General features: G+C 41.7%; 1 protein-coding gene and 1 long non-coding RNA gene across 2 annotated transcripts in view; both read right to left on the bottom strand.

Moving 5' to 3' along the window:
• Positions 1-24021: 24021 nt before the first annotated feature.
• On the bottom strand, positions 24022-85819 carry LOC147241791 (uncharacterized). The gene is made up of 3 exons (XR_015110988.1): positions 85766-85819; positions 26217-26327; positions 24022-24099 (listed from the first exon to the last, which is right to left on the bottom strand). It is a non-coding gene; the product is annotated as an uncharacterized LOC147241791 (long non-coding RNA).
• Positions 85820-90476: 4657 nt separating this feature from the next.
• ofcc1 (orofacial cleft 1 candidate 1) overlaps positions 90477-144179 on the bottom strand; it is a 92365-nt gene continuing 38662 nt past the window's right edge. The window contains exons 19-25 of the mRNA XM_086192359.1: positions 128317-128562; positions 125891-126143; positions 125336-125499; positions 120099-120258; positions 98676-98882; positions 92292-92430; positions 90477-92125 (exon numbers count right to left, since the gene is read on the bottom strand). Of these exons, the coding sequence (XP_086048485.1) occupies positions 92055-92125; positions 92292-92430; positions 98676-98882; positions 120099-120258; positions 125336-125499; positions 125891-126143; positions 128317-128562 (1240 nt within the window). The 3' untranslated portion in view covers positions 90477-92054. The remainder of the gene's footprint in view (positions 92126-92291; positions 92431-98675; positions 98883-120098; positions 120259-125335; positions 125500-125890; positions 126144-128316; positions 128563-144179) is intronic.

Genomic DNA, 144179 nt, shown 5'->3' with positions numbered 1-144179 from the left:
TGCACTATTATGCCTATGGCCTCCAGGGGTGTCAGTCAGAAACCATCTCTCCACAAGTCTGACAGCTCGGCTAGCTTACGTCACGCACCTGCTCGGTTCAGGTATTTTCAAAGAAGATATGTGATAACAAAGGCTAATTTTATGCTTCCTAAAAATGTGATGGAGCATCTCCTACAGCTATATAGTTAGTGGCTCTCATCAAAGACAATTAAAGAAAATGACTTTTATTTCAAAGCTGAGGTTAAATGACCAGTCTCCTTAACCTTGAAGTTCACCGTCCGCATGAATATTGAATGATTCTTAACCTTCTGTTCTAATGCTAATTGAAGCAGAGGGGGGATATTACATATTTGTAATTAGGGGCTCCTGGATAGGGCTTAAGCTCTGAGCCTCATTAGCTTAATCATGAGGACTCCATCAATTATGCAGGTGGAGGTATGGTCGTGATTTGAGAATATATTCTGCTCGGCAGAAAACTTTCCCCCCTGGAGTGATTATATTGGCGGATTTGTCATAAATTCAATGGCGAGGACCCTTTAAAAGATATTTTGATGCACTAGCATGGCCGTGTCTTCTATTGATGGATAATCTCAGGCAATGCCAAGTTATATGAAGCTAATCCATATGGAAGCTAACACAAACACAGTGCCCGAGGACATCACCCAAATACAACATCAAACGGCCTCCTGACAGGTTTGCTGATGAGCACAAACAAGGCTTCGTGTCGAAACACAACTTCTCCCCGGTGACATCTTGAACTTCTGTCCGACCAAGTCTTCTCACATACTTTCAGGCCTTGAGAATTTGCCTTTTCACCCTCAAGGCACCGAGGCAGACAGATTGAAAGAGTGAAAGACGGAGGACTCTGCAGCTCAGAAAGAGTGAAATATGAGCTGCAGCTCCTCGTTTGCTCCTGCAACAAGATGTCTTCACCATACGGACCGTCCCCATGGTCCTGCCATATTTATTTGAGATGGTCATACACTCCAAATTTCTGTCAGGTCTTACCTCAAACAACTACCTTACATCCAGTTTGCCAGCAGGTTTGGGTTCACACCATTAATCTTGAGCGAGAGAGCAGGAGAGAAGATGGCAAAGGGGATTTCATTCGAGGTGGAAGAGGTGGGGAAGTGGGTCAGAGGACTCAGACCGAAGCAAACGCAGCTGCTCCTTCAACACCTCCGTCTTCCACCGAAATCGTCCACATCACCCTTGTTGTCTCCTAAGTGTGGAGGTGACAGTTGGCGAGGGACCGTTGTGGGACTTGGACCAGGACCAGAAAACAAAAATGATAAGAATAGGAACCAAAGAGGCAGGTGACATAAACTTGATTTGGTCTCAGACAAGTGAGCAGTAGTGGCTTTTCTCTCTGTCCCTGAATGTAGAAAAAAAAAATGTTTGAGCAAATGGCGAGTCAGCGTCGCTACCTGCATCACACGGGCAGGAGAGAACTCAGTGAACCTAAATGCCTGAGCTTGTGTCAGAGTCAAGGCTTCGTCTATCGCAAGCTCAGATTAATTCAGGCAAAGTTTACCACGGTGATACTTCATAATAACATTCCGTCCTTTAACCCAGGACTGTAGTTTCCCACATCAGGGGCTGTGAAATATAACGCTGTATTTTTTCACACCATCTATCAGAAGAACAATTTCATGGGTCGCCATTTTATATTTTGATTTTGTTCTTTGACCTGTTACGAGTGGAAGAGCTAACATGGGAAGGCTTGAAGTTAAATTGTACTTGTGACTTCATAGATCACATTTTCAATTACCTCGGAACATGACATGGTGTATGCGTAACTATGTGTGTGTGTGCGTGTGCCTGTGTGTGTGTGTGTGTGTGTGGAGAGAGAAAGAGAGATTAAACCATCATGACGGGAACGTGCTCCAGTAACTGTATTCATGGGGACGAGTGGTAAGAAAGTGAAATTTATATTTCAGTGTTATTACATTCACCAGCAACATGGAAAATAAAAACAACAAACAACTGACCAGAAGATTCATATTTCTGACTCTTAATGCCGAGAGAGACTGAAGACAATCACCCAGGTTGTTATTAAAATGGGTGAAGACAAATTGAAAGTTGTTGTTGTTGTTTTTTTTTTAAAAGAACAACCTGTTGTGCAGTGCACGTCATGCAAACACTGTCCCACAATCTATGCTGGGCACTTTAGCAGAAAAACTCTCTCAAAAGTTGCGTTCATGTTGAAGTGATGAAAATGTTACACGGTAACAAACTTTTATAAGTGGATGATTCATCCTTCCAGGCGGACTCAGTAGTGAACTATGTCTTTTGTTTTTCACTATGGAGGACCAAGAGGATTATTTCTGGTAAGGGCTGGACCAAATAGAAGGGGCCATGAGTTTGTTTACTGCTATTCAAGCAGGGTCTGGCATCACGAGAATACTTAACACAAGAATATATAAACCACCTCCAAAAGGTCACTGCACTTGTATGTACATGAACAACAATGAGAGCCCACCTTAGGATCGACTGTACGGTTGACTACTGAATATCATAAAAACATGAAGTCCTCTGAGTAATTAGCAATACACAAACATATCCACTTGACTGGTCTTTTGTGACAAAATACAGAAAAAAAAAAACCCACGTGAATATCATCTTTGACTGAGCTGTAAACACCGAGCTAAAGAATACCCTCCGTCCTTTCATCATAGGAAATACAGTAACAAACAGAACGTTTAGTACAGCACGACAGGACCAGTTTGTGCCATTCAAGCGAGACGTTCGTGTATCTCTATTAAATCCAGATGGATGCCTTTTTAATGACTTTATAAATATGAACAGAAATGACTTTAATTTATTGTGGATTAGTGTCAGAGAGGGATATTATGTTCCTATTCTAAGATAAATAATTATTAGGAATTGTATACTGTTTGTACCGACATTGTTTTTACAAGGATTAGGAGCTCTATAGTTACTGTACACTGCCTCGTCCAAAAGCAAATCCACTAAAATGTCTAATTCAGGGGCTCTACCTCAAAAATGTCCCTATTAATGTTCACTATTACTTTCCTGTCATCCTCTTCACAGACACATTCTCACCCTGAGGCAATTTTTGTGTGATTAAATGCAAAACAGTGACAAAAATTGTGAGTACATCTGCTCAGATAAACAAATAAATAAATTAATAAATAAATGTTGGGACGTTGCACGCAGATAGAAAATTCTCCGGCCCAAGCAAACGTGTCAGGTATTTAAAAAGCAGGTTGTTTCAAAGGCTCGTCAAAGTTAAAGGATAAGCAGAGACAAGGATTCCACCAATAAGAGCTTCGGAACTGCATGGTATAATTACAGGTCTCAATCATTGAGGTAAGCCGAAAAGCTAATGTTGACTTACCACATAACCTTTCAACTGGTTAATTCCCCCCCCGCTTTCGGAAGAGGTGAAAATGTAGCCGCCTCTTTCCTGAGGGAGAACTGTCTTCACAGGCATTAGAGAAGAAAAGAGAAGAAAAGTCACTCTGTGATAGATATGAGAGAGCATGTAGATCCCTTCATGCCATGTCAACCACATCCTGAGGTGAAGAGGACACGATGAATAATTAAATGGGAACGGCTTGCGTTTTTGTAACGTTTGTGTTGTCTAAATATTGAATTAGCCCAAACACTGTTTTGGAGAAATCCTCATAAGCACCCTGCCAAAATTGTATTCTTATTCCCCCCCCACAACAGTCAATTATAATATGCACCACACGAAACAGTTAAGAATCATCTGAATCAGCCATGTTCTTGATGTTCCTAATCATAATAATAATATTAGCCATCTTTTAATAATATATTACCTAAAATAGAACCTTCAGGTTTTTTTGTTTTTGTTTTTTGGAAGATCTTTTTTTGTCATCAAGGCATGGCTGTCATTGCCAACCCAGCTACAGTAGAAGCTCAGAGGCTCTGCCATGTGGATGTAATTTCACCAGGAAGATTTTTTTTTTCAACCACAAATCAAATAAAAGATTCAGCTTTGAGGGTAGAAAATAAACCCAGAACTGATCTGCATTACACCGAAACAAACAAGAGTGAAGTACGAAAACGGGAGAGACAAAATCTGAATGTAATGGTTGTGGAGCCATACACATTTCCTTTGATTACAAGGTATTAGTGTCATCCATGGGCCCATTGGCAGGAAATGCTGGGCTGTTCACCACATTGGAACAAACACAAACGTCAATGTCTATTAATTCAGTTATAATCATATTTGAATGGATCTTCACTGATCTGCCATTTCTGTCTTTCTCCCTGCAGTTTTGAATGAGCGCTCTTAGGGATTCTTGAATCACAGCGAAACCACACAACTGGCTTGTGTTTGGTGAACAGATGTTTTAAGAAGGAGGAAAGTTTTCTTCAGTGCTGATTGCATTAACAAAATCCTGAACTGATTTACAGGAAAACGACAGTAATATCAATGCTATCAACTCTAAAATGTGACATTGATTTTGTAACAGAGGGCGATAAAAGACAAGTAACATTTTGTTCAGCAACACTTCATTTTTGGAATTGTAGATGAGTTTGACACTTATTCTTGGCTGTGAGGTGGCTCAAGATTTATTTATCTCATATTTTCATGAAAAGTCTAAAGTGTGGATGTGATATTTGGTGTTCCTATCAGCCCAGATCGCTGGATCAGGTGCTCATTTTATTCCAAATTTGGAGGTCAGAACTGGAGGCGACGTCAACACTCGAGCGGACTGTGTTGAAAACTGATTGATTTGAATTGTGATCTCCAGGACTGGACAGATATCTCTGGTGCACAACTCGTGCTCGAATGGCAAAATACACTTGTAAACCAAGAGTAGCATATGCAGCGCTGTGATTTAGTCCATGTAGCTGTCATTTATGCTGCTGTTCTGTTTCGTGCTGAGGTCTCCTTCTTCTTGTACAAAAAAGCGGGCAGCAACTGGTGCTGTAAGATTAATTGTTCCCAAACCGATGGAACAGGGGAGTGGTTCAGATACTGTTTGCTAATTGAACCAATATTGAACCGGAACTTGAAGCAGCGCAGAAGCAGAACTGGGGTAGTGGTGGAAATTCCGACTTCCGGGTTCAACTGCAACGCATCATAATCCTCAGGTAAACACAGAGCAACATGCAGAGGAGTCAGGGGTAACAGGAAACTGACTTGCGTGCATTTCTTTCATTATTTCACGGTAAGTAGGTAATATTGCAGAGTATTTGTTCTTTGTTTCTTAACGATGAGTTGAGGATAATGACTCATTCCTAAACTACGGTAATTTATGTATGAAAAGATACTCCTTCAAACCTCATTGTAGCTGCAAAATAAAAAAAAAAATCAACTGGATTATTAAAAGGGATTGAGATTTACCAGACTGTGTCAGGTCCGAATGGGTTGTTCATGACTGTCAACAGCTATCACAGGTCTTTGTAGTAAGACTGTGTGTTATGAGCAAAAGGCACATGTGTTTTTCATTCCATGGACAGTCTGTTGGTTGTCGGAGGACTCGAACCGTCATCTTTAACAATTACACCAGAGGAACAGAAAGAAACTCCAGAGTTTAGTGTCAACGTCGATTCAGGAGGGTCATTTTTCAGCGATGACAAAATCCTACTTTCCCAAATGGAGGGCACGGACACAGTCAAATAAATGTCGTTTGGCGGTGTTGACAAATCGTTGGGAGTAGTTGCACGCAACGCCACTAAGGCATTGGTGAAGCACTGCAGCGTAGCCTCTGTCGTTGACTCCCACTCCCACCCATCCTCCCAATTAATCAGGCTTATCTTCACCTCCATCACTGCTGTCTGTCACACTGGAAACTGCTTCGCCAGAGTGTGTGTGTGTGTGAGTGTCAATGTGTATGTGTGTGTGAGTGTGTGAGTGTGTGAGTGTCAATGTGTGTGTGTGTGTGTGTGTGTGTGTGTGCAAGCAGGCAAAGCTTTGAACATCTGTCTCAGCTCCCTCCACCTGACCAGTCAGACTAGAAATGTGTTCCCGAAATGGCAAAATATTAAAAATTGATCCCTTAAACTCCTGCAGCCACAAAGAAGACAACTAAAATTAATGACAATATAAACACAAAAAATGTATTTTCTTTGTTTGGTTATATTTCTGTGATTAAAAAATGATAGAAATGATCTATATTATCACCATATATATAAATAAGGAAACTTTATTTTGTAGTCCACTTTCCAATAAAGTGTTGCCAGGGACACATCTGTCAAAATTAAATACAAACTTTAATGGAAGGCAACTTTTTCTGATATACACACCAAAACAAACTCAGCCCATGATGTCTATCTGAATGTGAATGAAATCACTTTGACATTAAAACCAAATGAGATAAGGTACAAAGAAACGGCGTGATCAGTAATTTTGACGTTTACTCGGCAAAACCGCCACAGGACACTTCACTCATTCTGACAGTTTTATGGAATCTTTGTTTTGATAATCCTTGTATTGGCGATACCTGTCACAGTGCACAGTAGTAACCACCAAGCCCCCTCAATCTCTCAGCTAAATCTCCCTGTCAACACAGCATTGGCCCCGTGATAAGAAGGTGACACTGTCACTCCAGCCCACACACAAAAACACACCGCCTGATCACATAATACACACATTTATACACACAGCCTCGGAGGCGTGCATAGGCGTTCAGCATCATGCTAATTTTCATTGTTGTGATAAAAATAAACAGGTCTGGGGAGCTGAAACTGAAGGCCCGAGGGTCACGGCGCGCTCGACTGACAACAGTGGTGGGAGGGGAGGGGAGGGAGGGAAGTGTGTGTGCGGGTGGGGTGGGGGGGTAGGGAGGGGCTGGAGCTCATACTGAATTACCTTGATCCAGCACGACAGCCTCACATCACTGTCACCAGCCTGTTTGGAAGGGCTTGATGGGGCTGCGGCGCTAACTTAGAGTAAGCCGACTGCGATGGATGTGTGTTGACAGTACACTGTAGTCAAGGGCACATTGAAATGAGCCGACGAAACGGGAGGGAAAGTTTGCTTAGCCATGTGTGCCGTAATTATCCCGGGTTCTCCTCCTTGTGCCTCTTATCTGGTGGCTGGTGGTGATTGTCACATGAGTGAAGAATCGACTGTGACATTATCTCTGTCTCACAATAGCTGCCGTATAGTCAGGAGGTGTTATGGGAGCAATTTCTAAAGGCCATGTCACATCACTAAGGTTTATATGACGATGATGTGCTGGAGTTTTAAACATCATACATTCATTTTCACTCGTTTTACTCCACTTTTATTTCGATATGTTTGCTGTCCAATTAAAATGTTTGAAAACAACTTCAAATATTTATCTTAATTTTTTTATTCCTAAAGATCAAAATCAAAAGCATTTTTCCTCATATTTATCTCAAGTCAGTTTTTTTTTTTTTAATATTCTTACAGTTTAGGTGTTCTTCTTTCCTTCACAGGTGAGGTGCCACAGTCGAGCACTAGGTGGTGCTTGAATACAGCCCTCACACACACAAACACACTCACAAACACACACTTTGCCCTCTCCACACGCGCACACACACACGCACGTACACACACACACAGGATCATCAACTCCCATTCTTATCGCACTAAGAGAATAACAAAACAACTCTACCCTTGCACACAGCCACACACACACACGCATTTTGCCGCATACAAATACAAAAGAAGGAAAAAGACACAAGGCTCAACTTACAGACCCCCCCATCTCTCTGCTCATCAGCTTTCACTCCTCCCCTCACACATACACACACACACACACACACGCACACACACACACACACGCACGCACGCACACAAACACACACACACACACGCACGCACACACTTCTCGCTACCTTACTCATCAAGTCTCCGCTCCACGTGTCCAAAGCTATGATATCCATCTAATCATCTGGCCTTTTCTGCTCCATGTGCTTTCAGGACTACCAGGAACGGAACAATCTCTGTTTTCAGGGGCAGGCGACCAGCCGCAACACAATACTTGTGAAAGCACACATGTAGACACACACACACACACACACACACACACACACACACACACACACACACACACACACGCATGCACGCACACACACACACACGCACACACACACACACACACACACATTTTTTTTTCCCTCGCATACTGTACAACTGACCCATGAACACCTAAATACAGAGTTTAAATTCAACTGTCTTGGTCAAACGCTTTTATGACCAACAGAATGTATGTGCAAATTTGTGTTTGTGTGTGTATGTTTGCATATTAGTGTGTATGTGTGTGCGTGTTTGTGCGTTTGTGTGTCTAGGTTGTGAGTGAATTTTTCAGGGTCCTATTGAATATCCCAAAACAGAAGCAGTAAATGCCTCAAACCAATAATGTTTTATTAAATTAGAAAACAAAAAAAAAATCGTATTTAATACTTAATACTATTTTTTCATGTCTTACAGTACATATTCCTGTAAAGCAGCATGTGTAGGAACATGTGGTGGAATAAAATGAATATGAAAATCATTGCTGATAGCAGATATTATCAAAGGCACACACACACACACACACACACATACATATATATATATATATATATGTATATAGTCATCATTTTTTTATTGTACAGTATTTGTTTACTGAGTAAATCATTGATATCCCAACGTTTCATATCGTACTTTACTCATACAAACAAAGACTAATGAATCAAGACTAAGATGGTTAGTGCACGTATATCTTATGGTTCACATTACTGATGTTTATTGATGCTTTATTGACATTTTTATCCCGCAGCATTTGTTTACCAATTAAATCATTCATATTCCAATGATATATTACTGCTACAACAGCAAGTATTTTCTTGTCTGCAGTTGCGTGAACTGAATAAGTCCGATCAAAAAGTAAGAATGTCCTTACAGCGTCCGCATGTGAGGTTGGCGCCTGTAGCAACAACATGATTGTACCAAGCGGAGGGACTCTTGAGACCTTGTGTGGCCTTTTTCTCATGTGAACCAAGCTGTGTTTGGTGGTGCGTGTTTTCTGAACCAAGGGCTGAGCAGGGACAGCATGTTTGCGAGTATCTATGTGTCTGCATGTACTGAGCGCCCATATGTGTGTGTTTGCCTCATGTTGCTGTGCCCTGTGTGTAGACGTCGTGCATGGGGCAGCTGCGTGAGCATTCCTGTTGACGTTAAGCAGCTAAACAGTACCAGCTTGCTGGGCTCTTAACCTCCCCGCTCAGAGAGAGGACCTAATGAAGTCCTGAAAGGCTTCCTGACTCCCTCATCTGGCTTTGTTTAGGTCCTGCTCTCCCTCCCCTTTTCTTGAGGAAAGCCATTAGCCCATTGAGAAGACAGTCACACAGGCCCTAGAAGACGGGCTCGCACTGTTAAAAACACTCTACAGCGGTGTTTTGAGGTAAGCGCGCCTTAAAGAGCAGTTATGAGGTCCTCAGATCTGCAGGGTTCCTGCACGTACAGTTGAGGTTGTTGGTGTTGGAAGCCTTTTAGAGGAGCTGTTCATCACCTTGGAGCATGCAAACAATGATGTAACTATTGAATGAATTCATAAATTCCAATTTGAAATACGACTTGATTTTGTCATCTTGATTAGTATGATCATTTGCATTGATTTTTTTTTTTTTACACAATCTTCTTTAATGTGCCATTTTTAACTTTTGTTATATTTTTATCATAAGGTTTATAGAGGGTCTGCAGAAGTGTGCTCCATCTGCAAGTACTGGCAGGAGAAGTGTAGGATGGGAGCTACAGGGGCAAAGACAGATGGATGGATGGAAGAAGTTAAAGAAACTGAAGAGATCATATCCTTCTCTCTTGCAGAGGAGATTTCCAGCCCCCCAGCCCCCCAGCCCCCCTTCTCCATAGCACTTCATTTGAATTTTACAGTTTGTGTATACTCAATAGAAGGAAATTGTTTCTACGTGGTTATGCCAGTCTATTGAGAGGAAGGAAAGTGAAAAGAAGGGGGTGGGGTGGAGGATGGGGGGGGGGGTGGGGTGGGGGGGCACATATGGCAAATAAAAAACTGCAGCATGTTAAAATTGAATTTGTATTCACCAGGAAGTGGGTTAACCCAGTTAAAAGTCAGAGAATCCAATAGCACAGGCTGATATGTGGTGTCGAGACAATCTCCTTTGGGGAGTTAAGGCGCTTGGCTCATATGCAGCCTACCCCGGCTCATAGCATGTTTTCAGGTAATAATAATACATCATATTGCTTAACGGCGTATTTATGTAAGAACTCAGCGAGAGGAGGCATCCGGAGTTGCTCTGTGTTGTTCTTTGAAATCGTCTCCTTCAGATATGTGCCACTTGCTGTTGTTATGTTTTTTCTTCCCTTATCAGTTTTGCAGAGATGGAGAATTCTATTACAGTGTGTGTTTGGTTTGTCACAGTCAGATGCTTTCTCTTCAGGTTGTGTATGGTTGGGGGTGCAGGTTCGAGTTTTTTATTCCCTCCTGGATTTCTCTTTTTTTTTTCTAAGAGGCAGAGTGGCCGTGTTTGTGTGTGGCGCTACCACCCTCATCATGCTAAAGAAGAATGGGATATTTTCATCAAAAATAGCAGGGAGCGGGAAAATGACAAATCTCTCGGCCTTTGTTATTGGAATATATTGACTGCTCTTGGTTCATTGACTTTTTATTACAGGAGGTAGCACGACTGTCAGCAAATAGGGAGAAATTTGTTTCAGCCATTTGCTTTGGAACATTTGAGGCTGATCATTTTTGTATTCTGCGTATGCACCGTGTGCACATGTTTTTTTGTGTGTGTCAGCAGCAAGTATGTTTTTATTCTGTATGTGTGTGTGTGTTTGTGTGTGTGAGTGCGCGTGCGTGTACGTGTTATTTGTGTGGGAGGTGATGTTGCAGGTACAGTAAAAAGAAGGAGGAAGAGGAGGATTGGAGAGAAAAATAAAGCGAAGGAGGTGTAGATTCAGGCAGAGAGAGCAAGGGAGAGCTAGACAGAGAGGTGGTTTCGGTCTACAAGGAACACACAGCTCTAGCCGCCAGCAGTCTGTCAGTGGTGGTCCCCTTCATCCAGTCTGCTGCAGCATCTGCCAGAGAGGCGCCAGGCTGAGCAAGACCCAGATCCTTCAACCCAGGCCCCCTTTCTGAAGACAAGAACCCCATTACCTGCCTTCTCCTCTGGGCCCAGCTGTCTTCTCTTGCCCCTCTGCTCCATATCTCGCCACTTGGGTTAAATCGGGATCCTCAGGCCCTGTTTATTCACTATTTGCAATTTTAGCCCCTCATGTTCCTCTGTTGTCAGGTTGGTGACCGCCACACCTCCAAGGTTGAAGATAAAAAGGATTTTTGCCCTCAATATTACTTCTCAGTTAGTTTTCAGTTCTGTCTCAGCCGACAGCTGCAACATGTTTTCCTTAAATTAAGCAATGAAAAGAGCTCCAAACATAAGAGAAATATACAGTAAGAGAAGAAAAACAACTGTCACAATGTATTCAGCAGAACTCACACTGTTTAAAAGATTTAAATTTTTGGATGAAGACGGAGACAGGCACCTGTTCATATTCTGTGCAATTTTGAAAAGAGTAAGGTCTTTTCTCTTGTACACTTTGTCAGGCCCATCCCAGGAACTCGTAACCTTTAACCTCAGACTTAACCCATCTCCTGTTTGTCTCCCCCCTGCACCTCTGTCCTCCTTGATTTCATCCCCCATTCACTTCCCATTACCGAGCCACAACCCTTCTCCCCCAGCCATATCCCCATTTAAAGCCCTTTCTCTTTCCCTGCTGGGGCTGGAGAGGGGCCGAAGCCGCCGCATCTCCCCATCCGTTAGCCAGGAGCCAGAGATCCCAGCCAGAGATGCCATCTGATACAAGTCTATCATAATGAAGGTCCAGCATGGGGCTAAATGAGTTTCCACCTCAGCCGCGCGAGGGGCTAATGACAAAACAGCCTCCCTGTGCTCCTTGGCCTGCCGCTAGCTTTAATCAGGGCATATGGCACTTGCCTAAACTGCTTGGCTAGGAGGAAAGGAGAGGAGAGGAGAGAGTAGGAGAGGAGAGGATGTGGGATACTGTAGTGGAACTTCTACTGAGATAAAGAAAAGGGGAATAGATGGGACAACAGAGTAAAAGGGAATTGGGGGAGTTCAAACATAATAAGTCCGCTGCACTAAGGCTTTTTGACTTCCTGGTAAATGTTTAGGAAGTATCCAAGGCCTCATATGGGTCTGTGTGGGTGCATGATACCGGGCATTAATCACTAATAGCTTTCACAGATTTATATTAATTTGCAGGATTTAATGTGCCTTAAATAGCAGATGATCAACAAGGGAAAACAAAAGTGCATTAGTGCCCCGATGGCATATAAAGAGTGTGGAAGGGGGTGGGAGCTTAACAAATAGGCTACTCCATTTTCATCCACTTTATGGCTCCCAACTTATCCAAATTAGCTTAAAGGATTGATAATTCTTCACTAATATAAAACTGTTACTGAGCCCCTAAAGTGTGACTTGCCCCCTTTTTTTCCAGGTTTTGTCAAACACTAAATGGGCTTGGAAATTAAATTGAAATCTCATAACAAGGCTTCCTTTTAATTTGATTAATTCTTTGTTGTTGTTTGAGATCCCTAGTGAAGACACCCATGACGTTTCGAGGTTATTTGTTCCACTGTCTAATGACAATTTTCTTTGCACAATAACACCAGTTAAAGAGCTGCCTCAGAGCGAGTTTTTTTTTTGTTTTTTTTTTGCCTTGAAATCATAGACAAGGCTAAGCCAAAGGGGGACTAATAAACCTTACTCCTAATTCCACTGTGAGGCTACTTACTGCTGAGCCTGTTCACACGACAACTTCTCTACACTCCTAATTTAGAGAGGGATAATCAAAACTTCCCTTAACCCGGTGGCTGAGGCCTTCCAGGCCATTTTTTAAAGACGTATAAGAGACCATATTGAACCAAGTGACTGATGACCTCTCAATTTCCAATATCAAAGCCATTATAGCGGCACAGAATTTAATAGCTGAAGATATTTTCACACCCTGAGTAGATCTTTAATCATTTGAAATAATGAGTCTGTGTACTCCGAGCAAGTTTTGGTTTCATTGTAAGCTGGTATATGATGATTTTGGCGGTGAGAAAAGAAAAACAGGCTGTACTCAGCATGGAGAAAATGAACCTCTGAAACCCATGCTGACAGTTTTGGTCCCGACTGTTCCTGATTTGAACAGCACCATAACCATTCTTGGCAACCAACAAGCCCCTCGTACAAATTAGCCAGCCATCAGCAGGGTGCAGAGATTGCTTTTCCATGACAGGGACAAGATAGCATGGCTCAGTTTATTTTTTCTTGGACTTTCTACTTTCATCTTTTTTCTTTACATACGCACACACACACACACACACACACACATATATATATATATATATACATATATATATATATATATCTTTGAACATCGCCTTCACTTCACACATTGTGGCCCAGGTTTCTTCTCAGTGCTGGGTGATTGCTTGCAGCTGGGGTGCACTGAGAACATTTTAATATTATGCAGAAGATTAGAGCAAACTAACTACATTATTCTCCAATTACACTCATTTCATCCAACTGATGTCTTTATATCTTTCCCCTTGTCTCGATTAGCCTAATGTGAAAATGGAAGGGGGGAATGCGCTTAGGACTGTACCGATTGTTCCTTCGCTGCCTATTATTCCACAGCGCCATTAAAAGGCAGGCGTCTTTTATAGGGACTGTAAATAAAACGATTAGGGGAAGATCCAGCCGGGTGCTGGGGAAGATTTCATTTCAGGGATCTGCTTATCAACGTTCTTGGAAGGTTTGGAAGGATTGCGAGGGCTCGCCGCCACAGATGAGAAGCTACCTTCCCCCCACCTTCGTCTCACAATGGCTCCATCTCGTTTCCGAAGCTGCATTACAGTAGGAAATCACACTCGCTATGCATCCTTGTCATGAAATAAAGAAATCAATTACTTTCCCGCACACATGCATGCTTTCCATCACAACACAAGTTCAAATCGTTTCGTTTCACGTGCCAGTAAGCCTGCTTAATATCCCGCCAAGCATGCCCAAATTATTAGAAGGTACATCAGTGACAATTGTCAGCCAGCATTGGATCCACACATGGGTATGATAATGCTATCCGTTGAAATTAAAAACGCTGCCTCTTGTCATAAACCCCTTGCCAAGCTTCTTTTTTTCTTAATGTACATGTAGGTGTTGCTCAAAGCAAATGTGACAAACATCATGGAGGAGACATCACACCAAGAGCTCCTTCCGTGCTCTTCCACCGGGGTCTTTGCTCTCTCAGCATGCAACAAGTCAGTCAGGGATTCTGTGCACCGTGGCGCTTCCTCCGAGAGCCATTGGAGTGCTTTGGCCTTTCATAATGTTCAGAGGACCAGGAACGCAACGTTGCTGTCCACCAAGAACTGGCCTGAGTTGAATGATACAGTGATATATGTCTACTATTATACATCTAACATTTAAGAAAGGTTTAATGATTGGTTGAAAATGTGCAGAATGCCACAACCCAGAAAGTCACATCATATGCGTTCTTTTACTTATAACTTCGAGGATGATACTTTGGTGGTATTTTCATGAATTTACTAAAATCTTAAAACAACTTACCCACCTAACCCTGTCCAAACTATCATCCTGAATTATACTACCACAAAAAAAAAAACAAAACATTTTACCAATTAGGGACAAAACTTTTGTTGCACACGACTGTTGCTGTCTTCATAGAGACCTGCCATTGACATTTATTCACTCTTATCCTCACCCTTGACCCTAAATCTAAACATCACCACTAAACGCCAAACCCCACAACACACTATTCTCAAATGACTCAATCCAAAAACCTAAATTAAGAAAGAGGGGATTTATTGGAATGTGAGTTTTCTATGTTACATATCTTTTCCTCCATTTCACCTCTTAAATTGGCAGGTGAGTTTACATCAGTGGTGTTTTTGTTGAACTATTTCTCCTCCGTGATGAGGGACATTTTAGTGATAATGACTGAGCAATTAGATCAATAAAAGCAAAGCAGAGCTGCGTGTTTGTCTCCAACACACTGGACCTGTTTTATCTGGTGTGTTATCAAACCTCACTACGTAACTCCGTATAAACACAGACAAATCTTTCCATACAGGAATTTCACGTTCTTGTAAGATCAGGGATAGATCATCATACTCATAGAAGAAATGCATTCATTATTATTATTATTATTACATCAACTCATTACATGCAGTAAGCATTGCTGTGACATTACATTAAAATACCCCCTGGCTATTACCGGGGCACCCTTGTAATGTTTGTTTTTCTTGTCTTTCTCCTGTTCTTCCTCCCTCTCTCTCTCTCTCTCTCTCTCTCTCTCTCTCTCTCTACTTCAGTTTCTTGGATTGACTTCCCTTTTGTGTCAGACAGCAGGGATGCTCAGTCTACATTTCAGCTTTATGGCCATCGTTTCATAGCTTGCAGCATGTTTGTCCACGGTGGCATTCCTCAGCTCCATTCAGCACACAAGAGGATCCCCCTGGGCCGAGAATATCCCAGCGTCCTCTGCTCCTCGCTGGGTCTGTCGCAAGAGAAGGACCAGGCAAACATCTGATCTCTTACCTAAACACACAGACATACACACGCTCAACACGACCAACACTGTGACACGCATTCTTACACACGCGCACGCACACACACCACCATCTCCACAGTCAATACTCACTCCTGTATCATGTTGCAGTAAATCTAGTTAAGAAGCTCTGTGGGGAGGAAAAATAAGAGATACAGTTACCAGGTCTGGAATGGTTTGACCTAAGCTGTGTCATCATGTACTGACACTATTGTTTGATGAAATGTTTGAATATGACAGATCCACAAAGCCTTTTAGTGTGTCAGTGTCGGTAATTTATGAGGGCGAAACTTTCCACTTGTACAAGATCGGAAAGCTGCTTCAGAATTCTTCTCCAAGCATTATTTTTTTCATACTGAAAAAGAAGAAGGAAAGAGAGCGAAAGGTGTGAATTCATGACACTTTGAACTGAATCAAATGATTCAGGAGGCTCTGCTACAACATGTGGCCTTTTGAATCCAATATATTTTTTTGTAGAAATAAAAATTTCACTGTGAAGGTTAAGTTTTATTGTGAGAGGGAGATAGGCTCTTTAGAGGTTTGACAGATCACTTTGTTTACTGGAAGTAAACCTACTCTGACCATAATCCCCTTTGGAACCAGAGCAGTTTGATGCTCTGACCTTTTACAAATAATACTGATCAAACTTGAGCACTTCAGCTTTACACGCAGGAAACTTGCTTTGACAGAAAGAAAATGTACAATAAAATACAAACCATAAATCAGAGCAAAGCAATGCAATTTGAACTCTAGGAGAATGCAGCACGTTTTCAAGGTTCCTAGATCGTGCAGCCTTAAAAGTCGTGTGTTAGGGTGGTGGGGGCTGATGCATTTTGCTCATTCCTTTTCTATAGATCATTACAGAGAAGAAACGAAAAGAAGAGAGATATAAAAAAGTCAGTGAGGGAGAACAACGAGATGGAGAAAAGAATCACTCGTGTATGCTAAAAGGACATCAGTCCGTCCTCACAGCCTGATCTTCAGGTTCCCTCCAGATCCCATGCAGTGGAACAAGAATCACTGTCACCACATACAGAGACAGGAGTGTCTCAGTGGGTAAGCCTTAAAACAGAAGACCATCGCTCTCAGTGCACGACCCCGCTGCCTCGGGGAACGTCAAGACTGGCCAGAGACAACATTTATCCCCAGACTCTCATGAGCTCTCTCAGAAAGTGCACGAGTTCTACCCCTCATAGCAGCAGCAGCAGCAGCAGCAGCAGCAGCAGCAGCAGCCCCCTTGAAGTTTTACATCGTTTTTTTTTTTTCCATCGCTATACAGTCAAAGGCAGTTATGACTCCAGGATCAAACAAGCTTTATTCAACAGGTCTTTGTGGACATCTATTAAACAGATAGAGATGGAATTAGATGTTGAGAGATAAAATGTATTCACACATGAGGCGCGTTTGCCCTCTTCCAGCTCAGGGTTGAAAATAATAAAATCTTTTGATAATGATTTGTTTCCACGTCAGCAAAGTCCAGAGCTGAAAACAAATGTTAGATTTAGTGTGTAAATATTTCTTGTTGATATCATATTTCTTTCTTTATATCCGTCACTTTATTGTTTTTTTTCCCCCCTTGTTCACTATCCATGTGCATTGTTATGTACGGTATCCTGCTCTTTGCACTTGTATGGTGCATTAGTGAACGAGAGGGCAGTTCGCTTGAGCATGATGTTTGTTTAGTAACGTGTCTCTCACTTAGTAGAATCAAAAAGGCCAAATTTAGCCACACCTGGCGAGGGAGGACATCCTCCTTCACTTTTGGAGCGGATCTATTTAATTTTCCATTGGGTTTGGCAGAGTTTGCCTTCGTCTTTGTGATGACAACCAGGCAATACTTGGATTGGCAGCCAGTAAGGGGTTTGTCCATATTGTTTGGATATGTGTATACATTATTTGTCAGAAGAAAAAACAAAACAACACATATGTTAGGAAAGCAAACTACTCTGTCATTCACTCAAGTCGTTCCCTGTGTATCGGTGCATACGTGAGCACATCTGCAACAGGAAAACATGAAATAAAAAGAAACAGACAAACTAAACCCTTTGAAGTGCTAATATTTTCATCGTTAATCATTCATCTCGGTTGCACAGGTTCAACATTCCACATCTACATGGCTTCAAATACTAACATAATGCAAACACCACCTGTACTAAGTACCATCCATCCATACAATTTCTTTACCGTTTGATAGATTGGGCTTATGTGTTCATCAAAATGCCCCTATCATGCTCCTGTCTTTCCCAGTAAAGGTATGTGGGTTCAACATGCAGTAAATTGGCTCCCAGTTCTACCAACACTGGTCTTAGTGGAGGTTTGGGACCAGAGTACACCAGCAGTACTGAAGCATCCTCCATGGCTCCATCCAGAAAAAGAGATGGTTGAAGACAGACGGTTTTATGAGATTGACTCTTTAATCAGAAAAAGAGGGGGAAAATAATGTACTAAATCTATAAACAATAAAAAAGCGCATTTATTGAGTTTGGAGACACAGATGTCCCTCATAATCTGTTTCTATGGTGACCATATGATGGGAGGGGGTCAATGACAGGGATCTGTGCAGAATCCTCAGCAGCGATGGAGGTTTTTGAAAGTCTGTGAGCAACTCTTGAACACTGACCTTTGTTGTTGGTGACTCTCACATTTCCATACAAAAGAAGAGATCACGGTACAACAGGTTAGAAGAGATGGAGCCACAGCAACTCTATATGGAGTATTTGTGTCTTCTGTGCACCTTCCTGGATGTTACATTTTTCTCATTTGATGCTGGGATTCTGCAGATTCTCCTGTGGAGGGGCTGAAGATATGATTGAGCTCTTTAGCTGATTATCGATGTCAGTCCCTCCTAGACAATCAAACATATAATTAATCATAGAGCCCACAGATAATTTGATGATGAAGCTTGATTCCTATAGCATACATGTAGTCTTTTGGGCAAACATTTTTTTGCTGTTAGTAATTACTGTCTTCTTTTGGGAAGTAAACACTGAAAACATACCAGAATGCAGATCATTTGTGGTCCTCCAAATGCTCTGGAATATCCATCCATTCATCCATTTTCTATACCGTTTATCCGTCAAGGGTCGCGGGGGAGCTGGATTCTATCCCAGCTGACGTTGGATGAGAGGTGGAGTTCACCCTGGACTGGTCACCAGTCCGTCGCAGGGCCGTCAGGAGCAATTAGGGGCTCAGAATCTTGCTCAAGAATACTTGGACATGGTCAGCGGGGGAAGTGAGGATCGAACCAGCAACCGTTCGGTTGCTAGATGGCCACTCTTCCTCCAAGCCATGCCGCCCTCTATGCTAAGTACCAGAACGCGCTAATTAGATTATTTATGCTGGCCATATTTTCCCATCTAAATGACTAAAAAAAACTTTTTAGCCATTTGTGTTGTGAAGTCCCGCTTACATTAGACATATTATTTTACTGCCTCAACTCATGGAAGTAATTTTATGCCATTATAAAGTATCTGTAATTGCAGCGTTGTTTCGGTTACTTGACTTAATTGCATTCACAGCGCAAACAAACCGCTCCAGGGCGTCAATAGAACGCCTTTTCTTGGCGATCTCTGCTTCGCTTGTTGTGTCCCACCGCATCGGTGTGGGATTGTTGTCTTCACATCCACCCAAACAAATGGATCTTTTCTTTTTTTTTCGCTCCCGGGGGGGACGCTCCCGGTTTCAAATGAACCAGATGTAAATGCATCCTTTTTTTTCTCTTTTTTTTTTTACTAAATTATTTTCCAACATAAACACTGGATAATGCTAGAATCAAAAGCTTCATCGGAGAAAAATGCCTCAATAAACAAATGAATAAAACTTAGATAGCTCATCGTGATTTCTGCCTGAGTCTGCTCTGCTTCATGATGTCAGCACTCTCTTGCTGTTATGATTGGTGGACACCAGTGAATAAAATTTGCACGCTGTGTCTTTAAAGCTTATATTGGGTTTCTCTAGCCAGATATTTGTGAGGACACGAGAGCTCTGCCTCTGACTGCAGCTAAATATTCTTGAGCTGTCTTCTGTTTCAAAACCGTAAAGATGAAAAATGCTTCTTTAAACCTCAACACTTTAAATAATGTGCTCAGACATTCTGGTCGAACCTGCCCAAACCTGAAGTGACACTTAGCAGCTACAACTTCTTTGGAAGTGATACTATTTGGCGTACTATGAAGTGGTACTTGTTTGAGTGTGGTTTGGATGTGTTTATAGTGGAAAATGAGTTAAAATGGGCTGGCACACCTCCTCTGCTCCCCCAGTGTGAGATGAGTTAAAAACAGATCAGATTTCCACAGGTGGCTGTGAGACGAACTCGCCCTGGAATGTTGAGCGACATAAATCTCCATAATTGCATGATATCGATCAGATAAGCAAAGCTACAACTGGCAAGGGAGACGCCCTTAAAAAAAAAACAAAAAAAACTTTGCGGCATTTTTCATTCTTTTATCTGACGTGAAGAGAGGAGAATTAATGACTGCACATGCAGACTCCATCACTGACACACACCAATTCTGATACATCCACGTCTGGCAGAGCTACTGACACTTTTATGGAAAAAGTGAGGATGTCAAAGCCGTACTCGGGATATGTTTTGACTGCCCTGACTTTGACTGCATATATTTGAAAGTATTCACAGAGACTCAGAGAGGCCCATGACATCAGCGTCCTATAATTGATGGGACAATGTCAAGACTTTTAAAATCTGTAAACTTCTGCAGCATGACTGCACCGCGCGACGACTCGACTGAGGAAAGAGAGACAAGTCTTTTCATCCAGACTGACTTCCATGACATGTGCTCGCCCGTCTTCGCTCGCGTGTCTTCACTCGACAGTTCAGATCAGGGTCTAAATCCTTAAAAATCAATCCAGCCACATAAAGCACGTCGGGCCTTCTTGTGCTGTTTGTCTTCACGTCTGTGTTTACATGGAGAGAGTATACATGTAAACCACATGAGGTATCTCTTTAGCTCAGGGAGGGTGGACACTGAGATCTTGAAGTGATTATCTATCAGCATTGCTGTCCTTTACGATCCTTATATACAACATTTTTCTACTTTTACTTTAAAAAAAATATCAAGAATTAAGCCGTTTTTTAAAAAAAAAGAAATATTTTGGCTTCAAAATGTGTCAGGTTTATTTTGCAATTCTTTATTCACCAGCTCTGGAAACACAAGTCCTTCCTGGTCCCCATTAAGTTTTGTTTGCTGGTGTTTTTTCCACAATGACCTTCTCGTCACCCCTCTGTGAATGGAAAGAAGAGCATGGGTCTTTTCAGGAGGTACAAAGAACATGAACACCGTTATAGAAATTTGAAGCAAATGATAAAAATGATTTGACCACATGCTCTATTTCATCTGTCTCATGCACATGTAGCAGAGTCTGTGTGCACTGTAAACAAGGCTAGAAAGTTGCTTCACCTTAAGCTCCTGAACTCTTAAACCTCAGGTTGCAAAGAGTGACATCACCAGACACAGATCCATCTCTCCCCCCGGGGCCTGGGAAGGAGTGGAGGGAAGAAATTGGGATGGTGGGTGGAGAGATAGAAGGTGAGGTGGTGGTGGGGCAGAGAGGTCGAATCATGGAGGGGTGGGGTTATAGGTCTCCTTCTCTGCCAGGTGTGCTTTTCACACACACATCCTCCTCTCCCCTTCCACAGCGGTATCAGTGGTGGGGTGAAAAATGACAAGGCCAGACACTGGAGCCGGCATGACAGAGCTGCAGCGGCTGCAGCGAAGGGTTCCCACACATCTCACAGTGGTAGGATGAACACAATGATCTGAGTCTGACATCTGCGAGTCTTCTGGAGTGATATCAGAACGCAGCGTGCGTAAAGAGCTCGGCTTCCCACCCACATCAAATCACATGGTACACTCCAGAGAGGTTCGTGACATTCCGGAGGAAACGCAGAATCAAAATGGAGTCTATGGATGCTGGCACAGCTGACCTTGCCGGTCAAAGAATTAATAAAAATAGACAAATTAAAAATTGCATTTTGTGTAATATTTATCCCTTTGGGACAACTTTCGTGTATGTAGCAGCCTGTCTACCAAGATTAAGACAGACCATAATCAAGAGAGTAAAGTAGGTACAAAGTCAAACGATGGTTTTTAAAAAGAATGTGATTACTGTCTAAGCACATGTCAGCCAAACATATTTGCATAACTTTTTCTTGTTGTTTCGAGCTAAAAGATTTGAGTTTCTGTTTAAAGTTTGGATGCAAAAAACATTTTCAATGAAGTGAAGTAGTTTGGTTGAGGAAGATGAAAATATGAAGCAAAAAATGAGCTGAAAATAAAATTAAGGAAGGATAAAGATGAGATAAAATGGAACAACAAATCAGTGTTAAACCATTGCATATTAGGCGCACTTGTGCTTTCGATGACTTTTCATGTTTTTTGAATTTAGTATTCCATTTAATTCATATGGAGAGGCTGAGTCATACAACAAGAACTGATGAGATCTAATGAGTTTGACTGGAAAAACTCAGACTGACAAGGTATTTGGATATTTAAACAAAAAAAAAAGAAAGAACTCGCGTTCCCAGTGCGCGCTGTCTGATATCTCCTGCTTAAGTGTACTCAGATGAAGGTTTGAGTGGCTCCAGCTTGTCAGCAGGCGATACAGTGAGCGGACAAACATCCTTGGGTCACCATGTCATCGCTTCCCTGCCATTAATTACAGTTCAGCCGCTGTGTATAAACCATTAAAGATTATCTAAGGATACAGTAGATTATCTCCGGATGTGAGCTCTTTACGAAACATAAATATTCGACCTCTTCTTTCCTTTTTTTTTTTTTTTCCATTCAGCCCTTTGGTTTGGTCTGTGGGACCAGGGCTTCCTCACATGGTGTCCATTATCATTAAGTAAGAAAATGATGAGGGGTTAAGACCACCAGCACAGCTTTTATACTGCCAGCAGTCTTGGGACTGATCTTTCTTCTTTGTGTGTGTGTTTTTTTTTATCTTTTTGGGGTATTTCTGTAGATTTTGAATTCATATTTTCCTGCTTCAAGCATGAGCACAATCTGGTAGTTCTGTTCCAATTAAATGCAATAAAGTAACATATGTGTGCATATACACACACACACACACACACACATTTCAATCTGATTAGAGTCCAACCACTTGTGCCGACTTGTGCTCATCCTTTGCATTCGAGGAGGTTTTGATAAAAGTCCCTTGACTGTGATCATTTTTTCCTTCCTCTTATGATGGTTCAGTTCAAACTTTAAGGTTTCATTCTTGCAAAGTACTGCAGGGGTCTTTTCCCAGTTAGCGACGCATTAGTTGTTGATATTATGTGGAAAAAAAACAAAAACAAAAACAAAAAAACAAACCGCTAATGGTAGCGCAGTCTCATGAGTTTGTCTCTCAAGTCCAAGACAATACACACTACTATCATGATATTAAATATGATTTCATTCCATTTCATGAAACAAATGGCTATTATTATTATTTAAGTAGGAACTTGATGAACTTCACAACGAACGAACCTCACTGCCTTTTTTAAAATACTCGCCTGAGTAATTTTTTTCAAGTTTTTTTTTTTAGAAAACACATTTTACTTGAGACAAAACATCATAAAGAGTTGATTGAAGGGGAAAAAAAACTGTCCAAAAAATGACTCAGGGAATTATTTGAAGAAGGTGGCGACACTTATCTGTGTTTTCATTTCCATGTGTCAGCGGCTCCCATCCACAACAATGCAAAGTGTAATCGACATGACTATTTGTTGTCAAGTACAACACGGATGTGGAAAATCTTGAATTTAAAACATCTGAATACATTTGAGGCGATGGTGTCATCGTAGACTTTTTTTTCGATATTTCACTCATCGTATCTCTGGAAGCCAGTCGGCATGTTATCATGATAATTTCTATCTGAACATAGAGGTTCACTGCACATTGCTAGACCCTTGATAGATTGGGCTTATGTGTTCATCAAAATGCCTCTATCATGCTCCTGTCTTTCCCAGTAAAGGTATGTGGGTTCAACATGCAGTAAATTGGCTCCCAGTTCTACCAACACTGGTCTTAGTGGAGGTTTGGGACCAGAGTACACCAGCAGTACTGAAGCATCCTCCATGGCTCCATCCAGAAAAAGAGATGGTTGAAGACAGACGGTTTGATGAGATTTACTTTTTTATCAGTAAAAGAGGGAAAAAATAATGAAATAAATCTATAGACAGTAAAGAAAAACATGTGCATTTATTGAGTTTGGAGACACAGATGTCCCTCATAATCTGTTTCTATGGTGACCATATGATGGGAGGGGGTCAATGACAGGGATCTGTGCAGAATCCTCAGCAGCGATGGAGGTTTTTGAAAGTCTGTGAGCAACTCTTGAACACTGACCTTTGTTGTTGGTGACTCTCACATTTCCATACAAAAGAAGAGATCACGGTACAACAGGTTAGAAGAGATGGAGCCACAGCAACTCTATATGGAGTATTTGTGTCTTCTGTGCACCTTCCTGGATGTTACATTTTTCTCATTTGATGCTGGGATTCTGCAGATTCTCCTGTGGAGGGGCTGAAGATATGATTGAGCTCTTTAGCTGATTATCGATGTCAGTCCCTCCCAGACAATCAAACATATAATTAATCATAGAGCCTACAGATAATTTGATGATGAAGCTTGATTCCTATAGCATACATGTAGTCTTTTGGACAAACATTTTTTTGCTGTTAGTAATTACTGTCTTCTTTTGGGAAGTAAACACTGAAAACATACCAGAATGCAGATCATTTGTGGTCCTCCAAATGCTCTGGAATATATATTCTATAAGTTTGAATAAATACAGTTAAAAACTGCTTTATTGTAAATTCATTTTAGGAAATACAAAAGAATATCTATCAGCTTTTAAATCCTTCGTCAAACACATTGATTTATTTCCAAATGTGTATAGTTTGTTGTAGATTGTGGATTTCCATAAATCACATTTTGTTTCTTGTCAATGCAACTCGGAGTAAATTTAAAAAAAAAAAAAAAAATTCCAAAATGAATGGAAACTGAAACTCTTAGGCATGCAAATAATTCTCCGGACTTTGCACGCTGCGTATGTGTATTGGAGTACTCACATGTTTTCAGGTTAGTGCAGAGTAAGAATCTCTGAACTCGTCCTCCAGCCAATCTATTAAAAGTGAATCTTGGCATGAGCTCATCCGTTAAACATCCCCTCCAAACAAAATGATGAGACAACTGCCTTTCTGCTTTCTCTTCAACAAAAGGTGGCTATTGTTACATCTTCTTGGTTACAGAAACATGACACAGTGTTTTTACTCCAACACTTTCGACTGATTCCAGATTGTCTTCCCCCGGGGAGGGAGGGGGCTGTGGTGTAATTTAGTAATTTGTCCACGGTTACCTTTTAGCATTTTTTACAACTTTTTTTGAAGGAATGCAGTTGTACAAAAGACCGGTGTTGCTTCACTATACAGTACAAAAAGTCTCTGGAGGTTCATTCATACCCATAGTGCATCAGTGTGGAGTTACAGTAATACCAAGCAGGTTAGGTTACAGGGATAATGACAGCCAGTAGTCTTTTTAGTTGCCCTCATGTTCAAGGAATTCCCCTGTTCTGGGTTTTTTAACTGAAGTGTCAGTGCATCGGTGTCATCCTTTTAACAATATGCTGGATTGAATTTACCTGGAAAATTATTTGGAATTTAGAACCAAATGAGCAAAATTAAAATATCCTATTCTTTTTTTTATTGATGCTACTTTGTAGTTCCAGGAGGAGAAATATATCAGAATACTGGATTTGGTCTCTTCTCATTCCCTCTGTAAAAGCAAGGACACGGGGCTCAAGAGAAGGGGAAGATCATAGGGCACATTACCGACTCCACTCTGCTGATACGTCCTGTCACCCTTCGGTTCAAATCCCCCTGATATCTGTTATGCACATGCTTACTCTCTGAGGCAGGCGGCAGCCTCAACTTGCTCTGTCACTCCACCGTACCCAGATTCCTACAGAGGAGGGGAAGAGGCCCCCACAGGGACCCTAATCGCTAAAGCAAAGGGTCATCTATCAAGTTAGGCTCGGTGGGGACATTAGCCGAAAAGGCAGAGTAGGGATGAACAACATAGGGGACAATGGGAGGGAGGGACTGAGAGAGTAACCGATTGAAATACAATGAAGAGAAAGAAGCAGAACGGAGCTCTGTGTTTGTTTAGGGTCTGTCTCTGTCATTGTGTCACCATGGTACAGGGGTTACGGGGGTGTCTCTCGGACACTGGGGGCTGCCGTGCTTCACTGATAGCCCTGCGACTGAGCATATGTCACCAGTCTAGCGCGAACAAGGGCACTGCCTCTGCTGGGGCACACGTCATTAGCACCATCTGTGACAGCACCCATGAGGCCCTGGTGCTCGCAAATAAGCTTGTTTTGATTTTTTTCTGGTTTTTTTGGAGGGGAGGTGGAAAATAAGAGAGGAAGGGGTCCTACTAAAGCCATTTTCTTCTGCTGCTCAACTAGACCTTCATGGAGGGGGGAGGGAAAAGAAATGAAGCCATGGTACTCGTCAGTGTATGTGCGTGCGTGTGTGTGTGTGTGTGTGCGTGAGGGTGTGAAAGAATGTGTGTTCAGTGGTGTGCATTTACATTTTTGCATGTCTCTTACATGTGCACACAGTGTCATGCATACATACCAGCGAGTCCAGGACACCAGTATGGCAATGATTACAGCCCCTTGGGAGGGAGGGCAAGACGGGCCTGGGGTCCGCTTGTTGTAGTCGTGTTGAGTCCAGATAGAGGAAATGCTGGAATAATAAGAACAGGAAGGGTAAATGGCCTATCAAACACACCCCTCTCTGACCTCCCCTGAGCCCGGCCGACCAGGATGAAAGATCCAGCCACTTTCTTCTCCTTAATGGTTTCCTTGGTAATCAGTGCAGCGGAAGTGCTCCAGTCCGGGGTGATTAGCAAGGGCTAGGATTCCTTAATCGCCCCTGCCCCGTTCTCATGCTTTGAAAAAAAAAAGGGGGAAAAAAAGCTGGGAGTGGGAAGGAGGGAAGAGGAAGCAAGGGTGATAACAGGGCTATAAAGGGAAAGGCAAAGGAGGAGAGATGTTGGATACAAGATGATTTGGGAGGTCCACAAACACAGAACTCAGAGTTGATATGACTGGAGTTCCTGAGCACAGAAATACAGAAATAGGAAGTTTGATTAAATGTGTAAAAATGTCAAGAACTAAAAGAGTTAATCAGACATTCATGAGGTTTCTGGAATGGGACTGAAACATGACCTCCAAGACACCAGTGACTCACAGCAGACGGGAACTGTTGCGGTTCAAACTGCCAGCTGAATTTTGATTATCAAATGTTAAAATGAAACTTCTGCCGTCAGCTTAAACAGTTAAACCCAGCAGGTCAGAGTGTGTACCTCTTACAACGAACCCGATGAACAATTACTGCGATACGGTGTCATTGCTGATTAGGACAGTTTACATCCGTTCTAGCGGTGAATAGGTTAATAGGGTGGTAAATTCCTCAGACAGTCAAATGAGAGCCTGTCTGTGGGCTGATGGTGACTGATGCTATGGTCAGAGCATTTAGTCTAACCACAGAAATGGCAGACAGCATGAGTCACAGTTACAAACCTCTCTGTTCCCACAGGTTCCTTCAACCAAGACTTGGAACGGTTACTTCACTATGCTAGTATTGTTAAGAGCCTTAAAAAAAAACAACCTCCATAGCAGCATCATGTAAAAATGTGTTGTTTTCTTATGTGAACAATGTGATGAACTTTCATATGGGTTTTTTCTTTCTGCAGCCATTGCAGAGTGACAGACGGATTTTAGAGCTGTTGCAAGTATGTTAGCATGTTAGCACGAATAAGCATACAGGCAGCATTTGAAGATGATTCTGAGTCATGCATTGCTTGACTTTTAATTTAAATTTAATTCAATTAAAACTGGTAACTTTTACTTTGAACTTTTAATTTGAATATATAAACATTGCAACTGTTTAATGTGTCTCTCACAACTGTCACTTTTCAGGACTTGTTTCCAGTTGGAGCCTCAGTATCACCGAAAAATATAGGTTCAGGTCAAGAACTCTACTTAGAGGTACCGACTGAATATCATCCATACTACAGATTACCAATCCTTTTGGAGAAACAGAGAACACTTCTGGGTGGGGGGTAAAGTATGCTATATATAAGAAAGAGGGAAATGTTGACGTCCACCACACAGTCAGCATAAAAACACAACTATTTGAAAATTAATTCTAACTTCATGCAGAATTAGCAAATTCTAGAAGGCGATATGACACACAAAATTCACGATTTCCTTTGTTTTCCTTTTTCCACGGTGCATTATCATCTTAGTTAAGGTCTAGTGATGGTTCGAGAGAGATGCAGGAAAGGAACAGACTTGTGGTCCAACATCCTTCAGAACAGCAGTTTCAATCGCCTCAACGTATCAGGGATCAAACGCGGGTTTTCTACAAACAACTCAGTCATCGATGGGATTATACTTAATCCCTTGATTCTTGGCGGAACATGTGAATACGTCTAAAGGGCGTACACAGAAATGTCCTGCACTTGTAAACTGACTGATGCCGTGGTGAAACAGTATCATTTAAGGTGCTCCAGTGGTTCTAATGCAATGTTTTGGTCTTTCAGTTCCCTCTACAACATTGACGCTGCACAGTGGCAACATTCTTCAAGCATACCTAAATACACAAACACTAAAGCCTGTTTGACAGTGTGGGGATTTGTTTTCACGCAGGAATTCCCCCAAATACTCTTAAGTTCCCACCCAGTCAACCCTGCTTGTGCCTTATATTGTCTCCCTCGCTGTTTGTCAGTGATCACATTACAGCAGTTGCTCTCCAAAATGTCTTTGGTAATGCGAACATGCTTACGAACAGGTATCAAATATGTCCACTTATGGAAGTGACAATGGGTGACCCCACCTGGGCTTTTGTCTTAGCTGCCTCAGAGATTTGGCATCTCATAGTGCGACTCCTCAAATGTCACTACTCCCTTTATGTGCCTGGACCATGGCTCGCTGTAGACATATCTGTACACAGGTAGCGCGCACGCACGCACGCACGCACGCACGCACACACACACACACACACACAGTGTAAATATTACTTTCATTGGGACCATTTATTGACATTCGGGTATCTGTATTTGGCTTTATATTTTTGGACAATTTTTAATCTTATATCTACATTTTAATACAAATATCACCTCCAAATGCTTCTCCATATATTCCAGTAAAACAGGCCTCCTCACTTAAGTTCTGCTGTACAGTAAATAAAAACGAACTAAAATACGCAGAGAAATGAGAAGCAGATGAAAGTTTTGTTTCGAAGAGCATAAAACGTTCGCTCTCCAATGTGGGTGGCATTAATTCACAAAAATATTGCCAATTCTCAAAATGTAAAAAGGAAGAAGAAGACTTTCACCATCTTCAATCATACAAAGAAAAACAGACTGGTTATACAGGGTACTCATGGCAGACATATAGCAAGTGGTGTCCAGACATGTGGAACAACGTTTTAACTTCTTTCTTTTCAGTTCATGCAACAGTCTTTAGTCTTATGGAAGTACACGCATCCATGTACAGTACTTCTGCCACTTCTGTTAAAGGAAGGGTAGGCTCCCAGGTTTCTATGTACTTTTTCTAATAATCCCTGAATTTGTCATGATGTCTCCATGGCAGTCAATAAACTATGATGTTGAAAAAAGGAAGCATCAAAATCTCTATTACATAAGGGATGCAGGGCCAAATTTACTTCCACCCAATCAAAACCTGCCACCAGTTAGACTGGTTGGAACCGTTTAGCTTTTCATCAACAGGGGAAACCAGACTGGACCTGATCGGGCAGCTTAGCTGTCCATCAAAAGATTGACACCAGGAAGCCTTAAGCTGGTATCAACGTTGTGTTGGATCAGTGTTTGGTGAGCAAGGAGGATGACCATGGATCCAGAAGAAAAGACATCAAAAAGAAAAAGGCCTTTTGTAGAACAAGCAATAGATGAGAGAAAGTTCGTTCAAGGGTTTGGCGCAACGTGGGGATTCATTTGCCTGCTGGAGGAGTCTTAAAAGTAGAAGGAAGAAGAAAAAGGTTTCGCTATGGACGCGCAAGTAGCACCCTTTCTTTTGGACAGGCAAGAAACCCATTTGCCAACTTTGCTAGGTGACTATTGAGACTATATTTGCAGAAATTTATTGTCAGTATAGGTTGTGAGCCACAAAAAAAATGCTATGTCATGATCTCTGATCTATTTAGGAACATAGTTGACCGGGGAGGGCGAGTGGGAGCGAGGAGGGAGGGTTCATGAGCAGAGCATGATTCAATAAACCATTTAGACATACACTGTTTGTGCATGGTGTTTCTGTAGTTCAATTAAAGAAAGAAAATAAAAGATTACGTGAAAAAAGAAAGAAAGAAAAAAAAGCCGAAAACAGGCGGCGCCTACGTCCCTTTAATTGATATGATTCTCTGGCCCCTAACCTTAACTTTAATCATTACAATCAGTGAGATTTTGCAACAAAAATAAAAATCTGAATTTACCGGTGGCATATAACATGTTCAAATTACTTCGGTGCACAATCAAAAGAATGACAGTGGAGATCAGTCAGGATTTCATGGTGGATTCCAATTCAGTGTCGTACGATGGACCATGGTTGGATGTCAGGGGTGGTCCCCATGGAGTGCCTTTACAGTGCCATGTGCAGGACCACGTACCGTGACGATTAACCGAAGTGACAATATTTTCCAACCGGGTACATCATTTTAACAGATGTCATGCCGCGTATGCAGTGTTAAGAAGGTGTAATTCCAGGTATTTCACACAGATAAGTCACACACCTCAAACTGCTGAGCTCAACTGACATCTTCGCAGCACCTCAATTTTCAGCCATGGGCAAATAAAGCAACATTTGTTAGAACACCGTTGTGCATCCCATCATCCTAATATCAGAACACCTCAAAGATGTCCTGCAACTCATGAGACAACTGGTGATATGGAAGGTCCAGAAATTAAACATTGTTTTCTTGAATGGCTTCAACGTGTAAAGTGACAAAACTATTAGTTTCCACTTGGAGTAAAGGGGTTTAGCATAGTGTACTTAATGGGCACTGAGGAGTGTAAAAATCCCATGGTGCTCTGACCTTTTTGTAACCACCATGGATTAAAATATAAATGGAGAGAACTAGGCGATAGACATATAGGAGTCTGTAAAAAAAACAGATGAGACACAACAGAAGATGGTAGACAGAGAGATAAAGGAGAGAGAGAGAGAGTTCGACAGACAGACACACCAGGCGTTTCTGTCTCACCATGCTGTAGTCAGTGAGCTGTCAGCGATCCTCCCTGCCTGCTCTATGGGTACAGCCCCGCAAGCGATGGCTTTCTAAATAGCCATATAAATCAAGAGTTATGTTATGTCACCCTGCCACTGCCATTAACACACAGAGGAGTAAACCACCAGTTTTTTCTTCTCTTTTTTTTTCCCAGCAGCACACTGAGCTTATATTACTGTGTGTATCCCCTCCTGAACCATTAATACTCTACATCTGGCTCCTTCTCAGGCTCTAAGTGAAATTTCAGAAATTGATCCTCATTGCGGTTTTAAGTCGAAAGAAAATGTACCGGTGCTCATGCCGTCCTCGTGGGGACCCGGGAGTAGTCCGACCCTCCTCTGTTGTTGTTGTTCCCAACCTGTTGGGTATAAACAATCTCCCCTCCCTCAGAATTTAACGGGGAAGTACCCTTGAGCCAGGCACCTGGCTTCCAATAGGGGATCCTTCTCATTGACTCGTAGTAGCAATGGTTTTGGTGGTGTTTGTGTATCTATTAATCTGATGATTAGGATTAGGGTAAGGATGCAAGAAATACGAGGCCAGATTTCACTATACTTGGAAGGGGGCGCTAGCTGTGTCAAAGGAAGAGGTCATTACATTTTGAAGCAGGTCGTTTAAGGATGGTGAAAAACACCTCTTTTTTTTTTCTTTTTTTTTTTTTACATCATGACACAGTGTCCTTTAGTTGAATTTGTGCTCAGACCAAAAGAAAAGTTTGAACCACTCACTGGATTATTATGTTAGTTTACATCATTTGCAGCGCCCGAAATGAATCGCGCACCAACTTTTAATGTAACAGCGTGTTTACATTGCATATCCATGTAATCTACTTGCACAAAGTATTTGGTCTTAATTTTCCCAGCGATGAAATATGCGACTCTGTTTCTTTGTCATGTAAACAAACACATTTGCGTACTATTAGCAAGTTCAACATATCCTGGATATAGTTACATGAGACGGCTTAATAAAACTAAACAATGAAAAGAGGATAAATTGCAATTGTTAAACAATAGAAGGATTAAAACCACAGCCTACAAGCAAAATTCAGTCATAACCAGGGAAAAGTGTGCCAATGCACAAATTGATGAGTATAATAAATAGAGAGCGTAGAGTATAATCACATCTATGTCATTTAGATCCATCATGGTGTGTGTATATACACTCGTCTTTCAGCTGAAACCCAGGCATGTTAAACAGAGCTCATACAGTAGTTCTGCATTAAAGATCTTTCTTACATACAATTCAAAGAAATACCTTTTGGCTAACAGTGAGCCATGTAGTGATACAATTGAGGAATTAATACAATAACATAATTTAACCCAGTTAGTCCCTTTATGGTGCTGAAAATCCCTACACGAAACTGAAGAACTATGTAACATATCAACCCTTTCCTTCCTGGATCTGGGTTCTTGCAGCAACACATCTAAAGTCAAAGTGTCTGAGTGTGATACTAAATGATTCAAGTACTTCCCCAAACCTTTCAACCTTTGTTTTATTACAGTTTCTTTTCTGTGCCAGAGCAATGCTGCTACCGAGCAACTTAACTCAATGATAGACAGATGGCAAAGAAATTCATCGCTACACCACTGTGCTTCGTGTCACCTTGGAAACTTTTTTCATGTCTGCGTGACCCTGAGCACCTGCTGCAAAACAATTTTCCCTGCAAACGAAGTCATCCGGAATACATGTAAGTCATGGTTGCCGGGGTTAAGTATAGGAATCATGCATAGAGAGGTAATCAGGTGTTCTCATCGCAGGACCCCACCCCCCCCCCCACCCCCCACAGAGGCTGATCCCCGGCGTGTGACATGGCTGTCAAAACACTGACAGATTGTTTTACCAACACACTTCCACACACAAACACACAGCCGCGTGCATGCACATACACGACATCGACTTGCAAGCACACGCTGGCACACAAAATCACATTGACAGATTGTTTTACCAACCCCATTGGCTTGACTGACACCTTTTCTCCTGGGTATCCTCCCAGCGCCCTGCTTTACAAGGTAAATACAATACAAACACTTTGACACTGCGAGGTTTTGTATTTAATAAGTACCGCTTAACACTATGTATGGAGGACAAAATGCCGTTAGTATTCAAATAATAATAAAGACAATGAACTTGATCTGTTTAGCATCTTTCTTCGAGAAGTTGCACCTAAATGTGCTACAAAAGGAGCAGATAAGACAAACGTGAAACTATTGCATTAACCGTGCAAAGGTGCATTGAAAGAAGAGTAAGTACACCAAGGAACAATAAATACAACTTGGTTATATAAAAATGGCTATTTCAGCATTTTTCCACATTTATTTATTTATGTATACATATCCATATATACCGGGAATGCTCTTTTCCTTTCTGCTCCTGAATTTGAGACAAAGCTGCTAATATTTACGTATGTTGTACAAGAATTAAATGACATCTTTCATATTATACATTACACTAGACTGTAAAACTAAAAAGAAAGAAAAAAAACCCTGAGTTTTCTGCTTCAGTAACACTAATTCCATTTTCCTCGTGTGTTTTAGCATGAATGCAAAACAGATATGCAGACGTGCAGCAGCCAGGTGCCCTGTTGGATCGTGTCTGCCATTCCATGAGCCAAGTCATGAGCTTTTGAACATATCAAAAATCCAATAACCGTATTAAACTACATTGACATATGACAGTTAATTCTGTTGCCGTATGTCACTATGGACAATATATTGGTTAAATGCTTCCTGAGACAGATGCTACTTTGAGTCTAATCAGTAGTAATTGATGGTCCAATTGGGTTACAGTGGCCTTGCTCTGGCTAGTGTCTTTGGCCTGAAGCTTTCAGGGGGGGGACGGGCAGAGGGACGCACAGACTGAGACACACACACTGCTGGTGGTGCCAGTGCTACATAAAGAGTTTCTGGATCACAGCGGGATGAAACAGACCACCTTGTACTTGCATGATGGCCGTTTATGGAGATACTGTTCAGTGCGATTCTCTCCAATGTGAAAAAACTCTTACATGATGGGAAGCTGAAGAAGCTGTTGGAAAATGCTGCGTAACAACAGAGGTAACTTATGCGCGTTGGCACAGGGCAGCTGTTGTTTTACTTTAAAAAGCCGAACATCTCTAATCGGGATCGACTCGAGTCATTAATCCCTTCTTTAAGTTCTCTTTTGGCTTTGTCGGGCATGATCGTGGATCAATAACCTGCAAAAATCACCACCAGAGCAACAATCTTCAAAATAAAAGCCTGAATGCCGTATTTTGTGTTTTTCTCTTAGAGCTGATTTTAAGAGCCTTTTGCTGAAAGGTCTCAAATCAAGGAAGGATGTGGATAACTTGCTGAATTAAAGATGGGTACATCGAGGAAGTGAAATTCATCTTCAAAATCTAGCTTCACTTCAAGACTTATAAACTCATCTCTGAACATACAAAAAAAAAAATACTGCTCTATTAAATGTTGTCATCATGACATAAAATGACAGCATAAAATACAGTATATCAGTATGTAGTATACCTACGTCTGTTCTCTACATGCTTTCAATTTTTCCGTTTTTTTTTAGCAGTACTATCTCATAGTTCACCACTCCACCGATCCGTCTGTCTTGACACAAAGAGGGCAACTGGCTGGTCGTTGAGACAAACAAAATAGAAAAAGTACATATTAGATAAGTGATGAGCACATGCATAAGGAATAAAAGGGCAAATGACATTTGTTTTACTAATTTTCATTAATACAAATGCCTGTGAGGAAGAAGCGCTGGTTTAAACACACGAAATAAAACCATAATTGTGATATATACAAAAAAAATCAAAAACCGTAAGTTGCTTTTTACACGACAATTATGAGTTTTATTGGCGCAATAACCGATGCTCCACTTATTTTAAATGCAAATACTGTACTTGAACAACACGGAGGCAGATCAGACACACCGAAACGCATAAACCAGCAGCGCTGATATGAAATTACAAAATCCCTTGAGACGTTTCTAAATGGCTTTTCTGTGAATTAGGACATAGAAAACAGCTCTAATGATGCCCAGCAAAAGATTTGACATTCCAGCCTGTCATGTTTTGAAATGGCCCTCAGACTTCACTTTGTTGCATTATACATCAACTCTTACGCTGCATATTACATTTGCAATCCAGGGGCAAATATTGTCAATTGTGGATGGTGTTAAGGGGTTTAAGGGTGGTGGTGGTGGGGGGTGGGGGTGGGGGGGGGGGGGGGGTTCTATGCTCCAGCAATTTGATACCACAGCACTTCAGAGTTAACATCAGCGTGGCCGTAAGCTCCGGAGCAGTTCATAATTGTGTTCTCTCATCTTATATTGCACAAGCTGAAGTTGTTTTTTTTTTTTTTGCAGCACACACATAACACCCCCCCCCCCCCCCCACACACACACACACACACACACATCATCATCATCACATAGATGTTCATCCTAGCACTTTTTTTTTTTTTTTTGATGATGCATTAAATGGTGTAAAGTGGCATCTGGCTCTGTGTGCACAGGTAGGTATGCATGTGTGTTTGAAGGAGGAATCCTCCACCTATGCTGGTTGAGCGTTAATCCGGTTAAGGTCCCTGTCTCGTCCTCGCTGCTGAGGTTGAAGCTACGCAGCACCCTGCAGGGGCCCGGGGCGCCTCTCAAGCCAAACGCCTTGGCTTAAGCGTGGCACGGTAAGGAGATGAGGCCCAGCTCGGCCCTCGTTACAGAAATTAGGTGGATCAGGGAGTAAACATAACCAGCTTTTTTTTTATATGATCTCAGGCTAAGAGCAGGACAGAGAGGGGAGAAGATGGAGGGGAGGAGGGAGGGAGGGAGGGAGGGAGGAAGAGAAGGCGAGATTCCTCCTCTAATTACTTCATGGATCACTGCTCCTGCAGGCAGATGTCAAAATCCAACACTTTCTGATGCGAGGAGAGAGCTGGAGAATGGGGGGAATAGGGTAAGGAGAGATAGAGAGGAGGGATAGCAAGAACGAGGAAAGGGGGAGAGTAATGAGAACAGGAAGAGGGATGAGACTCTCGAAAGAGACAAAAAAGAGAGGTTTAGCAAGAGACTATAATAGTGAATAGGAGGGAATGAAAATAAAGCAGGGTGAAGAGGGGGAGGGGGGAGAGAAAGTGTGAGAGATTTAAAGAGCATAGACCTACCCTGGGATAACTTCTGTTATGAATCGGCTCTACATGCATAAAACTGAATTAAATTTAGTCAAGTAGAGAAATTAAGTAGAAAGGGGAGCGGATGGAGGGAGGATTGGGGCGCATGGTGGTATGTGTATGGGGGGGGGGGGGGTCATGTAACACGTTGTCAGGAATGTGGCGGTGATGACACAGATTGGTTGTGGAGTGGCGGTGACCTGAGATGGCCCGCGTCTGGCAGAGAGGTAGCAGACAAACACAAGGCCCTTCAAATTTGCCACATGCCTCCTGGCACGCTTAAAAACCACTGACACCCAACAGAAATGACAAACTGGCCCTGCAACGTCAGGAGTTATGCTATATGCCCTTTAGTATCAGAGCGGTAAATTCGCATGGACATATGAGGACTTAGCTCAGTATTTCATCGTGTTTTGTATTTCGAAGAAGTCCAAAACCTGAATGGTGTGGCATTATAGCTTCTTTTTTTGACCCATAAAACTGTAACAATCTGTAATTATTATGTGCAAGAACAAGAATTTTGTTCTCAAGTTTGCATTTATGAAAAAGCAAATATTTTAATTTACGGAAGGCTGTTGTACAGTGTCACGTGCTAAATGGGTATCAATAGCGATATCCATTTCAAAGGATTCAACCAACAAGAGCGTGGATGCTTTAATTCAAGCATTTTATTCCTGTTCAAAGTGCTTTTCTCCACTATTTTTCATGTCAAAATGAAAATATTGCCTTTTTTTGTCACATAAATCCTGCCAAAGTGTAAAGCTTCCTGTCAAGACTCGCCTAAATTCCTGTCTCACCCACATGCCATGTGGTAAAATTGACAGTTTTATGAAAGGAAATAGAAAACTACAGCTTCTCCACCAAACAAAATACTGTATCAAAGTTTCCCTGAGTGTTTGCAGCCTCCTGAAGAGGTGGGCTTTCATTTCATTTCATGTATGTCTGAGATGAGATCTTAGAAAGCAAAACAGGGAAATTTTCCATCAAAGAAAAGCAAAGAACCTCTAAGGATGTGAGCTATTATTGTTTTGATGGAATACATTGATAACTCAGTGCCAAGACAACTCAAAAGCAGCTGGATAGAAGCTGCAGAACCTGTTCAGCTGGCAGAGAAACAAGTACTAAGCTGTGCAGCACGTCCCTCCTTCACCATCCGTCCCTCCGTTTCCCTTTTGAAAGAAATGTTTCCTTTGCTACTCAATCCGTGGGACTGAGTTGTGTGTCTAGTTCCTAACTGTGCCGCCGTTTTAGGAGAGGAGAAACAAAGATATCAGTCCAAAGCAACTGTTCTCCTCTTAAAAAACACCTCCACACTGTTCAAAGAACGTAGGTATTATTGCAGGTATTTAGGAATTGCTGGAAATCTTCAGTATAAACACCAAAAGCTTCTTACATTCCTTGTCCCCTCCTCATTTCATGTCTGAATGAGCTTTTTTAAGCTCAGACGCTCTATGAATCCGTTTTTTTTTGTTGTTGTCTTTTATCCACATAATTTGTTTGACATGGACAGCAATATTCTGATATTAACACGAAAGTCTGAATGAGATACTACCATGTAAACAGAGTTTTCAAACAAGCTCAGCCTGAATAAGGTCATAGACAGAGTTAGCGATAATCAGATTACGATGTGGAGTATTCTCATTTTACGCACTAAAATCACACTATGAAGTTCTGCAGGAGATTTTGTACTAGATTTTCTAAATGTCCTGCATGAAAAGTCCAGAATTGAGAAGTATTGAGGGTGGGAGGGTGCGTAGCGATACACAAACTGCCAGCGAGTGTCACATACTCATCTCGAAGCACACTTTTCTCCAAAGAACCACTCAAAATGTACCAGTCACAACATGCTGGAGGTCAAATTCCAGAAGGGAACTCCGATGTAGAATGTCATGATGTAATGTGGGCGTGGCTTCAGTCATTAGTCAAAATATAACCTCTACTATTCAGCAGGGATATGAATGAAATACTGAACAAACAAACTCCTGTAAACACTTTCATCACTTTCACGTTCGATGCATCTGTGTATGACAGACAGTCGGGGTAACACCACGAACAACACACACCATGAAGGTAACAGATAACATCCTTCAGCTGGCGCTGAGTTGGACTGGAGCGAAAAATACCAAACGTTGTCGCCATCACTGCCTGTGCTGCTTTCTACTACACTTTGTGTGTGGCATTCGCGGGTTTACCTCGATAGACACCTCAGGCTTCCACGTGTTGTGACTTTGGACTTTTTATGACCTAAACTGGAGACAAATAATACTGAAAACATGAAACAACTGTGTTGATTTTACTCCGATTTTGAAAGACGGTATTGAAACCAAAACCAAAAAATAGCATGTGCAAAAAAACTACAGTTCATTGTTGAGTGAGTGATGGTTTTTGGGAGGTTTGATTCGATTGAAGCACCATTAAGATTTGAACTTAGCCTTTTTTTTATCTGAATGTCTTGCTACACTTTCAGAGGGTTTTGGAGAGACACGACAGCCTCATCGAATTAATCCTCTGTTAGTCCGTTTAATTGAACTATGAATCTTGTGGCCAACTCTTAGGGGTTGAGCATCAACAGACAAATCTCCCGTGTGTTTGTGTGTATGTATGTATGTGTGTGTGTGTGTGTGTGTGTGTGTGTGTGTGTGTGTGTGTGTGGAGGGGATGGTCGCTGGCTGTTGGTCAGTGGTGCGCAGGGCTTTCTGAGGCCAGATGGAGGCTGAGCTTGGTCGCAGTGAATATGTCTCACTTCCCCCTCAGTGAAGCCGGCATGCCCTCGGGTCCTGATTTACTCCTGATTTGCTGGCTGCCTCTGTCAAAGCACGGCACCACTCAGGCGTCTGTGCGACATATACAACAGTAAACACACACATGCATGCACATAAGTACATAGTACACTCATAGATTTGCATGCAGGTACGCAGGGTGTCTTTTATCCGCTGTAAATTGTGTGTGTGTGTGTGTGTGTGTGTGTGTGTGTGTGTGTGTGTGTGTGTGTGTGTGTGTGTGTGTAGCTATAAATGACATCAAGTTTAGATTTGAGGAAAAAGTAGATGGACTGATGACCTGATCAACATATGTTCCTTCAGTTTTAAGCCACTCTCTTACTAAATCAAACATAAGGGGCTGCCTTTCAAGCCAGCCTTTGTCTGTGTGTTCAGCTTTCTCCTCGCTGGCCTCTCGGCCCCTGTCTGCCTGCTCACGAGTGTTAAGAGAACCCATTGACATTCCTGGATTAACATATATTAAGGGGTTAAATGAAAGTGCCATTATTGTGGTTTCAGAGTGAAAGCGACCCGTGGGATATTATACTTCCCACTTGAAGCTATGAATGGCAACTACTAAACCGCACTTCATTATGGGGGCGCGCTTCATTGACAGTGTCTATCAGAAGTGGAAAATCTCCTCTCGCAAAGCTGTTGAATAAACATCCTCAATCCAAGACGATTGACTTGATACTGTGAGGGCAGACATCTCCTATGAGTGAGAGAGAGAAAAAAAGAGATGTTCATGAGAAATATGTTTACACATAGAGCTTACACTCTAACAAAATGAGGCCATTAATTGTTATAAATGCGCCTCTGCTGTGACACAATGGGGAAAACAGTATTCTTATTTACAAAGTTATATCCTCATAAAGCTGAAGTATTTTGTATTTCTTTGTAAGTTGCCGAGGTGGTAGAAACTGGATGCTTTTGAGGACTTTTATTTCATTTTGCATGTCAAGAATGAAGTAACGATATCAAGGATTAAGTTTCAGCGCGTCACATCTCACACAAGTGACACAGCTAAAGCTTAATTAGATTTAGACTTGATGTTGATTCTTGATATGATGTACAATTGATATTTTGGCTTGCAAAATAATAATAAAATTCCTCCAATTTTCTGCTTTTTTTCTTACTTGGCCCTATTTCCCCTCCACTGGTGTGTAGTCATGTATTGGTTAATTTCTGAGGTCAACATTTAAACTTTTTCAGTTTGATTCTTGTTTTAGAGGTTAAGTAGGAGGTATGCTACCCTGCCCATCCACTACCATTCATTGTGCTAAGCTAAGCTAAGTATCTACCAGCTGGAATCCTAATGCATGCACAGAGGACAAAAGGGTATTCATCTTCTTGTCTGGCTTTGGGAAAGATGAAAAATAGTTATATATAAAACTCTAAATGTAATATAACTCGAAATAAATATATAAAGAATAATAAAAACACTGGGTATATTTACAGTCACTTGCCAGGAGTTTTAAGTGGCAATGTCATTATCACAGGTTATATCCTGTTGTTCAGGGAACTCTCTTGCTTTTAACATTACAGTAAGTACCATTGCAATGTTCATTAAGCAGGCAATTCAAGCTCTTAAGAGTACATAGGCTACTACGCATTGCTTTCATTTGAAAGTGTGTGTACCCAGAGATATGTGACAGCGTTTAGGATGTGGCTGCACATATCCATGACAGTAAAGGGGATCTGTGACGGGGATTTCCAGAACATGTCTCTATTGACATGGATCTGAGGATCAGGTGAAAGAGAGAAGCCCGATACTGTGTTGTGTCATCCCAACATGGAGGATCTGGTTACTGCCAACCGCTCTGAGAAAAAAGTGGTGTCCTTTTCACAGGTGCTTCAGAGTTCAGATCAGACGATGGTAGACGAGTGCAGCGGTCGAAAACTAGCTGCATTGATTTGTTGTCATCAGGAATTTTCTCCCATTATTAGCATTGTGTAGCTTTGTAGCTTTACAATAATGTGACAGCTAATCGTGTGATGTCAAAATGTGTGTGTGCATCAGGAGTGACTGAGTGCAAGTCATCCATCTCCTGCTCGCCACGCAGTGTCTGTCAGGGTAGCATTGACATTGATGAGAGTAAACTGGATAGAGACGGCGTCCGTCCAGTCCGAGGCCTCATCATTACAGCTGCAATCCTTTTGATCATCCCTCCTTCTCGCTCCATCCATCTCTCCTTCTGTCTGTCTGTCTCCTTTTCCGCCATCCAAAGGCAGACGAGCGGTCACGGTTGTGGCACATGACACACACCCTTTTGTCTTTTTTGAGTTTTTCCATCTCACTGCACCCCTCCACCACCGTACCTCTCCCCCTACCCCTACCTTCCCTCTCACATGCATGCATCATGCACACACCAGACATGACCTCCCTCCCTTCTGCATCATCCCGCTCTCACTGACAAGGCACGGTGGAAGTCGAGATGTGTCACTCTGAAAAATCTGAGTGCTAACAATTTTTAGTTGATACTACACATCATATGTATCTAAAACAGGCAGGAAGAGGATTGATAGAACCGTTCTATTTTCCTTTAAATATACTGCATGGCACAGCTAGCATCAGGTCAGCTACGTTTGGCATAGAGACCAGAAACAACTCAAGCGGCCTGGCTATGTGTGACCCCTTGTTTCCACATACTGTAATTCCTTATATGCAGAGTATGCATATATGTATGCAATATCCTCATGAAAGACTTCAGAGATAGCTGCAGAGAAAGCACTAGTCTGTTATTCAGCGTAGTCATAGGCAGCTTGTTAGCTTGTTTTTAGCTAGCACGGTTTCCATGCGCCAGTTGAACTTGTGGCAAAAGTTCATTTTTCTATCATACTTGAAGCAAACACTGGGCTGAAAATTAGGAGTTCAGCAGACTGAGGTCACAGAGTTTTGATCCAAGAATATTTGGATAATCGAATATTTAACAGATGTTCATCAGTATGTGCATGAAAACAAGGCATAAGGGTTACAAAAAAAGTCTTTTTAGCTGTAACTTTGATGCTCATTCGTTCTCAATTGTTTTCATTCGGAAAAACCCGATTTGAAACCACAAATTGTTTTTACATTTCCTTGTTACTTGGTGAGATTTAATGTAAATTTCTTGCTAGTGTCTGCAGGTGTTTCGATGGTTTGTCAGTTTGCCTCTGCCCTCCATTTTCCCATTGTTGTACAACAATAATGCCTCCATCTGAACCTGCAGCTTCATCTTTGGTAAAATATTTGTATTTGGCATTAAAAGAAACAAAAACCTCCACAGGAAGTCAAACTCTACCCCGAGTCTATGTGTGTGACACCTGTCAAGAGAAGTCAGAGGTCAGAGGTGATTTCTACTTGTCTTCCCATTGAGGGAGGGAGAAAGGTAATCCAATCTAGGTGAAGTCACCGGTTGAGATTTGGAATCTATTGTGCAGGTGGCAGGGTGCGGCGAAAAGAATAATTGATGAATATGCGGTTGAATCTGTCATGTGTCAGACAGCAGCGCTTTGTAATTGTGCTACTTTTGAAACACTTTGAAAAGTCAAAGAGCAACACCAAATGCTGTGGCCAACACAAAACAAAAGGCTGCGCAGAAGACATAATATTAAAATGAGGTCATCCAAACCCTCGACATCTGAAGTCATCTTTTAGAATACGACAGTTTGTATAATGCAGTGCAACTGTGCAACATATTTAGTTTCAACACTAAAAAAAAAAAAAAAATGTCTTTAAGGGCCCTGCTTTACTCATGGAATCCTATTACAAAATAGCTTGTTTTGCTAGATGCTGGTGAAGGTGTCCTGTCACACCAGCTCCCATTGTGGATTCCTGCGACAAACGTTAAGCCTGATCCTTTGTTATCAAGATGAAACTCGCCCCGAAGTCTGCAAGTAAACAAAGCTAATAGAAAATCATGCCGGCCTGATTAACCTGCCTTATTACACTGTTTGCATTTGAACATTATTAGCAACAACAGCCATGTCTCATGCCAGAGAGTAACTGCCTGTAGATTATTTGTTTACGGGGACTGAAAAGAATGGAGAATTGGGCAAATGTTTTATACCGATTTAATTCCCTCTTTGTGGTGTTGTACATTTATTATAAAATATATAAATCATGCAGGACTATTATTATTTACTAAATAATTGACATTTTCTTCTGGAGACACATAAATTGAGATCAATACACTGGACTGATGTAATTTGTTGCACCCACAGTAGCAATAATACATCATAGCCAGTCGTGCAACAAAAATGTCACAATAAATGATATTTATTGAATAAAAATGAATTTATTTGGAATATCAGTGATGACTGGATTAATTATTGAGGACTAAAAGGGAAAGAAATTGAAATATTCTGATTGCAAGAACATGCATCGTAGCCTACTGGCTACAATGAAATGTAATTTAGTACACTTTTTTAAAATAAATCTGTGGAAGGGCACAAGATGAAATTATTCCCCCGGCCTTGTCAGTGATAAATACAGGGCTACTGTGTTTTTCATGTTTTTGGAAGGTAAGGTTTATCCTCTCAGAGCAGTGGCGTTTCAGACCCAGATCATGTGACCAGGCAGATGAGGAAGTGTTGACAGAGGATTCCCTTGAAATACTCGTATAATAAGACACAAACACACACACACAACACAATCTTCTGCAAGGTGATATCTTGTGAAACTCCTTGCAGATACTTACAAAGAGGAAGGAGGGATTAAGGAAACAGGAATGTGGAGGTGGAGGGAAAAAAGAACAAAAATGGGCGAGCTAACAAAAAAAATCTGTGCTCTTTTTTTAATCTTTTCATCCATGCAGTGTGTGTGTCTGTCTCCTTCCTTGCAGCTACGAGGCAGCAGTGATTGTCCCCCATCGGTCCCAGGGTCCCTGCTGTGGAGGCCCACCCTACAGCCATGCCCCCAGACACAGAGTCTGATGAGGAGGCTAGGAAGGCTTACCCCGAAAGCCCAGGGGAACATACACACGCGTGCACGCGCATACACACACACACACACACACACACACACACACACACACACACACGCACGCACACATAGACAGAGGTAGGCAGGCATGCACAAATACATGCACAAAGACGAGCAGGCACATGTACAATCAGTCAGACATGCACAGTGCAAATATGAACATGCATACATGCAGATAAGCACAAAAGCAGGTGGATGCACTCAGTCGCTGGCACACTTACACAGACAGGAGCACACACTCGTACTGGCACCGTATCAAAAGCAGAGTAAACCACGGACAAACACAGACCTGCTTGGCACAACACATCGCAGTGATATCAGACAATACTCTCAGAAATATAACCTGCAGCAGATCGATATTTTAATCTTTATTTACTCGTACTGTAAGTCACGATGGCATTGACATCTCGTTTACACCGGCCAAGGGGACATTACAAGAAAAAAAACGGCATGAATGAAAACAATGAAGCAAGTCCACACAAGTGCCTGTAGAGTCAGTTCATCTGTCAGTAAGTTTGACAATGTGTTTGCTGAAAAAAAAATGGTTAAAAAAGGAATTCTTTGTATCGATTACCATGCAGGATGTTCTTACTTTTACAAAAAGCACAACTAGCTGCGAAAATGGCGCCTAGGAAAGCCTCGAACCAATAGTTTTCAGGGTAATTATTAGCACAAATTATCTTTACATTAAGTGATTAAAGTAAATAATTTTAAGAATGCCTGTAATGTTTTACATCGGATTTATATTCTGCAAATCCCCGATCTATCACACATCGCCTTGTATTCTCGCCTGAGGCCTTGTTATAACCTTGAAATGTGTGCACCTCAGTGGGACCAATTTTTGAATTTTTCCAAACAAAAAGCAGCACAGAAGAATAAAGAGTCATCTGCTATTGATATAAAGAGCTTAATCCCGCCTATCGCTAACTAGCGCTTCTAAGATTAAACCTCTAACCTCTGAGTGGGCTAACTAGCCATCGCTCCTGCCTGTTGGCTACACACCTGCCGCAGTAGTACCTAAAGGCAGAGGTGTATCCCGGGAGGACACACACACACACACACACACACACACACACGCACGCACACACACACACATATTCATAAACTTACACACACTCCTGCACAGCTACAAAGACACACTGATAATGCACTTTTGTCAGAGCCTTGGCAATTATGGCAAAACAAAAATACACACCGAGCGCTGAAGAAACACCCGGCGCTAAACTAAATTAGTAATATTAGGAATGTGCACTCATCATTTGCAGTCAATTTCCTTTCGCTAATGAGATTAGAAACAATGCTGTCAGTCAAGAAACAGTGGCGAACCATTTCCATTTTGTTTTCTTCTTTCCACATAATCAAGCCATTGGTTTAATAATCATGAAAATAGCGGGATATGGCAGCACTGTTTTAATTACATTTTGAATATCATGGAGTTTTTAGTCACTTGGAAATGTCATTTCACGTGGTATTGGATTAATATTAACAGTAAATGAGATACATAATATGAAATTATAATTTCCTCTTGTGTATATGACAAGGGAATAGGATAATAACTGCTGCACAAACAAACAATTTTAATTGGTATGATGAAGGTTATGCGAGATAAGTGAACTAATGGAAACGGCCTTGTTGTGATATGATTTTTTTTGTAGGTCTAATCAGTTTTAGAGGTCTGCTCGATGCCAGAGGTGGTCTACAGGTACAGTTAATTTTCACTTCCCCCATTTCTCCCTCCGTTTCTTGCCTTTCACCACCCCCTCCTCATCTATGTGCATCTTCTCCCCTTCTCAACACCCCCCCCCCACCCCACCCCATATACCCCCCCAGTGGGAAGTGTCAGTGTAGATGATGGCAGCGGTGACCAGAAGAGGGCAGACATACTGTATTTAATCTCATATCCCGTCATACATCCTCTCCATCTTCCTCTCGCTCTCTTTCTCTGGCGTCTCTACTTTGATAGTCAAGAGGAATTTCTGACCCCCACTCACCCTGACACCCCCCCCCCACCCCCCCACCACCTCACAGGTGACGGTCAAATCTTCACTTCAGACATAAAACACTCGCAGGGTATTAACTGTGACTGCAGTCCAGTTTTAGGTATCAGTTTATAGCGATGGTTGTTTTTTTTTTACATTGTAGCTTCATATATGTGAAGCAAGATGAAAAGAACAACGCCAGTCATATTCAACTACTTATTTGCATAAAGTCTTATTTTCAAAAAAGTCTTACTCTGCTTTTGGTGTCACTACTTTTTCTCGGAGAGACTCATTTACATCCATGTCAGATGAAACTCTTGAATGAATTGAATGTAAAAATGGATCATCAACCTGAACACAATACTCAACTCAATTTACGACATAGCTGTCTTTTGTTTGTTTTAATTGTGCACAGTGTAAATATCAAAATGCGTTAAAATTTTGTAAGCAGTTTTTAACAGACAACCCTTAAAAACTAAAACACCCCAACCCTGAGAAACCGATTCCGTTAATGTTAAAGAAAAAAAAAAATCAAAATCAGCTTTTGATTGCTAGAATTTATGGATCCTGGTGTGTTCATCAGAGATGTATTCAAAAATGGGAGCTTTATTTCTTTTCATAAAAGAAAAAAAAGGATGAACTGCATTTTCACGGAGCGAAACCTCGCTTATTTGTTGGTGCTAAATTGCAAACATTAAAAAAACAGAAAACCTGACGTATTTAGTTGAAAAAAAGAGAGACCTCTGATAGAGTTTGCTCACGATCAGATTTTTAAATTCTTGCTACAGATACAAACTTGTCGCTGCTCAGTGACCCCCACAGACAGCTGCAGTTTTCTGTTATTAGGGTTGCACTGCACCATAAATAGTTAATAGATGATTGTTTTGAGTGTGACAGAGATGCTCTCACACATCCAGGAAAAGGCAGGGCTACAGACAGCTCTGGACATTACATATCAATTTAAATCCCTCCTCCTTTCCTCCATGTTTTATCTGATCGGATGCAGACACACTAGTGAATCCCTCTCATTCTCGTTGGTGTGTTTCTGTCTAGAAGCCTCTCTCTCTCTCTCTCTCTCTCTCTCTCTCTCTGCTCTTTTTCTGAAACCTCCCCCTGGTGTATTTTAGATCCTGGATGCCTGAGGCCTTTGCACACCTCACTCTTCCTCCCTCCCTTTCTCCCTCCCTCCTTCCCTATTTGCCCCCCTACCCCCTCAGTGCTAATGAGTTGGTGGTGCTAACAGTGCAGGGCTAGCTAGCCTGCTGATGAAATGCAAATGGGCAGTAATGAGCACAATCGTAGCCACTTGAGGGGAATACCACCGTAGCCAAGCACACATTCCCTCCCTGCCGCCATCTTTCCATCACTCTATTCCTGATGGACAGGACCCAGTCTCTGGGTGGGCATGTGACTGACAGGGCCTGGCGCCCGTGCTGAGGGGATCCCAGTGGGCCTTTGGAGTGGCCCTTTATGACTGACCGCAGGGACAGGGATAGAGACAGCAGCTAGGGTCTCACTGGCCGTTCTAAACTGGTCCATTAATTACACCAAACCCTTAGAGAAAATTAACAGGCAAATTTAATAACAGGGAGAAGGAGGAGGAGGAGTTTTGTGTGTGTGTGTGTGTGTGTGTGTGTGTGCGTGCATGTGTGTGTGTGTGTATGGGCGGCTGTATCCATACACACTTGAGCTATCCACCCCATGCTACTGTAGGCTAAAGGAGGAGTGCTCCGAGCTTCTTGTCACCACTGACTCTCATCAAACATGGTTTTCCGACACTTAAGGTTAGTGATGAACGGCCAACAACAAGTTGAGTGAAGGCAATAAACTGAAGGCAATACAGTGCCGATATGAAGTCATCCTTTAGCAACAATGAAACCTTAGAATGGGATTTCCTTGAGTTGGGTGATTCACGATAAATGATGATTATGCGGTTGATTCAAGGGAATTCATCACGTGTCATCACGACACGTGATGACAACCTCCATGTCCTTGACTGTGAGTAACCAGCAGTCTATTGTTAGTGGTTTAATGAGACTGGTGAGTAATTATCTGCGGATGAAATATTCTTCCATGAAAACCATGATGCAAGATTTGCTGCTCAAGGTGGAGCCACGTAGTTTAGTTGCTGTAGTGAATAAGGGTCAGGCCCCTCCAGAGGGTCACCAGATTAATGAGTACGTTTCCAAAAATGCCCAATTTGTTTTTCGCCTCTGTGCATTTTGAGTGTCATCTCCAAAATAATCAGCTGAACAACATCATGAACAACATTGTTGGTTACACTTACAACCATGTGGTTAAGATTAGAGGTCAAATGTGGCCATGTTGCTTTTTTGAAATATTCCATCCATCCATTTTCGCTTATCCTGTTAAGGGTCACGGGGGGGGTGGAGCCTATCCCAGCAGCCTTCGGGCGAGAGGCGGGGTTCACCCTGGACAGGTCACCAGTCCATCACAGGACCAACACATAGAGACAGACAACCATTCACACTCACAGTCCCACCTACAGTCAATTTAGAGTATCAATCAGCCTCGTCCCCTCTTGATGTCTTTGGACTGTGGGAGGAAGCTGGAGTACCAGAGAGAACCCACACAGGAACAGGGAGAACATGGAGACTCACACAGAAAGATCCCGTGCTGGAGCCGGGACTTGAACCCGGAACCTTCTTGCTGTGAGGTGACAGTGCTGACCACTGCACCACCGTGCCGCCCCTTTTTTGAAACAGTCTGATACAAAAAAAAACTACAACAGAGACAGTCACAAATTCATCGAAGTTAAAGTTTTTGAAAAGTTTGACATCTCTGAGACTCAAATACTTTGGCTTGTTTGTAACAGTCTGAAAGGATTATTTATTGTTTCAGCATTCGCGCAATTTGGTGGAACTGCTAACAACGTAAGACCAGGAACAGAATAGGGAAAAGGGTCATCAGGGAAAATCTTTGATTTAGTTTTTGTTGATTAAATGAACATTTGGTGTGACAACTAAAATTACATCAAACTCGAAAATTTAAATTAAACCTGACAAGGAAACAACACCAAACATTTTGGGATTTGTTTTATTTATTTATTTATTTTTTTAAAAAGGTCACAAACTGAAATGTACAATGAAGTATTGGGGTCAGGGATGAGACAATTTCTTTCCATTGTGCACTTCCAGAAAAAAAAAAAAAAATCCAACTCTCAAGAAAAAAGACAAAATGTTGAAGATAAAGTGGAACTAATTAAGAGGCAGAGGATTTTCCTTTTATTTTTCATTTTGACGAAAAAGATGACACGTTGAGATTGGAGTCGACCTTCTGAGATCATATCAAGTTGCACATCCAACTTTTTTCCCGACATTTCTGCTTTTTTCTCCCAGCGCGTGATGGAAAAATAAACCGTCCTGATTTCGCTTTATTCTCGACGTTGTCTTTTTTCCTCAACATTTCGACTTTTATTTTTCCTTTAAGTGCATATTTCAAAAAACAACAACAACAACAAAAAACCTCTTCCTCCTATATTTTTCTTCTTCCCTGGCCCTACTGCTCTCTCATAGAAATGGTTGGGATCATATTGGTTCAATATTATGGAATGAAATTAGCATAAAATGCAAATATTCAAGACATAAGTATCTTAAAACCTTTCTCAACTTCACTACTTACGTAATTGCCCTCAGCCTGCACTCACTGTTCTTTTGAAATCCATCTCATTTAAACAATTTCATCACTTGAAAACAATGAAATGTAAGGATTTCGGGACACTTATTTGACTCTATAACCTTTAAAAGCATATCCTCTTGCGCACCGCTGCCGGTTTCTTCCTCCCAATCAGCATAAATCAAAATTATTTCATCTCTTTTGGAAACTAACTGCCGAGTCTGACTTTTAGGAACCTGCCTAAACTCCAAATACGGACTAGTATTCGAGTACTACTGCTGAACTTTAGACAGGACCTCAAGATCTTCTACTTGCAAGGCACAACACAGAACCAAGAAGGGCTCCAAACACAAGACATGTGCTTATGTCACTACATTAAATCAATGTGCTTTGGGAGATTTGCGAAAGGAAATTCAAGTTGTGACAGCAAGCTCAAATCCCTGGGTGCTACCATTACATTTAAATGTGTTTTGTTCAGTGTACAGTATTGCAGAGCCTCTCACTCACTGTAGTGTTCAAAGATAGATATGCTAATGCAGAAACTAGTTGGACTGCACCAGAATTATTCCAATCCACTTGCTGCTCTGTAAAAACAGCAACAAAACCATCAGCTCGGCATATATATCAAACTCCTGTGGAAGAGTGAGCGTGTGTAGATATGGAAAATAGAAGAAGAGAGGAGTTTGGGGTTGCCGTGGCCCACTTCTTGTTCTCCTTCTCCTCTGTATTTCCTCTTTCTCTGCGGTGCTGTCAGTCTCCCTGGGGTCGGATCAGCGCCGCCGCAATAGGTAGGCCGAGGCTATCAAAGTACATGTTTTAACTTTTTAAGACTTTGCAGGTTGGCTTTGTTCTCCTTTTCTCTCTGTTGTGCAGGCTCTCATGGGCCCTGGGTTGGGGAGTCTCTCTGGGTGCTGGCGAGTGGCTCTGGGCTATTAAAAAAAATGCAGGTTATCTACTGGGAGAAGTGGGGGAGCCTTTCAAATTGAAGTGAGAGCTCACGACCAAAGAAGGAGTTTGGAGGAGAAGACGATAAGAGGGGTGTTGATAACGCCGATGAGTGTATACACGGAGAAGGTTATATAGGTGTTAATACTGTAAGTGTGCATGCGTACTGTATAAGTTAAGAATACCGTTCTTTCTCTATACGTTGGTATGTTTAACAAACCACCTGCCCTGTGAACGCATACACACACACATCCAAACAAACACACACAGACACCGGCTTCAACACCTCCCCCATCCTTTCATACACACATCTGCTGCATCTACCATCACCACTACTACCACGTCTCCTTCAAAAAAAAAAAAAAAAATCCCCAGGCTCAAAGCCTTTGGGATGATTTGATTAGCAATGATATCTGAAAACGGCCTCATCGTGCTAACAAGATTAAGCTGAGGCCCTGTCTCTTTTCAGCGCTGGAAATTTGCTAGGTGATTAAAACTGGCTCTCTCTGCTGGAACAGGAGTCTTAGCCGGCTAGTGGGACTGTTGCCAGGTAACAAGACATAGCTGCTGTTTTGATGTGGCTACATACACAAGAAGCTAAGTCTGATAGGAGATAAAGTAGAAAACTCTGTTCTTGGCCAGAATAAATCAGAGTGAGTTTTTTCATTCAGATTAGCATGACTGGCACATATATGGTGGACTGGAAAACATTTTGGCAACGTGGTTTGTCATGATGACAATTAGGGCTACGGAACAGGGCAAAAAAATTCTCACCTCGGAAATACTTTCATTCAAAAAAAGACAAGTTTTTCTCAACAGAAAAACAGCTTAAGTCTCCCTCCATCTCCCTAAAAACACAAGTTTTGTCTTGGCTGAAAATGCTCTGACATCTCACGAGGAAAAAAAAAGCAAACATTTTTACTGCCTGAAACTTGGCTTGAAGTTCCTGACGTCTCCTCCTGGCTCAGGAATAACTGGACTTTCTACATGTTACAGTGCATTTCATTTCATAGTGTAACTAGAAAGAGTGAATTAGAACTGCCTGATTCTCCCCAGAATGCGATGTACTGCACTGAAGAGCCATTGCTATGAAATGACGTGGCTCGGAGGTAGAGTGGTCGTCCAGCAACTGAAGGGTCGCTGGTTCAATCCTCACTTCCCCCGGTGACCATGTCCAAGTATCCTTGAGCAAGATACTGAACCCCTAATTGCTCCTGATGGCCCTGCGATGGACTGGCGACCTGTCCAGGGTGAACCCCGCCTCTCGCCCAGTGCCAGCTGATATGCGCTCCAGCCCACCCACCCTGACCCTTAACAGATAAGTGGTACAGAAAATGGATGTATGGATGGCACAGAGGAAGGGGAAGAAAAAATTTGTCAATGTGCAAAATTATTTAAAAAATTGGTGTTTTATTCCTATTGGCTTTTCCAAATGAAGACGACAGCATTGCTTGGTAAGATCATTGAGTTATTATGGACAATGCCTGTACTTGTACCTCCGAGTATTTTACCTTTCCATGTAAACTGGAATCAAGGAGCCGAACTTTCAGCTCACCATATAGGAGAGGAATTAAGTCTTCACTCCAACTCTGTATTTATTCTATTGGATTATGTATGCATGGAAGGCCTAATGAGGGCTTAAAAATGCAATTATTGCTTAAGCAAAAACTGTGACTTTTTTGATGAATGTATCTATCACCTAATAAATGGAGAATCAACAGACTTAGGAAACTGCTTTATTCAGAGCTTGAAATTAGCCCATCAATCACTTGCAGAGTTTGTTGAGTTTTTTTTTTCCTCTTTTCTTCTCTATATCACCCCATCCTCGGAGATCTTGTAATATGCAAAGAAGAAGAGAGAAGGAGGGAGGGAGGGAGGGAGGGAGGGAGGGAGGGAGCAGATTTGAATAAGCCTGGAAAAACAAAAGGGAAAACATTTTCTACCAGTTGGGACAGAAAGAAAAGACTCACATGATATCTCTTAATGATTGGACTATGGTAATGAAGTGCATTTATAATTCATGGGGTCTATAGGCACAGGTCAGTAGCGCAGTGTGAACGAGGTTAATCAGAAGCAAGCAGGTCATGGAGCGCCGAAAAGGTCGTGCTGATTTTTTATGAGCATATTGATTGTGTTCTCAAAACAATATGTATGTTATTCTATTGATTTGGTGAGTTCACATCTATGCGAGGCATCCAAAATACTACAACTGACTGCAATAAATGGGCTACTGGAATATTGGAGAAAAAAAAAAACACTCGCTGGGATACAAAGGCTTTAAATTTTAGATTTAACTTTAAAGTGAACTTTTAGTGATACAGAAATGACTCACGACTGCACTCACTGATTGAACAGTGCATCTATGGAGCACCGGTCCTCATAATGAAACCGACAACCTAATTTTAGAATCACGTGATTCGCGTTTTCTTCATTTCTTTCTGACTCGTCCACATTCTGCGTGAGTAGGAAGAACAGGGGCGCGACTGTCACGCAGACTTTTTCTCTTGCGACAGCAGGAACTTGCTGTCACACCCACCCAGGATGTGATCTTGAATTAGACATGTTTCTATGAAACTTGGAACAAAATGTCACAAAAAAGGAAATGACGATCAGGTGCCTTTCCATCAGCTGGTTAGGAGCAAATAAAGATGGCTGGTCATTAGCTCGCACACTGACAGGAGATAAAGACATATTTTGGCATGCGAAGAGCTCACTTGAAAAACCTCCATTTTTGGGGGGGAAAAGGACAAAAAAAAAAAAAAAACAACCCACCCCCAGCAGCATTTAGTGTTTTTTTTGTTCAAATTATAGAATTTTTCGAATGCGATGGGCTTCTTCAAAATGTGCATTCAAATACTTTGATGGGAATATGACCATATGACCATTGGTACCACCATCATCATCACATGCTCATCCAGACAACGCCACAGTTCTTTGATCGGACGGGAAAAAGAGGTGATCCCTGGGAATATCTGGGATGACTCATGCATCACGTGAGAAAAGTGGGGCTTCCATGTTGTACATTGACGCTTTTTTCAAATAAGGCAAAAAAAAACAACACTTCAAGCAATCAGAAAAACAGTTTTTGCATTAATGTTTTCATCAAGCTAATGCGATACTTCATAATATACGACAACGGATTGACGGGGGCTCGTTCACAGGAATTGTTGGGCGTCTCCAAATAACCACTAAGCAAACGTCCGTAGTGATTTGCTGCTATACAATAGAAACGGAAATGAACAAAACCTACTGTCTTTGTTTTGTCTCTTGCACACACAGACACACACACACACACAGCGGGTGTGACGGAGACCACACCGGAGGAAAATTAGGGTCTGAACGTGGTAGTCAAACAGTAGCTCTGCTCTGCCTGTTATCATTCGTGTCAGTCAGTTCAGCTTCTATTTATCATCAGGAACACTAATCTGAGGCACTGGGAGAACATCCAACTGAATTCTGTTGTGGAAAAACAACAAGGCCATTTCATTTCATCCCCTCATCCGATATAAATGAAGGGAAATGGCCCTCCTTGTCAGAGGTGATTGGGAAAATGTTGCGATATAGGAAATGTGTGACACGAGAAGACGACAGGAATTCATATACACCCCGCTGTACATCAATTCAAACGCAGGCAGGAATATTCAAAATATATTCATGGAATGTACGGAGCTATTTCAGCAAGGGATCATACAATATTACCTCCACACGGTGATAAGATAAGGTATTTTTCATATTTCACTGTATTTTCATTCATTTCATCCCATTTTGGGAAAGGAGGAGGAAGAGTTTGGCCTCAGGCAAGATTAATAAGCATTTAAAACGGTTTCACTGCTAACCGGCAAATCACAGTGTGTGTTTCAGAGTATTGTTCACTACTGAGTGGCCATGAATGACATAAATAGATTGCCCTGGTATACCTCGCCAGCGAGCTATTGAATGCAGGCATAAATAAAGAAAGCACACACACACACACACACACACACACACACACACACACACACAGACTATACCTATAGAAGAGGCACTTACGTGAAGTCATACATTAGCAAATGCAGAGTAGCGTTCACAAAGAGAGAGAACACACATCTTCATCTCATAATAAGTCAATGAAAACTTGCCTTCTGGTGACCTATTTAACCTCAACAGACAAAATTCACAACACTTGTTAGCTATTAACACCAAGAAAACAAATACGGAAATGGCCTCATAAAATAAACAATCCTAACGTGCACGTGAGAACATACACACACACACACACACAAGAAACTTCTTCCCAAACAGTCAAGTGGCTTAATGGCTCAGACAAGCTAGCACCGCCACCGTCATAATTGACGCCCTCCCCAAATTGTGTTTTTATTTTGCTCCCCAGTTCTGAAATATAATCAGTTTGCCCAATTTTATTGCATTTCCTAATGATGCTTGCCCAGAGCAATTGTTCTGTGTGTTCCTTAGCAAACAGCGCGTGTCAGCTCACTGAGATTAATCTTGATTACTTTAGCCCTTGATGAAGTAGGCTACAATAATGCTTTAATTGGGGAATATTACCACATAGAGGAAAGCGACAGAGAGAGAGAGGGAGAGGGAGAGGGAGAGAGAGAGAGAGAGAGAGAGGAAAACAGTGATAGATAGCCCAAGAGATGGATGTTTGACTCTAAATTGCACAAATTATAATGCTGTTTGGAGTGATTAACTTTGGATGGATCAGTGACTGTGGCGGAAGGCAGAACACAAATAACAAATAGTGAACCACGTCCATGATGATCGTCGGGCGCTGCAGTGCTTGTTTATGTTTCTGCTGTCAAAATAATGACTCCGATTGGATAAGGATAACACTCTGTAATAGTCCACTAAGATGTTCAATAAATCTTTATGTCCAAGAAACAACTTTCTGATTAATTTTACAACTTCAAGCCGATTCATTTAGTTAGCTGCTCCACCAGGCGCACACTTAAACTCATACAATATCTCTGCAGTTTCTTGTAGTATTGTGGGGGACTTTCAGTTTAATCGAAACCCATTTTTAAATGCAAATATCATTGTATACGCAAGTGAGGTCTCTTGTGTCGGTGGGGATTTGTCATTGAGTACATCCAGACTGGGGTGTTGGACAACCTTCAGGGGCAGTTGTAGTTATATGGAGGCCAGAGGCACAGAGCAGCGAGAGCCGCTTCTGCATTTTGCTTCACACGGTAATAGATAAGGGAAAAAAAAAAAAAGTAGGGCGACCACAACCTGGTGGCTCTGTGGTCGTGGTGCATGATATCTTCAAAAGGAAATAAAAAAAATCGTATGGTTCTGCGTGGCACTTGAGAAAGATCACATCAGAGGGCAGGGAGTCGCCAACACCGATAAGTCTGAGTACTTTTCAAGTTCATATAAAACAATGTCATTCACAGCTTTAACCTGCTTGACAGTTATTTCCCAATAAATGTTTCTGTTATTTTTTTTTAAACCAAAATCTAACTTTTCCAATGGCAGGGGCGTGTTCAATCCCTGCGACACATTTCCCGACCTTGAACCTCCCTGATGATGCTTTTGTTCTCACCAGATCCAACTGCTGACTGTAAAAATCAAGGAACGTGATTTTCTAGTCATGACTTTAATTTCAAGAGGCCGATGACAGCAATCATGATGCAGTTTTTTTTTAAAAAGGACCACAAAACTATTGTTCCCAATGTGATAAATAGCTGACCCAGTCATTTCATATCTGCGGCATGAGGAAAAACATGATTTCCTTCATAAAATAAATGAATTAAGCCTCAGTGAGACGATTGTTGTGTATGACAATGGATTGGAACATGACGAGCATTTTCAAGGAAGAGCAGCATGACCGAAGGTACCATGTTAGAGTAGCTCAATACCATGCTCGCATCACTAATGATAAGTTAGTGTGTTATTCGCTCACTTTTGAACCTTCAAAACTGAGACAAAATCATCCTAGAAGAATGAAACCATCCACTACATCTCTCCAACCTCATTACCTTGACCTGCAGAATAATGAGGCCCCAAAAATACGGGTCCAAGGCCTGTCATGTCACTGCTTATGGAGCTAGACTACAGTATGCACCCTGGGGCAACACCCAAATCTGCCCATGCAGCTCTCCTGCTATACTGGCCCTTCCTCACTTGTGTGGTATTGTACTTGACACGGGTGAGTACACACACTGTAAAACGCAGCTCATCGCACAAACACACACACACACAACTGCACACCACATCAGGCCGAAGCTGTAAGAGAGACCCAATCTGCTTGGTTGGGACAGTTGTCTTGCTAGGTGTCCTACTCTGACTGGACATATGCTGACCCCTTCCGATTTTTTTTTTTTTTTTGTGCTGACTTCCACATTGGTGGCTCTTTGTGTCAGGACTTTCTGCTGAGTTTTGTTTAGGGGTGAGTTGGTAATCATGTGATGCTATAAGAGGATGTTCCTTCTGAGCTTTGCATGTATGTTGTTTCACGTGCATTTATTTAGGACGTTTATTTCTAACTGGTAAGGTCAAACCACGCTACCTGAAGAATATATAAGCTTATCTACAAGAACACACAACACCCTCTTGTTGAGTGCATGAATGAACACACGCGTGCGACACTAACGTGGCGCAGTCTTTCACATACTACCACACACTGCTATCCTTTAAGTCCTATTCTCTGTACCCACCCTGTGAATGGCGCCTGGCAGTATGTGTGTGACTAATAGTAAACACACACTTGCACCTCCAGAGAACTCGTCACCTGCTCACGTCAGGTTAACTGAAGAACAGAGGCTGAAGTAGGTGAAGGGTCAGTGGGGACAACAGCCTAAGTGTGTGGACACTGGTGCTGTCACGTGCCGGTGTGTCGATCTCCTATAGTACGTCCACTCACGCATCAGATCAAATACTACAGTCTGAAACAAGCCGGGTCCATCTGTGACGCCTAATGTGAGTGTAGCGATAGTTCCTGCCGTCAGTCATCATTGTCATCATTGTCATCACAAACCACCACTCGGGACTCCAGGCATGTCTAAGAACAGAAGCTCTATAGGAACGGTGTTCTTGTTCTGCATGAGGATAGAACAAAGGCAGAAAGCAGGAATCAGCGTCGCTGCTTCAAAATTCCACTGTGTGCCGGCGATGTAATGTTTTGTGCGAGTTGCACATTCTCAGTGTGTACAAATGTATAGAAGACATGCAAATTGAGCTTGTTTCCATCAAATGGTTTGAAGCAAAAATAATCTAAGTTTAGCTTTGTTTGTTCTGAGGCTGTAACAGTGAAGAAAATGTTGCTGTAGCCATCGACAGTCATCTCATAGCACAACGAGGAGAGAGAGTTTGAGGACTTTCTTTCAGTTGGGCAAGCTGCACTTGCTCTTTCATCCCAACTAACATTCCTGCATCCTATCCAGAGCAGTTTGGGAATACTTGGGAAGACTGAAACAGCTGGTCTGAGATGTCAGAGTATATTTTCGAAAAAAAAAAGGCTTATATCTCTTATTTTTGGACATTTTTAAAAGCAAGTGCAAAAAACTAAAACAAAATGTCTATCAGGATACTTTTATGAGACGTGAGCATTGCCTTTGATTCATCCCGTGCAGGAACAGTGGCATATGCAGACTGCACCCCGATCCATGGATAGGGCTAGGAGGTCACCCGGTGTAAATGTCTTCTGTTCACGATGCCGCGTCAAATCCTGCAGCAGCATGGGTGTGCATGTCAAAAAGGCCTTTCTGTAAGAAGCCTGACATAATGCAAAGGGATCAGTCATGCTGTACTGGAAAGATAACGTCACCGGAATCTGTTACGACACATTGAAATGGGGGTGCAGAAAGTGTGACACAAAAACCACTTAAAACGGGAGCTGTACAGTTATTTGGTGATATTAATGTACAACGACAACTAGAAAAAAAATCAATACAATTTTTTATGACATCTCCCCTGGCCAGCGTGTCTGTAATACTATTCAAATGGGTGCAATGATGATAAGGCTTGGCCAAGGCTTCAATAAAGGAGGGGGAATGGAAGACAGGGATGATCGAGGCCTCCAGATAGTTTGCTTCAGGCTGTCTGTGGTGCCATAAGCTGTTGTTTTATTTCTCCTTTTGTGGATGTAATCGGAGGAACAAATACGGTGTACAGTTGGCAGGGACGTGTGTGGGTTATCCCCATCTCAGAAATCATATAGCACAAGATACATATTGTGAGCTACATGAGGAATTACAAAGAAATGTGTCATCTTGGATCTATACTGGAGATCATGGCCAGAGGTTACAGCACAACTTGTGTTGCGGCAGCAGCGTTTGCGTGCGATAATATGTGGTTTGGAAATGTAACAATTATATATGACTTATAAATCAAAAAAATCCCTGCAGTGAGACCAAAAAAAAAAAAAAAAAAAAATACTCAGTGGCCATGAAATATAACTTGTTCCCACACTTTGGTACATTCATGAGCAAAACCTAAAGTAACAAGAATATATATTTTTTTTCCCCATTCTTTTGTTAATTAATGGTCAGAAGATATAATTTCCTCCCACAAAAGCTGCAACACAATCCCAAACTTTGGTTCAGTGGCCATGAGATGTAACTTCCTGTCACACTTTAATTAATTTAGGGTCACAAAATACAACATGTTCACGCAATTCTATTTAATTATCATCACAGTGACTGAGTAGGTAATTGATAATTGATGGCAACAAAATACAAATCGAAACAATGTGATTCATTTGTGAACAGGTGATGTAATTTGTTCCCTACATTTGATAAATTTGTAGTCCCGAGATGTGGCCCGATGCCAAACTTTAATTAATAATTGGCCACATAATAAAACTTGTTCCCACAATTTGATTCATTTGCAGCCACAAGGACAGTAAGAAGATACATTTTCCCATAGTTTGATTAAATTAGTGGTTTCGCAGTATATAGAACTTGTTTACATACTTTGATCCATTTGTGGTCATTAGATAGAACTTGTTCACTCTGGTTGATTAATTCATGGCAATGAGTTGATCAAAGCATGGGAGCAACATATTTATTATGGCTACCCCGGGGGCTCCCTCCCAACCCTTTAAGAGAGAACATGAATGAATCCATTTTTTTGAGATGCCGCGTTTTGTTCACGTTTCCAAATTTATAACTGAACATTAAAAATGCAACCAAGAAAATCTGTATTTGCCGTTTATGAGTTAGTTTTTCTCCCGGTAATAAAGTGAACCTCCTGATTTTTGTGGTTTCACCACTCTCACGCAGCCTGATGCTAGGATTGGCTGACAGACATTTTGACACTTGACAGATTAACCCTGCTTGTCTTGTCTCTGTGAATGCTTTCCACACATGAAGGTATGAGAGCCAACTGTACACTAAATAAACCGGCTTGTCATAATAATGATGTGAACCGACTCTATTATGTACTTTTGAGTTTATTTCTCTGATTTACCACAGTCAAAGCGACGCGTGCCTGGGACGGTCTCCAAGGTTGCTGTCAGGGGGAATTTAATGTCCTTGGCTTTAGCGTCTTTCTGGGAGCTTGTCACATCGGCTCAGCACTGACTGGCATACCAGCCCAGACCTCTGGCATTGTGAATATTAATAGAATATTGATTCCGCCAAAACACTGCTGCGGGATTCTCATCTCTTCTCCCACTATATCTATTTAGCAGGACCCCCCTCTTTCATTACCCTCCTGTCTCTCTCGCTCTGTCTGTGTATTTCTTGAAAACCCTCTCATGTGATTCAAAGCCTGATTAATTTGTACAAGATTGCACATGCATTTAAAAAAAAAAACATATTTATTTACATATATATATATTTTTTGCTTGAACATCTACGTTAGCGTTGGTTGTGCATGTACCTTCATGTGGGCATTTTTTTTTTCTTCTCAAAGCAATGACTCAGCCGAGAGAAACTGGGAGCTTTTCCAAAGATCTTAATTCACGTTCCACCGCTGCAGTTACACCAACCAGTACTGGCATGACCCACCAGTGCTCTAAATCCTCTCCTAATAATATTAGCCAATGCTAGTTTCCCTTCGCAGGCTCCTATTGGGTCTGGAAGTGACAAATTAAACTGCACATTACAGTACATATCTTTTGTCATTTAAAAAGTCCACTTCCCCCGGAAACTTCAGAGGGCCTATTTGTCTATCACATTAAATAATCATGTCTGAATGAGGGCCAAACAAAGGTTCCTAATGAGTTGATTAGGAATTCTTCGTTGTGAGTTCGACACCCAAAAACTGCATTGCTAAGACTTCAGTAAAGGTGTGATTCCGGTGAAATGTTAGTTCGTTAGTGCTGGCAGCTTAGCAAACCACAGCCACAATGTTTTAGTACATTTAGAGCCAAATATTTCCAAACTCCTTACCTTTATCCAACTGAGCCCCACCCACTTTAAATCGGTGAGCATTAAGAAAAAACACAACTTTGATGTGAAATCATAGCAGTGCAGTACACATAGAACTAAAATACCACATGATAGCTTATTTCCTGACAAGGGGCATTGATTTTGATGTAAACATAATTATCAAAAAGTGTCAGACTAAATTGGCCTGACGATACAGAGAGTTCATTATCAGCCAAAACACTTGGGAGTGTGTTACTCTAATTAATTTTCTATAATGAACCCGATGTTTTCGTTAAGCTCGGAAATGCTTCAATGACACATTGTTTACTGCGAGACCCCGTTCCAGCTCCGGTGGGATTTGTACAAAGCTTGCCTGTTATGTACTGCAGTGGACGGGTGTACGCTCGTGTTTCAGCAGCAGTGCTGAACGTGCAAATTAATAATAACATTTGTTATTGTGATGTACATCATGTAAGGGGACATTTAAAAAAGATTCTGCCCTAATTACACGGCAACGCTTCCGCTTGGCCTTTGTTGTTCCTTTCATTTTAAAGTTCCTCTCCTGTGGTCAAAGGGCTTTTTTCATCCCCGATGTCCCTTCTTTGCATGCACATTCCAGACGCTGGCATCAGAAACTATTTTCAATAATTGATTCCGCACTCTAATTGAACAGCACGACTGAACGACATAGCTCATTACTTTGCTCATTAGTTAATTATCGGAGAAGTAGGACAAGTCAATAAAAGTGAAGGCAGTAAATTCCGATACTAATTAGCCGCGCTTCCTTCGAGACATATTTAAAGGCAGATTAGTTACCTGAATGTCCCGCAACGGGATAGGAGGGGGCTAGCGGGAGGAGGGGGAGGGGGAGGGGAGGGTGGGGCACTGACAGGAGATTTGGCTAAGGTTAGCTGCTTGTGATCATTAAAGAGATCATAGTTACAGAGACGTGATGGAACTCCCCAAAAGACAAGCTTTTAAACACACAGGGATTCATGTACGGAGAGTGAAGAGTGGAAAAAGGCCACGGCAGCAACCATTTACTGGAGCGTGTAGTTGATAAGGCCTGACCTCAGGGAAATGAATTACATTCCTTAAAAACTGAGTTAATTCTCTGAACAGCTATCAGAATTGGTCATACCGGATTAGAAAAAAAAAAAAATCATTCCTGAGAAGCCATTCATGTTTACTAGTTATTTCAAATCACTTATTTGTGACTTGCAATGATAAATAAAGAATATTGAGAGAACAACTGCTACGCTGATGCTCTTTACTCAAGTCCAGACAGATGATTTCCTGACATGTTTAGTGTCTCTAAAGTAGTTTCTTTCTCAATCTTGTATTTAAATATATGTGCAATGTTTGAAGTGTTTTCAGTGTGCAAAAACTAATGAATCTACGAAGAAAAACTTCAACCCAGAAAGGCATAAGAAACGTCTCGTCAGTAAAAATCAACTGTGGTTTGACGTATTGCTTCAAATTGATTCATGGGCAGAATTGATTAAAACAGCGTATTCCCTTTCATTAGCGGCCTCTCTGCCTCTATTTGTTTTCTTGGCAAGCACTAGCAATAATAACCGTTTGACATATCAGGCCCAGTGTGAATGAGCGTGACTGGGTTCATGCACTCCTACCGGGGGGAGGCTGTGCAGCAGAGTTGGGCAGATGCCCTGTCAGCCAATCATCAGGCAGGGAAGAGGGCCAAGCCAAGCAAGCGCTAGCATCTTTTTCACATGCAAATGCTACAATGTGATAATAAACACCTGACACAGAGCATGACTGAATTATCCTGCCTGTTTAATCAGTGGCTGCTTATTACAGTTCTCATCCTTCTGTTACACCTCTCGATCTCCCCCCCCCCTCTTTATTATGCTCCTTTTATCTTTCCACTCCGCTCTTGTGTTGGTAGTTTTCTCTCTTCCTCTTCTTTCACTTTCCTCCCTTCAATTCATATCCACTTCCTAGTCGGTAAATCTGCCTCCCTCCCTTCTATCACTCAGCTGTTTTCACACTCATACATTATCACTTTTTCCGTCAATTGGCTTTAACCACGCTAAGTTTGCGAGGAGCCATTGACGCGGCCCCTTGGGGACAAGGAAATGACAGAAGGCGGCCTTTATTTACCTCTGTGGCCCCTACCGTGTCGTCTGCTTAATCATGTGGCTAATCGACAACACTGTCTCCCCACTCGCCCGCGCCCGGACAATGGGGAACCTCATTCATATTTAATACAATGGAGTGTTTAAGTCATTGCACGTGTCTGAGGAGGAGGATATTGTGTTTCATTGTGAAGAGCTCCGCAGGGACCTCCTCCCTGCCCACCCAGGCCATCCTATCTGCCCTCCTCCTCCCAACTAGCATATGCTTGGCACTTCTGGTGTTAAGCAGGCGGCTCCCGGCCTGTGCAGCTGGCTGGACGTGAGGGCCCAGGCCTGGTATCAAAGCATTAGTTCCCATGATTAATTCAAATGGTTAATTCTGCTTTATCACGGCTTAAGAAAAATTACCAAGACAAATATGTACTGTGCTGAAGAATGAATAAAATAGAGGTGTGTTTAATAATGCAACAGGGCGTATAATAGGGGCTCTAATCTCCTCGCCACCTCCACTTTAGGGAGCATGGTGTCAGATGCTGGGTGCCATGTGCTTGCCTGTTCTTTAATGGCTCTAAACGGGGATTATCCAGCAGAACAGATCATTGTTGACTGAGTCTGTTTATGAGTCTTGCTACTTAACCACTCTCCAAAGCCACTCTGAATGGCATTTCAGTAGTGTGGCGAAGTTGAGAACTTACATAACTGCAAGCATTTGCAGCAGCTGATATCTAGTTTCCTTCTCCTTCCTCGCTGTCTTCCTCCTCCCAGTTTCCTTTAAAGATTAACCAGGGTCATAAAGGACACCGAGGAGGTTCATTTTGTCGTTAAGAGCGGCAAATTAATCATGGGGGGAGGGTGTGAGGGGTTTGGGGGGGGGGGTATTGGTGGGGAGCATTTAATGATACACTTCCCTGGACTGATTACTTGTGTTCTTGCTAATTACATTGTTTAACTACAGTGCACCTATGAAGGTCCTTTTGGTATTTGGTCTCTCAAGTCCACAGGCCTCCTTAAAGACACATTCACATGCTTTATCTTCTCTTACGATCAAATTAAAGGACATAAAAGAAACAGCTGTGTATGACGCGCTGCCTCCACAAGCCCATTACTGACCGCCTGCCTGCTTGTCTTTAGCGAGCAAAGTGCTCTGAAAAAAAAAAAGAGGCTACACCACTCGCTGCCGTGCTGCCCTCCTCATCTCAAACTCTCTTGTCTAAATGAAAAGAGCACAAAGTGTCATTAAAAAGCGCCACCATTAGGGCCGGCTGGCTTCATTTGTCCTCCATTATTACTTAGGACAGCTCCAGAGGCGGGGAGGGGGGTGATCGGCAGTAGAACACAGGTTAGACGGAGGGCCACAGCCCAGTTAATAAGGGAGGGAATCTTGGGGCAGGTAAGGGTCAAACTGGACACTTCCTAGCATGCAGCGAAGAACCATTCATCTGAATGGAAATGTCAGCAGAGACCATCAGGTCAAACAGCTCCAGGCTAAATTGGACCTGGGTGTGACTCCTGACACTCAACAGTGGACAGGGGCCAGATAATGGGTTTAGGACCCTGATGGTTATCTCCTCAACTTTGGCTTGTTTTCATTCTCCTCCATCCATCCCTCTACCCCCCCCCCCCCCCCGCACCACCACCAACACCACCACCCTCTAATGACAACTGAGGAGGGGTTAAATGGTCTAATTCCTCAGAGATTTTTGGGGGTGAAGATACGTGACAGATGCATGGCGATAAATGTGAGGCTGGCGTTGCTTGGAAAGAGCCCTGTTAGAAGCCAGGACATGAATGAGAATGCTGTTTCTTTAGAATGTGTGCCAGAACTATTTATAGTGTGTGTAAACAAGAACAAGTCCCGCCTTATGACTATCATAATTGGACAGTTTATTTTACAAGATCACAACACAAACAGGAGTTGCTGTTTTGTCTTGCCCTCCGACGATTGATGTGATGCTTCAAAATACTGTAAAGGTGCTTTGCTCTAATTTCAATTCATTTTTGATTCTATTTTCTGTCACTCCTCCCCCCCCCCCCCAAAAAAAATATTCTGATTCTTACAGTTTGTCAATTAGAGGAAATTACAGCCATTTAGATCTGACTTTTATTTGATGACTGAAATCAAAAGGATTTTAATTCCACTGAGAAGACTTTGGGAAATCCACATTTTTTCCAGCAACCTTTTGTGTGGAAAACAGCAGACAAATATCCACATCTTCCTCATGTCAAAATCTGTCAGAGCATTTGGAGTCCTTTGATTTTTTTTCCCCCCGTCTTGCTCATATTGAGACGGCTTAGAGGAGATCCTGAAAAGACCTTTTGAAATGGACCAAAGCTGGCAGTCTGGCTATTTGGTAACCCCCTCCTTTTCCTCAGCCTGTTTTACAATCTCATTAAATCGACCCTTTGTTTTGCCACTTTCCAAGCTCTGATCTCTGGCTTAGGACAAGTCAAGAGGCCGAGACAGTTTGAAAAAGGCTCCTTCCACCACAAAGAGGCCGCTTGTTCCCAATCATTCCCCCTCTTCAACACCACCCAGACAAAAAAGAGAGGGAGAGAGCATGGGGGTCATTTACTGGTGCGATATCGTGAGAACTTAATGAAAGTTTTATAACTCTTGAAATGTTTATGACCTTCCCCACTCAGCAGCTTGTTCCACCAATTAATGGTTGATGAGTCCAGAAGCCCAGGTGGCCCCACAGGAAAACCGGGGGAATTAATGTAAGAGATGCAAATATTCCAAATATGTTCAGACACATTTGAGTTATCGCCGGAGAAGTGGAACTATATATCCTAATTTGTTCCAGTTGAGGAACTTTTTTTTTAAACTTCCAGGTAGGATAGGCCAAATATCCCACCTCTGTCTCGTAGGATTGTCAGCAGGCAAAGACTTCACGGTATGGCAGTACGTGTCACGGTGTGATTTTATCATGATATATTGCGCCACAATATGATACATGTACAGCTGAAAATACAAGTACCACCTCATGATATGTACATCTCATTACTGATAACTCACAGACAAACTGAGTCAAAATGTACAGAATGCAAAATTTCCATTCTAGTAACGCCGCACGGTTGACCACCGTTAATAAAGTTCACAAGTTCTTGTGTCGCTTCCCGTAACACACTGATGCAAAGCTGCGATAGCATCATCTGACATGGAACTGCTATGTGATGCGTGGTTCACAGTATATTGAGATACTGACGGCTGAGTTTTGTGGGGGGAAAAAGATTCCAATATATTGCTGTATTGATTTTATTGCACATCTCTTTGCTACAGAACAACTCGGGATATCCTAATCTGTTGGGCAGCTTAGGCCTGTCTGGCTCTGCTAACAAAGTCTCCTTCCCTGCCCAGCAGCTTTCCAGCTCTAGGTAAAGATTGCTCTATTGTGGCCAAATTACGCAACCTGATGTTGTCACTTTGTTCACAGGGAGTGCAGAATATTAAACGGGAGAGGCCACAACTGAAGGGCGGTTCTTTCGCCGTTACGGCCGGTGTTCTAAAACATTGCTTCAAAGAGAAACATGAAAAACCTGAGTGGAGACAGTTGAACTACTCCTCTTGCAAGGACTGAGCAGAGCTCCATCTAGGTAGCGTGAACCTGTCATGGAGCAATGACGGGGGATCCAGCAGCCTTCTGAAACAAATGACAAAGTCTATCGCCCAAGGCCACTCTCTCCTTCTTCTTAACAGCTACGCTGAGAAGCCATCACTGTCCACAAAATATGATAAAACCCATGCCATAATAGGATTCATAAACATGCCCAAATACAATTTGCTGAGATGTATTTCAGGAAAAGACAATCATTTACAACTTCTGAGGGGGATTTAGAATAAGTATGTTTGTATGCAAATCCGCCAAACACGTTTTATGTACTCCGCTCCCACAGATCATGAAAGCGCATTAGATTTATGGCAATGCATGTGCATAATTGTGGAGATGGTGGGGTGGGGGAAAAAAGAAGAAAAAGAAGAAGAAGAAGAAGAAGTCTCAGGATTTATACTGAGGTCTTTTTGAGGGTTTTGATTAGTGTAGAACGAGCTCGGCTTTCATGCCCCCAACACGGAAAACAATCGCTGCCACTTGGCTGAGTCCTGGGCATCCAGGCCCCCATTGCTTCCACATGGGACGCCGCCAACATTCGCTTTTGGCAATAAAGATAGCTGAGGACAAAAGACAGCAAAAACAAGCACCTCATGGGCGAATTCTTATTTGCAAGCAGGCCTTCTTAATTAGGAGTTTTCCTTAAGAACAAAAGCATTTCTAAGTGAAAAGTTGTGACTTAAATTCTTTGGAGAAAATTATGAGTTGAGAGAAATTAATATTATCTCGTAAAATAAGAGAAATGAAATCAACTTGGGATAACCCGAAACTTTTTATGGGGGGAATTTCGATCTGGAGTCGGAGGTGTTCTGCAACAGAGTTTGAGTTACCTTGGCCGTATTTGAACACCGTTAGAAGGTTTAATCCAGTAAAGTCCAATTCATAAACTCATTTATTACCAATAAAGGAGAAGAGAAACACCTGCTTCATGGCACCTTGACCCCATTTTAGGATGTGTTTTCCTTTCCATCTCTCTTTTTGTCTAGAGAGTTTCTGCTCAATGTGGCATGAATTTGGTTGTCTGAGACATCAGCCTCTTCTTCCTCTATCTTAACCACTGGTGGGACAGAAGAAGGAAGGGGCGGGGGGGGGGGGGGATTGACCCAGGAATCTGGGTTTTTTTGGAATGAGAGTTCAAAGGAACTCCCTGCAGCCTACATAAACCACCCTCAATTGGCACAAAGAGGAAACTCAATTTGCAGGGAGCTGTGCTGTATACTTTTTATAGAGGAACTTTTAGTCATTAGGCCATATACTCCATCTCGCTCAAAGAGCCAGGCAACGCGGCAGGAGGCTGCAACATGCTTCTCCTACAAAAAAGCAGGACAAAACCCCCCTACTCTTGAGAAGAAGAAGAAAAAAATCTCTTAATGAGAGCCTGGTTAGTTCCTGTGTCTTCAAATGATGTCCTGTTTGTTCAGCAGAGCAGGGGAATCTGCGTTAACCCTTCCACAACGAAATCTGCTTAGAAGGTGTAATCCTATCTAGTATGCATGTAGCAGTCTTCAGGCGGGGCTGCGCAGGAAAAACAGCCAAAGATGCTGTATCAAATTAAACATATGTGTGGAAAAAGCACAGTCTTTACGGGCAGCGATCAGTCCGCATTGAAAGAGAATGAATTTCTTAGTTTAGGTTGTCATATTCATTTGAGTCAAATGGGATTTGAGAACAAAACACAGTTTGAAACATGACAAACAACAGGCCCAATAGTTGATCTGTTTACCAAAACGTGTGTCACTGTGCAGACGACTTAAATCCAAGCAAGTCTTCAGTTAAGTAAGAAAACAATGAAAGATCCACTGTACATTTTTCATTTATTTTACTAATATTCTCTTTGTTGGATGCTGTTAGCCTTTTTAAATAAGATCAACATTCAATGGTGTTTAAGTGAAAGAAGATTGTGTTCAAAGACTTACAGTTCTGACATTCACTTATAGTTTTGTTTTCAGTTCTGTGGCACAAAAGGGGCAACTAGCAAAACATACAAACAAATGGAAATTGATTTATATATCAATATATATATATTGATATATATATAATGTATATATCGATCTCTCTCTCTATATATATATACTGTATATATCTATATCTATATAGATAATGATATATATAATGTATTTATCAAGCTTGAAGGTGTCTCAAGGTGTATGTGTGTCATCCTCTAGCTCGGGTCCTCTACCAGAGGCCTTGGATCTTGAGGGATCTGCGCAGTATCTCACCTGTTCCTTGGTTCCTGTTATGTTCCTCCTGTTCCTATATATATATATATATATATATATATATATATATATATATATATATGTGTGTGTGTGTGTGTGTGTGTGTGTGTGTGTGTGTGTATGTTGTAAGTGATTTTGGGGCGAATCAATGTACTTGTGGATTACTGAGCATAAGCCTGGCTAAAGAAGACGTGAATTATAACGGATTATGCACTTACGAGCTTGTAAATGGACATTTACGGACAGTTTTGCTATTGTTAGCCATCAGTCAAAATTAGCCTTGAGCTAAATGAACCTGACTGGCTCTCTCTGCATTCTGGAATCACAAAATCTATTGAAGGAGGGGGAAAAAAAATGTCAGCTGAAAGCATCTTTTTGTGACTGACTGAAACATTTTTTTGTGTAAAGCATTGCTTAAACATCACAATCTTTTCAAACCATTTACATCACAGGTGTGGAGTTCATTGATTACATCTAAAGAAAAAAGTAAATTCACACATTTAGGTGATGCGCAGCAGATAACATATGTGAACTTTGACCTTAGCACACAGCCACTGTCATATTTTTCTCTTTGTCGCCCTTCTTTGCACCGTTCTCCCCCTTCACCTTATATGGCAGATTAATGATAGCTAATAATATCTGATGTTCCTGGACATTGCACCCGTCTGGTAATGAGATGCATTCCCAATGGGTAGGCAAGGTGTCACCACTAACAAATTCACACACGCTTTGTGCAATTAGCCTGTACAAAGGGTGGAAAAATACACTAAATCTGTATCGGGCCAAGATGGATGGAGCATTCTGAAAGAAAAATACCCCTTTGTTACCAAACACCCAACACGGCGGCGAGAAAGAGAGAGAGGGGGAAAAAAATGTCTTTTTTCCTCCTCCACATCTTTCTCCTGGAGGAGATGTGGACAGGTTACCTTTATGGAAACATTATTCCTTGACTGCTCCCTGGCAGGAGTTCATTACAGCTCAGCCTAACGTTGAAATATTCTCTGCAAAATGTCAGCATATGTAAATGAGGACTCAGCCCTCATTCGCATGTCATGTTTTGTTAAAAGTTGTTGCAACCTTTCTTTCCTACTTATGTCTGGCTTTCTTTTTCCCTCTTTCTTCCCCATCTCAAGAGATTCAGTTCACTTCCAAAATGGTGAAAAGAACAATATGTATATTTCATATTGGCATCGTATCATTTTAATACTTATCCCAGCAATCGTCCTTTTTGTCAACTAAAAATGGCCCTAATTATTATAGCCATCACTTCTTTGAAGTCATTAATATCTTCCTTTGAAACAAAAACAATATAATTTGAAGTCTGTTTTAGCATTATCGATTTTCTGTTTTCACGGCTGTATTTATATCAGTACTCGTAGGCCGTATTAAATCATTTTCAACAGCATTGATCCCTCAGGGCAGTTTAAATATTAGTGAGCATTAAATCAATATCAATGCAGTCTTTTGTTACACACTAACAGGACACTGGCATGATTCAACATTTATGCAAAACAACAGCTAAACTCTGGCATAATATCTTGGCTGGTGCCATATTCACTGTACAGGCCCCGTGGCTACTCCCAATGATGAGAATGGATAGTGCTCTCTATTCACAGCCATCCATGTATGCAGAGTGGCTCAAAGCGTCGACTGGTTGCCCAGTCATCCCCCGTGATGTGACAGCTAGCGAAACTCAGAGGCTAAGCTAATGCCATCGCACCAGCCACCACAGAAGCTGAGCTTTTTAAAAAGACGTTCCGATTTCCAGGGTGAAGAAGGCTTTTTGATTCAACGCTATGCAGTAAATAATTTCCCTTTTTGGGGGGTGGGGGGGGGGGGGGGGTGCGGCTTCCGGAGAGGGTGTTTATGCTGCTATGCATGTATGAATGCAACAACTTCTTCACTGTTGTATATTGTCAAAAATTCATTTTATGCAGGGGCAAAGAGGATGCCAACTAGTTCACCTAGAGCTGTGAGGAAAGGGGATTTGGCGCCTCAGAAAAGAACACTGCAGTGCTCCCATATTCAGCAGCCTGCTCTACTGTACTGCCATGCACGGGCTGAATCTGCTGGGGCTCTATCAGCCTAATGAAAATTACATTCACAGCCGCGCCGCTCCTGCTTATACAGCCTACATTATGCAACAGATGAGCATTGGGGCCAGGGTGTCTAAGTTTGATAGCATTTCTTAAGCAGGATCAAACTGGAAGTGCGGGGCGGGGGAGGAATGGCAGTGATGTGAATTTGATGAGTTCAACAGTAAAAATATTCACTTTGCACGTATAATGAGAATGACAAACAGGTCGGTAGATTTTTGGAACCTTTTTGGTGGGGGGGGGGGGGGAATCATCTTCGCAATACCGGCTGAAATTGATATAAAAAAGAACTTTTTGGAATAATTGACTCATAACGAGCGGGAATCCTGTCATTTGTTCTGAGGCAAATGTATGCAACAATATAGGAAATCTAGTTAGGAGAAAAAATGATGAGTTTCAGGAAGGCAGTGAAATCTACATGCAAATGCATAATAATCACACATCTACAATATTACAGCGTTAAGAAAAAAAACACCTGGAATTCAATTATCACGTGGGCTGAAATAATCCTAATGTTATTGGAAACTCAATTATGGAGGCAAGCTGTGTCTGGAAATTAGCTGAACTTAGCGAAGGCAAGTCAGCCCCTTGAATTCATCAAGTGTGGATTATAACAATATTACATGTTCACTTTGATTCCGCTGTCCAAAGACAAACATTCACAGTCACTGCTGCATACTCCCCACGTTTGTTTTATTCATGAACTGAGCTCTGATCTATTATACATACAAAACTGATTCTATGCTGATCGCCTCGGGCTGAGAGGCTCAGACATAGAATTAATTATATTATATACACATGCATGATAATTGTGTATGATTCGGTCAAACACAGAAGTATTTCTGTATGTGTGATTACCATTGTTGCTTCAACGACAATTATTTTCATTATTGTTGCTAATATTGTTAATGTTATTGTTTTCTCATTACAGCATTTCTCTGGGGCTTACTTTTTAGATATTAGGATGTATGTGACCGCCACTCTGGAATGAATCATGGCGATGTCTGACGAGGCCCATGACATTAGTACATAAACGGCACGCTCATATGGCAAGAAAATTACTTTGAAATTAAACACCAGGCTAGCATAGGTCGGTCGCTAGAGATAAGGGTGCTAATTCATTAAAAAATATTAATGAAATATCCCCCTCTACACAGCGCGCGTAGAGACAGCCATACTTTTGAATATTGCAACATTAAATGTGTTTCCTCTGGCTGATATGAAGGGTAGATCTTTCTTCATTATTAATTTAATATTGGTTAATACTTGTAGTCTGTTTTCCATGCCTGAGCATGATTGAAAATATCATTTCCATTTAGAGCGTCGTGCAGAGTTTGGTCATGAAATTACGACACACACTGCGAGGTCCAATATGATTCCACCTCAAGATTGTCCGAAACCACTTCCACTAAGGTTTATGCGAAGTTCAGATGGAAAAATGGAGGTCAATAGCATGTCTGATTTGCTTTGTGTTTTGATGCATGGACCGTGCCAAAAGTTGTAAGGGTCTTTGTTGATATTTGCATGCTAAGATCTGCCCGCGATAGGAGCGCATACAAACACTTCCATGTAGGTAAATGGAAGAAAAGCATATTCTAGCTGAATAACCCTTGTCGAAAACGGAAAAAAAGAGCTCTTTTCCCCCTGCTGTCCAGCATCAGCAGTCCTGTATGTTTCCGCCTGCAGTGTCCGTGCATGTGTGTGTGTGTGTGTGTGTCAGTGTCTTTGCGTCTGTCAACTTCCAGAGTTCTTTTCAGTTCACTCTGTGATCCCCCTGCATCGCTGCCTGCCATGGCTGAGCTTGGGAACATGCAGCCTCGCTCCGAGACGACTTCAATCCCCTATTATCAGGAGAGAGCACATTGCCGCTCACAAGGGTTTAATTTATTTGTGCCTGTTTCAGCCCAAGATTAAAGTTTAATTGGCGCTGACTGGCAGCTCCCAAGTTTTGACTAATTCTCCTTATCGGGAATCCTTACCGAGTAGCTGTGGGCAATGTGAGGCATGCCTGCCTGCCTGTGTTCATGGCAGCAGTGCCCACACACACACACACACACACACACACACACATACACATAAACACACACGCGCATCCATTTACACACAGACACACACGCAGTCAACATAGTAATCCCTTTTTTTAATTGGTCAATACATTGAGTACCTGTTTGTTTGAATAGCACATGCTTTAGGTGTGTGTGTGTGTGTGTGTGTGTTTGTGATTATGTGCAATTATGCATGTTTGTTTGTTGCACGCTAACTTAATTCCTTCATAGCAAGGCCCCCCGATAGCTTGTGGATTGTAGGGTAATTAGACATGCATCGTAACGTTCTCTCTAGACTTTATAATTGATTTGTGAAGGTGGAACCGTCACCGCCGAGAAATATATGAAAGTACACTTTTTCTAGAGAAATTTGCAAACACAAGAGAAGAAAAATGCAGAGCAAAAAAACAAAACAAAAAACAAAAAAACCCCTGAAACACACACAAAAAAAGCTCCTCAACACTGCACCGTGGGTTGATGCTGCTTCTGTTGCCACATTTCCCATGAATCATTGTAGCATAAATCATTATATAGTGCATTACCGTAGAGGGATCCCATTTCCATAAGTGCGTGTTTATGCCAGAGTGATACACAAGCGTAAATAACACTGATAATCTCGGCCTGTGTTTGATCAGCCAAATGTCTGAGGGAGCAATCATTTGTGACCTGTAATATTAGTGGCAGCTATTAAAATCTGTAGAGGATTTGCAAAGCTTCATTTAGTCAGTCGGGGAGATGTGCGTGAAATAGAGTTCCTTTGGTCGTAACTAATGTCTCTAATTCTAATGAGCGCAGCTTCTGTGTTGCAGCCACAAGCTCCTAAACTGGGAAGCACTGGATTAACAGAGTCCTCATGAGGGTAAATGGACCCGAATTCAAAGTCATCAGCTTTGATCAGGCATGCAAATGCGCACACAAAAAGCCTGTATCAAACAACTCTGTTGATCACGGCTCAGCGCACACATTAGCTTTCATCCTATGAAAATAATGATGATGAACTGTTGGGAAATTTGCCACAGCATGTTTAGGCATGTTTGAGTGTTTGACACTTTTGGACATCTAAAATTTGCCAGTCTTCATGAGAAAGTGTTGGGCAATGTAACAGTAAAGTGACTCATCTTCAGGTCATGTCTTCTACAAAAGTGTTCAGCTTTAATTAGACGTTTCACAAGAAGAGAGGAGGTGTAATGTGAACAAGGGCATGCAATCCCTCACACACGAAGTATAGTTTGCCTTTCAAGTAAACAAAAATAGACATCTGGAGCTCACAAAGATACATTTTTCTCTTCTGCATCAATTCTTCGTGGCTCGAGAATTCAGCGCATATATTTAGCTCGAAGCTAACAACCACTACAGCAGAAAAAAAAAAAAAAATGCTAAACTTCCCAAAAACATCCATATACAAATTACAAATTCAAACATTTGATTCAAAGAAAAGTTTAAAGGAGATGTCAATTGTACCGGAGAATCTGCTTGAGAATTTCCAAATGAATGTTTTTGAAATTGAGCTCTTTTGTTGTTGTAGCTCTTGTTAGCAAGTCACCATTAGCTTCAAGTTTCACATAAATCGCTGGCATTTAATGTCTGTGTCAGCTCAAGGCATCTACTTGTGTGCGACTGGAATGCAAATTACACTTTTTGGGTGAAGTATAACTTTCAGGTGGATGACAAAGTGAATAAAGAGACACCTTAGATGCAAACGTGTCTGAGTCAGCCTGTTGAAAGCAATTCCTCATGTCAGAACAAATCTGGGATGATGCCACATTCAGGTAGCACGGGTGCTGCATCCAGCCAATAACGTGACACCAGAGTACCAACACACTGTGTTTTGCAACTTAGTCAGCTACATATCTGAATGCATAACATCAGGGTTGCGCAAGCTCTGTTGCGTTCGTATTGTGCCATTAATCATAGTTATGGACATTGCAAAAAAATGTAGACTGTAATTTGGTTGGACTCATAAAATCTCACAGTGTCCCAGAAGAGACAAAGTGAACTGTACTTATATCACTTTTCTAGATGAGATGTCAAAAAGTGTTTTTCTGAAAAAAACACAACAGGCATTAAATACGCAACAAAAGTAGAAATAAATATATTAACTGATTTTACTCTGGTCTGGCTGTTTTATTGAAGGACACAGCCAACAGTTTGGATCCTAGGTAAGTATTGTGAATGATACTTTATGGTGTTTTTCCGACAGTGTCACACAGTGAGAGTTAAGAGCGCGCACACACACACACACACACACACACACACACACACACACACACACACACACACACACACTATTTAAAAACATGACCAACATGCAAACACACCCTTTGCATTTGGTAAGACTCTATTTGGAACATGAAAGAGAAATAGTGTTGTGTGTATGCAAGTGTGTGACCTGTATGTGTGGCAAAGGGTGTTAAGTGTGAAGGGCTGTCAGTGTGTTGAGATGGTGGGGGGGATGTCCCTAATGAATCCCCCAGGTCTGAGGGTCTTTCATTGACGGCTGCTAATTTCACCTGACACTGCCGAGCCGCCGCTGAGCACGGCCTGGCGACCGATCGGCACGCATCAGTCTCAATCAGGAGGAGATGCCCCCTCTGAGACGCCCCCCCAATGCACACACAAACACACCACTTAATACAGGGTCAAAACTACTATCAGGATTTCCACATTGCTCATCCCCAAGGAGAGCACCTGATCCTGGCCAGGAGGAGAAAGTTTTACTCCTCCGACCTCCAGGTGCTAAATACTCGTCTGACTTGGTTGTCACCTCTGTCACACCTGAGGGGAACAGAGATATCTACTGTGGGAAAAAAACACACACACACAGGGCCTCTTCTCTTCTCTTGTGGACTAAAGCACAATCTCTGGATGATCCTGGTTTGAGCCTGAACACTACAATAAAACACTCTTCCAGGCAAATTCAGAAAGAACAGATTTCTGACAGCACGAAGAGTTTCACATCACTTGCACCTGCACCTTCCACGTCTCAAGGTGCCGACTCACAAGATATTGCATTGATGGTATTGTTGCACAAACACACTCATGAAGTTTTGCTGCTTTGTCTAAATCCACCCTTATTGTGCGCATGATTATTCATTTGGCAAATTATAAAGAGTGGATTTTGGCTAATTAACAATTGGCAGCATCATTTTCCGACAAGTCCTGACAAATAACTCGTTCCTCAATATTTAAAGAATGAATTTCACATTAAGGAGGGTAATAGTTGGGATTTAATATCCAAGTCGGACATGATTTGAAGGAGAGGACAAAAAACTGAGGGAAAGACACAGGCCTAACTTGCTTTTTGGAAAAATAAAAAAATAAAAACTTCCAAAGATTTACATATGCCACAACATTACAGATCTGCTGACGCTTGGTCCTTTCTGACATCTGCGTTTGCCATTTCTGTTCTAACTGCGTGTGGCAATTCGCACTGGTGTTTACGACTTAGGCTTTATTTGCAGTGAAGCCCCGAACATTTTGAAACATGGTTCTAAGTCTATATTTTTGAAGTTGGGCTAACAGAGGATTTGGAATTGATATCCACATCATTTGTCGTTTTTTTTAGGTCCCCCTGTTGAGTTAAGGAATGCTTCCTCTTTTTTCCTGCTGAAATGATGTCCACTGTGAACAAATGATGTTTAATGACGTGTCTTACTGTACATTCAGGCAGATGAAAACGTAGTTAAAATTGGAAATGCACAACCATCTTCTGCCTTCATCCTCCTCCTCCCACTAGTCCTTGCATTTCGTTTCTTTTTCAAGGTTTTGACTTCAGGGTAACAAAGAATGTTTCTTCCTGCCATCCACTGTGGAGTTATGATGAACAAATTGTGAGGCGAGACTTGTTTACAGGGGGAGGGGAACAAAACAAGGAACCATGTTGAAAAATGGGCGCAGCAGTTCGTTTTCGTGAAACAATTAATGTTGCTTGCGGTGGGCAAAAACGCTCGCGGCCATCTCTGGTCCTCCTCAGCTTGTGTATGCACTCAACATTGTGGGTTTCTCACTGCGTCAGGAAGGAATATATTCAAATGTGTACGGCTATTAAATGTTAATTTGCACAACAGATGAATGTCAAGTACAGTGCTTCATCATTAAAATACCCCTCTGTTTCGGTATGCAAGGAGCTGAATGAGCTCTTGATTTTAGCATTGAGGAAGCCATCAAAAAATACGAAGTGGGACGTAGAGAATAAGGGTAAAGATAAACTGTGAGCTATCAACGTGTGGGTCACTTGGGTTTACCTATAAACAGCTGTCAGACATGTGCATCAAGGGCTTGTTTTACCGAGTGTGTTTCAGGGCCTGTTAAGTTACTTAGAAGATGAAGCTTGTGTACTTTTTCAGTAAGCAGAGATTTTAGATCTGTCAACATGCTGCTGATGGGGAATTACGGTATTGTACTAATTGCTTCATCAAGTTTATTTTGAATAAACGTCAGCTTAAATTAGCTGCAAAGCTACACTGCTTGCTCAGTGAGCTCCAACAGATTTTATGCCTCCATTTTTTTCCCCCAACTCTCTGCGTACCTGCAGGGAGGGTCATGGTTGCCTCGCCCCTTCTCCACCTCGCTTTCTACATTCTGATCTGATACTCATCCCAGTTCCTCTGACTGAGAATAAACTCAGGTTGTGACCCTATGACAAAGCCATCCAATCATAATGTGACTATTATTTCTTCCGCTTTGACAAAGACATGCACATGCGCACACACTCACACACACAATTGTCTAAATGATTTTCTTTGAGTTGACTTCAGTTCAACATTTGAACAGAGAACATCCAAACGCTTGTTTGCACTGTGTCTCTAACATCATTGTTAAATCTTAAGAAAACAACTTGCACTGGCCCATGAACAGGAGTGACGAATGTGGTTAAATATCACACTGCTGAAAAGGGTTGATTCATTATTGACAAACGTCAGTGGGTAAAGTAAACCAAACCAGTGGAGATGGAGGCTTCTTAATACAGACAGCTTAGCACGTTGATAGATGGAGATTATCCCGGCGGTCGCAAAGAGTTGTAGCTCTCAACGTGATTGAGAATTTTAAATCCAAACTCAAACACGGTGCGGGACTCACTAATGCCTCAAGTAGGCCTTGATTATTCTAGGAGGGTAGACTGCAAAGCCGTGGGATTGAACGCTATGATCTTTTTATTCTGCTACGGGCTTTCGATTGTGTGTCTCTAGATAAAGATGTTGTGCGGTTGCAATGCAAGTGTAAAGCAATATTTGTATATGCCGAGGAGGTGTGTGGAGGTGAGTCACACGATCGTTTTCATACAGACACACACGCTAAAGTGCCCCTGTCACTAGTGCTCTGATGAACCTCCAGAGAGTAAACACCTGACAGGTTCCACCAACCACGTCTGCAACGGAGACCCGACACACACTCACACTACAGATGCTGAAACAGAGACCCAGGACGAGAACGGTCTTCTTCTCCTCCTCGCGCCGGAGCTTGAGCTGATGTTGCTTGACATGGTCAAAACAAAGCTCAGGGTTTCCACACCGCTACGTTAAGCATTGAGGCCGGCGCGTCAGGCCATACCTGCTTCCTGTTTGAAGGCTCCGCGGAAACCCATAGTGACGACCACCTGGTCAGTGTCAGCAGAAGTCAGTATGAGTGGAACAGAGCAGATAGAGGAAGAGGAAGACCTGGAGCAGAGACCCTTCCATACCACCGTGCCATACTATACAGCATAAACTTATGCATCACCCTTTAATATCTGAATCAATGTCCACATTCTTTTATATCTGAAGAGGTTCCTTACAGAAAAATACCATTGGTTTTTCTATGGGTTTCTACTGTACATCTAAATGGGCTATTTTAGCACCGGAGTATGATATTCTGCACCTGGGCTAAAGGGCAGGTGGTATTAGAAGACACATTAGAGGCAAAGCTCTGAAAAGATTAATTCATCCTCTGAGCCCGCTGATTATTTTTGGCTGCAGTGTTGTCCAATGATTGCACACTGAGGCTACGGAGCCCTGGGATGTCTTTAGGGGACTTTTTAGTTTTTGAGCTACTGGTAAAGAACTTACAAACATGAGTCATTGTGTAACTCCAGGACTTATTGATCATTAAACTACGTGCTTTCATTTTTACAAGCTTGGAGAATGACAATGTAAGAATGCAAACCTTCGCGATGGAGGGATAGATGATTATGTTGCTATCAATGCAAATATGTGAATGGTTCAACCTACTCTGTTTTTGCATGAAGTGACACGTTCTAGAATTAAAAAAAAAAAAAAGAGTCCTGCTAAAGTGTGACAGGACAAAATTCAGCAAAGCATCAGATATTTGAGGAAAAAAAAAAAAAAAAAGCTCCTGTGTGATAAAAGTAGGGCATTGCAACAAACATAGGCTACAACAGAAGGAAGCTTATGAATGTTTTCAGCCTTCCCCTAAATTGAGGTCACACTTTTAAGGTCAGCAGAGTGCGAGGAAGTGCAGCGGGTTGCAGAATGTTGCTGGCACTTAGCTTGGCGCGCTCGTGAACCTCGTAGACGTCTGTGGCAAGGTCACCGCAGGAAGCATAAATGGGAGTTGATGGCTCTGTTGTTCCATGTCATCCGCTGTGCTCTCCGCCATACTATTTGGGGATGGCAGCTACTGAGTGCAGCTGACATCATGTACATATATGCACAAAAGAAGCATGCGATGTTAAAAAAAAAAAAGAAGTGTGGCAAAAAATAGAGCCCAACCCCACAAGCTTGAGTTAGCTCACACAATGTGGTGATGGGATGTAATTGATGCATTTCCTGTATTCATCAGAGGGGAAGCTTTTCATGCTGGAAAACACACGGCAAGCTTTTTTGTGAGTATTTGTAGGCTTCCTTTTTTTCTAACGAAGAATGGGAATCTACGATGAGAGGCCAAAGTGGTCCTGATTCACTCACTCTTTTTTTTTTTTTTTTTTGAAACTCCAGACTTCTTTTTTCTACTTTGCGAACACATTGTTTTACTGCAAATTATAACCATAAAAAGCCTCTGATCCCCCATCCTGTTAAATTAATAGAATTACGCAAAAATGTAATGATAGCAATTAAGTCTCCAAAATGCAAATTTTATAGTCAAGGACGATTACCTCATTTAGAGCATGTGCTGGAATGATGCCAGACGAAGGTAATTTAGATCCGGGTTGCTCACGGTTACATCATGATGAATTTGAGATGAGCAGGGCCTCATCGCACACCTCTAGTCGCCGAACTCTCAATCAAACGGAGCAGTGGGGGCAGAGTATGAATGACACGTCCGCAGGAAAGAAAACCATACATCTGCAGTAAATGGGACTGGGGGAGTATGAAGGATAAAAAGCTGTTAAAGTGTTTCAAAGGCCACTTCAGCACCGACTATGATCTTTAAAGGGGTCGGTTCTTCCTCTTCTGTGACTTTACTAATATTATGCATTCAAACAGCTTCAAAAAGGAAATGTATTTTACAACAAATGCTGACATTTGAGAGTGAAATGGATTCTCGCACGCACGTTTGAATGACACCACAATCCCTCAGCATTCCCCCGTTAACCTCATAATGTTTATTGCTCGGGATTAAAAATTCACATCAAAACTCCACGACCGCCTGACATTTAAATGCAAGGATTTTTAAACCCTAACTGCATAAAATACTCACATTAGTTAATTATTGGAGAAAAGCAGCTGTAATGGCATTAATCTTTTATAGGGGTCTGCCTCACGCCATGATCTCTAATAGCTTAACATTTCACTTTAGCACTCCCTCCCAGCTAGTACAGTGCAACATAGGATTCTTGACATCAACAACTTGTTTTACTGGCTGGAATTGGGTGCAGGAGAAGGCGCCACACACAACCAAGTTCTTAATTCAGCGCAATTTCTATTGGATTTTTTTGGAGTCCTGTCCGTTTCTATCAGCGATGTGTCAGTAACAAAGGAAAAGAACATAGCAACAGTCGTTAAAACATCTAAACGTGAAAAGACTGAACTTTTCTCATGCAGACGTCTGTGTCTGTGACGTCGTTGCTGTGAATTAGAAAATGCGACACATCTATTCCAGACTCCCTTTAGAAAATCAGTATTTTTACTGAAGCGGTGTCCAACAGGCTGTCCACTCAGACCGACGGCTCCAGACAAACAAGTGTGGCCTCCAGGAAGTGAGAAGCCCCAAGTGCTGCTTTTGTTCATCCGCCAGTGAGAGAAAGATGCGCAGCAGGCGGCAGAGAAGCAGGGTAGAGATCTACTGTTCTCTCACACAGAGGCAGAACCGAAGGTCCGGCAATGTCCACTGCCTCACGCAGCTCTGACTTCAGTTTGAAGGCGACAGAAAAACCTGATTTAAGCAAATTAGTTCGTCTGCGGTGGACTGGTTGCAATGGTATACAGCTTTATGGTTTGCCGATTGCCATTTAATCAAGTATTCCCACAGTTAAGACGATAATTCAACCAAAATATCGGCCAGTATCACCGTCATTTGTTGAGCAGGCGATTACCAAGGCCTGAAAACCCACGTATGTGACAAATCGACTACAATTTCCAAATAATTGGTTTGTGAAGTTGCACTTGGAACTGAATTTTTCTAGTGGGGCAACATCATCATGCATGTTTTCAAACGCATTATTTATATAATGTTTCCGAATATTGCTTGATTCAGTTCATCTCCAGGAAAGAAAAAAAAGAAAAAAGGATAGTTGCACCACAAGTATCCCCTTTGTTTCTTTTAGAACCAGAAAGCCATTTAAGTAACATTTCACCCAGGTCTGACTATTACACACTCTATTGACATACATTGCACCTGGGTTGGACTCACTCTCAACCCCATCCATCGGTCACACTGATTGTCCCTGGCTCCAGGCCTGCAACGTTAATGGAAATAGGGCGATGCTGGGAGCATAGAGCCTGGAGAAGCCTGAATGATCCCTCAGGCCATGGCTGCCACGGGATGAAATAGAGAGACTATTAAAGCGGAGTTGTAAAGCCCCACACGCTCCACGCACTATCATAATAGAATATTGATTCTATCAGATGCCAGGCCCCGGCCTGTCCCCGCAATGAAGAAAAGAGCACAAAAGGTCATTGTGTGAATGAACAGAGCGGGGGAAAATAAAGAAGAGTAGGGAGGTAGAGAGGAATAGAGGCCGCTATTTTGTGAGAATACATCAAGCAGAAATCGTCCATCAAATCTTCTAGAAGAGAACAAGAAGATAGTGTGTGAACAAAGTTGCACAAATTTCTGATGTTCAATTAAACTCTCTCTCTCGTCTCTCTCTTTTTTTTTTTTTTGCCGCATCTGTCGCCACAGCCATAAGTAACAGGGAAGTAATTTCAACCATTAATTGTTGATCAAGGCGGTTGGGAAAAGCGCCAAAGGAAAAGGATGACAAATAAGCGCCCACGATGCGAACAGCAGTACAAATTACACCACAAGCAGGAGACGTTTATGCTTGATTGGAGCAATTTAATGTTTTTCTTACACAAAAAAAAGCTAACAAATCCTGGGAGGACAGTTAAGGAAATGACTTTTTAATCATCGGAGGAGCCGCTGCGCCTTGTCTCTCCTCATGGCCTCATATTGAAGACTTGGAGCTGTTAGCTCATCGGTACTGGAGACGATCGTAGCAACAGTTGGACCGACGCTCCTCAAGAGAGCTACTTGTTTAAGTTCATTTGACAAAACTCAGGTAGACTTCCGTTTGAACTTCAATTTGTAAAAAATAAAAACAAAATATGTACATATATATATGTATTTGCTCTGGCTTTCATCCCAATATTCGATGGAAAAATTTCAGGGATTCCAGAATTTTTCGTTGTTATTCCGAAAACAATTCTGTATTATTGTCTTGTATTGATGCTCTTTTTAATCTCTCTGGTTTCTTTTGTAACAAAGCTATGATTCTTGGTATTTCTCCGGAAAAAAAAAACCCAACAAAATCATCTACCGTTGAAGTCTACAACCATCAGGCTGTAACCAGGATGGGGAGGCATGTGCTTCACAATGCACAATACATTTGGAAATTGACTAATCTTCGCTGTGACATTATGGCCTGTACAAACTTCATGATGAATTCTGTTTTTCCGGGGCCCCTTTGGAAAATATATTCATGAAATTTCAATGTCCGATGAAACAAGTCATCTTTTAACCAGAGCTTGCCTGTGACATCCCATTCCTCATTTCTATTCCAGGCAAGGCTTTATTTTAGTCAAATAAAGAACAATTTGTCTTGTTGTATTTCTGTTTTTGTTTTTTCAGTTCTCACCAAGAGCTTCGGTAATTGAACAGTGGTCGTTGTTGAGGGTCCCAGTAAATGAAACTGCCGTTGTAGCATCAAAAATAATCAATTTGATGAGTCTTACTCATAGTAATGTCATATTGATTCGGAGCTCTGATATAGTGGCCCACTCCTCCAGTGCACCATGAATGATTATTGGCTTTTGACAAATTCCAGCACAATCCTTTATCCCCCTCCTGCACAACATTTCCTTTTGTTTCAAAGCACTGGTGCTCGCCTCTGTAGCCCGACCTCGTGTTTGTGCAATACACTTGGACACACACGAAAAAAAAAATCGCAATTATTTATCACAAATCAACACTTTCAATATGATCTAACCCGGAAACACAGTCTGATATCACATGCCACTCTTTCTCTCGCTAAACACACATACATTGATTTAAAATATGCTCAATAGTGTGAGGTACTGAGGTATGATTGTGGATGGACACGCTGGAAAACTAAACCTGAATCTCCTTCACTTTCTGATCATGTTATAGAAGACAATACACACACACACACACACACACACACACACACACACACACACACACACACACACACACACATCTTAAATTTAAGTTTACCCAATGACATTAAGTTAAATAAAGGTGTTCTTCACTTTTCTGTGAAAATCTCAACCTGTGAGTGATGATGCTCTTCAGTGTAACTGTCACTCAGAAATGCTGTTTACACTCATAGTAACATTCCATTGTACCCCCATGAAGACGACGAAGCAATGCCGATGAGATGCTACCGTGTAAACAGCATTTTCTAATTATCCCAACCCCAACGAGGATGTAGTTATCAAATTAAGACGCGTCATATTTCTGACATTTGTTGCATTATTAATGTGAATTCTTGACATACACTTTAATTGCACTTTGAAGTCCTTCCAGAGTTTTTGTGACATTTTACAGCACACAATTTAGTTACATTTCTTGGAAACACACAAAGTGTTAAAAACTTTGTTTTGAGGTAGAAAAGATACCGACTAAACCGTGGGAGCAACGTGATGGAAAGAGTTTCAGTCAAAATCGAGGAGACACTGAGAGTGGGCGTTTACTTTCGGTCATTAACTGCTGTGTGGCATGTTAACAGGAGTATGAATGGAATAATCTATATTACTACCTCCTTTAACATCTTCTAGTTTAGAATCATCAGATTACAGAAACCTATGTAAACGTAACCGAGTCAAAGCACTAAATATGGATCAGCTTGTGCAGCTGCCACTCGCAGTCCCAGTACACCCCCACTGTTGGTGATGACATCGCCCTGCCACTCAATATTTGGTTTGAAATCACAACATTTTATGATTAATCTGTCGTTACTTTCAAATCAGTTACGTTTGTTCTGTTCACATCTTCCACCCCTCCATCCATTCTGTACCGCTTATTCTGTTATGGGTCGCGAGGTTGGAGCCTATCCCAGCAGCCTTCGGGTGAGAGGCGGGGGTCAAACACACACGCTGTTTGACTGCTCATACTCTCTTTGTTGTGCAAAGTGACCAAAAGGATGGACAGAGTGATGGTTGGAGTTTACCGCAGATGAACCAATATGGTATGATGTCAAGTCTTAGAGTCAGAGGACTGGATGAATGGCAGGAGGGGAGGAGGATGATAGATGAATGACTGAAGGTGTTGGAGGTAGAGAAATGATGAGGCGGGAGAGAAGGAGGCCGCAGAGGAAAGATGGCAGGCCTCAAAACCAGGCAGGCAGGCCAGTCTGTATTGATTAGTGTGTGTAATAAAGAAAGCAAGACACTTGGCCTCAGAGAGGACATGGTTCACTTGGTTCCTGCTTTAACAAGAAGTGTGTGTGTGTTAGTGTGTGTGTGTGTGTGTGTGCGAAAGTGAGGGAAAGAGAGCCAGAGAGAAGGAGAGATCTAAAGCCACTAAATATGCCGATGCGTGCATTTTACACACAGAAATGCCTATGGGTGTCTACAAGAATGAATAAATGAACAAGTGTGTGTGTGTGTGTGGCAGTGGTGGCGGCGGTGGGGGGGCTGCACCTGTATGTGTAAGCATTCATGTGTCTGTGCACGCTGTAGGCTGCATCCCCTATGTGCCATGCATGAAAACACCTCTAACACACAACAAGGGCCTGCTCATGGAAAAATCAATATACTAGTGATAGAAATATGCTAGAATGTTCTCTAGGTAAGAGATTGATCTGAGCTCCATAGAGGGTCAGTCCAAAACCAAATAATGGTTAGGGGCCAGCGACCCCCTGATCTCCACAGAAAACATTAATTAGAATGGTGCTGTGTACGCCTTCGACTAAGCATAAAGGCCTCAGTCAATGAAGGCTAAATGCTAACACTGCAAAGGTGGCGGTTCGACATGAAGACTAACTCACTGTTGAAGCCATAATTATTCCGGTCAGGCATCTTTTAATGAAACTATTGTCATTTCATATTTATGCTGATGCAGCCTGGTCTACACGGGGTTCAGATTTCAGTGCTCAAACGACAGTATTTTCATAAAGCGGGGCTAAGGTGCTGTTGACTCTTGGCACTATTATTTTTTACTACATGAGCAGAGAAGTCTGGACTATTCATATTTGCTTGAAAAGTAGAGCAACAACCATAATGCACCGGGGCTTTCAGCAAATCACGACTGCAAGGACCATCTATTACACGGACCAAATCCGAATAAGATCAACTCGGTCCTTTTTTTTGGGTGTAAACTTTGATTCGGAGCTTGGCGGTGTGGACTTTCAGGTGTGAGAAATACCTCAGGCGCAAGTTTTCAAATGTTTTTTTTTTCAGAACCTATATAGCTGATCATTATACATAATATCTTCTCTGACCTGCATCTTTTCAGGTTCACTCTGCACATTGGTTCCATCACAAATGTGAAGTAGTGGTAGATGCCTTGTTGCAGCTTGGAGACACTAGTTTGGCAGAATGCAAGTGGAAGAGCTGAAATAAGCAAATTCAGATCAATCAGTCAGATTCAGATCATGTACAGTCCATTGGCATTCTTGTGAATAAGTGCAGAAAATATAGGTAGAGACTCTCTTCGGCTGTGTTGTTGCTGATGTCCACGAGATGCAGACCAACAAAAGCAGCATGCTTTCATTTACCGAGAAAAAAAAAAAGTGGGTCCAACGGCAACATTGGCATGATGAAAGCGAAGTATCTCAACGATACTTATTTTTCCAGTCATGTTCCAGAAAGCTCAAGTCTTCATGGTTGGCCAGACTGTGTAAAATCAAGCTAAAACGTAAAAGTCAAAGTTTGTTGTATTCCCAAAGGATATTCTGCTATCATTTAAATAGTTTTCCCATGTCTGGAGTGGCCAACAGATCACCTAGCCAGCCTATCATCAGCAGCGCCACTTTTTGAGTGATGAGTCTCCTACAGGAACCAACAGCTGTATGTGCAAATCATGCATATAAATCAATTACTGGGGCCCTATGTACTTTAAATGCACCCATTAATTAAGCAGTGTCAGACACAATGAACCATGAAGTTCATTACATTTTTAGCATTCAAACCTAGGATTATTTGAAGAGTGCATGAGAGAGAGGGAGACAGGTTTACCTAATGATTAGCCCCATAGCTCAATGTCGGGAAGACGCCAGCGGAAATTTCAGCAAAGCTGTTTTGCGAGGGGAGACAGAAGAGGAGCGAGCTGTCTCAGCAATCTACAGAACACGAACGGGTTGATCAAAAGGGAAGCGAGGAACAACAACAGCTGCAATACGAGGGGCGTGGGCTGCGTCTACTTCTGAACTTTCGACTCATAAAGGATAAGATACAAAATCACAACACAACTATACATCAAAGTCCAACCTGCTGGACTCACGTAAGTCAAATATTTCCACCTTCACACTTTGCTTTTTGCAGAACTGAAGTGGTGAGGTTATCTTTTTAAAAATTAATTCACATGGAAGAAGGAGAATTATTCTGCAGTATATATTTTATCAGGAGCAGCAAAATGCTAGATAATGTATTTTGTTTTCATCCAACAAGTGTGACACTCTTGTGACACAAGAGTGTCAAAATTCTCAATCCTACAAAAGCTTTTGTGTCTGGCTATCCAGTAGGCGTGTATATCCATGCACGTGCGTTTACAAATGTGTGTGCGTGTATCTCTGCGCCAGGCTGTACTTTGGTTTAAGTTGCTGTGAGACGACAGGAGAGGTTGGTGTGTGTGTGTGTGTGTGTGGGGAGGGGGGGGGTGCACAGTAAGAAGAAGCTGGGCCCAGCTGCCTGGCATTAAGCAATGACCTCTGCATAATGAAAGATGGCGACAACATTTCCCACTCATTACAAGGTTCCACACTGCGACTAGATTTGCATATTCATATATTTTTTTCCCTCTACCTCCCCACTCCCCCCCCCCCTTTTTTTTTCCACAGCAAATTATTTTTCCTGTGAGCAGGACATCTGCCTCCCTGACACTCCTCTGGAAGGGGGGAAAAATAAATAAATATGTGTGCAGAGAGGCACATGATCTATCCAGATGCCACAGAAATATGGCACGATGTTGACATCTTCGTACACCGCATCCGTGTGTGTTTTCCACGGCTTAAGCACCAGGAAATCATGTTTGGGGTCAGTGGAGAAGAATACAGCTTGGGCAGAAAAACCTGACAGAGGTCTGGAATGTATGTCTGTTTTGCATATTCTTGCTCCGCCATGGTGACACAAATGCCACTGTCATACTGGTTTTGCAGGTTGCGGGCAGTCGAGGCAGAGGAGAGGAGCAGTGGATTAGTTGCTGAACATTTGGCATCATGTGACGATGAGGCGAGATGATCTGCATACATCATCAACAGAAGGCAGCAATTGAACACGTGAGGTCGAATTGCAAATCACGACCAAGTTATTAGATTTCATTTCATCAGTGCGACTGATGAAATGAAATCTTCAAAAATGGAAGACAAGACACTGACGAAAGGTCAAGTGACTACATTCGTCAGGTTTTTCCCTTTGTGGACAAAAACTCAAACTAAAAACTGAATTATGTATGAAATGTATTTTACCTGTGTACCACGGTCTCTGCTGCCTTCTCATTTGGTTCTTTCTTCGCTTGCACCACACTGATGTCTTGGACAAAGTGTCACTCATTCTGAAATATAATCAACCATCAGTGATTCTCATTAGGGAAAAACAATATTTATATCATTATCATATAGATTAAAATAATGACTCAGTCTTGGTAAATTTAACCCCCAGATCACAAAAAAATGAACAGCTTTGTTTTAGATCGTTAAGTTAAAGTTATACCTCCTGAGTAGACAAAAAGTACCAGAACAAGCTCTTCGACCCCCAACTGTTTCAACATCAAACAAAACGTCAATGAAGTTGCGTTCAAAGTACTTACAGACATCTATGCAAAGAATGTACAAAGTTTTTCATCAAGACATTCAATAGTGGTTTGAAACGAGTAAAAGAAAACACAGACAAAGCAGCAAAAGTGGGATTTTGAATCCCTTTTATTTAGTTGAGCAACTTTAATTCAAATGAATCAGGCTTAGCTGCAGCCGCCAACCACGCCCTAAGAGTCGCCGATCTCGATGTGCAGCATAACGATCACCGCAGCACTTCTGAATACAAACTGTTTTATGTGAATACCTCAAGCTGAGGGCTACATAAATATAGAATTAAACAAAGTGTTATTTTTTTTTCTTTTTATGTTTTATTTCCCCCCCCTCCCCTCCCCCCCCACCCCCCCCCCACCCCCCTTTTCTCACTCTCCAGCTACATCCCCAGGTTGGCTTGGCTCGAAGCGCATGTACACACACTCACTTCAAAAAGTTGCAGCTCCCTCATGATAGCTCTGCAAAAAGGTTTTCTTTTAACTTAAATCAGCAAATGTGTGGTGTAGAAACCTGGCGGCGTGTTTCTCTCCCCCAGAAATAATTGCTCCCAGGGATCAATTTGAAATTTAAATTGTGGTGAAATGGTGTTTGTCATTAACAATCAAATATTTGAACCAGTGAAATACCTTTGGCCCGTCTCAATCTGCACCCTCTGCCCCCCTCGTTGGTGAAAACTGCGAGAGGTGTTGTTTTGATGATTGAAGAGGTTCGGATACCTCCAGAAAAAAGAGGAAAACAAAGCCTTCATCTTTTTTTTTTAAGATTAATATAAAACAATGCCATAATCTTTATTGTTAAATAACACAGTATACCCAATAAACCCAGTAGGAACGTTTGAAATTGTGTTTATTCATTTTTCACATGGGACTTGAGCTACTCTGGTCACATGATGTCAAGGAGGGGCAAATTCAATTCCCTGCAGTTGTAGTGGCTTCAACAACTTGCAGAGTGCAAACAAAATAAATTGCAGGATGAAAAGAAGTTTATTTTATTTCATTAATTGGGTTTTTTAAATATCGCCACTGCAAAGAAGATGCTTCTTTCTGCTTTCCGCCTACTGCAGAGAAGCAGACGACGGGAAAGAAGAACACAGGAGGAGAAAATATAACGTTTGAAGATGATGCGGACACATGATTTTAACCTGTTGACCTGCGTTTTGTCCCAAGTGCATTTATTTTATTTTATTAACTCATCTGTGAGCATTAATCCAGATCCACAGCTGAACTGACTTTCCAGGAGTCAAGCGGGGTCAACCATTCACTTCCTGTTCATCCCATTCAATGTACTGAGGTGAAGAACTTCATGCTCGGTGAACATTTACTTTATTACCATTGTTGTTTTTTTTAGTCTTGCATAGGCCTGGGGAATAGCCTGCATCTTTATCAAGCCTTGGAATGGATGTCTGTTATAACTGCAGTATGGAATTGTGGAGGAATTGTGATGAAATTTGGTAAAATGCGTATGGTAAAACAGATGGGCAGCACGGTGGTGCAGTGGTCAGCACTGTCGCCTCACACCAAGAAGGTTCCGGATTCGAGCCCCGGCTCGGGCGAGGGATCTTCCTGTGTGGAGTCTCCATGTTCTCCCTGTTCCTGTGTGGGTTCTCTCTGGTACTCCAGCTTCCTCCCACAGTCCAAAGACATCAAGAGGGGACGAGGCTGATTGATACTCTAAATTGACCGTAGGTGTGACTGTGAGTGTGAATGGTTGTCTGTCTCTATGTGTTGGCCCTGTGATGGACTGGTGACCTGTCCAGGGTGAACCCTGCCTCTCGCCTGAAAGCTGCTGGGATAGGCTCCAGCCCCCCCGTGACCCTTAACAGGAATAAGCGGTAGAAAATGGATGAATGGATGGATGGATGGATGGATGGATGGATGATGGTAAGAACAGACAGATTTCAGAAAGAATCCAGGTTTGGATCTGATGATGTCATATTACCTTGGCAGGCCCTCTACTGTAGTCTCCATGCAATAAGTTCTACTCTTCACTTCGTTCCAATCCGAACCAAAGCCAGTATTTGGATGACGGTCGTTATACACATCACTTATTCAAAATAACCATCCGACTCACATTGTACTTTTTTCCCCTCAGAGTTCAGCTCCCACATGATCGATCTGCTGTTTGTCATACAGCTTGAAAAAGAAAATATTAGTGAGGTTCAATCTTACAAAGTTGTAAACCTGAGAGGAACAGACCTGGATGAATCAGTTGCATTCACCTCATATTTATTTATAGAAGCACTTTGAGCTGATTTCGTTGTTTAAAAAGGGCTTTATAAATATTTAGTTTATCATTATTATTTTATTGACATCATGGGTAGGAACATCATGCACTATTTCCAAGGAAGGTGTATCTTACATAACTTGGACATGTGTTGCACTAATGTTTGTAGTCTATGTAGAGTTGAAACATATGCCTACTCTTCCAACTGCAAAAATACAATAAAACACAAGGTTGTGTTTCATCTCCCTTCAGTCGAGAGAACAAACACAAAGAAAAAAGTGAAGTTAAAGAAAAAGGTAGGACGAGACGGGAGAGAGAAGAGCTTGCTGTCATCTGTGAGAAGCAGCATCCCTGCTTCATGTTCATTAGGAGGTTGATTGAATTGGGGGGTGTAGCACTGTCACTGTTAATGGAGTGATCTCTAATTGGAGCACATTAGCTCTGTAGGTTCTGGGTAGTGTCAAAGACAGACAGAAGGACGGGATGCAAGGCCAGACTCTTACACATCCTATTAGCTCCTCATGGTGTTTACTTGCAGTTACATTGATGAATTCCCTCTAGAATTGTGGCAACATGTCTTTTTTTGTTTTGTTTTTGTTTTAATCGCCGAGGCTCTGGAAACTCTTCAAATTTCTCCTTTCGTTTAGGCATTTACTCTGGAAGGCTCTATTAGATGTTCAGTGTGTGAGAATGTGTTCTGGGTATGTAGCTGCCACGCCCTATGGCTGTTTAAACACGGAGTTGAGGAGCAACTTCAAGGTGTGTTCTTGGTAATGACCAGCAGAAATGGCTCAGAACTTGATCTGTAATGGCCGCCCGTAAAGGAGAATCATCATCAATGGAAATGACAGGTTATTAAGATCTGATTTTAGGGGGGGGCTATGGTTTTAGTATGATAGGTTAGCTATCTATAAAACCTTTAAAGCCTGGCCTTCAACGACATCAGCCCCGGTCCCCATCTCTGCACCCTGTGCCAGAGACACATGCTAATAAGCTCACAACCTTTAATTAAGCAATATGTGTAAGTAGGCGACCATTATGGCCTGATTTGTGAGCCACTTCATTACACGAGCACTGACTAGCAGACACATATTCAATACAAATCAAGCTGGCTTGAATATTATCCTGCTTAATGTGAGGCCAATATTGATATTTTATCACTCGACTTCTGATTAGTGACTTTTGGAAGCTTCTTACCTGACAAGCCACGTTAATTAGTTTTGCTGAACATTGTTTCAGTTTTAAAAAAAGCGTATTTCCTTCTTTGTTTACGTTGAAATACAGAAGCATGTCAGAGCAATATGATCTTTTTTTGTTGTCGCCACCATACGCCCTTACATTAATGTATATGAATTATTGCACAAACATACAGGTCACAAGCATTCTTTTCAATGCAAATACACACACACACACACACACACACACACACACACACACACACACACACACAAAAAGTCATCAAGGATATGTAAGACCTCTATATGCAGCAGAAAGCTGACTACAAACACTCAGATTGGTTAAGGAGCCAACTATTGCTTCGATATCATTGGTTGGGATCCTGTACAAAACTGGAGCCAAACCTGCTTCCTCCTACTGGCTCGACACGGTGGGACCCTGAGGGAACACAAAACCCAATGAAACCGTGCACATTCTGTTCAACAAACAAAAAGGCCAGGTTTGTGCAGCGAGGAGGGTCACATGTTTGAGATGAGGCGATAAGCTCCACTGATGTGTGCTTTTCATGGAAGACAGTTTATTCTACAGATTGAGGAATACTCACGCCCAAAATGTTTCTTCCGTTTTCGCAGCTGTTGAGTGGCATTTCGGCCCTCATTCTCTGGCCTCTGATTGGCAGATCTCTGACCCTGAAAGGGCACTACTCTGGCTGCAGCGTCCTCCCCCTCCATGTTACCGATCACCTGCAGCAAAACCCCGCACATGCAGTCAGACACAGCAGAAACATTACAATGAAAGAGCAGTGCAACAAGGTTGAAACCCAACAGTCGCAGGAAACCCCAAGGGCCACATGTATCAGGCGCCTGAAAGTAAGTTGAACTTGGATGACAGTGAGTGAAATTGGCAGGACTATTTTCCTGCGGGCCTGCGACTGGTGTTGCCATGCATCGTCTCAACCTCAATCCTGGTGCTTGGAGTGAACTTGGTGGAGAAGCCGAAATGGAGACTTCATATGACAAAATACTTCTCGTCCCAGAGGGGGAAGAGCTGTCGCAACACCGGGTTGACCTACTTATGTACAGTGATGTGAAGTGCGGCTGAAACCCCACTTCTTAGCTGTGATCGTATGATAAAACATACATTTGTCCCAAAAAATGATTTCACTTTTACTCTCAATAAATGAAGGAAAAGAAATTGTAACAAAACTAAGTCGTCAATTAGAAGGCACTGAGAGTGCGCATGGTGTACCTCTACCAAGGTGGACCCACTTTAGTGTTCAGGCCCTAATTAAAGCTGCAAGCAGTGAGTGTGTGTGTGTGTGGGGGTGGGGGGGTGGTGTGCATGTAATTTCTTGTTCTCACTCTTTCTGCCCCTTAATTTAATGGAATCTTCCTTGTCCCAGATGAAGCCCGTCTATTAAGTTTGGTAAAGTTGTTGTAGTTTTTCTGTCAACCGGACAGTCAAATGCTACCAAAGCATGACCTCTTTCGGAGAGCTAATAAAAATTAAAGCATCTATACAGTTGCAGAAAATAAAGTAGCAATTGAGCAAACTTAAAAAATGTGCCAGAAACTCCTTCTTTATCTAAAACTTGTGTAAACTTGCTAGATAATTACATGTGGTGTACTTTGGAGGAGTCCTCCTGCTAAGCAGATATGGCTGCCAGGGAGGCATTAATCTCCTCCTGCAACATCCAGCATGTAGCCAAGGACATCCCCCCTGTTTCTCTTCTCTATTGTGGTCACACATGCACAAACACACACGCACACACACCACACAAAAAGCACACTCACTTCCTGTAAAAATCATATTCATATTTCTGAGGGCTGGCGATGACCTCACGGCAAATGAAGCGTGGGTCCTCAGCTCCGCAGCGGCAATCAAACGTGCGGTAGAGTAATTACAAAAGAGGGGTAGGAGGGAGAATTGATGCGGTCTGTCAATTAATGTTGCTGCAAGGTGTTTTTCAAAAGGTTAACTTCTTCATATTCTCTGCATACTAAATTAGGTCAATATTGGTCTGGCGGAGACCCGTCTTCGTGTGCAAGGGGACAGCAGCCTGAGTCATGGCGAGCCAAGACAAAGGATCTGGGTTAATTAGCGATTTCATGGAATATAATGATGAGGAGGAGAATTACTCATCAATGTCATTATTACCATCATATTTACCAAGTGTGGTATATGTATTGGAAAAAGGGGGTATCCTCTCCTTAACCATGTATAATAGAACAAAGTTATTCGTGCTGAGGTTAAGAAAATTCACATTTAATCCACTTGAAACTCTCCAACGTGGAGAAACTGCATACCTTTTGCTTCTAAAAAGGGTTAAGCACATCCCAAAAGGGAAGAGAAAAACAACACACAGCTGACAATGCAGTGAAAAGTGTTTTTATTTATCCAAATCGCTGGAGATGCTCATCATCAGCGTTTTCTCTGAGCCATAAATAATTTGCGGAGAGAGGTAATAGTCAAGCTGGCAGAGCCTTAGTTGTGCATCTTTAATGGAAGTTTTACAGAAGCCGAGCCAGTTCTTGCATATGCTGCTGCCTCCCATATGGAGGAAAGGAGACAAAAAAAAACAGCACAGTTGGCTTGTCCTATCTTTTTATAAGTCCATCGACACTTAAATGTTAGCCCGGGAGAAAAAACGACACAGGGGGACATAAACCCACTGTGGTTTTAGGAGGGAGGATAATGACTTTGCCTGCATTAATTTCTTCATCAGCCATCTTGTTTCTTCAGACAGAGTGGTTATGAGGCCTTCACTGAAGGTCCTAGGTTATAGAGACGCATTTCCCCGCATAATTTCGGCCCCAACAGTTGTTGTCAGCAGCGTGTTTTGCGAGTTGGCAGCTGGGGAACATCTGTTTATAGGTAATGAGTGTTTGAAAAGCTACACCTCACTTTACCTTTAATGTGTTTTATTAGCGCACGCTGATGGGAATGTTGCTTTAACTTTTTGTATTGTTGTGATTCAGCTTTAAAATTCTTTCAACGTGGTCAACAGCACAGACACCTGCCTCGGGCAACATGATGGATCATTTATATTAACTTTCATTGAACAGAATTCAAAATGCTTGTCAACAAAGACAATATGATTGTGGTATTTAACAAAATAAAACATCGGGCTGCGCGATGAAATTTGAAAAGGGTTCGTGCAGGATAATACTGATTATATGCTTTGGACATGTTTACTTATTATCCTTAAGATCACAGCCAAGACAATCAGTAGGTGGCAGCAGTTTGCCGTTGTAGTCTCGAGTCAAACTAATAGAAGAAGAAACCAGTCAGTCGGTTGGTTGTTTCGGTAGCTTGTTCAGGGCCATTTTCTTTTCTTTCCAGCACGTTTGTTTGACTTGTTGGGGAAGAAAGTTGGGGTGAAAGGTGGAAGAAAGAATATCACATCATCCGGGTTGTTTGCCTCAGTGACGTGTGCCTGTCACAGTCACCTTGACCTTTGACCGCTAAAATCTTTTCAGTTCATCCTCAAAGTCCCGGTGGAAGTTTTAGCTGAATTTGAAGAGTTGGTGTTTCCAGGCGTTGCTTGAAACCTGAGAATTGAAGAGATTCATGGTGGAGTGTGTCATTGACGCAGTGCTATGTGACCAAGTTCACATCTAGGTCAGTGGGTCATACTGACGCTACGAATGCGCAGAAATAATATGAAACAGTAGCTTTTTTTTTTTAATTTGAGTGCCTAATTGGACTTTGTGTCTATTTGATTTAAAGAACTGCAAACATTATGAACTTTAGATAGTCATATTATAATGTAACTTGTCACTTTAAATTTGGAATGACTGACATCTTGAGAGTAACTTGCCCGGCAGTACGTAATATAACGTCTGATTCTAACATAGTCAGCTCAGTACTGGCTGAATACACACCAGAAACATTTCATATAGTGTGACTCTTTCTCAGTTTCTCAAGTTTCAGCAAATCAAACAGGACACACCTCGCTTTTCTGCTCATTCCAAACAGAGTCTAACAGTGTCTATAGCTCAGGGCCATTCTTCCAGGACTTGCTTTTTAAGGTGTTCGTTTAGACAAATTTTGGGTGTAAATGTGTGTATAATATGCAAAGCTGATTGCCCCCAGAGCAGTGGTCATGTTAGTCTAAGGGAGGAGCAGGTCCTTCGGGGCATTGGTGTCCAGGACACCGACTACAAAAACAGAGCTCTTTAAAGGAAATGAGCCATCCGTCAATATTTCCTCAGTAAATGGAAACAGACTTCTTAAGTAGCAGGATTAGTCTTTTAACTAACTGGGACAGAGAGTCACGTTATTACACACGGCGATGAAGTGAAATATTGCGTGTCAACCATGCTAACGATCAAGATAACAAAAAAAGACATTGTAAAAATAATAATGCGCAAAACAAAAGTGAGGATGTATTGAGGCTCTGCAATAAAAAAAAAAAGGAGGAACCCTGTCTGAAAATGTCAAATATAGTTAAGCCATATTTGGCTTGAAGTACAACAGATTACATTCGTTTTTTTATTGCTTAGACATGAGTGGTGTTACATAACAGTGTCTGATGGCACAGCAGTGTAACCACATCACCATAAAACATGCTTTTATTCGGATAACTGAATAAAGTAATAAGCCTATACAGAAAAACCCATAAAATTGTTTTAAAATGTCATAAATCGAGGAACGGAGAGGAAATTCTCTGCAGCATCGTGGTCACCGCATCTCATAGTAGTTTTTCTATTTCATTCTATATTTCTTATCTATTTAATTTTTTAGCAGCGCCTGCACAGCTGTTATTCCTCTTTGAGGAGCTGTCACCTTGCATCTGGAGGCCAGTTTGTACACAGCACCCTGTCGCATGTGTGTATCGCTGGCAGAATTATATAAAGCACTAATAAAATCCGCTCACGTGTTCCTCTGAGTGCCGGGGATGCCCTTTGGTGATTCCTGGATCTTCATCCATACATAAAAACCAGTCTATATATTCAGGGGAGGATTAGTTTTGAATATGTAAAGTGGGGGTCCGCGCTGTTAGGCGAAGGCGAATGGCACAGTGCTCTCTCGGCAAAGCAACGCTTTGGTGTTATCGCTCCCTGCTACCAGCGGGTGAAAGAGGACGCCATCGGCATCTCTTGCTACTTGGGGTCCCTGCCTGTTAAGTTGCAAAGAACAGACAGCAACACCCACGGGAAACAGTGTGTGCGTGTGTGTATGTGTGTGTGAGGAAAAGAGAGCAACAGAAGCTAAGATAGAGAGCATGTGTGTGTGTGTGTGTGTGTGTGTGTGTGTTTTCAAAAGACAGCAACATGCATCTTTCACTTAAGGCGGCCTCGATGAAACTCTCCTCTCACTTGAAAGAATGGGGCAAGCAGGTTAGAAAGAGAGGTCGTGCTCTGTGCAGTATGAATAGTTGTGTGTGTGTGGGGGGGGGTACAGAAAGAGAGGATGTGTCTCTATTAATGTGAGGGCTCTATTTAAATATATATATATATATATATATATATATATATATATATATATATATATATATATATATATATATATATATATGTATAAAAACTTCCCCAGATGTCTCATCTAAGCTCAGGTCTAGAGGCTACACACGCACACACACACACACACACACACACACACACACACACACACACACACAGATACCAGTAATAAATATACCGTATTGCATGTTTATTCACACAAGCTCACCATCACTCAAACAATGACAGACAACTATTAAGACGTAATAGCGCCTCAGAGCTAATTGTTAGCGCCCTCCTTCTTCATTCCTCTGACATTCAAACTTCAAAATGTTAATTTTGTTGGGATGATCCAGGCTGCTTTTTGAGGGCTGACAAAATGATGGAAGAAATAAATGAATCCTTGCTAATGTTGCAAAATACGAAACAGTCAACAGTCAGACTGTTCCTGACCTGCTTGTCTTGTCAACAGTTGAGCCACAAGTGAGAAATTAAACCATTCGTAAAGGAATGATGTGCAACTATTTGTTAAAAATATAATAATGACATCGGTGTCATGAAAGGTCACTTTTAACAGAAGCAGGACTAGAGAGAGGTGAGGTTTGTTAAATCGAGTGTTTAGTAAACAGTAGCTCGACATGTTAAACTAAGTCATGATTTGTTTCTCAGGGCGAATCCTGCTGTTCCTATTTGAAAAGACAGAATTTCAAATCAGGTTTTGCCCAAGGAAAATGAAATTAAAAAAAAAGCAGTCACATTTATTCTCTCCCTCACACCACAGAGCTGTACTGTTGTCTTTATAATTGAACTAAAATAAGGAACCAGTGACTGCATCGCTCTCTCCCTCTCTCTCTCTCTCTCAAAAGAGAGGGAGAGAGAGAGGGAGTGTCTCCAAACACTCTCTCTCACCCTTTTCTTTTTTCCACCTTTATCTTGTTGTATTCTATCATCAGATGTGGACTTACAGTGAATAAAAAAAAAAAAAAAAAACAAGGCGGACAACATAGGGAAATAAATATGACAGGAAACACTCAAATCTACTGTGACCACATACTTGCCGCCATATTCGTCACATGACATTCATAGATTACTGTAGGTAATGCTAGTGATTTGTTTTTTTTGGTACTGTTCACATTTGTAATTCCCACATTTCTCATCGACTTTTCACTTTGTGTTCTGTATAATTCACACTGTATTTTTGCAAAATACTAATATTTTATTCAACAGGTGATTTCTACCCCAAAATATGAGTAATATAAAAGACATCTGAATGAAATAAGAATTATTCAAATCCCAGATTCAGAGGATTGTGCAGCCTTGACAGAGGTTCACTCTCTCTAGATTTTGCAGTCAGATTATTTATTCAGTTGGATTATACAAATCCTTTTCATCCTGTAAAGGCTACTGCACTCTTTTTCCCTCAAATCAAAGGGCAGATTCCTCCAAAGGAATGTCAAACTAAATATTTTACTGACATATCTGCCAATCAGAACACAATTTTCAATGGTTTCTTTAATCTTGTGGAAATTCTCAGTCTCTCCTACCTCAATGATGGCGCCATCCGGTTGTCGCAGGAAGTGTCTGTAACGTTGTTTTAGTCCGCTTACGTACAAGGTGTAGACAGCCACATGGGTGCTGGTTTCGCCCTCTGGTAGCGGGGGCTGGGAACTCTCCCTGTGTGAGCCATCAATGGGGTTTTCCGAGCCCACCAAGGGGTCCTCTGCTGTCCACACATAATCATAGACTGCCACCTAGTCAAGCACACACAGTGGGAAAGAAGGGTATTGAAACTTCTCCTCTAAACTTGGCTGCTGCGTAGTTTTATAGCATTTTCACTTTTCATAGGATGAAAACACCTTCTCTCCTGGGGGAAACAAAATTACATGAGAGTTGACCAACGTTCACATCCTGGAAGAGCCTCCATTTGTCAAAGCCTGGCTCATTCACTGTGCCAAAAATGGGAGGTGACAAAAGATGTGCTTGCTCATGGAGAATTGTTGGGCGTAAATTCGTTTAAGGAGTGCGGTGCATGACCTGCTCTGCTTGTAAAATGTCACGAGATAACTTTTGTTGTGATTTGGTGCTATACAAATAAAACTGATGTATGTGTGTGTGTGTGTGTGGAGAAAGAGGTAGAGGGGCAAGACTAAGGAAAAGTGGTGGGCTTTATCTGGAATCACACAGGCCCAGAAGAGGCTCATGAGGCTCAGGATCCTGCAACACATGAGCCCAGAAGCAACACAGACACAGAGACCCCTAGTGCAGTGGAGGGATGTCATCGGAATATATTCATATTTCTGAGGAAAGGCACTCAGAGGCAAGTTGGACAATGTCTGAAAGGACACAAAATAAGTGTTTGCCTCTTTATTTCATCAAGAAAAGCCAATCTAAAATGTGGATATGACACTTTTAAAAATAAATTCAGCACAATTTTTCATACATATCTCACAAATGTCTGGCAACGAGTGCAGTCAATGCACCTGTGCAATCCCTTGCAGTGAGAACCACGAGAAATATAACGGACATTCCTTTTTATTGTCAGAAACATAAAATAGTAAGACAGTCATGACAGACCTGTGGTTAAGGCAGCAAATGCCCTGATGTCCCGCTCCTGGCTCCTCCCTGCTCACGACTAGGTGGGTTTGTGATAGCGCATCATTTTCATCAAGCACGTACAGTGAAGGAGAACAGCTGTCATGAGCATCGGTCTCCACTTTACCATCTAAACTGGCGCTCCAGTTCATTCTATTTACACACAACTGCAGCCACCAGAGATGCACCGCTACACGCTACATCGGCCTGCTAATCCCTGGAAGTCCATGAGTCCTATGGGGCTTAATGTGTAGCAGGTAAAGAGACGGGTTGTGTTTGTGGTCATGCATACATATGTGTAGTCCTGGTGGTAGGCTTGTTCAGCACTGTGCGTGTGTGTGTGTTTGTGTGCATGTGTATATTGGGGGGCTTACACACCTGTAATGTGCTGCCCCTCTCTATTAGGGTGAGACACGGGGAACAAGCAGAGCGTGTAACATGTTATATAGGTCATGTAACTCGAAGCCATCCATGTGTGAAGATCATGGGAGCTCTCAGCCTCTCTGATAGTGTCGGCTGGCGAAGGCTTTAACGTCGACTCGACACACACATGTTGGCGGATCTTATATGAGCTAAAAGATAAAAACGTACACAGTAAACAACTTATTTGCACTAAATAAGGCCTAAATTCAGCAGTGGCGTCCAGATCCTCTGCTTTAGGACACAAAATGAAATCACAAGGGTTCACCAACCTTAACACGCTTCAGGACACTAAAATAAAACTTTTTTTTAACCCTCAGAAACAGTGGAGAATCTTCACACACGGTATGAAGAAGCATGGACACACACATGAGCAAGGTCATGGTGTTATTGTGTGTCAGGTTTCATCAAAGAGGGGGTGACCTGTGAGATGGTTTGAATCTATACGCACATCTTCAGTTGATTATTGTTAAGTACTCTCACACCAGAGCTGCATGCAAAAACAGACGCACTAAAAGCCACACATACACAAACACACGCACGCAGTAAAAGTCATCATGAAAAGGAAGTTTTTCAAGTAGTTTGTGAAATTCAAGGTCACACTGTAATTGGCGGCATAATTATGATTCGTCTAAAAATACAAAAATAGGAAAAAAGGCAAACTCATTCAGCCGGTCCGTGAGTGGCAGGGTCAAGCTGAAGGAGAGGTTTAATTTAGTGGTGTATCGATGTCACCCCGCACTTATAAACAGAGTTAGCCAAACACAACTCAAGGCACTTTGCCGAGAAAACAGCGAGAGCCATTACCTCGCGTGTAATTAGAGACATTACATAAACTGCAAACCAGACAGCCCCGTGATTAGAAAGGCCCTCATTGTCAAAATGTCCGAGAGTCACAAGTGCAAAAGAGAAAGAAAATTTAAAGAAGGCAAGCATGTGTGTGAGGGAAGGTCCACTGGTGAAATCGCCCCAACTGTGCCTCAGCCCACACAGGGGTGGGGGTGGGGGTGGGGGGGGGATTACCTGAATTTCCTACATAATCAGCACATCTGTAAGGCAGCTTGTTTGTAAAGTGTGTATTGATTTTTTTTTTCTTTTTGGAGAAAATGCAACTGTTTGCCTGAAATCACAAACATTTAAATCCCTTATGTGAAAAAGCTTCCTTTTTCCACCCCAATAGGTGAGTGGGGGGGGGGGTGTGTGTGTGTGACCCGTTTAAGGTCCCGGACCAGGATTTGTAAACCAAGCTGTACAGCGATGATAGAACCACCACAGATTCAGCCTCCATTCTCTAAGTCACTTTGGTTAAACACACCTGCTTAAATGTCCCCGTGTGGCGCTCATGCGTGTGTATTTTGGCTTGCATGAAAATAGATTTTTTTTTATGTTAGCCATGCTGCCATCCTACGCTAATTAGCACGTGAAATCCACTTGACAAGACTAAACAAAAGCTTGAAAAGGTGTTTGTGTGTTAGGTTTGGGTGATGCCATTTCATGCAATGCACCATGGCTCTCAGGATGCATCATTGCTGAGACACAAAAAGGAAAGAGCATTAGAGGGCCTGTCTGCTCTACACTACTCTGTTCTGGTCTGTTGTGTTGCGTTATGGTGCTAGCCTGGCTCCTAGCCCTAGCGTGAGTGCTCTCTCCACTCCACCATTGTTCCATTTGATAGCACTAAGTGACTGATTTAGGTTCAATGCCTGCATGGAGCAGACAGGCCAGCTGTGGGTTAAGCAGATAGCATTCAAGTGAGCTAACCCAATTCAAACCCAATCAAGCTGGGATTTATTGTCGGGGTCTGTATTTAGAAATCTGATAGAGTCTGCATCAGTCCCTTGACTTGCATCAGGAGAGACGGGCCTTATATCTTTTAGCAGCGACTATAAACGGCAAACCATGTTTTCCAGCAGGGACATAAATTTCAGGATTTGTAGACATTACCGCAAATGCACATAGAGAATGGGAGGGAGGGACCAGGCCACAGGAAGTGGGGATGGCACAGCTGCAGACATGGCTCCATGGTTCACAAATATAGTCTGTCTGTCTTTCTGGGAGAAGATGCGATTTCACACTTACCAAATCATACCATTCCACAAATGAATATGGAATAAAAGCAGTAAATACAGCTGCTTGTGGAAAGGTTTTCTTTTAAAAAAATCAACTGTGACTTGTAATAAAATTTGACTGACCTGTCAGTCATTTTTATTCAAGTGTGTGTGCAAATATAAAGTCTGTCAAGGATTTGGTATTCTTGCCATTGATAATATGGCTGTTTGGTTAGTGTGAGGCCAAAAAAAAAAAAAAAAGTCATCACTGCCTCACAGATAAAAGGCTAAATGCACTGCACACTAAAAAGGATATTATATTGTGTTATATTTAAAAGGTGACCCATATTCATAGCTAAATTCAGATTTAAACTTGCAGTTAACAGCTAAAAGAGGGCAGACAGTTTCTGGGAATTAAAAAGTAATTTTCCACTAGGTGACAGACTGGTCTTGTAATAGCTGTGTGTGAGAGGTCCAGTGTATTTTATTTATTTGTATCACATGTCCTTGACTGTCACAAATATCACTGGCTGACATTTTCCTCAATTTTGTGACATGCTGGATATAACAACTGGATATAAACACAGTGTCTAGACTTGACCATTATTAGAAAACAAAAACAAGACCCCCCCCCCCCCCCCCCCCCAAAAACCCAAAAACCAAAAACAACAAGTGCTTGTTCTGCTGTGACCTCAATCCAGCAGGTTCCTGCTGACAACCCAAACAGTTCGCAAACTTGACCCCGTGAACTTGTGGAAGTGATTTTCCGCTGATAATCAAAACACACTGTCAAAGTTGTACTTAATCAGCGGGAGCCACCCTCATGTTTCCCAGCATCCACCATTTTGATATAAATACCATTGAAGATGGGGTTGATTTATTTCTGATTTACACTAACAAGGCTTTAGGCAGAGTTAACTGTAATAACGACGTTAAGCTTCTATTGGGCAAAAAAGTTTTGTGTTGATGAGGTACATCAGAGTTAAAGATCTCATTTGTTGGCTTTGCTCACTGAGGTGCATCCTGAGTGATCCAATCACATCTTTAAGTGGTGTGAACACCGGTTTCGGGATGCACCGAGACCCGTTGTTTGTATCCACGTTCATGAAAGCAAATATGAGTTGGTCATCACAAAAGTGCCACCTTACGATTTCCTCTGCTGATCAATAAGAATCAGACTAATTGCTGTAATGATTTCACATTTCATTTGGTTGCTGCAAACAAACACAACATACAAGTAGAAGCAGTAAAAACCTGAAAGATTTAGCAAGTGTTTACGATAGACTTTAGCCTTGGATTTAAAATATAACAAATAAGGGTAACAGACTAGACTTACAAATGAATTGAATTATCAAAGAACGAGACAGGAAGTGGAGATATATATAAATTGCTGCACAGACGGTGGCGCATTAGTATTCGTATTATTGTGTAACAGAGACGTTTCAAAACTAACATAGATATATAGTACAGTGTATTATAATTGGGTGAACCATCTCGGTAGTTTGGTTTGCCAGGAACAGAAAAAGAAATGGACTCAATCTGTGCTGTTCCCTGCTTTGAATATCTGGTTAAAGAACATCACTGCTTCACTCACTCTCTTGTTACCAGTCAGTCTCTTTCCTATCAAGTCAATAATCAAGCCGACAGGTCATCCACAGCGAGATGTTAATGTTCTTCCTTAAACAGAATTAAAATGTCCAAGAGCTAAATGAATGTATGTGTTAGTGGACATAATTCATAGTAAAAAATAAACATGATAGATGGATACTGTTGAATTTCAGTATGTACTTAACATTTTTAATAGTGAATGCAAAATGTTGCAGGGGGGGAAAAAAAACCTCTAAAATGTAAACCCTGTCTATAAGCGTGGAGTGCAGAGAGATCTAATCACAAATGCTCACTGGAGACGAATTTGAAAAGCAAGTGTGAAGCAAAATCCTCAGAGGTGTCCCCTTGCTCTGACCACTCAGGCGACATCTTAGCGGCAGGTCTGAACCAGGCCCGTGATGCATCAGTAGTTACATGTACCTGGATGTGAGAGAGGAAATTCCCAAGACAGGCTGGGCTGTGCTGGCAACTGTACAGATACAATCCCTCTGATCCCGTAATGACTGATTGCCATTATCACCTCTCTTTCCCATCCCTCTGTCTAATTTTACCATGAACTAATTAAATCTTTCCATCTCTTTATCTAACTCCTTTAGCTTTTCTGACTCTCTGTACGCCCACTGGTATGAAAATAATGCAGAACATTTTAGGTGCATGGTCAGGTATGAAATGTGAAGGCATAATGTATCCTAGTTGGTTGAAGTTCTTGGGACCCTTTCTGTAATGAGCACAACAACAGTAGACTTGCTATACCACCTCCCTCTCTCTCTCTTATTTTAAAACAAAGGCTGCCGACCTTCCATCTCCAACCACACACATTTTCTTACACCTTTTCCCACCATTCACACAGTTCATGCAGAGCAGGACCCAGGTTCTCTCCTGCCACTACCACGATCCCTTTGGTTTGTAGTTCTGTCCCACTTGGCTTTAATTTACAGTGGGAAAATAATTAGAATCTCACTTTTGCGAAGAGTGGAGTGAAAATGTAAACAATGCTTCCCTGCGGGCGGGTGCTTCATCACTTTGACAGGTGCATTTGAATTTGCCTGGGTGGCGGACAGGCTTGGTTATTTATGTGTCATTCGCACATGGAAGCCCCGGCTGTGGCTGGGACTACAGTTTGGACGGAGAGGAGGGAGAAGAGAGATCCAGAACTGTTTGGCGTGCCGGGATGCGGGTGTGGAAACATTAGGGATATAACAATGTCTCCGGTGCTGGAGATGGTGATCGGACTGGGAGTTATGGCTGCCTTTTACCTAAGTGGGAATTAGAGGGAGGGGTTTAAAGATTTGAGGAGGCTTTGAATGGGCAACGATATGGATGGGGAAAAGCTCTGATAAGCCAGAGAGGGCTGGATTTCCGTAAAGGTGTGGCTGAGAATTTCTAAATTATTTCTGAGGATGGAGCCTGTATCAGCCTGCCCAACATCAAATTAGCATCTTCAGAAAAACAAGTTTGTTGAAATGTTTAGAAGCTGCCAAGTTATTCATCTGTTCACCAATATTTGGTGCTTCAGTTTAGGTGTTCTTAAGATTTCAATCATGGAAATAGTCTACAAAAGTCTGCAAGCAGTTCTAGATGTTTTTGGTAATATCCCTGATCAATAGGCCAGTTTGATACAGTGCAGACATTTGAATATTTTTAATTTAAATTTTCTTGGATCCAGAATTAAAGGTTAGAGCTGTGGGCAGTATCAAAATATCACAGGACCTGCAGGAAAAAACAAAATGTAGGCAGGAGGAGTGAATAACTTTGTTTTCTCCTAAACTCTCACAGTTGAAGTGCCCTACACACAAATGTTTCGGTGCACACGCTTGATGACGTGTCTCCTTCCATGATAGGTCATTAAAGCGATTTTATTTACTAATCACAGCAATGGATAAGACCTGATTGATTTCCAAAACTAACAATTTTGATGAATTTTCACTCCTTTTGCATCCTGCAGATCACATTTCTTGACAATAGCAAGTACTATAAGATTCTGATACTGGGCAACATCAAAATGTAGTTGTAGTACTGATAAAGCAGGGATCAGCATCAGTGATTACTATCAAACAGGGGAAGACGTAGACATAGTTGCTTTTTTGTCTACAGATCCTCTAACACACACACACGCATACACACACAATAACAGTAACACTCATCTACATGTTAACACACACACATTCTTGCTCACGAACAGACAAAGCCTCACACAGAGAGGCAACGCATGCGTGCATCTCTAACGCCTGCAGGCGCTAGGGGCTGGGCAGCAGGGGATGGGGGAGGTGGGGAGGTTTGTGGGGAGATGGGCAGGAGGGGGGAGGAGGGTGAGAGGAGTATGCATTGTGCAGAGACTCTCCAAGCGATAGAGGGTCAGTCCCTCCCTCCACTACTGCACCACCATCACCCTGTCTGTCAGAGCTGGCCCTGGTACAAAGGCCTGTTTGCTGATCGCGAGGTTCATACAGAGACTGTATGGAGGCACACAAACACACGTGCCAACAGGAGTTCATGGATGCACACATACACACTCTGGGTTCACTCAAAATTTAGAAACAGGCACATACAGTACACTGTATGCACACACTCTATACATCAAGGTTCATGCTGCACAAACGCTTGTTCACAGATATTAATGTCTGCAAATAAAGTAACACAAGACACACACATGCAAGGCCAGGAAGGGCTACAGCACTTTACAAATGAGTGGGAACAGCCTCAACCATGAAGCATAAAAGACTGTTGACATACATGCATGGATAAGCCAAGCAGCGTCAGCCATTAGAATGGAAATAGATATGCTATTATTTTAAATTCGGCCAATATGTGGATGCATGGCGGATATAATTGGAGCAGCTTGAAAATGGCATGGCTGCACACTTTCTGCATTGGGCCTGATTTGGCTCCAGAAAAGGTCTGTGTCTGGCTAAACGCACCACTGGACAAGACAGGCCACACACTCATATTTGCATGCAGGGATGCGCGCGCGCACGCGCGCACGCACGCACGCACGCACGCACGCACGCACGCGCACACACACACACACACACACACACACACACACACACACACACACACACACACACGTGTTTGCACAGAGTGACAAAATGGTTAACACGCTACAGTGGCTTTCATCCACCTTCCTCTCATTATGGTGTCTATAAAGTGAAGATCAGTGCCTATAAACATTTCAAGTGAAATAAATCATAGTTAAAGTGCAGTAACACACTACAGCCAAAAGTAGCACACACCAAATCGGACTTCGAGAAAAGATAAACAAGCAACAATGACTATATTTACAGTCAGAATAAACCAAACGACTTTAAAAAAGATTATCCAGCGAGATAGTATCTCTGAGTGCCTGAGATAATCCAGAAAATAAGATATGCATAATTCACTGTTACTAATCTCCTTTGCAGAAAATAAAGCCTATTTCCATCCTACAGTAAACAACTCAGATAGAAGCCCATCTCTTACGTCTACACCATGTCTGACTCACCCTGCACCCTAAGGACTGAACATTTCCAGTTATGTTCTGGGGCATATTGAAGTTTACCTGTGAATTTATTTACAAAGAATAAGTTCACCCCACTTTTTAATGCTCTAAAAAACTATGATAAATACACCGTAATCAGGTTTTGAACGATTCAATTAACTAATAGAAGGCACACAGATTTAATCGTGCAGATATGGAACACTGGCTTGGTAAATGTAACTCTATGTGTTTTGGCCTCTTGTTGTGTTTTAGGTAATTGAAATGAGACATGTTCCTTTCAGGGCAAAGATGCTCACGATTGGAAAGTAACAGGGGGGTGAACATGACTTTGGATATCACGGCATCAACATTTTCTAACTGATGTGGTCTCATCAGTCATGACAAGCCTTTCCCTAATTCATCAGGCCCCTATCACATGACGCCGTGTGGAGGAAAACCATCATCATCAGCCTGTAGCTTTATGATTCCTACACATCAGTCTTAGATAATGTAAACTTCTCTTGGATGGGTAATTTATTGAAACTTGATTTTTGCGTTCTCAATCAATTTATATTTTAGCACTCCTGAAATGTTCTGTGCAGTCTGCAAATCATTGTTGTTTAGTTATGTCTGTCAAAGAAAGGTTTCTCTTAAGAATTAGTCCTCATGTCTTACTGAGATCCCCAGTGTAAATAAAAGTAAATTAAAAAATATATATTAAACAGGTGATAAGACATCATTGACCTACGTTTCATGCTACTGCATTAGACATACTGTATTTGGATGAGAGTGGACTTCGCTCTCCATCACCTGAAAGATGCAAATATAGCAAGAAACAATAAATAAATATCATTATATATCATATAGGGGGCTGCATGCCTCAGAGGTAGAGTGGCCGACCGAAGGGTTGCTGGTTCAGTCCTCACTTCCCCAGCTGACCATGTCCAAGTATCCTTGAGCAAGATACTGAACTCCTAAATTGCTCCTGATGGCCCTGAGGCGGACTGGCGACCCATCCAGGGTGAACCCCGCCTCTCGCCCAACGTCAGCTGAGATAGGCTCCATCTCGGGCAACCCTTAGCGGATGAGCAGCATGGATGGATATATAATACTTGTAATTATATTAGCTAAAAAGACAACACACCACACAGACAGAATTAATTTTGATCTGCTAAATTAATTTGTTACCTTTGACTGATGACCCATTATAATCGTGGTAAAAGTACAGAGTGGTAAATTTGTAGGTTTAAGGCCATAACAATCACATCATCTACATTTCCCCCCAAAGAATCCCAACGTTTCTAGACATGCCTCCATCGGGTGTGGTGTAAAACGCATTTTTCCCCTCACTCTTAGTGCATGGAACATATTGATTCTCGAAAGTTCAGGAGCCCAGCTTGGTATTAAGATGCTGCAGACAGATGCCAAAGTTGAGTTTTGCCTTTGATATCCAAAATTTGACTTTGGAGCAGCTTCCCCCTAATCAGGCCTTCGAGGCTAGAGGTGATAAGTATCCAAGCCAATAACTGAAATGAGAGCTGGGAATCAGTGGTGCAGACGCACACACACACACACACACACACGTGTTGGTACACCTAGATACTACAGTGTACACACACACACACACACACACACACACACACACACACACACTCTGTCTCTTTAAGGTTATGAGTGAAATCCTTATGAAAAAAAAAACCCCTCCAAATGTCTATCTCTCCTCGGGATGTCATGTGGGGCTGTTAAGACGCGACACCTGTCACAATCACCAGACCTTCCTCATCCCCTCCAGGCCAGGGGAAGCGGCCAAGGTCAAACTCTTTAAAGGAAAGGAAGGGAGAGGAGGGAAGCGAAGTGACTAACGACAGACAGTCACAAAGAATCAGACCTGTCAAGTTCAAGCTGCAAAAACCTCTGTGGAGTCAGACACTGCATATACATGTTTGTATGTGTGTTTGCATGTGTGCTACAATGAGTACGCCCCTCACTCTACACTCGTAGCACCGATATCTGAGCCAGGTAGAGTGATAACAAAACACTTATAACTGGAGTGAAGTTAGAACCTTTTCATTTTTTCTTCCGCGTGTGCAGCTCGCTTTTAAAGAATTTCACATGAAGAAAGGAGACATGCTGGGACTTCTTACGCTCTGGCTAGATCTGGAGAAAAGGAGGGCAGAGTGCAAGGGAAGGGAAAGACACAAATGAGCACCTTTAAAGTGGAGCATTAATTTAAGCTGTCTGAAATATAACAAACAGTGTTTCTGAACAACCTCCGTGCATTTTACATTAATCCTTTTTTGTGAAACAGAGGTCATAACCTGAAATGAAGCCACTTCCTTGTTTTGACTCACTTTGCCTGCCATCCCCTCCCTTGTTTCCCTGGCCAGGCCCAGGCTTTGGTAGATAATGACATCCTCTCCCTGGATTAATTGTGAGGGACACATTAAGCAAGGGGGCTGACACTCCCTGTAATTAAACTGTTCACACCGACAAGTACATACTGGAACACTTTCTCCATTCTCTCTGTATCTACTGCTGCAGGAAAGCAGCACTTTGCAAAATTAAAACAAAAAAATAGGTTGACGGAATTTATGTCGAGAATATTAAACCCTGATAGCAACATGACTCCTCACCCGCTTTTGCGACTTGAGAAACAATTCAAATATGTCATATTTTGCAGGTAACAGATTAGAAATGATTCAGCAACAAACGCAAGTGCCTTTCTTTGCCACTTGACGGATTACTTCGGTCAGTTTATTTAAAAATGTCCATAAACTCTCCATATGCTTGCTAATTCATCATTTCCTGTCATGGCAAATATAAAGCACAGTCATTCTTATTAAAAAACAAACCCAAACATCACCTTAAAAGTTTCTCTGATTCTAGAAGGCAATTACTGCCTGTGTGTCATGAGGATGGAGCAAAATATTGGCATTAACTGTGTGACCTTTTTGAAAATATTAATCACCTTGTCCATTTATCCAGTTGCCATGCCAACCTTTGTTTGTTTAACAAATGAAATTACAAGTGTTTGATTACCCAGTGAGACACTGATGATAGTACCGCCTCTTTGTCCGTGCCGTTACATGCCCAACTCTTTAGAGCATGTCAGGGTGTGTATGGGAATGGTGTATTGTCTCTCCCAGTAGGTGAGGTCTAAAAGAGGCGTACATAGCGAACAATGCTCAATGGAGTAACGGGGCCAGGGACCGTCAAACAGAGAAGAGCTCACATCCCATTTAAAGCCAGGGTTCAAAATCGACCTGGAGACAGATTCCAACATGATATAAGACAGAATACGATTAGGGGGCACATTGTCGCTGCACACACCGGCTCCACTGGGAAACAGCTGAATCACATCCCTGCTCCAGTCGTCACAGAAGCGAAAACCAAGTGCTGCTCTGAAGCTCAAGTTACTCTTTAAGTCACTGAATGAAAACGGTAAAGTGTGAAAATTCCTGAGAAAACCTCTTTTGGAATAATAAACTACTATACTTGTACGCGGGTTCTTTGTTCGTTTGTTAGCACTTGCAACCCTCTCACATTCCTTCCCCACCATCAGGTTGAATAGGTTGTGTCTCACAAAATTAGCTGGAAACGTTCGGATGATTCTCACCAAATGTAACTTTGTTGCGAAAACAAAAAAAATCCAAATTTGCAGCCGGGGCCAATACTGTTTATCCTTGTAAACCGGATCAACATGTCTTCTGCCCCCCCCTCCTTTTTTTTTTTATTGATCAACAGCTCATTGGTGTTTTTTCACCAATTTGGGCGACTTCTGAAGACACTGGGCATTCCTCACACATTTGAATATCAATACATGTTATTGTTGATAATCACTTTATTCCTGACAGTTTAATTTTTGGGGTGATTTTTGTTTTTTAAGTGAGTGGTTGGGCTTGAAATCAATCTGAGCCCTGTCGTAACGTTGGCCACCCCAGATAAAAAAAAAAAAAAAACGAGTTCCGCCACTTGTATGGTACTTGATCCACCCAGTTGTGTCAGATTACCAGATCACCTGCGTATGAGCCATTGCAATGAATAGATCTTATTTTGATTGGGAATCATATATACTGACATGATAACATTCATAGATATGAATGGGCTTAAGATCAGAAGGTTATTAATTAGTTGTACAATACTAATAGAATTGACAAGGGCCAATGCCCTCTGTGTTTGTGTCGATAAATTTGTATATGTGTGAATTGTGAAGTAGTCAAGAGTGTGTCTCATCTTTATCTGTGCTTTTTCGTTTGACTTGACCATTGCACCTTGCTTTCACACGTTACCGCTCAGCAAATTCTGTGACCTATTCAGGAACACGGGCATGTAGCCTTTGCAGTCATATCTCATATTGAGCTCCCTGGATGCTGTGCTTGCTGCTACGTCGCTCCTGTCCTTGCCTGCCTGCTTGCTATTGCCTCAGGCCACTGGGGCCCTCAGTGCTGTCCACTTAAAAAAAAAAAAAAAAAAAAAAGGCCCATTCGCCATAATGGAAGAAGCCACTCTAATGTGACATGCAGGCACACAAAAAGGTTTGCATGCATACATTCCCATCTAGAAAATGTGCATGACGGTACGCACACATGCACATAAATATACACATGCATGTTTGTAAACAGAATTGGATTCAAGCGCATGCAGCCAAGCACATGACAAAACACACACACGTTGCTCTTTGGTAGAGATTAGTGGAGGCTGGGAGAACTCTAATGACCCCATGCACACAAAAACACTTGCATACACACAGGTGACCATACATTTCCCTCTGATTCCCAGTGACCTATGCCACTGAAGCACTCAGCTGGTTCTCTCCTCTCCTGGTGTTCCTGTGTTACTGTTATGGGTTCCTGTTCAGGAGCTGAGGGTCCTATTGTTATGTGACAGCGGTTCCTGTGTATCCTGTCACAGCCCGCTGCCCCCTCTGTCTGCCTTACTTCCCTAAGCCTCATCCTCCTTTACTTTAGGTCAGATTTGCATCTCAGGTGGCCTCTTAACTTTCCTAACTGTACCGTTTGCACAGCCAAATGAATGATGAATGACACAGGTGAAGTGCTGCATCAGTGGAGATTGACCCATGTAATGTTTATCCAGCTCGATAAATTGCATAAAAAAATAGAAATGAGGGATCCATTATGTTTTAGAACTCATCTTAAAATGCATGGCAATAAGGAAAAGCAATATCTAAAGCGTATTAAACATTGCCACAAAAAGCTATTTTATAATAGGATGAGTTCAATTCAGCTTGTATAGCATCATCTATCGCATGTGAAGGCGATGAGCAAAGCCTCTCAAATGTTTTTGCTAGGCAACAAGTTCTTGTGAATGTTTTGTGGATCTGGAGAAGGCTTATGACCGTGTTTCCAGTTTGGTGGCGGGAGGTTGTCTCTCGGCTTTTTGCGGACGACATGGTCCTCTTAGCGCCATCAAACAATGACCTGTGTGAATCACCATCTCCTAGTCTGAGGCCATGTTCCTCAGAAGGAAAAGGGTTAGGGGGGAGGTCCTGCCTCAGAAGGAGGACTTTAAATATCTCAGGATCTTGTTCACGAGTGAGGGTAGGATGGAGCGTGAGACTCACAGGCGGATTGGGATGGCGTCTGCAGTGATGCGGGCGCTAAACCAGACGGTTGTGCTGAAGAAGGAGCTAAGCCAAAAAGCAAAGCTCTTGATTTCCCGGTCAATCTACGTTCCAACCCTCTCCTATGGTCATGAGCTCTGGGTAATGACCAAAAGAACAAGTTGGCAAATACAAGCGACCAAAATGAGTTTCCTCCCCAGGGTGGCTGGGCTCTCCCTTAGTGATAGGGTGAGAAGCTCAGTCATTCGGGAGGGACTCAGAGTAGAACCACTGCTCCTCCATGTTGAGAGGAGTCAGTTGAGGTGGTTCAGGCATCTGGTGAGGCTGCCTCCTGGACGCCTCCCTTGGGAGGTTTTTCGGGGGGTTTCCTACTGGGAGGAGGCCGCCAAAGGATTATATCTCTCAGTTGGTGAGCAGTTGGGAACTGCTTGGGATTCCCCCGGAAGAGCTGGAGGAAGTGGATGGGGAGAGGACAGTCTGGGTTTCCTTGCTGAGGCTGCTGCCCTCGCAGCCTGGATAAATGGAGTACAACACGACGACAACAACAACAAAGAGAAATTCTTCTATTGAAAAATAGCCACATACATGTTTAATATAACCATCCATTTTTTTCTGCTTATTCCTGTTAAGGGTCACAGGGGGGCTGGAGGCTATCCCAGCAGCCTTCGGGTGAGAGGCGGGGTTCACTCTGGATGGGTCACCAGTCCATCACAGGACCAACACATAGAGACAGACAACCATTCACACTCACATATGTATATATGTGTGTGTGTATATATATGTATATATGTGTGTGTGTGTGTGTGTGTATATATATGTATGTATATGTGTTTGTCTATACATATATGTGTATAGACATGTATATATACATGTATGTATATATCCATCCATCCATTCATTCATTCATTCATTTTCTACCAATTATTTTGTTAAGGGTTGCAGGGTGGGGCTGGAGCCTATCCCAGCTGCCTTCAGGCGAGAGGCAGGGTTCACCCTGGACAGGACGCCAGTCCATCTCAGGACCAACACATAGAGACAGACAACCATTCACACTCACAGTCACACCTACGGTCAATTTAGAGTATCAATCAGCCTCGTCCCCTCTTGATGTCTTTGGACTGTGGGAGGAAGCTGGAGTACCAGAGAGAACCCACACAGGAGCAGGGAGAACATGGAGACTCACACAGAAAGATCCTGTGATGGAGCCGGGACTGGAACCTGGAACCTTCTTGCTGTGAGGCGACAGTGCTGACCACTGCACCACCGTGCCGCCCGTTTAATATAACATTACTGCAAACCATATTACTCAAAACCTGATCAATATGATCCAAGTTTTTGATCCTGCTAGATTAACAGGTTCTGTACTGGAGTTACAGGTGAGATAAAATGAGTCAGTAGTGTGAATATAAAGCACAGAGCACAAATCAGAAAAGGAATGATGGTAGCTTAGCGACTAGTTCGTCTAGGACGTTAGTTAAGTTCTAAGTTAAGTTTGTCTAGTTAGTGACTAGTTAGTTAGACTAGACAAGTTAGTCACAAAATGTTTCAACTCTGATCAGAAATTTTCTGAATAAAACTCAACACCAACTTTGGCCAAATATTAATAGACAAGACTGCTGTGCTGAGAGAAGTATTTTGTGGGCAACTGATCCAGGATCATAACTGACAACAGAGTCAAACAATAACAAAAATAATAAAAGGTGAGCACACAAGGGATGAACTACTAATGCCCCTCTCTAAAAGGTATTATGTGTTTTATTGCGTAAAAATGGAAGCATTTTGGATATCACATTTATTTTGTGAAGTAAAAGCCCCTAAAGATACAATATTATATCTTTAGTTGAATGTTTTGGGCACAAATATATCAGTATCATTTGGTTTCAAATGGCAAGACAATACAGAATATTCCTCGATTGATTTAAAGAATGAAATTAAATTGGAAATTATCTTTTTTGTCTTTAGGTAACGAGTGAAAGAGATGATGGCCCTGGTTTCTTCCTCTGGGTTTCTCCCTCTGGTCCAGTTTTATCATTATGTCACATCTGTAGATTAAGAAGGGGATCACATCCTCTATGATTAACAGCTGGCCGCCCAGATTCAGGTTATCATCACCACTCCAGTGTATGAATCTCAACAGGTTGACTTCACAGCAACCACACCACTGCTGCAAAGCACCTTGGGTGTTCCCAAATTCACCCGCTGGTAATCCATTACCTAGACATACGGAGACAAACGAACGGCACGAAGGAGCGCAAATGTTGATGCAATCAGGTTGCGAAAACATCTCCAGGGCCACCACATCCCCCCCCTCCCCCCCGCCACCCTCTGATTCTTTTAATCTGCCCCTCTCTCCTTCAATTATCACAATGTCACCACTGCCACCACCGGGAAACTTTCCGTTCGGTGGATTAATAGAAAAAGAACTTTGCAGCGGGTAAGCTGCTGCTCTACTCTGTCATTGTCATAGCAATGGCTCTGACAAAACAGTTTGCGTACCTGCTTAAGTATTACAGAAATTAACACCTCCCTTCCAGGTACAGTAATCAGGGGGTGACAGGAGACAATTAATTAGGTCCATCTGCATCACTGCCTTTACATAATTAATGGGGCTCATTACTGAGCCACCAGTATGATGTGGAGCATGCTAGCACTCTCAGTGTTTCAGAGCATTATAGTGACTAAATCAGTGGGAATGGGAAGGTTTATGGTTGTTGTTCCACTTTCAGTTTCGAATAGTTTTGGAAAAAACATCTTGTCAATGTCACCCATCATTGAAAAACGTCCAAATAGAGAAAGAGTTCTGGACTTTTGTAATAAACATGTCAGCAATGGAGAAGATGGTTGTTTCCTTCATAAATTCATTAGCTGCGCAAATTGATTATAGGCTGCACTCGCGTTGGGACTCCTTACGTTACTTAATCTAAGCAAACTTACACCATGTCAAACTTGTAGCTGATCAAACCCAAAATTCCACTAAACAAACCTCATCGTTGTCTTGCGGATAAAAAATGACAAAGCATCATGATGTAACTCGTTCAGGATTTCTCTGATTGCCAGCACAAGCCGTAACTACATGTCTTTCAAAATGAGTGTAACAGTGTTCACTACAAAAATCTAATTAGATTTGTATCGGACAATTTTCCTCGAGGAATTCTTGAAATACTTTCTTCATTTGAGGTCAACCCCAAAATATTTTGAGGTCATCCTTGAGTAGATGATGGTGCAAATAAAAAACAAAAACAAAAACAAAAACCTCAAGGTGTTCAAGAGGTATCACATTTATGTGAGATGACTGTGACACTGACCTTGAACTTTGAGCACCAAAAACCTTTTCAGTTAATCCTTGAGTCCCAGTGGATATTTACACCAAACGTGAACAATTCCTTCATTTCCCAGCCTTTTTTCTTTTTCTATCCTTGAGTCCCAGAGGATATTTGTGCTATATTTGAAAAAATATTCTTCAACGTATTCCTAAAAATATCATGTTAATCTGAGGTGAGATAATACGTTCAAAAGAATGGGAGGGAGAGGCAGCCAACATGAAAACATAATGCATGTGCGCCTGTGATCGCTGAAGGCTGGAGGTCTAAAAACTGTCACTTCTTCTTCTGCTTCCTTCCTTGAACGACTTTCTATGTTCTATATCTGACAACTGACATGAGAGTGAGTTTTTTTTAGTCCCCTGGATCTGATTCATTCAAAATGTCATTCTTTTAAGAGTGTACTGTTCAATAACTTTCTAAATTTGGCTCAATATCAGACTGCTGCTGTTCCTCTGAGTGCCTTGTTTTCCTCCTCCTCATCCCTCCTTTCTCTCATTCAGCTAATGAAGGCCTTGTGGCCCACTGTTATTAAAATTACGCCCTTGCCTCTGATATTAATTGGGTCTGTAATAAGGAATGCTGCAGATTCATTATTTAATTGCAAGGGCACATTTGGAATACAGTTTCTGAAATGTATTTTTAATGAAAAACACTACATCCTGACCTAATCATATCAACCTTATTCTATCTAATTAAGGATGCAAAAAATCATTAGAGTTGCAAAATATTAGTTTCAGCTCGGTCGGGCTGCTCCTTTGCTCGCCTTCATGAATATTTTTTTTTCATGTCTATGATAAATAGTTAATGAGGGAAAAATGACAAAAAATTAGCATGTAGGGAAATAAGTCTAATAGAGATATGCCTTTGCTGAGTTATGAAAGTGACCCTTTTCACAGGAGAAATTGTAACAATAATTATGAAATAATGGCCAGGCCCATCTTATTTAGATGAAATATTGCCCACTTGAATAATGTAAATATCTTAAAATGCAATAACCCTAAATTTTCATCATGCTGGAGTTGTGTCATCTGTTTAATAACACCAAATTAGGGACAATATGAAGTAACCTGTAATTGTTGCTGTAGAGGCAAATATGCAGAGATGCACTCACGATTTAGGTGTCAACGGCTAAATGGAGAATTTCCTTCATCAAAATCTGAAAGGGTACAATTCCTCCAAACGAGGGTCGGTAACATTTTCCCCAAATAACTCGTCCATGTCCATCATGAGCCCATCAGCAGTCGCTGAGTCACCCCCCGGCCGCACGGCGCAGTGACAAAAACACACGTACAGAAATGTAAGTAATCTCCATCCTTATTTGTTTTATGAGCTCTATTTTGAGAAAAGTCTCTATAAAGTCCTTAAAAAGTGGGCTCGAGTTTCTGACACAGCACATGAAGAACGCACAGAGGTTGTATTTATCTTTTATTTTTTAGTAAATCAGATGACAGTTTCAGAGGAGTCTCTTGTAGTGACAAATCCAGCACCTCCCCACCACCCCTCTCACGAATCCACGGGAAGTGTTCTGATTTCAGATTGTAGTCTGAGGAACAATGTCACGTTTGAGTGAGAACAAGGTTCCATGCGGGTAAAAAAGTCCATGTCGGGGGGAAAAAGAGCAGGAACACATTTGCCGGAATGCACGATGCAACCCACCTGCCGTTGTCTGATAACAATTTAGTATTTTAATGTACTTACATTCATATTCGTTGGCATTATCCACAAGTCCTCCAACTGTCAACGCATAAAAAAAAAAAGAAAAATCCTCCCGCACAGCACAAAATGAATGCTGTTTTTTGTTGAATTCATGTTATAGTTACTGGTACGTTCTGGTTGGGTTTAGGCAGAAAAAGTCTTGAATATCAACGGTAAAGAATGAAAAACAGCAATCTCGTGCTGCAAAGTCAAAACAGTAATTTCAGCACAACGGCTGCAGCACTTGCCCATGCAGTAAGTCCAGTATTTTCTTGACACCGGCTCAGTGGGTAGAGTGGGAACAAGGTTACTGGCCGGAAGGTCCCAAAACTCTCCTGAGACTGAGAACAAGGTACTTAACACCTGAAAAGCTGCAAGTTGGTACCTTACAAGTCAGCCTCTATTATACTTCAGGTTTATCAGTGTGAAAATGTGAATGTGAACGGGTGAAAAAAGGCAACACTGTACTGCTATGGTAGAGAAGGTGTATATAGATGAAAATCATTTATCATTCCTTTAATTATCCGCCTCCCAAATTATACACGAGCATACAATGACGTCATCTGAGCCCCTACTTTACTGAGGCCATTTGGTGGGTTGCTAAAATAGCTCGCTTGTTGCTTGTCTTAATTACTCTGGTTTTCTTTGGAGGATGTTCACTAAACAACCCAGCTGCATCTTTTCACAAATCTGACTCCCTTCTCATATCCCCGGTTGCTAATCAGGTTGAAAATAAATACTAGAAAAAGGAAGAGGGGAGTCTTTATCCAGAAATCTGCTGGTTAAGCTCTGAAATCCTTAAATTGGCAACTAGCTGGTGATCACTGAGGAACATTTAGCAGCTAAAGAGTCTGCTATTTCCCTCCAGTTGAAAGAAATCAAACCAGAAAATCCTAGATCTAATATTAACTGGGTGGACAGAAACACAACTGCTGCATTCATAATTAAGCTTTTTTTTTTTTTTTTTTAATAACGTAGATTTAAAAGGCGATAATATCCCAACATCATCTTTGCTGCTCCAAGTGATAAAAAAAAAAAAAAATCAGTTACTGCAGAATTCCCCCTCAATACACTGATTGCTGAAGATATTTGTATTTTGATAGATGCACAAGAATTCCACGAGGGCCTACAAGATCATTTTCCTTCTTTTGATATTTGCAATGATACAGTTAGGCAAAGATGAAGCATCAATCAGGAAACTACGTGGAATTGAATGAATATTTTTAACTATTTCGACCCATTTGAATGGTCACAGCGGTTTCACTCCTTTGAAAGGCGAAAGGGTGCATAGTAAACGTCCGAGCAGCCAGTCCATCGTTCACCAGAAACATACTGTCATTACCTCCTCTACTGGCATATGAACTTGTGCAAGCAAAGAGCACGGGAGTTAATGAACATGGAGAACACCGAGCGATGTGTGCCACTAACAAAACCCGCAGAATAAATTAAAGGGGACCTCGGTTTGATCGCTCTGTTCTATTTCCCTTATCTCAACAAGTCACATTTTCAATCACTATGCAAAGATTTTACATTGGCTGTAGTCTGCTAATACACTGCCCTTTTCTGTGTCATCACCATCAACCTACACTGGGCTGTCAAACATGCCACAGCTTCACTCCAGTGATAGTAATTTCATGGCGACGTGCATTAATGCAAACTGGAATCCTGCACCCAGTGACACCGAGCTGTCCATGCTCAGCTCACATTAAGATAATGCCCAGCGTGACATATTCACATGCATCCCAGTATGTGTGTTGATTGAGCAGTCTTACTTTAATGAAATATCTTCGGAAATTGGTTTCAGCAGACTAATCAGGCAGCCCGCTAGCTGAGTTTCTGTTTTGGTAATTATCCTGTACTAATTAGAATGAAGCTAAAGACCTCTGAGATGAATTTTCAGCTTTCTGAAATGTAACTAAAGAAAATTTAATGATATAAAATGAGCCTATTCGATACATCCACTCGGACGTAATATCTTTGTTAAAGTGACCAAATTGACAGTGGTAATGATGGACAATGTGATACCATCATGGCTGCCATTATCATTTCGATATCCCATTCCAGTATGTCCTTCCCTCAGCGCTGCATCATGACAAAAACCTCCTGGGGTTACATACAACCATTTTATTTTCTACCCAGTCCAATCTAACAGATTAGTATAAATGACCTTTTAGTTCATTCTGTTGTTAAGAAAACAGCCTTTAGCCCAATTAATCATCAGGAGTATGAAGAGGCTTGCTTACCTTGCGCCTCTCCCCATTGAAGCCTCTCCACTGCTCTGCCTTCTTCACAATGTAGCTGAGTTCCTGATTGGACAGCTCCATGTCTTGAGGTATGAAGTATGCCCCCTCTTTGGCCGTGAGTCTCTGGAAGACGTCCAGCATACGACCATCATTGTGGAATCTGGAAAGTGTGGTGAAAGGAAAGGATTGTAGCGGAGCAGGAGGGACGCCTTACTGAATAATTGTTTCTACTCTGTGAAGGTCACCTGGGGTCAAATGCCAAAGCAGGAGAAAAGTATTTTTGTTTTATATCAGAGATGATTAATGAAAAGCTGTAACTCTGTGGTCACCTCTATGCCAAATAGGCAATGATTCAAACTCTAAGATTGTGAGAAACTGCTGTTGTTACATTATAGGATGTTCTTGTCCTTTCTTTGCACTTGTAAGCAGTATTTAACCCACAGAAGTGTGAGCCAGGAGGAGCCAACAGTTAAATGGGACATTTGCTGTTGTTGTTCTAGTGACATAACGGTGACATTTTTGCTCAAGGGGGTGTTTTCAGCAAAAATGATCAGACATTAGCTGTAATTGTTCTGGAAACGTAACCGGTTGTTTTTTTAGTGTAATTTTCAAACTTTAGCAGCTGCTTGTAGATATTTAGGCAATTATTTGTTTACAACTTAACCCAAATCCCAGTCTTTCGCAAACTCTGACCTCAAATCTTAGCCACAGAATTGTCAAACTTTCGCCTTTCATTTTTCTCCCTAATTTCACGTTGCTAATTCACCCCTACCAACCTGTCCTTGTCAGTGCTCCACATCACTCCACTCTGCTGCCCCTCCTCTCCAAAACAGTCACCCTGAACCAACAAAGCGGGCATACAGCGACCAGGACGCATGAAGGTATCCCTGTACCCCATCACAGACATGACCTGTATCTGTGCTGATGCCCAACCAAGCAGAAAGCAACACAGGGAAGCAAACCAGCACCCTGTTGTATTCCCTACCATGTTGGTAGGGAATACAACAGACCACTGCACTTCTTGTCAGAGCTTCTTATATGAAATATTGTATTTTATACTGAGAGTATTGTGCAGGGGTTGGGATCTGCACTTACAGTATCACTTGTGTTGGTGGGCATTTGTATGCTTTTCATAAGACATACAAAAGTTTCATGAGAATATGCTGAACACAATTAACGTCTAACACATCAAATTAAGGAAGCAAAAGGAATTAAATAATTGGCCTGGGAGTCTGAGGCCCTTTGCTAACACAAGCTGACTGTAGCAACGTCTGTGTGTCTGTGCGGTGGTGCATGTGTGGGAGTCAGATCCTGGGATAGTCTTTTCTGTTGATGCTGAGCTTCAAAGACGGCAGATACAACGGACGTGCTGGTTGCAGATGTGTCTGGAGAACCCGGCCTGAGTCACAAGCAAACATTTGGCACAGCAGAAGGCATATTGATTCACACCTCTAGATGAGCACACATTTTCTCTTGCCACACAAGGGTGCATAAAGCCAAACCCTAAAAAGAACCACCATGTCTGTAAAGAAATGCCTTGGCTGACCATCAAAACCAGCAGACCTTGTGCCCTTCCGTAGAGAATCTAGCCTGTCAGAGGGTAATCAACTCTCAAATAAACCCAACATCAAGGAAACAGAGATTTAGACAAGAAGCTGGCACAGAGCTTTGAACTCAGCATCATTCCCTATCGCTCTTGGGAGAGGGATGTTTGTAGAATTTTGACCTCAGACACAGGAATAGCATGCATTCCTTTTCATTCTACATTTGAATTGTGCTTCTCATTCATTTATGCAGTCTCGCTCTAAGAGGAATTCAACATCTTTGCATGTTTGTGCTTCAATACATGTCCATTTCCTTCGTTGTGGAAGTGCCCTGAATTTAAGTATGTGTTTTGTATATCTGGGACATGACCTGGATGATAAAGCAGCCGTGGGTTCCTCTTCAATATAGGGGTCAACGTACAGATATTATCGCTATATTTGAAAGAATATCCATGACAACTGGTTGATTAATAGCAAAACAGGGATGTAGGCAGCAAAGACATGTTATTTCTGCGTTATACCGCACATACAATCTTATGCATTGTGTCAAGCAAGTATTTATTGAGTTGACGCCCATAAAAATATCTGTAATGATACGCTGAATCAGATTTCAAGTAGTATTCAAGTGCCTAACTAAAATGTCATCACTGAATGTAACATATTTATACAAGGGGAAGATGAACAGATCATATAGGCCTTTGAGAATAAAAAAATACATTCCAACTGTTAACTGTCTGCATTTGTGGACTGAAGGCTATAGTACCCCACACAACAGTAGAACCATCACTAAGTCACTAATTCCTTTCCAACATATACTGATTTGGCGGTACCACCATTATTAACGTCACATCACCGTTTCTAGCGTTGGTAAAGTTTCAAAGAGGACAGAGGTGTAAAACCCATCACTGATTTGTATTTTTGCAGCCAGTGAATAAAAGCTCCCTAAAATGTAATTAAAAAAGGATAACAGTCCATTCTATCTATACATATAGCCTGAGGCGCTTTTTTAGAAATAGGTCACGCTCTGTGTCAGAGCCCCTTCCTTGCAGCCAATAGGAAACTGTAACCCATAAAATTATCAGCCTTGCTTCAGCCTCGTGGCCTACATTCAATACAAACCCGTGTGGCGGTTGAGTGGCAGAAGTCATTATTCCCGGCTGCTGTTTTAATATTGTCCATTTAGCTGGAGCCCGATAAGCGTCCCGCTTACTGAAATTAGATGGCACCCTCTTCTTGGCCACCAATCTCAAACTGATTAATTCAATAAGGGTTTTCTTACATTTGAGCTGTTAATGGAATTTGGTCTCATGCAAGGGTGGGAGAACACACCTTGAATGAATACTGAGTTACATGATCCAGTCATTTATAACTCGCCCTTCTACTTTTGTACTTCCGTGCTCCAAAAATGATGTCCTTCTATTATATCCAAAGTGTCATATTCATCTTTTAAACTGTAAATTCTGGATAACTGGTTCTGCAGAATGCAGTGTCATTATTCTTTAATTGTATTGATGAGTAAAAGTACAATGTTATGGACAAGCTGCCTAAGCGTTTTTTTCCACACTTGTTATTGCAATGCGTACTGGTCAGACGTGTCTGTGACATTAGTAAGACAGTAACTACAGGGTCCTGGTGAGCTCACACCTCTACCACAGTGAACTCAGACAAACCTCATGTACCTTTTTGCTATGTAACACAGATTTGGCCAAAAATGTAACGTATTCTTCCCGGACCCATGCTACACCCTTCCACCTAATTTGGTGAAATTTGGATAGTTTTTTTCTTATTTAATCCTGCTAAAAGAGAGACAAATACACAGAGAAACAACTGCTACCAAAGGCCGGTGTTACCTCCTGTGAAAGGATTTACAGAAATAACATCTGATGTTGGACAAAATTTGTTTGTTTGGTTTTTTTTTGCTTTTTTTTGTCTACAAGAGCTGCTAGAGCATATTTCTTCTTGCTGTAAATAAATAATGTAAAAGAACAGGACGTTTGGCTTGGATTGATATTGATCAAATTCAAACAACAAAATAACACTTGCAGTGTTTTATTGCAACCAGATCCACAGCATCTCATCCAAAGGGTTTTGGTACAGTTGCTTTGGACCACACCTCAATGGCAAATGCTGATTTCGGATAAACTTCCCTGAGTGGGGAATCCAGGATTTAAAAAATAGGTGTGACAACAGTTTTTACATTTATTTATTGATTTTCAGTGTTCTTCTCTTTATAGGAAATAAAGGCTTGGTAGACTACTTTTTTTTTTTTTTCCCAAAACAGTCCTTACAGATCTAACAAATACGAACTCCACCATGAGTGACCCCAATCTCCCAGACATGAGTGGAGCATACGGAGCTTTCAGATGTGGTTCCCCTCTGTAAATTCACAGTCCATTTCAATATGTATGAAGCCTTCAGTGATACCGGCCAAGCAAAACCCTCAACCGAATAGGATCATGTAAGAGGGTTACATGTTCACGCCATATCAAAACACGTTCGAACTTTTCAATTAGTCACACGTTCAATTTCCCAGCCAATTCCAGAGTATGGTACAGTATATCTAAAAATGCAACAGTGTGTTAAAAGGGTGTATTTCTGCTACTGTGTGTATGTGTGAGTTTGACGCATAACTGTAAAAGTAATTCCACTCGACTTAAAAAAAAAAAAAAAATCAAAAAAGAATTAAATAATCTCTTCTGTAGTTTTTATTGTGCTTTTTTGTGGACAGAGAAGGATGAGAGGAAATAGCTGAGCAGACATCATGAGGCTACAGGAGTCTGAACGGGTGCTTGTATATAGTGGGTTACTGAGTGGGTATTGTCAGACAGTACCTAAAGGCTGGGTCAATCTAGAAATATCCAAATGATAGGTCTCTGCTCCCACCACTTAAGCTGAACTCTAGTGATTCTCAGCCACCAGGAAAGTCAGTGTATGCATGTAAAAATTAGCTGAGCCAACTAGGGGGGGAAAAAAGGAGGATGGAGTGTATTTGTGGGACATTAGGATACATGTGCATGAGCGTAATTGTTGCTGTTATCACCTTCAGTTTGAGCTAGAATTCAAAGTTTATACACTACCCTATGAATACTATATAGAGCTGAAGAGGACTTTTGTTGCGTCTGCTTTTAAAGTTACCAAATTTAACAAGTCGAGCGCCATTGGTTGTCACTTCGTATGAACCAGGAAGATGAAATCTGCTGGTTTTCAGAGACTGTATTAAAATAATTTGGAAGTGAAATTTTCTTTGCTACGGAGATTATGTTTTGCTGTCTTCCTCTTTTTTTCTTTTTTTTTTTCTATTCCTCTTTTAACATTTAACAGGCTTCACCAAAACTACAATTTTCACTGAACTTTGTGGCAGATGAGGCATGGGTGAGGGAGAACCCACTGAAAAAAAGGAGATCTGTTTAACATAGCAACAACAAAAAAAACCTTATTTGTTTATTCATTTATCTGTTTTTAACTTTTGGTTTGGATGAGTTAATCTCGGCTGAGGAAGGAGCTCTCTAGTGATTTCTTTTTTGTAACTGGGGCACTTTCATATTCTTCGTTTGGTGGTACATGATGTGAAAGGTTATTCCTGTTCGTGTCAGTTGCTCAGCAAGACATAAACAACTCCAAGCGGATCAACAAGACTGAATTCATTTCTTTGAATGAGCAAACGACGTGAACAATTCTTTGCGGGCGTCTCACCTGAGCGTGTATATGCCAAGGATGGTGACGGACAGAAGGAAAATGACGGCGTAAAGGAAGAGAGTGATGATCACCCCTGCAGCCCCTGACCGGTCAACTCTGTAGAAGTGCCAGAAAAGTTTGGCTGCATCACCCACTGGCCTGTCTGGACTGTAACTGAGACGCTAAGAGGGAAAAAAGAACTTAAGAGAACAATAAAAACAGGCAAACTTTGATCAAAAATGACTCATGGATTAATTTTCCCATTCCTGTACGTGTTCTTAAATCAAAGCCTACTACATATGGTGTCAGAACATGTTTTACAATGTAGTAGGAATTAGAGGTTGATATTTTTTTGCCCGAATTAGTATCATAACACTCTAAATCATTTCGCATTCCCTCTGCCTGACAATATCCATCCCTCTGCCAAAAAAAGACACCCATCTAACCTTGCACATTTTTTTTTCACTCCCTCTCTCCCCTCCCCATATTTTGTAATCTAAAGTCACTTTGCCAAGATAAAGTGAACTCCTATTTAAAGTGCACAAGTGTCCAAGTTATTTTTAAGTGACTTACCCCGAGGATGGCGTCCACTGCAAAGACTGCCAGGGGGTTGAGGACTGTCCACACTCCCTGAGCCATGATAAACTTTGACGTGAAGGAAGGGAGTGAGCCAAATATCTGTTGACAGCCCCATCTGATCAGAACCAGCAGGAACATTACTGCATTCAAGGTCAGGGGACCCACCACCACCATCGCCAGCTCCTCCCGGGTGTGGAGCAAAGAACTCTGGTATACGAGGTCCACCGTGTGTGCGTGGAACTGGAATCTGGTGGGAGAGGAGGCGGGTGATGTGTGTGAATTATGTGCATGTGTCAATATGCATGTGGACGATTTGTGCTTGTGGAGCTGTGCAGCCCAAGGGCGACTGGTTCCAGCAATTCACGCACTATATCATATTATTTGTGGCTGATTCAATCATATTTAATTAGTTTGATGACAATCAACGTTTGCTGCTTCGCTCATCTGTGCTTGCTCACCATTTACAAGTGAAATCTCGTAAGAGGACAGAAGTATCACCACCTATACGAAAAAGATCAAATATATCAAAAAGTATCTTTCGCTCATGCAACAAATATTTCAACCTGTGCTACCGAGCTTTCAAAACACCCTAATGTAAGCTAGTCCTCCATTTACAGCAAGCCTCATGAGTTTCTTAATCTTCCCATCAGTCAGGAGGAGGCAAAGCCAACGGTGAGATAGGAGAGGTCCAGTTTTTGCTCATTAAGCTCCATCTGATTTGCTCTAAAAGTCAAGCGCCTTTCAGATTCTCTTCATTAATCTCACTGAAGAGGTCCATTGGTCTTTTAGCTGAAGCAAATCTCCTAATACACACACGTTACCTATATTTTACTTTTTGTGCGGTGGTAAATAGACAGCTTGGAACAGTTTTTAAAAACTGTAATATGCATGTTAAGATGGATTGAAACTACCCAGGAATATAACAGATAGTATGAGCTTCTAGTCTGGCAGCAAACACGACTTTCATTAGGAGGAGAATTAATAGGACACAAATGAGAGCTGATTTAATTGTGATCATTTTTTTGCGAACCATGACAAATTCCTTGATTTTACGAACTACAGTTCAGAAGACAGACCTCCACTTGCATTGTAGTATTTTTCACAGTATTGCTACATTTACTGACAGCGAGTCTCATAAACGTGAATGAAACTGCAGAAGAGGGAGCCAATAGCAAACTTTAGCTCCACCCTAGTTTTTTTTCTGATCAGCGTGTAAGCAAGAATATTTATTTTCTTTGACAGCTTACTGGAATTATTTCTATAATAACAGCGGAATATCAAGTGCACATGTAAATATGACCCTGTTGTACATTGTTGTCCGCATGGGTGAGGATTACGAGGATCAGAGGAGGAAAAAAGAACCAGAAAAGAGGCAAAAAAAGGGGAGGCTGAGCCAGAAGGGAGAAGGGAGGGTGGCCTGTCATCACAACCGCCTCCCTGACAGTCACTCCTGGTTTCGCTCTCTCGCTGGGCACAAAAGCTCTGGCCCTGGCATGGAGAGAGAACTGCTCGAAGGGGGAGTAGTAGATTCGGACATGTGGAAGTTGTCATCCGACGATGACCCCCTCTGTTTTCGCATTTTCGATTTTTCACCTCTTATCCGCCCCCTCAGTCCATCCTTTTTTCATTGGGCCACATTTTTTTCACCCTCTCTCCCTCCCTCCCTCCGCCATCCTCTATCACTTTCCATGACTTAACATGTGATGTTTGCACCACCATGTTATTGTAATAAAACCCTGCTTGTATGCATGTTTGCAGCCAGCCCTTTTTATGGTGATAAATTAAATCGGCACCATATGCCAATGAGATGTGATTTAACAGTTCTGTAGTATCTCACTGCCATTTATTCTCAATGCTGTGTAACAAATAATAACAATAAATTCCTTCCAAATAATGTAGCGTTTTGGGAATTAAAGCCGTGTGGTGAAATCAACAAACTCCCCCAGCGATGGGTTGTTAATATTGAGAGAGTCTTGTTAAAATGTTAATGGGGGGATTCCAAACAGATGATCTGGGTGTATCTGGCGTATGTGTACATGTTTGTCAACACACACACACACACACACACACACACACACACACACACACACACACAGACAGAGTGTATCCTCTCCCTGTCCCATTTCAACATGCTTTTCATGTGTGTATCAGTTGTGTAATGAATTCTGTATGTGCATGTATCTGAATCTGCAATTTGCCTGCACTTCAGCAATCTATGTATGTATCTGTCCTCCATGTAAAGGGATTTCAGTCAACAGCTCTGTGTGTGTTCAAAAAGTGTGTATGTGTATACATCCATATGTACTTCCCCACCCTTTCTGAGTGTATCTGTGTGTGTGTGTGTGTGTGTGTGTGTGTGTGTGTGTGTGTGTGTGTGTGTTAGTGTGCGTGCGGGATGATATCAAAGGAAGCAAACTCACTTGTTGACAGGAACTGCTATGGCCTGGAGGAAGAGCCACTGGCTGCAGTAATGCAGGTAGAGCCTCACAAACCACATCAAAGCCAGCAGCAGCATAATGAGGCCGAGCTGCTGAACACAGCCCCGCCAGCTACTATACACTTGTTGTTGCCGTGGCAACAGCAGGCCCAGCTCGGACGGCAGCATGCAGAGGGCCAAACGGGCTTGGTCGGACAGTCGCGAGGATCCAGGTCCACTCAGTGCTGTTCTGGAGAAAGGAAAAAAATAGGAGCAACACCAGAAGTTACGCATGATCTTGGGTTATTAATTAATTATTTCCAATATTCTTTAATCTTTATGTCTATTAGCATTTTAATCAGTATACCAGATTTAATGATATTCCTATTTTTATCAGTGGAGTCTGATTTAAATTATAACCCAATAACACCATGTTTATTTTTCCAGTTACAACATCCATTACACTTTGTGCTCATGCTGTTAGGAACGTCCAGCTGTCCGTGATGCTGGGCATGATACTGACTACACGTGCGACAACAACAGGCTAAAAATGGGCGTACCGGTGAACATGGTTACTGCTCCAGTCCAGAGTGAGCTACAGTCTACCCATATGGACCCTTTTTGGAGCCCATCAAGGGCCCATCATCAACCCATCTGGGCTAAACTATGAGGGGCGTCTATGAAAACTGAGGACAATGTTGGCTGGGGCATTTGTTATTGTCTGGTTTGGTTTTGGACGGGGAAAAAAAAAAAAAAAACTCATCATGACACTGGAACCAGAAACAATGCTCTCCAATGCTGCAATGTGCAAATGTGGCTGGAAACTGCAAATGTCCAGTGCCATCAAACACAAGCTAGGGTCTTACTCGTGCAAGGCAGGTGACTAAAAACAAAATCACAAGACAAACACAAGAAGCAACCACCCACAGTTTTCACCTCCAGCTGCCAAAAAGAACTGTTTTCTTATGAAGGTGATTTGAACATCATTTATATTTTGGACAGTCCACTGGCATAGTGAGGGTGCCAATACATGGAGCTATGACTAAATCAAGCATTGCACAAAAGACCGGTCTGTTGAAGCTTCTGCAGCAACACAACATAATATTATCTCACAAAGTGACGTCATGACCGATCACGCATTTCAGGTCGATCACAGAGGCAAGTAAATGACACATCCTAGCTAAATGTCGTCACCAAAGATAAAGAATAACTACTAAATGAAGCCTATTTTAAGATTTGTGACACGTAAAGCAGTGCAACTGCACACTGACTTTACAATATCGTATGTCTGTGGCTTTTCTGGGAGTCACAAGATGTAGCTGTAATGTAGCCGAACAGCTGGTTAGCTTTGTTTATAGAATATCTCAGACTGAATTCACCTTTTTGATCTGTACAACATCCATGTAGACACCTGTGGTGCTTTAAAAATACTATGCTGCTTTTTCGTAAATACATACTTTCCATGGTGTTACTCGCTGTATTCAGATGGTTTTTTTCTATCATTGCCTATAACATTATAGGTAGGGAAATGTAGCACACAAATTGGCAAACATTGGTACATGTACACAAATGCACTCTCTCTCACACATGCACACAAACATATGCACGCACACACACGCGTGCGTGCGCACACACGCACACACATAAACAGATAGATAGATATCCCTTCCAGCAGTGCTCAGCTTCCCTCAGCACCTCTGACTCCTCTGTGACGCCCTTTGTCAGTCTGCTCAGCTATTCCCTTTCATATAGAGGGCACAGATGGAGCAGCAGAGGAGAGCGGGGAAGAGGCGAGAGAGAGACAGAGAGAGAGAGGGAGAGACAGAGAGAGGGAAGGGGGAATGAAAGAGAAAGAGAGAGACGGACAGACAGACAGGCAGACAGTCACAACACATCAGAGTGGGCTCGTAATGGCCGTGCATTTAAAATATCAAAATTCATACGCATACAACAGGGCTGAGGTTGTCAATATTCAACATGCAGAGACACAATCTGCACATGCAAACAGAAGGAAGTGACCCCTATTGTTTGGCTGATCGTAATTAGACCCGTCCTAAAGTAGGTGTTTATAGAGGAGCCACGCTAAGCATCAGAGTGTGACTTAAGGCCTTTGCCTGTGGATATCTCTGTGTCTCACCACTGTGTCCCAGAACACAGTTGGAATTCACTTTGTAGTGTGTATCTAGGGAAAATACTACACTGCCTAAAGATGAAAAAATGAGACGGAAAAAAAACCCAGAATCAATTGTCTTTCTCAACACCCCCCCCCCCGCCTACCCAATAAATTAGGCTAGAATTACATCCAGCATTACTTTATCTAACTTTAAGCAAAATCAATGCATTTTCTCCTCTACTCCCGCTGAAATGGGCTAAGTTTAAAACTAGCGACCCTCTCGTGATGTGGGCACACACACTCTCAGAAGCGTCGGGATTGTTTGAAGTTCTTTCGCGGATGCACGAGTGGTGCTTTAGTGTGCAGCACAAGAGGGAGATTCATTCAGAAAATACTTAGTCAGCTGTTTGGAAGTGATAAATATTCATAGCATGGCTGAAATCAACTCAGGGATAAAGGATAAACATCGATCATAAAGATCAGTTGCCAGTGACTTTTACGCACAGAGTTACAGTTTTTATCTTGAGATCAGGGACATGTTCACAGTAGCGTTCATTTTGGCAGCTATTTCTTAATTTAGTTGTAGTCCTGTGTCAAATGGCATTGTTTGTTGAATCATATTTAGGCTGAATTGAATGTCTTTGTGAATTTACGAAAACGGTGAGTCACTTGAAGGCATATAACACTGTTAAAAATATCACTTGAATGTATCTCTTCATGTTTTAATCTTTTGACGAAACTCCTGCTGTTTAGGCTAGTTTTAGCCAAGGGAATTAACACCACAGTGCGCAGAGTAGCAAAAGCAGCAAAATGGGGGTGTGAAAGAGTTGGAGATTTTGAAATATCAAAATGGCCTATTTATTTCAAAACATAAAAACAGCATTGAAGAGATTTAATATCTGCTATTCTTCGTTACCGTATTTCCTTGTACTCATGTATAATTGACTCAAACGGTCATTATCCAGAATCTTTTGAAGAAATGGCCTCATGAAAAACGGAAACCACCAATGGCGCTTAGGATTTAAACGAGAGCTTCTCAAAATAAATGCATTTCAGATTGCAGCAACAAAAACCCATTTTTCTGTATGACAATGAAGTGTGCAATTTGAGTGTCAAACTGTTTGTTTAACCGGGATTTTGAAGCCTTAAAAACCGACACAAAGACGACATTGTTGGGGCAAACGTGTGTCCTTGCTTCTTTATTATTGTGATAAAAGCTTTTTTATTCTCTTCCAAGCTTTATCACGACTTGCCTCACTGTGCGGTATAAAACTGCTTTCCCGTGTGTCTGCAAAAGTGGAATTATTGAGTAGACAAAAAAAGCAGTGTGTCACAGACACAGGCAAGATGCTACCCTGTCAAGTGGCATTAAATGAAAACAGTAAATCCAACCTGACGCCCATCCTTCATATAATGAAGATATTGATGATGCATGAAAGAAGAATATTTTTAGATGTCTTCATGTGGCAGCTTCTTCCAAAGGAAACTGGTAACATGATGTGAAATCTGTTATCGCCACTGAATTGATTTCATTATGGCACCTCCAATTACAAAAGTACAATAGATAAAAAGAGGGAAAGGCAGGGGGTGGAGGTGTGGGTTTTCCATCTTGTAGGAACGAAAGATGTTTCATTCCAATATCACAGCTTGTCCCCTGAACGACTGATAGCATGTGGCGTAGCGGCCCAGAGATGAAACTAACCATCTCAACAGGCATGCACTGGCACATAATACTGTGTTTTAATTGTACTTAAAACGATTCTGTGAAATCTGGGCCAGAAGCTGTTCCCTCATTATCTTAGTTTGGATATATGTTTGTTGTTCATTCCTATTTCATCAAAGAACATTGCAAAAGGACTCATCATCCTCTCCAAACGTAGTGTGCCAAGGTCTGTAAATACGATTTAACTAGCATACATCTGTCAGCCATTGGATCTCCTGGACTGGTTTGCCCAAAACAGGAGTCTTAAAAATAGCACAAAGTGAATAGCAAGTACAGACACGTACTAAGGCTTTAAAATGCATGGGTAATGAGATGGGGGGGGGGGGGTGCATGGAATACAGTGGCATGTTACATTATAAATAGCAGATTTATGGTGAGAAGTCTGCAGGGCTGAGGAGGTAACCCTCAGAATCCCTTCCCATAGCCCTGGTTGCTTAAACCCTCCAGTCTAAGGCCACTTTAAGTATCGGACTTATCCCTTAATTTTGAGGATTAAGTTATTTTCTGTCACTTTTTTATTTAGGCCACTGGCATTGTTTATTTAAAAGAAAAAATAAAACACCCATCTTTCCTCACATAGTCGAAGAATGGTTTGCTATCGGGGGAAGTAGAGAAAGCAAAGATATAGTGTGAAAATAGACTTAAAAGATTGACAGATAACGTGATTGTTTTCTTAGTGGCCCAGATGCATGAGTGTCGTGGTGATTATGGAAGTGTGATTATCTGAGGTGTCGAGAGATGGCACTGGAGATACCGCTTCTTTGTTTACAATTCATCTTTGGAGAATGCTGATAATGCATTTGTTTTGGATTGTGACATTATCTGTCACTTGGTTACACAACCAGCTCCTCTGTGAGAAGCTACAGTATAAAAGGAAAATATATAAATAGATATAGATATATTTAAATTTATGTGAAACTTAGTTTGTTTCTCGTAAACTTCTGTTTGTGTGAGAGAAAAAAAACGTCAACCCCGAACCGAGAAAGAATACAAATCCTCCACCTGACCTAAAAAGGTGTGACCAAGTGTATTTTTGCTGTATATAATATAAAAACCAGTGAAGCTGATGTAACAGATGTAGAGCACAGAGTCAATGTACAATCGCAAATATATACATGCTAAATGAGCTCTACACAGGAGGGATCTCAAAAAATACACCACTAGGACCTCTTGACATAGCATGGTGGCGGCATATACTGTTTTCTTTTTTCCCCGTCTTAAATCTTACCAGACCGAAGCAGCGTGATGAAAATTTGTCCAGCTGTCTTAAGAATCTGATGTCAGTGAATAATGATAAAATCAAGCTTTTTTTTTTAAACTACTAAACAACATTAACTGCCTCTCAGAGCGCTGCATCATAGAATGCGGATTTTTGTCTTTTCCACCATGAAAAATGATCCAAATTGATTTTCGACTGGGAGGCGGCACGGTGGTGCAGTGGTCAGCGCTGTCGCCTCACAGCAAGAAGGTTCCAGGTTCGAGCCCTGGCTCCATCACAGGATCTTTCTGTGTGAGTCTCCATGTTCTCCCTGTTCCTGCGTGGGTTCTCTCTGGTACTCCAGCTTCCTCCCACAGTCCAAAGACATCAAGAGGGGACGAGGCTGATTGATACTCTAAATTGACTGTAGGTGTGACTGTGAGAGTGAATGGTTGTCTGTCTCTATGTGTTGGTCCTGTGATGGACTGGTGACCTGTCCAGGGTGAACCCCGCCTCTCGCCCGAAGGCTGCTGGGATAGGCTCCACCCCCCCCGCAACCTTTAACAGGATAAGTAGTAGAAAATGGATGGATGGATTTTCGATTGACGCTAATAACAGCATTACTATATCAAATACTAGTAATGTCAACAGATGTCACACCACCGACACACAGTCTCATAACACGAGACATCTGAAAACAGGTAGATGTTAAGGATGAAGGGTGGCGAGAATGGACCCTCAAAAACCCACAGTCCTTATATTTTGCCGGCCATGATGGTCATGTCCTCCGCAGTGAAACCAATTTTGTTTTTTAAATGTTGCAAATAACTTGCGTAACACAGACAGAGCCGTAGTGGATGGAAAATAAAAGATTTTGTCTGACTGTGTCTTTGTCTGATTGTCACTATTATTTACACGTTGCTGGTAGGACATTGTTTACAGGTACTTCTGATGTCACCGACAGTTTAAAGAGCCGAAGTCTTTGCTTCTGCAATGAAGGATTTTTTTTTTTCTTAACCCTCAAATTGTCTCCATGCACTTTGAGGAACACAAACTGTGTGATTCACTCTTTACAACACCAGAGAGGGTTGTCTACACCGTTGTCGACTGTTTGGCGTCACTGTCAATATGTGTAGGTATTCATGTATGTATTTGGGACATCTTTACATTTTGCATTGTGGCCGTTTATCTACACATCTGCAAAGATGAGATGCAGATTTACTTGACATGCTAACCACATTAGCTTGGCTGCACAGACATGAACACATGCACATATATTACAAGTGTCAGGCTGAGTCTGTATTACGTACAGATGCTATTACATGAGTATGATCATTAAGATTGTTTACTGCATATACACAGAAGCATGCATACTTACAGTTTAGTGTATAACTGGGTTTGCACAGGTGGGGCATAAATACTGCAATAAGTTTGGAAACTACACAAAGTGGAAATCACAAAGAAACACACTCCTGTAAGATGTATGAAATGATAATCATTGGGCACTGGACCCTGAATGTGTGTGTGTGTGTGTGTGTGTGTGTGTGCGCGCGCATAAAAGCAAGTTGAACATTACAGGACTACATGCCTGCAAGGCTTTTTATATAATTGAGTCATTTTTATACATCTTGTGCAAAGTTTTATTCACAACAGGACCAAAAATTGCTTCAGATTTAACTTTGTGTTTGTTCACCCTCCCTCTCCTGACCCTTATTTTATTTGTTCTAAAAACAATCCCTTCAACATTTTGAATCTTTATAAGCTTTTTTTTTTTTTTTTTTTTACACAAAGACCTTGGCAAATGAATATACATAAATGAGTCTTATTGACAAAACTGCAACATAGTGGCCAGTATTTGGGGTGTAGTTAAAAGAGAATTATGGAATAGTGACTCAGCTGCAGAACTGGAGTCCATCACCATGTAATTAAAATAGTATAACGATGCACCAGTGAATTATCTGAATTATTTGCAGCTGACAGGCAGAGGAAGAGAGCATAATCAGGAGCAGTGAAAAAAATATGTTGCGCTTAATTAGGAAATCCTTGTTTGACTTATAGTTGGCTGCTCATTTTTACAATGTGAGGAAGGTTCCCACGTGTAGGCCAGCATGGGAAGACCGTAGAGAAGGATAACCAGCTGGAGGTGGGTGAGATACACCGGTGAAATGTGAAGCCAAGCAAGCAACAGAGAAAAAAAAACTATTGAAATAACATGTTGGTAATGATTAAGACCTGAAAGTTATGTCGCCTGCCAATTTTGACAAATATTTCTTTCCATTAATTCTCAGCCTTGGCATGAATTTCCACAGGACCCGGATGTATCACGTGCCGGATGCAATGCTGATCACGTCTGTCCTCCGCAAAGCTTTTTTATTTTAACTGGCATCGTTTCAGTCATGTTGCCTTTTGCCCGCTTGGCTTTGCTAACTTTTTCCGATTCTGTTGATTTCTTCGTGTTTTATGTGTTTGAATCATGTGCAAGTAGAATATGCGCTCATGTGTTCTTATTTACTGTCTGTTTTTGAAATCGGGAGTTTGCGCAGTGTTTTACTTGGAAAATTGAGCAGATTCACTGTGCCATTAGTGTGGGGGCTTCCTGTGTGGCTCGATCTGCACTGTGCAGGTTGGCTTGCCATCCATCAAACATTGGCATGCTATGTACTTCTCAAGAAGCAGTAATCACCTCCAGGTGCTGTGCCGTTCATGACACAGCCGCGTCTGGTGGAAATTTGGGATGAATCCTCCTGTCCTGTCAATTGTCCATTTAAGTTTTTGTCATCCTGTTCTTGTCTGTTCAAATCTTACATTTAGTCTCATCTTCAAGCTAATTCAATCTTTAAGTCAATGAAAATTGACACTGATGTATTGGTGAGATTTAAATGTATTTCTTCTAGTTTCAGTCTTTGGACTGCAACGCACCTTTATTCTAGTCAGACTTTTGTCTTTTTATTGTTGTAATTTTCAATCCAGTTTTAACCAACATCTGAAAAAGAGCAGGTGATAAGTGTCGTTATCGAGTGGACACACTTTCACTGTGTGCTGGTGTTAAATGCTGTCAAAAAGATATGGTCCTATTTATTTTTCTGCAACAAAAATGACATGAAATATTAAGAAATATTATGATATTAATGCATATGAAGGTCCTGTAACACGAGCAAACAGTGTGCCTTTGTAGCAGCGTAAACGCAAACACTGGTTGGGTTTGGCTTAAAATACAAACTGAATATATGATGGCTTGAAATGCAATGCAACATCTCGCAAAAAAACAAACACGGTTTTGTCACCAGAAAAAAAATCGACGCAAACGTCTTGATGGTTCGTGCAGTTCGAATTACAATGACTTCTCATGACTCCAAGAGTGAATGAGAACAATCTGCTTAGGAATAACTGGCAAGAGCTGCTAGGAAATGGTGAACATACAACAATACAAACCCAACCATCCTGACCTCCACACTGCGGACGTGATGAACAACTGATGCGCTTACTTTTTGTTGGAAAGCAGTATATACCATACAGTATTGTATATCACAGTGCACATTTGATGTTTTACAACGTAACTCTTAACTCAAACTCTGCTATCACCCAAATGCATGAACGAACACACACACACACACACACACACACAGATTTGATGAGGGGATAATCAACCTGGCTAAACACATCCCTCCTGCTAAAATGTGTTTTTGACTTTTCACACACCTTGGAATAGTTTAGATGTATACATGAGGTAGCTGTTTCATTGTTGAGCAACATGTGGTGTTTTTATGGAGTGCCTGACTTAGCACGAGAGGGGATTAAAACATGGAAATGGCAGGTCCCTTGGTGTGTCATAAACGAGGGTGGAAACATCTCCGATGCACATGCACCTGGGATCAACAAACACGCAGGGACTTCCCGAGCACTGGTTATACATACAGCTACCAGTATTACTACCATAATGTTTTTAAAATGACAAACAGGTTGTTTTCCCCTCATTTTTTTATGATTTATATTTTTATATACCCATAAGGACAAATAAGAAATGTTCAGTTTGGGAGCGGCATACAGGGAGGAGTGCTGCGGAGGCTGAGTATAGGCCTCCAGAGAGTTGCAACAGTATTTAAATGGATTTCACTCCTCTGACCTTGTCTCATAACTGCAGGACATTGTCACCAGAGAGATAGAGACTGAGGAAAAAGATGGAGCGAGAAAGATGGAGAAAATTAAGAGGTACCGAAAGTGAGATAAAGAGTGAAGTAGAGTGAGTGAGAGAGAGGAAGGGAGTTACAAGCCAAAGAGACTAACTGGATGTTATATGAGAATTCAATTAAGTGAGTGATGGACAGTGAAATAAAGAAAGCAGGAAAAAGTTTTTCCTGTGCTGAGACCTGAAATACTATCAGCCCTCATCATATTTTCTAGCAATACCAGAATTACATCGATAATGAAATAAATGGAAAAAAACCTCAAATTAGAACTACATGCTCTGGAATGTGTGCCTGTTTCGAATTTGTTGTGTATTTAGAGAAATTTCCTCAAGCCGTTCCTGAGAAAGAGCATTCATGTGAAGTCACACTGGTTTTGACCTTTGACCATCTAATTCTGCTCAGTTCATCGTCAAATCACAGTGGATGTTGGAAGCAAATTTGACGACATTCGGTCGTAACAGGTTATTAATAATTGAACATCGGCTGTGCACACGTGAGGAGCGGTGACATTTGACCGTCAAAATCCTTACACATCATCCTTGAGTTCCAGTGGAGGTACCAAATTATAAGAAATTATCTTAAGGCAATTCTGAGAAAGTGTGTTCATGAAAATGGCTTGGGCTTACATGCAGACCTGAAAACATAAGGCAAAGGCAAAGGTTGATGGTGACGTGAGTCAAAGGGGAATTATAGAACAAAACTGCATCAAAGTGTTGAGCGAATCACTTCATAAATCTTAGATGCAATTCCAAAAAGATAACAGTTTCTGAAGCAACGTGTTCTCGCTGAATATTGGAACAATTCGAATAATTTTAGTTCCCATCAATCATTTTGACCCAAAAACATATGAAAATAGTGCCCAAGATTGGAATCAAACAAACAAAAAATTCGAATTGGGGAATGCAGCAAAGCACCCAGGAATATTGCAGGTCATAGTCCGCACCTTAACCTAGAGACTCAGAGGGTGCGCACGGAGTTTCTCTCCTTTAAAGAATCCGACAGCCCACATGTTTTATTGTCTTTTTTGAGAGGATTTTGACATTGAGTGTTATTATACTGCACTACGAAAAATGATGCTACTCTTTGTAGCAAATGCGGGTGTCAATGGAAATGTGCAGTGATGTTGCCTGATATAAAACGGTTCCTGGCAGCTTCAGTCATGGGATCAAAGCCTGTTGCAAATATGAAACAATATTTCTGACGAGGCTGTGAAACAGAACCATAAATAGGCTCAAGGCGTGTATTGGGGTTAGTGTGTTTATATCAGCGATGGAATGTAAGTCAGTACATTTACTGAGTTGTTCAATTTTCTGGTACTTTATACTTCCATCCCACTACATGTCAGAGGGAAATATTGTACTTTTACTTCTCTGACTTTATATCACAGCTAGTTTTATAGTTTTTTTTCTTTTCTTAGATCAACACTTGTTATGTAAAATAGACGCTTAATTTGTTTTATATCATAGCAGGTAAGATTGAAGTGTCTTAAATCAGCCCTTCACAACTTTGCTCACATGTCAATGGTCAACACTCCTACAGTAGCATTTCAAATTTAGCTCTTTTACTGGGTGATTTCTTTTAAACTACTGATACTTGCACACATTTTGCCAGTAGGACTTGCACCTTTTAACTTCAATAAGATTTTGAATGTAGGATTTTTTTAAGGCAAACTTTGACAAAGCACTTTTTCCTGCTTCCACTATGTTTTTAAAATAAACCTCGTATCCCCTAAAATGCCTCAAAACATTGAAGTATTAGAAAAAGGTTAACTGTGGGGTGGCAGTGTACTTATGAGATATGCTGTTCCTTAAACTGGGTGATGTCATGCGTGCATATACATGACTTTATGTAGGAATTGCACTGTGCATCAAATTCTGATAACATCGACATCTACAGCTTGTCATTTGTATTACCACAGCTGCCTGTCAAGGCCGTTTTCCTAAAAGTTCATATTTATTTGCACAGGGCACAGTGCATTAGTCAGTATGTATCTGCATGCTAAAAACCATAACAATCCACTTTTAAACTCTCGGACAGTAGTTTGTTGACTTCTGCCATCTTTTTAGGATGTTTATTTCAGACTGGGGAACAAGTGATTGCAAATGAAGAAAGAGGAGCATGAGGGAAGCATCACCTCTGACCTCACGCTTTCTCTCCTGCTCACAAACACACACATGCAGTACACGCATACACACACACACACACACACACACAAGCTCTCAAGAACACGCAATCACTCATATGCTTTCAGATATAGTTCCTGTCACTTGTCCTCCATATGAAACCCCTCCCCTATGTCTCTCTCTCTCTCTCTTACATGTCTGTGGGAAACACATTCATTTGACCCAGACCACCAATGGGATCACAGTCAGCGCTGACTGACACCCACATCACAGCAGATTACCCAATCATTTGGCAACACTAGCCTGTCAGGGAACTGACAGCTCTGATTTCCATAAAGGAAGGAGCACGATGATTGTGTGAGTGTGCGAGATCCGAAGTGACCCAGAGCATGCTTGTTTCTAAACTGACAAGACCGGAGCGCGTCTGGATGCAGAAATCCTTCACATGTGCACCCGCGCAGTGGTAGCCAGGGGCCTCTCTTTCACATAGGCACGCACGTAGACACACTCCTGCCCCCTCAGCACAGGAAAGAGCCCCAGAAAGCACTGGAGACCCAGAGGTGACCAATGCTGCCATCTCCACCCACCTCTCCTACCAGCATTACATCAGAATTGATTGACCCCTGCACTTGGCTGTGATTTGGAGCTGCAGTATGCATAGGATTGACAGGCTGGAACTCGCTGTTGTTTCAGGTGTTTTTCTCTCATTGTGTGTGTTACTGCGGGCTGATCTATTTCTCTTTAGCAAAGAAATGACCGCTCCACTGCGGGGAGCATGTTATCTATGTGTTATGCCCACGATCCCGAATAATTAGCACCATACAGCCACAGATGAGGATCCTTTAAGTGTAAACTCTAATACCAATCGTAAATGTGAACATGTACAAACAGATGGAGGGCACAGAAAGACAGAGAGAAAGACGCACTCTGATAGGCTCAGTTGGGGGAAATGGGCTGAGAGGAACGTTGGTCCCCAACGAGGCGAGCTAACTGGGGGAAATTAGGTCAGTGTGTTCCGTTTGACTCCACAACAAGAACAGGCTGTTCATGTGTGTGTTTTGACAATACACCTACAGTCCCATACTGGATAATAACATATAGTGCAGGTTTGACTTGTTTGTTTATGTGTGTTTACGTCTGGCCACATGCTGGCCTGCATGAATGTGCACCTAAAGATCCGGCCTGATTACACTCCAGGTGATGAGCATTCACACCTCAGCAGCCTCAGTAAAAGTGTATCAGAAACACACTAAAGAGTAACTTTACAATTTCATCATTTTTTACAGAGTTAAAACAGGGAAGATTAATCATAAAATCATACACAGTATCAAAATAATTTGCAATTTGACACAAACAAATAAATGTCTCTCTTTTGGGACTGGTGAGTGTTTTAGCCTCCAGAGTGAGGATACTCTTTTAGTTTACCCTCCACCTCCCTTCCCCACCCATCTTTGTCTGCACTCTCTCTCTTTTCATGTCTCCTGATCGGGACAAGTCATAATTGATATGAGATTTAGGGGGTATATTTCAGTGTAATTAGAATCTTGATAATTGGACTAATTAGATCTAATTGCTATGTGAGAATGACTTTGATTAAAACAGGTTTCTCTCCTCAAAACCAGAGTAGAGAAAAAGTTGAACGACACTGGTGAGACGATGCTAATGCTAATTTGCAATAATCATGGATGCATGAAAAACAATCACTATTAGCAGGAGAAAAAATAACAGAATTTGTTCCTGTTTTTTCCATCTAATTTTTTCGCACAATTATCAGAAAGATGATGTATGTTTTTGCTTTTGATATTTCGATATATTTTGTTCGGATTTTAAAAAACAAAAAACAAAAAACAGTGACTTGAGTAAGAGTAAGCAGAGGTGGTGAGTGACTTCACATAATAATTTCTTGCATCACTCAGACCCACCATGTAATCCTGCTGTAGTCTTTGTAGCATTTTGTGAGACAAATGTCAGTCAAACTGCTTGGTGGCGCGACTCTAGCATCCAGTGAGTGTTTTCAAACCCTGATTAACCGTGTTTTGCATATTTGGAAGAAAACACTCAAACTGCGCCACAGTAGAAACGGTTGAGAAATGGTTTTGGATGAAATTCTGGAGGGAAACTGTTGTAGGCATGTCATGTTGGCGTGCGTCTTCGCTCAGTCATCGGACCGCAATATGAGTGGAATATTCTAGCAAAGATCTTAATTAGATTAGATCAAAATGCATCTTGGGGTTGTGCAGTCCATGTAAATGCAGTCCGTCCTAAATAGTACAGTGTTGCATCCTGTTTTAGAGCATTTTTTTCACTTCAGGGCAAGTAATTTACATGTTTAAATATTGCTGGATTTGAATGTTCTATCTTAAGGATGTAAATGCAAGGACTGTGAGGTTTGGGGGCCCTCCACCAGGTGTGTGACTGTGTATGAATGAGTGAATGAAACAACATGGCACAGCTTTTCAGCAATGCACAGGCGAAGTTTGATACTGACTGCAGGAAATAATTGAATCAAGGCCAGAAGTACTTTTTGTTTATTTTGGGACATGGCCACTCATTGAATTGGATTAGGTAAGGTAAGGTTCATGGATTGTGTGGTAAAAGTTCTGAATGTCCTTCAAGTTGTGTGTGTCACCCTGGGTTTTTCGTGGCAATAGCTTCTTCCTTTCGATCAAAATGAACACTGGCCAATCCTGAGGGTGTAGCTCTCTCTGTTGAAGTCATACAAGCTAGTCGTGACAAGCGACACCTGTCACTTTGATCCCTATTACCAGAACATCGGTGGTGACGATGACTGCTAGAGTCAAGTTTTGTCTCCCTCTGGTCTATGGACGGCAGAGACGGTAAATTGCCTGGGATTCATCTCTTCAGTTAGCCAGTCCCCTTTTCTCCATATTGCTGTATGATTATTAGTGTTTGCTAAAGGTCAAACAGCGTCTCCTTCTTCCACTCCTCTTTCTCTGCATTAATGTGGTCTTGCCAGATGCCTGTAAGGGTCAGCTCCTCCTTTTTTACCAGAACTTTCAACTCCATCTCGTCAGCGAGCATGGTCATTGACAAGAGTATCACCTGGGTGGAGCTTCGCAGCATTTTTAAGATCTCTGATCTGCTCTTTGAAGCCTTGCAGCAGTAGCATCTAATCGTCCTCATCCATCACAGGCATTCTGATGACCTTTGTTTGTTTGCAAGTTAGCATGTCAAAAACTCTGCTGGAGGTTCCCACCTCAATCTGAGGTGCCTCAGCTCACAGCTTCTGTTGGTCCCCCTGACGCAGGCATTGCAACTGGCTCCAGTGGAGTCACCCTGAGCCAGTACCTCCTTGTGAAACTGCTGATCAAGCTAATTGAATGTGTAGTCCAATGGAACATAATATGTGTAAAGCTAAACCTTTTTTTTTTATTTTCTGGAAATAAAAATGCATAACTTTTCATTATTATCTTCGATAAGAATGAAATTTTCACTTTTCATGATCTATTTTGTCATTTAATCAAATATAGTTTTTAAATATGCATGCGTCAGTGACGCCAGTTCATCCATTTGTTTTGTGTAAACACTTGATTTGCATAAAACCTAATAAAAACACATGCTTTTTAAATCATAAATCAAGTAACTAATTTAAGTACATGTAAGGGAGTAAACAAGGTGGTACGACATATCTCTGCACTTAGTATAAAGTACAGCTTGAAGTAGTGTCTGAAGTGTCAAATTAATTGCATCAGAGCATGTTTACATTTGCTATCCTGTGAAAAAAGGTGGTTAAGATGATACTTAGACATCAAATAAGCTCTGAGGTCGGCAAGAGCCTTTCATGCATGTTCAAACAGATAGAGGGAACTACACACACACACACACACAGACATACACACACCAAAAAAGAGGAAGAATAATCCTGGCTTGTTTTTTTTGTTTGTTTTTTTTCATTTGAGCACTTGCAATTTTTCTGGCAAAAGTCCAGTTTTCTTTTCAGGGGTGACAGTTGATACGTTTTGAGGTTATTCACATGATTCTTTAAATTAGAGAAATCACGCAAAATGGAATGTACAAGTGAAATACAAATCTAAAGAAAGCAGGAAAAATAACTTTCAATATGAAATATTTGTTATTGACGAGACTGACTAATAGACACGCTGCTTTTTGTAAGTTCCCCCGGTCGGATTAGATAAACTTGTTGAGAAATGAAAATGGGAGGTGTTTTTGGAGCGGAGAAGGCATTGTGACTGACATCTTCATCAGATTAATTCATATAACCTGGCAGTTGCCATGCACTTGATGGACAGCTGAATTCTTCCCATGAAGTTGACTTTGAAGTCACACCTGCAGCCACAAATATGACAAATATGTACTGTATGCAGAGGGGGAGTTTTTCTTTTACTATGCTAAGGAGACACTGCATCTTCTGATATATTTATTTTCTTTGTGAATAAAGGGGCTCCTGAATGTGCCATAATGGAAATTGCTGCATTGTGTTTGGTTTTTACATGATTCTTGTAAAATTCCGGCTGAATTTGACTCCTAGTCTTTCCTTGATA

Source organism: Aulostomus chinensis, chromosome 21 (assembly GCF_037954235.1).
Source record: "Aulostomus chinensis isolate RoL2024-O1b breed Wild chromosome 21, RoL_Achi_v1.0, whole genome shotgun sequence".
Lineage (NCBI taxonomy): Eukaryota > Metazoa > Chordata > Actinopteri > Syngnathiformes > Aulostomidae > Aulostomus > Aulostomus chinensis.
This window is presented reverse-complemented; position numbering and strand designations above follow the sequence as displayed.